This window comes from Tachypleus tridentatus, chromosome 12 (assembly GCF_004210375.1).
Source record: "Tachypleus tridentatus isolate NWPU-2018 chromosome 12, ASM421037v1, whole genome shotgun sequence".
Classification (NCBI taxonomy): domain Eukaryota; kingdom Metazoa; phylum Arthropoda; class Merostomata; order Xiphosura; family Limulidae; genus Tachypleus; species Tachypleus tridentatus.
The window spans coordinates 35555840-35700018 of NC_134836.1; the positions used below are offsets into that span (position 1 = coordinate 35555840).

Below are 144179 nucleotides of genomic sequence, written 5' to 3' on the forward strand. Positions count from 1 at the left end.
TCGCACGAAATACATCAATGTTTGTTTTTATCTTCTGCTGATCTAATAAAGCTGGACTAACTTGCGTGGTAACAAACCAATGTTTTTGAGACGGACGTTTTGGTGGACAGCAAACTCTTCCAATACTTCATTGAAAAAGGATCCAAGAGGGTGGACGCTAAAGGCAAGCCAAACTTTGTTGTTAAAACTTATTATTGATTTTGTTTAGTTTTGTATGATAAAAACTTATCTGTGGTGTGAAATATATAACTTAATCATGTTTTGACTGAGAGCTTTTCATGGTGAGTAGTGGAAACATTTAGCTTTTAAACTAGAGCAGTTAAAAAAATGTTTAATATTTTGCTAGATACCCATGAAAGTTATTTAACAAAATGTTTGTCATGTTCCTTACGCATTAACCAAGCTAGATAAAGATGAATATATTTCTAAATGAAACAAAACAAGTAACTTAGACGTTGATCATCTTCTTAGGAAGACGAGTTAATAAAAATTAAACATCTAAAAAACTTACGACTTTCGTATCTTATAAACTGATTAGTATATTATGTACATAAGTTAGACATGAAGAGATATTCTACCAAACACAGAAATATTTGTAATAGAGATAACTACAACGGTATCGACTATTTTCATCTGTTTATAAAATTTTGTAATATCCAATAGTTAGAAACTGTACTGCACAATTTTCGAATTCGTTATTGCTGGGTGGCGAAAACGTACATTGCTATAGCAACGGCGTACGCAGTTGTGGGAGAATATAAGTGGAGAACGTAAAGCAAACGTGCTTGGGAACGAAAACACTAGTCGAGACCAGAAGGAGCAGAATCGGTTGATAAAATTCAGGTCTTTTCGTCAGTTCTCACTTTCTAAGCATTGTAATAGAACATCATCCGGGTACTTCATTCTTGCGCTTGAAAGGTAAGAAGTGGAGCAAACATTAAGTTGTTATAATATATCTTTCATAACTAAACTGTTTTCGCTACATTTCTCCTTGCCTTTATGACTTTTTCTTGAAACTATGAGTAGGCGTGTATTTGAGCTCTAATAACCATTAATACTAAATTGTAACCCAGTTTCACATGAGTCTCTCTAACAGTCAGTACCGTTAAATGTCAATGCCTCCTTAACTTCGTAATATCAGAATGCATACAGCGAGTATGACTTATCAAATTTCACTACTATTGTATTTTACCCTAAAGTACAATAAATCGGGTCTATATTTTTATTTAATCTCAAGGCTAGTACAGCTAGTCGGGTCTGGTGCTGTTCCTCTCTAATATACACTTAAGTCAAGTATAGCTACTTGGGTGTAATATAGTACATTCTTTAATGTATCTCTCAAGTCAACTTCAGCTAGTCGGGTCTAGAGTAATTCCTCTTTGAAACACTCGTGTGTAAAGTCCAGCTTGTCGGACTGGTATATTTTCTTTATAATGCACTCTCTGATCAAGTACAATTAGGTGAGTCTAGCGCAGTTCTCTCTAATAAACATACAGATCAAGTGCAAATACACGGTCCAAATTAGTTCTCTTACTTCATACTTTCACATCGAGCACAACTAACTGGACTAAAAATATATGCATTCTATTGTATTCTGACGTGAGTTACAGGTAATTGGTTCCGAAATGTCTCCTTTTTACTGTACTCTGACCTCAAGTATAGAGTTGATAAGTTTCAAAATATCTCCTGCTACTATACTCTGACGTAAGATGTAAAATTAATAGGTTCCAAAATAGTTCCTATCCTATTCCACACTTTGAATGAAATACAACTAATTGTTGCATTCTCACATCTAACGTGCAAAGAAACTAATGGGTTTGGAGACAACAACGTTCATACTACTATTGCCACAATTGTCTCATGTGTCTCAAGACTTTAAAGCTAGTAGATGCAATTTTTGACTCACTTCTCAGAACCAAAAAAATAACCTCGTTATCATTACAGATCCAACTGTTTATCTCATTCCTGGTATGTTCCCAAACCTAATAAACTTACCAAATGTTATCTATCTCAGACCCACCAGAATGACTATGCTACTTGACTCACTTCTGCTATACCCTCTAAAACAAAACTGTTATTGGGTATTATATAGTTTACGAAAGTGGTATTTTTAGAAACTGTATATTCAAGGTTGTTATTTTTACTGTATTCACGCGATCAATGTGCTCAACTCTTTACATACTCTCAGTACCAGAGTGGCTATAATATCATGTGTAACTTGCTTATGCTGTACTTTCCAAACTAGAAAATCTATTTGTTTTTCGATAAGTTCCCTGTATTTCTTAATTTCTGTTTTGATTGGATTTTAATTCTTAATTTGAGGGTTATTATTGTGTTGGTCTTCCATTAATTATTTTATAAAATGGAGGATTTCACCTTATTGTCTTTCCTTGTACATTTTTTCCATCCTGACTTATAATTAGTTTGGTTATTAACGACCTACATAATATATATATTATATTTATTATCATTTTGACTTAAGCTGCTTTACGTACTTTGTTTTGTTTATTAAATATTCTAATGGACTTTCAATACATCTTCTTTTTTATTAACTTTGTTGTTCACTCTATCATGACATACAATACATTCTCTGTTTATCTTTAATATTATTCACTATGTCATGACATACAATACATTATTTGTTTATCTTTAACATTCACTCTATTACGACATACAATACATTTTCTGTTTATCTTTAACATTCATTCTATCATGACATACAATACATTATATGTTTATCTTTAACATTCACTCTATCACGACATACAATACATTATCTGTTTATCTTTAACATTCACTCTGTTGTACCATATATATGTCATCTATGTTTTTATCTTTCTTTTTTATCCTTTGTCCAATATCTTATTCTTATTATCCTATCCGAAAATTTAAGCTGTAGTACAAAAAAAAATTTCACAGTTAATATACTTTCATTTTGTGTTTAAATATTTCACAATTAACCAATTAAAAATATTGTTCTATCTTACTACTAAATTCCATGAAAAAATACTGTACTTAGTATGTTCTATCCATTTTGGCATGATTTCACCTACTAGTTAAAGTGCTGGACTATCAATTTGAAATTGAATTGTTTGTGTCCCATTGCTGCAAAAACCCGCTCTGCACTTTGGAGTTATGGACGCATCATAACAATAACGTTCAAATTTTACTTTTTAATAGATTAACTCAATAGTAAGCAATTAGGGCTATTGACTAACAGTCTTCCCTTCAACCTACCAGTCAGTTCAAGATTAGGAACAGTGAACTTACATAGATCTTGTGCAATTTTGTGGAAGCATCCGAAACAAACAAACTTGTCTACTGAAATAGACGAAGACTAATCTATCTTTCGGTTCATGATGTAACACTGAGTTATAACGACCTGTCTTAAGAAACCCTGGAAAAGCCGTGTTCAGTTCCTACACTCGAGTACCCCGCTGGTACAGCGGTAAGTATACGAATTTATAACGCTAACATCAGAGGGTCGATTCCCTCGGTGAGCTCAACAGCTATCCCGATGTGACTTTGCTATAAGGAGAACACACACACCCTGCGGAGGACGCAATGCACATAGCTTATTGTGCATATTTGCGCTTAAAATGAAACACATACGAAAATATCAAGTAACAAAATATTTTTGTATTAAAATATAAAATTTAATTTTTGATTAGCAGAATCGTTTTTTGATGTCGTTTCTGAGTTAGGTTTTTCATATGTATAATAAAGTAACTTTCTTAACTGAATGTTTTATAATTATACGCCATAATATAATTATTTATCGCTTCTTTTGTTATTTCGTAATTATCCCTCTTGGGTATATCTTATCAGTCTGCGTACTCTGACAATAAATCTGAAGGTTCATTGTTCACCAGCCGTTGCCGAAAAAAAGCGTTCTTCACTTTGGGGCTGTGGATGGGCGCGTTTTAAGAGTGACTATCAAATCCCATTATTTGATTAGATAAAACTAGTCCAAGAGTTGGCAGTCTGTGCTGGTGACTTCCTTCTAGTCTATCAGTTCAAATTTAGGGACAACTATGATCAAATAGTTCTGGTGAAGCTTCACACGAAAATTCATAGAACCAATAAGCATGACTAGGTTTTAGCTCAGTAACGTAACTGTTATTTCTCAGTATTTTATAATTCAGTATATATGTAACAGTGCTTTTTGCGACTTGTAACATTTCTTCACTAAAATTGTTATGGAGGCTCATTAGGTCAATCGGGAGGTAAATACAAATGTTTAGTTTTACATTTTGTGTTTTGCAACTTTTAATGTGCGTTTTATCATTTTCTACAATTACATATAAGGGAAGCAATTTTTCATGTTCTAAAATAATATTTCATAAATAATGAGTTTATACAATTTCCGTCCAGGGAACGAACTCTCCAGCTAGTTACCTCATAATACTGTAATTTTATTCTCTTATATAAAAACCTCCACACTGGCTCGGAAGTAAGATTGAGAGCACATAACACTAAAATTAGGATTTCAACACCTACGATGGTAGAACACAAATAGCCCATTATGTAGCTTTTTGCTAAAAACAAACTGATTATCCAACAACATGAACACTTTGTGACTTATTTAGTTTTTCAGTCCTACCCGATAGTTTGGTAACATTTATGCTTCCAGGTCAGCGGTACGCTCGATAGCTCATGATGCCAAATATAGGGGTTCCACAGATGTGATTGGCAGAGTGCAGATGGCTCATGGTGTAGCTTTGTACTTGAAAACAAGCAGTTCGATATATTCATTTTTCTGCTCATTTTGTGAGTATTTAAATATACTGAGGGTTAAGTATGTTATTTTTAAACAGTTTTGAAAAATTCATATCGACAAGAACATGATATTCACAGCCAATGTATAGCCGCGGTGGAACAGAATGAATCAGAACTATATGGTGACATTACGTAACATTTATGTTGTGTGATGATACCGAAAAATGAAAATAGTTTTTCCATGCAAATATATTTATACACTCAAATTGTAAAAAGTGTTTTAAACCATGGATTTAGAGTTTCTAAGACGGGGATATCCCTTGCCCTTCATGTCATTGAAAAATAAAAGAAATATGGATCATCTTGGGACACAAGAACTTTCCAGAAGGAGACTTGCAACACATTTTACTCTCTTGTGTAAGGAAATGCAGTATATTTTAACCGATGAGAATTCACAAACACAAATACCAGTAGAAAAAGTCGTCTATGTGTTCCAGCCAACAGTATGCAACATAATCAAGAAGGATATTCTTTCAGAAAAACAAAACAATGGTTATGGTGAACATAGCATGCTTAGAATGTTACTATTATATTCCCTTTCAATTACTGAAAATCTCTAAGGAATTATATAAAAAATGTGAATGTTTTATGACAAGTAAAATTAATTATAATCATGCTTCTTTAGTTTGTAAAAACGTTCATTCAATAAAAAATGAAATTATTTTGGAAAAAAGTAATCTGCTTTATTTGATTAAATCGTAGAGTGTTATTATAAAGTAGTCTTACAGATAAAACTTAAAAAATAGTACTCTAACTTATATTTATTTTTAAAATAGGTTATTGAATGCTTATTTGTTTAAGTGCACAGTTAAACAATGAGCTATCTTCATTGTGTCCGACATAGAGAATCAAAGTCCTTATTTTAACATACGCACATCGTTGTGCTATTAAGAGACATAATGTATTATATTAGGCTGTCCAGAAATAAACGTTATTTTTGAAATATGAGTTTGGAAAAGTTTAAACCAGTGTCGTACGTAAAACATGCTTGAATCAAAGTAAGCATCATTTGTTTCAACACATTTTTACCAGCGTGTGTTACGATGCTGTTTATGCCCCTGCTGTAGAAATCAGAGTTTATGTGGGCAATGAAATCCCTGAAAGCTTTTTATGTAGCTGCCTGGTTTTGAAAGTGTTTATTGTTCAAAAACTTGCCAAAGTGCTTGAAAAAATGGAAATATGTGGGTGAAAAGTCTGGGGAATAATACCTCTGTTTCCAATTTGTTCAATTTTTGAAGTGTAATCCTTAACAGGTCTCATAACGACGATTTTGTTGACCTTCGGTCAGCTCAGGAGTAACCCACTGATCCAACTGTTTCGTCTTTCCAATCGGGCTCATGTGGTTGCCAATGCTTAATTTGCTTGTGTGTAGCTTTTCTACAAGCCCACGTACTGTTGTGTGAGGATCTGTCTCAACTCCTTCTCTTAATGTGTTTTCATCTAAGGATAGCTTCCTGCTACGACCTTCATGGTCTTCAAGACTTTCATCTCCATGTCGAAACCTTTGAAACCCACGCTGAACTGTACGTTCAGTAAAAGATCCATGGCCGAATGTCTGGTTGATGTTCCGTGTTGTTTCGGTAGCCTTTGCGTCCAAGTTTGAAGTCGTAGAGAACAATCAGACGACAGTACGAAATTCATGTCCATGATCCATTGGGGATTGCAAAACTTACTATGGGTAAACAGCAGACAATTAAGACACCCTGTAAGCGACAAACGTTGGATTAAACGAGCTAATTAACGATATGTTACTCAATATTCATCTTCTAAATGTCACCGTGAGAACTTAGACATTTATTTCTGGATAAACTAATGGTTAATACTTAATACGTTTTAATAAAATTTCCTAGCATTAGTAGTCACCTATTTCAGAAGTATACTTAGCTGATACTTATTTTTAATGATCTTAATTTATTCTTTACCCAAAGTTAATATGCTACTCTTTGTTATAGGAAATGTCTCTTATTCCAGAGGTTCTTACAGCTATATGTGGTAAACTGCACAGTATAACTCGTAAATCTCTGCATTTTATTGCCTGTCACCAAGAACACAATTCGATTTAAAATCGAGTAACTTGTTTTGTTTTTTAATTATACTGTTTTTGGTGTTTATACGTATGACTGAATTAAACAGGCATAGTTTGGTTTGAAATTCGCGCAAAGCTACACGAGGGCTATCTGCACTAGCTGTCCCTAATTTAGCAGTGTAAGACTGTAGGGAAGGCAGCTAGTCATTACCGCCCACCGCCAACTCTTGGGCTACTCTTTTACTATCGAGTGGTGGGATTGACTGTCACATTATAAAATGCCTTCACATGTTTGATGTGATGAGGATTCAAACATGCGCCTTAATCACCTGGCCTTGCTGCGCCATATGCAAAGATGGAAAGATAAAGAATATATAATTAAAAAACATATTACTATATATATATACATATTAAATAAAAATTGAATATTTTCATGTTGTAGTCTCCGCAGATAACATGGAAAAGGAGTTATAGTTAAACAACGTATTACTACTATATATATTAAATAGAAATGAATATTTTCATGTTGTAGTCTCCGCAGATAACATGGAAAAGGAGTTATAGTTAAACAACGTATTACTACTATATATATTAAATAAAAATGAATATTTTCATGTTGTAGCTAATATCTTTGAAATAATAACGAACTCGATATATATGTTTTATATATTAATTAATATATAAATATTGTTGTTTAAATATTTTACTTCTGTGTTGGTGAGTGGTAAACCAATACAAACGTTTTATAGAATATCACACATATGTAACAACGTCGAAAAAATAAATTAAGTCCTCCCCAAACATTCCAAGGGTGTTTTACACTTTACATCCTGGAGGTTCAGGTTTTTATCATATTTTATCATTCCAAGGGTGTTCTACACTTTACATCCTGGATGTTCAGGTTTTTATTACATTTTATCATTCCAAGGGTGTTCTACACTTTACATCCTGGATGTTCAGGTTTTTATTACATTTTATCATTCCAAGGGTGTTCTACACTTTACATCCTGGTGGTTCCGGTTTTTATTACATTTTATCATTCCAAGGGTGTTCTACACTTTACATCCTGGATGTTCAGGTTTTATTACATTTTATCATTCCAAGGGTGTTCTACACTTTACATCCTGGTGGTTCAGGTTTTATTACATTTTATCATTCCAAGGGTGTTCTACACTTTACATCCTGGATGTTCAGGTTTTTATTACATTTTATCATTCCAAGGGTATTCTACACTTTACATCCTGGATGTTCAGGTTTTTATTACATTTTATCATTCCAAGGGTGTTCTACACTTTACATCCTGGATGTTCAGGTTTTATTACATTTTATCACTCCAAGGGTGTTCTACACTTTACATCCTGGATGTTCAGGTTTTTATCACATTTTATCATTCCAAGGGTGTTCTACACTTTACATCCTGGATGTTCAGGTTTTTATCACATTTTATCACTCCAAGGGTGTTCTACACTTTACATCCTGGAGGTTCAGGTTTTATCATATTTTATCACCCAAGGGTGTTCTACACTTTACATCCTGGATGTTCAGGTTTTTATTACATTTTATCACTCCAAGGGTGTTCTACACTTTACATCCTGGATGTTCAGGTTTTTATTACATTTTATCACTCCAAGGGTGTTCTACACTTTACATCCTGGATGTTCAGGTTTTTATTACATTTTATCATTCCAAGGGTGTTCTACACTTTACATCCTGGTGGTTCCGGTTTTTATCACATTTTATCACTCCAAGGGTGTTCTACACTTTACATCCTGGAGGTTCAGGTTTTTATCATATTTTATCACTCCAAGGGTGTTCTACACTTTACATCCTGGATGTTCAGGTTTTTATCACATTTTATCATTCCAAGGGTGTTCTACACTTTACATCCTGGATGTTCAGGTTTTTATCACATTTTATCACTCCAAGGGTGTTCTACACTTTACATCCTGGAGGTTCAGGTTTTTATCATATTTTATCACTCCAAGGGTGTTCTACACTTTACATCCTGGATGTTCAGGTTTTTATTACATTTTATCACTCCAAGGGTGTTCTACACTTTACATCCTGGATGTTCAGGTTTTTATTACATTTTATCACTCCAAGGGTGTTCTACACTTTACATCCTGGATGTTCAGGTTTTTATTACATTTTATCATTCCAAGGGTGTTCTACACTTTACATCCTGGTGGTTCAGGTTTTTATTACATTTTATCATTCCAAGGGTGTTCTACACTTTACATCCTGGATGTTCAGGTTTTTATTACATTTTATCATTCCAAGGGTGTTCTACACTTTACATCCTGGTGGTTCAGGTTTTTATTACATTTTATCATTCCAAGGGTGTTCTACACTTTACATCCTGGTGGTTCAGGTTTTTATTACATTTTATCATTCCAAGGGTGTTCTACACTTTACATCCTGGATGTTCAGGTTTTATTACATTTTATCATTCCAAGGGTGTTCTACACTTTACATCCTGGTGGTTCAGGTTTTATTACATTTTATCATTCCAAGGGTGTTCTACACTTTACATCCTGGATGTTCAGGTTTTTATTACATTTTATCATTCCAAGGGTGTTCTACACTTTACATCCTGGTGGTTCCGGTTTTTATCATATTAGCTTAACGTCAGAAGAACAATTTTCCATGTTCCTTTACAGTTCAGATCCTTGATCATCTCTCTTCTTTATTACACTGCAGTGCTGATTTCATATTAGTGCCTTTTGTTTTTTGTTGCCATGATAGTCTGAATTTAAGGTTTGCGGTTCATTATGGTATATAACCTCTGAGTCGGTGAATTTTATATTTTTTTTTACCAACAGTTTATGGGATATTACAGTACAATAAAGATGAAAATACCGTTTATCAAATCTCGTTTGACAGACCCACTACAGGTTTCCACTAAGAAGGACATAAGAGTATTTTAACCGCACATTTTGCGCGTTGTGTGCTGCTGCCGAAGGGGCCTTTCTCACAATAGCACGAGCTTACCAGAGATGATAAAACTTATAATTCTTATTGTAATGTTTCACAAACTATAGTTCTCAATATTTCTTTGGCATCTTTTCAGCTTTTCCAATTTTGTTTTTGCAACTAGCGTTGAATTCAGGGTATATATGAAGGGACTTTAATCCTGTGTTATAACTCCCTTAGAATACAGTACTATCCATTTGAATTCCTTACCCTAGCTTCACATTCTACCCTCCCCGGTGGAAATGGCCTGTATTTAACACTAATATTCCCATCCCGCACTGGTGTTCCAAATCGCACGATATTCATTGGAAATTCACATTATACGAAATTTTTGTTCCTCCTCACAAAATTGGTGAAAGTCCCATAATGTAAGAATATTTTATTTTTTATTGCTTTAATCTGATTCTCACATTATAGGAAATATTTATTCTCCCCATAATACTGGTCCGTTCAAACCTTACACTTTAGGGAGATTGTATTGGTATTTATCTCAACACTTTTTTCTTTTTCCTTTTCCCACAGTAATGATATAAATTTCAGGAAACGGCCCGGCGTGACCAGATGTTTAAGGCACTCGACTCGTAACTCGTAATCCGAGGATCGCGGATTCGAATCCCTGTCTCACCAACTATGCTCTCTCTTTCAGGCGCTATAATGTGACGGTCAATCCCACTATTCGTTGGTAAAAGAGTTGGCGGTGGATGGTGATGACTAGCTGCCTTCCCTCTCGTCTTAAACTGCTAAATTCGGGACGGCTAGCGCAAATAGCCCTCGTGTAGCTTTGCGCGAAATTCAAAAACCAAACAAATTCAGAAAACACACATTTAATTTTTGTACTTTGTTTATCTGAACACCATTTTATACTAACATTTGTTCTTTCCATTATTCGTAACCAGAATATCACATAAAAGTGCTATCTTTCTCTTTTCCTTCCGCACATCAAATTATAGAGTTTTGTGTTTTTATACATCATTATATTAGCCTTTTTTTACGCGAAAGTTATTAGTTCATCTTACGTCGTTAAACTGAAACTTAAATTTTAAAAATCTTGTTCTAACAGACATACGTTGTTAAGCTGAACCCTAAATTTTAGGTTTTATTTTCGTTTTTCCAAGCTTGTAAAGTTGTGCCAATGCATTTTTCTTCCTTTCTTAAACTGATATTTAAATTGTTGAGAGCTTTCTTCGTACCACTGATCCCAATATCACAATATTGATATCTTTATTTATTATCTTACAACGACCTCAAATTTAACTGTAAATGGTTTGTTTCAAACACTAAGTTTTATTATATTCCATAGTGTTAAACTAAACCTTCCTTATGTTGAAGGAAGTTTTCTTTTTAATTTTTATTTCTTTTTTCATACTATTTGTTCAAATCAAATGTTACTCGGATCTTTGCACAGTTACCTCAAAGTGGAATAATTTTTGTATTTCTAACATATAAATATATAGTATTACCTGAGTATTTTGTTATCTTTGTTAATGAACAACATTGTGATTTCAAGATTAACCAGATGTGGCCTAGTGGAAAGAGTGCCGTACTTTGATATGGAAGGTTCTGGTTCTGAAACACACTTTCATTTGAGAAATCGTTGAAACCGCGACAGTCGATTCTACTATTCTATTATTAGAGACGTAGGGATCACAGTCACTACTTATTGGATGCACTACAACTGCCTGGTCATCACTTCTAAGTTATGGATGTTCATGACAAAAAAACTTATAGATGATTCAAAGGTTAATGATAAAGTCGAAATAAAATCCAAACACGTGTTTTAAAATCAAAACTTCTGGACTATTATAAACGTAGATATATAGAATTTTATACAACATAGACAGAAAATGGAAGTTACATATAATACCGTAGATATCTACGTCTAAAACTTTGAAGTACAATCACACAGTCCTATTCCCCTAGAAATTTATAAATGTACCAACTACAGGCATGGTTAAGACCAGCTCTAAAGAATTGTGGTAATATCGAATACGAAGTTTCGTGTTCAGCGAGGCTTTTGATGTCATTTGTTATTGGAGTAATTGACATGTTACTTCGTTAACGCAACCATTTAGCACACACCATTTGTCCTTCTTAATTAACACCGTCCCAGTTCAACACTGGAACCACGTGAACATCTAGGTCTGTAAAACACTCTCTGACGTACTTCATTATCAGACCGTTGTTAATGATAGCCTTTTGTATAGCAGAGGCTGAAACTTTACGCAATCATCTAACACAGAATTCAGTTGCCTACTTCGGTTTTATAAGTTGGATTGAACCATATAATAAGACCTAAAGCGGCTTCGTTTGCTCGTAGCATTCTAGTTTATATTTTATTACTTATGTGTAAATGCATGTAAAACGAGAAAATGTTTTTATTTTATCTTATGATGAATGTGTGTTTCAGGAACGGAATTCTGATATTCTATATATAACTACTGAAAAAAATACTTTTATCGCTTCTTTTTAGACGTATACAGGAAATATATTTCTAGTTTTTTATGTTTGTATGTACCAGAAAGTGTATTTCTAAGTTTTCAAGGAAATATTTCTCTTACTTGGATTATGTACTTGTCAAGACAGATCCATATTTTATTGAATACACTCTTGTAATAAGCTGTATCATTATTTCCTCGAATGTATGCATACAAAAAAACAGTACCTTTATTTCTTGTCGAATTCTAATAATCACATTAGAAGATATTGTGGTTGTAATTTTCTTCTTATAAATACGTGTGTAGAGGGTTGTGTACATTAAAAGAAAAATATTTTGAATATGCAAATCAACAAATCACATGACAACCACAGCCAACACAAAGTCGTGTGAAAATAGCATGTATCAAAAATACATTGTTTGGCGTTTTAGGCAATATGATATCATTGAAAACTGATGAACCTCGAGAATATGATATCCCTTTCCGACGTAAGATATACATACGCTCGAAACATAAATATGTGTTCAGATTTGAAATTTAGAATTTCCAGTTTCTCTTGTACTTAATGATATTAAAGAACAAAGGAGTGAGAAACGTTCAGAAAGAGATGTGCAAAATGTTTTACCATAGGCGTGATAAGCAAAGTGCTATGTCTCATAGCAGGTGAAAATCTACAAACACAAAAGTCAGTGGAAAAAGACGGCCACGTGCTCTAAGTAACAGTATGTAATTTTACCAAGAAGGATCTCCTTAATAACAACAAAAACATACAAGTCACTTTAAACAAGCTACTTCCACTAACCATGTATTCAAACGTCGCATATCTCAAGCAGATGGAAATTATGCTGCAGGGCTATTGGAACGATGAATAGTCGTCAGACAGAGTACGACCAGATGTGATCTCATGGGCTGCAACAACGTGATAAGTTACAAAATCGTTACTGTTTAAATATAACGTACTTAAACTTTGTGAATATATGTGTATACTGGTAAAGATATCTCTTCCAGTGATCATTTGTATATTTATTTAAGTGTTAACAGTCCCTTATGTGATGTCATTTTAGTGTATACTGACTGTCTGACAAGCAACACACAACTGTATAGTGGTGCGAATAATTAAAACATATGTTCTCTCCATGCGGCTTTAGGCCTTCTTTCTGCTTGTGCTCAGAATTTTTGTGACATAATTAACAACAACCACTGAAACCTTTTCTTCTTATAATGTCCTGATGAAGTAAATAACGGGCTTTTCTTCCATGTGAGACGAACACTCTTCTTGACATAACTTAATAAGTGTTTACATCTTTTTGGAGTGTGATGAGGTTTGGTTTGAATTTCGCGCAAAGCTACTCGTTGGCTATCTGTGCTAGCCGTCCTTAATTTAGTAGTGTAAGACTAGAGGGAAGGCAGGTAGTCATCAACACCTACCATCAACTCTTGGACTACTCTTTCACCATCGAATAGTGTACTTGACCGTAATATAACAACGCCCCACAACTGAAAAGACGAGCATGTTTAGTGTGACGGGGAGTTTGTTTTGTTTGTTTATTTTTTTAATTTCGCACAAAGCTACTCGTTGGCTATCTGCCGAGTCGTCCCTAATTTAGCAGTGTAAGACTAGAGGGAAGGCAGCTAGTCATCACCACCCACCGCCAACTCTTGGGCTACTCTTTTACCAACGAATAGTGGGATTGACCGTAACACTATAACGCCCCCACGGCTGAAAGGGCGAGCATGTTTGGCGCTATGGGGATGCGAACCCACGACCCTCAGATTACGAGTCGCACGCCTTAACTCGCTTGGCCATGCCGGGTCGTGACGGGGATTGTGTTGAGATAACTAGCATTGAGTAACTAAATTTTACCATATAAAAATAGTTACTTCTCAATTTGTCACCAGTCTTAAAGACAAAATTACAAGCTCTTCAGTCACATTCACTTCTGATGAAGCTGGGGCGGATTTTTTTTTTGTGTCTCAGACAACAGAATACAGGAGAGGGACAAATTCTTGCTTCTGAACATGTACTTACGTCATTCTTTATATTGATTGGATTAAGAATTAACGTCATCTAAAACAGAAGCAGAAGAAAGAAATGTACCTTAACAAGTTTAAGTGCTTCAAGCTGTTTTGAGAGTAATGATTGTGAATTCAGTTCCTGTCTGGGGCCAGGGATGTTGCCCTTGGCGGTTCATCTGTAAAAGAATCTAACAGAGGAAGACGAATGAAGGTATCAGTTTCTCGGATATTTCTGACAATTTTATAGTAGCTCAGTCAATATCCAAGTCTTGTCTAATTAGTTAGACCACGAATCCTGGAACTCTGTGTCTATTTACTCAGTTGTCTTTAACAACGATCTCTAAAAAGGAATAATGTATCAATCTAATTGAATTTCTTCCACACAGTGATTCTAACATAAATAGCAATTATTGTTTTGATATATGCTGAAGAAGTGTTAATACCAAGTTTTTATATCACTAATTTCAACGTCTGTACACGTTACTACACAAGACGAACAATTATTTTTATATCACTCTAACTCAAAATGTACAAGCAATATAGTTTTTTCCTTAATCAACTATCTTCAGATCAGTATTTCACAGAAACCCTGACTGTTACTCCTGTATCTCATAATCAAATCACGGTATTTATATTTCTTTTTTTTTCATTTCTTAATATTCTTTGTTTAATCATTTTCTTTACATAATTCTAACCTTTACCTGTTTTCCTTTTAACACTGGTTATGAGAACGTTAAATATAAATAATCTTATGATCCGTTTACTCTTAACTGCAGAAAAAATTAATTTAAAAAATTAATAAACACAAACTGTTGATTGTTTAAACAATAACATAACTGAACAATACTATTGAAAGAGAAATATGCTTAAGCAATATGATTATAAAGCAATACACTTTAGAGGAAAAGTAAAACAGGAATAATATTGTGCTTATATATTACAAAATACAACCATGGTATTACATAAATAGTAAATAAATATACGTGTATCAACACTAGCACCACGCGGTACCAGCGTACTTAAATATTATTAACACAAACACAGTAGTGTACCTAAACAGTAGAGATGAATACATATTTAAACAAATACACCATAGAGTTTTATTTGCTTTAGAACAAAGCCACATTGAGCTTGCTACCTGTGTCTACCGCGAGGAGTTGAACCCGAAATTTTAGCGTTATAGTAATGTACTTAAAAATTACTTATACAAAGTCAGTACTATAACTTAAGCAATAGTAAGAAGCGCGTGTTGCAACAAAATCATAGTGTTCTGGTAAAGGTAATTTGTTTTTAATTATAAAAGTTTAATTCCTTATGTAGTAGCATTGCACTAAAATATTACTCATACAAAAACATTGTAACTACATTGTTATCGATCAATTATCTTACGTGGATATATTTAATTACATTTTTAATTTGAATCAGATAAATTACTAGTATAAATACTGTTATGGTATGTAAATTTCTTTAGGTTTGTGACGTTAGTACCGTATAATGTAATTGTATGAAACTGGTTTCAAACACGAATTTTGGCATAATGTAAAAAACATTTTATGTTTTTAAACATCAAAGAGAGACAAAAGTTTCAACAAAAGTGCTCCGCTGTAGTACTGTACTTAAACGTTAATATGTCATAAAGTGAAACAAGTTTAACGTTCACCAGTAGACGTTAAAATATCCAACTTTTATTACACCTGGGGTCCATGCAGACTCCGCATATATTTAATGATCATAATGTTGAAGCTATGATTTATATGTTGAAGCATACTGGCTTCTCATAGCATTGTGTAGATAAACTGTAAGCAAGACTGAGTACAATAATTATATAACATTTGATTTATTATTACAAAATATGAAATTTACTTATATTTACTTGTCATCATTGACAATTATTTCGATAATATAGAGCCGTTTCTTCTCAAATTTACATCTTACAATTAACACTAATAAAATACTGAATGAAGAAATAGATTTATCAAATATGTAAAAAAAAAACACCAAATTGTACGAAAATGTGCTTGGGGTCCGAACGAAGCCAAGGGTGTCGAACTGCATCAAACTTTATATCACTAATGCCAAACTTTGGACAACATGTAAGCAAAACTTATTCTGAATGAACATAAAGTATTTGTCATATATTTTACCAGTCATTTTACAAACACTCATCACACTGTACACTGGGTGTGGAGTGATCAGCGCAGACATGGTTTCCACATGTTGTACAGGTTTGACGAACTTTCTTGTCCGTAATTCTTGGGCAAAAATAACATCCGTGATGACGAGAAGATACTTGTAGAGAAAATAATATATGTAAAAAACGATGACCGAAGAAGGTCGAAACGTTGTTCGCTCCTCTACATAGTGCTTTCTCTGCCCATACCAGCCGTTTTTACATATATAACAAATATAACATAATTTTCTTGTTCCTGGAACACCTTGACCAGTTATTTTGTGTCAAGCAATCCTAGATATACAAAGGCAGATTTGAGGCCTTTCTGCATTGCAATGGGATTCTGGAGACGTCTCTGAAGTAGGTTGTGCGCATTACTTCACTTCAGAAGAGATCTAAATACGTAATCACTGTTTATCACAATGGGTAGCCTCTGTGAGTCCATATATACAATGATGAAAACACAGAGCTCCAAATCTGTATATTACTTTGGCTCCACACGGACCCCATGCAACTTTTTATTCACAGAAATTATTCAACTGCAAAACATCTAAAGTTTTACTATTTGTGTGTCAGAGGAAGAAAATGTAACAACATACAAATAAATAAAAATATAGCTAGTCAATGAAAAAATATTTAAAAAATCGTCGGGGTCCATATGGGCCCAAGGTGTACTGATGAAGGTTAAACAGTTATTATTAAATGAAATACTGTACAGTACTGTTCTATTGTTAGAATTTGGTGAAGTACTTTATTTTACCAAATGTGACGTCACTCTTTAAATAAGATGCTTGAAATTTATTAAGCATCTTTTATGAAGAATGTAACACGGTAGTCTCTTTCGAAACCAGGAAATAAAAAAAGATATATAAATATAGATATATTATAGCTCTAAGAACGGAAACAAAACTAGAACATGTGTAATAAGTACTTTCCAATAAATAATAACATGTGTATGAACAGGAGAAACTCCAATACATTTATCTGTATATACAAACGTGAGGACAAATATGACATAATTAAACTCATTATAAAACTAGAACTTTTCGATGTACTGTCAGTTGAACGACTAACAATGTGAAGTATGTTCCTTTTTCTGGAGGATTCTATAATAGTAGAACTTACATTCTGAAACAAGAAATTCATATGTTTACTTTGTAGCAGTAGAGTCTAAACTACACGATTTTTGCGAGTTTGTGCAACAATATTGCAGATAACTTGTGTCAGGTGAACTTGATGTTGAAAATATTTCTCGTATTGATCGAATGTTTCTGAGAGTTGTCATGAATTTTTAAAAAGCACCGCGTAAAACCATATATAACATATATAACAAAGTTACTCAGTAATATGGGTAAAATTCACTCAGAAAAATTAACACATACGTAATGTTTTACCAAACCACTGACTCGTTTTGACGCATTACTGCTAGTATAGATTTTAAACTTGTTTATACTAACAGGTGTTGTAGTTTATTTTCGATTTAACTGAAAATCACAAACTGTCTCAGACGCCATCTCTTCATCTCTGTTCATAAACTGACTAAATACACTAAACCTGTTTGATCACCATAAATTTGATAGTCATATCTTTTTATCACAGATGATAAGCGCTAGTTGATATCCACATTTGATATGTTTTAAAGAAGTTTCATGCTTTAAGGTCACATTTAAATCAGTTAGATGTGATATACCGTTTTATGTTAATTTGACTACATATACACTGCTGGCTAAATTCCTAAGGTCAATGAGCATAAAGAAAATATATGCATTTTGCGTTGTTAGATTCAACCACTTATTTGAGTAGAGCTTTGAAATATAAAAATCAAAATCGTTTGTAGCATTTAGTATGAAAAATGTGAACACTATGAAATTAGCCTAAATACTAGCTGGTCAAAAGTTTAAGAGCATACCAAAAAAAAGTCCTACACAGGGTAGGCAATGCCCAACAAGAGGTCTCAGTAATGAGTTGCACGGCCGTCATTGCAAATAACTGCAAACATTCGCTTTGGCATGGTCCACATAAGCGTTTGCAGAAGGCTGGCTGGAATGTTATTCCAAGCAGTGAAAATAGCTTTACGAAGATGCGCTGTTTGGAATTGACGTCCATTTTTATAGACTTCCCTTGCCATCCACCCCCAAACATTTTCAATGGGGATTAGTCGGGCGAACACACTGGATGATCCAAAAGAATCACGTTATTCGCCATGAAAAACTCCTTTGTCCTGTGGGAATTGTGAATTGCAGCATTGTCCTGCTGAAAGATCCAGTCATTTCCACACAATGGAGGGTCTTCAGTCAATAAGGATGCTCTCTCCAACATGCCAATGTAGCCAGCCGCTGTTTGGCGCCCCTGTATAACCTAAAGCTGCATTGTTCCATGGAAGGAGAAAGCACCCCTGATCATAATGGAACCTCCTCCACTGTGTCGTGTAGAAAATGTCTCCCGTGGGATATCCTTATCGTGCCAGTAACGTTGGAAGCCATCTGGACTATCCAGGTTAACTTTTTTCTCATCAGAGAACAAAACATTCTTCCACTTGTCTACATCCCATGCTTGATGCTTCTCAGAAAAGTTTAACCGAGCTGTTTCGTGGTGTGGAAGGAGGCGTGGCCTTTGACGATGTTTACTGTTTTTAAAGCCTTTCTTTCGTAGATGCCATCTTATTGTTCTTGAACTGCATTCTGCGTCCGTAAGGGCCTTAATATGGTTCGACGATCGGCTGGGTCTTGCCGGACAACCTGTCGAATCCTCTTCCTCAATGCCGGCGAAATTTTCTTGGGCCGACTACTTGAAATTCTCGTTCCGCATCCCTCAGGGTCTTTTAAGAAATTTAAGTTTTACTACGCCCAATCTCACTAGCGATGACACGTTGAAAGAGACCTTGCTTTTGCAGCTCGACAACTCTGCCACGTTCAAACTCTGTCAACGTTTTAGCCTTTGCGATGTTTATACCCAATGTAACACAGGAGATGTCAGTGGGAGATGTTGACAACGCTGATGCTTGAACACAAATGACTAAATTTCGTTACGTGTTTACCGATTAACGCTTTGTTTGAATATGGTCTTAAACTTTTGACCAGCTAGTATTTAGGCTAATTTCATAGTATTCACATTTTCCCTATTAAACGTTAAGAATGATTTTTATTTTTATTTTCCCTTTTCTTATTTTCATCTTTCGAAGCTCTACTCAAATAAATGGTTGAGTCTAACAACCCAAAATGCATATTTTTTCTTTATATTCGTTGACCTTAAGATTTTGGCCAACAGTATACATATGAGGTAAAACAAACGCGTCAGTAAAAATGAATAATATTGGCATCCAGTTTATGCTTCTGGTTTATATTTTTATTTTTGAATAATCGAAACACCGAGTTGCTTTTTTTGATTACTATTGACTCTTTTGACGTATGGTTTTGTTTTTTGCCTTTTTTAAATTTCACACAAAGCTACTCAAGGGCTATCCATCTATGCTAGCCGTCCCTAATTTAGCAGTGTAAGACTAGAGGAAAGACAGCTAGTCATCACCACCCACCGCAAACTCTTGGGCTACTCTTTTACCAACGAATAGTGAGATTCACCGTTACATTATAACGCCCCCACGTTTGAAAGGGCGAGCATGTTTTGTGTGACGGGGATTCGAACCCGCGACCCTCAGGTTACGAGTCGAAAGCCTTAACCCACCTGGTCATGCCGGGCTTGAAGTAGTAGAACGTCTTCTAATTGTATAAGATAAAAATTCATTTAAAAATAGAGAAAAATAACATTCTACCCACACCAAGCTACACATTTCATTTCAAATCGTCTATAAGCTAAGTTAGAAAAAAAAATTACAACGTTGATCACAATCAAGAAATGCTGTAAACATCAAAGATGCTAAATATACTATCAAATAATCAGATCCAACCACATAAGTTCAAATACTGATAACTTATCAGTGTCTCAAGGAACGGTTAGCAAAAATATCAACAGTGACGAGATTAGTTGAACTAAAAACTGTCATGAAGTTTAAAAACGTGGAGATAACTGTAACAGATCACTGTCATGACTGTCTAAGTTTAAAAACATGGAGATGACTGTAACCGATCACTGTCATGGCTGTGTGAGTTTAAGAACGTCGAGACAACTTTAACAGATCATTGTCATGACTGTCTAAGTTTAAAAAGGTGGAGATAAAGTTAACTGATCATTGCTATGATTGTGTGAGTTTAATAACGTAGAGATGACTTTAACAGATCACTATAATGACTAAGTTTAAACACGTGGAGATCAATTTAACCAATCACTGTCATGACTGTCTAGGTTTAAACACTTAGAGATAAATTTAACCGACCACTGTCATGATTGTCTAAATTTAAAAGGTGGAGATAAAGTTAACTGACCATTGCCATGACTGTGTGAGTTTAAGAACTTTGAGATAACTTTAACCGATTACTGTTGTGACTAAGTTTAAGAACGTAGAGATAAATTTAACCGATCACTTTCATGACTGTGTATGTTTAAATAAGCGGATACTAGTTTACTATATAATTGCTGTAACGATATAATTTAAATAATGTGGCCATTATTTAGGGGATCACTCAAACTCAAATTATATGGATACATTTGTTTGTTGTTAAGCCTAAGCCTAAACAACGGTCCACGAGGGGTGTGCCCACCATGTGTTCCAAAACCCAATTTCTAGCTTTATGATTCCTCAGACTTTTCTCTGAGCCACGGGGGAGGAGGGGGAGGGCGCAAGTACATAAAATATTTCAGTTCATTTTGAATTATTTGATTGGTTTCTTTTGAACTTCCTGCAAAGCTATATAAAGGCCATTCGCGCTAGCCAACCCTAATGTAGCAGTGAAAGAGTAGAGGGAGAGCAGCTAGTCGTCACCGCTCACCACCAACTCATGATCTAGTTATTTATCAACGAATTAGGGAATTGATCATCACTTAACACCCTTGCAGCTGAAAGGTCGAGTATTTTGGTGGGATTTGAGCCCGTGACCCTTAGATTGCGAGTCAATCGCCCTAACCATACAGTGCTTCATTTTAAATGATAAAATTATAAGTTGTTTTCTTGTTTTCGTTAAAATTTGGATAATGACATCAAAAGAAATGCTGACATTGTAGTCTAGAGATAGAGAACACCATAAAGGGAGACATGTATAAATTACTCGTATAGAGACATTTACACGAACATATAAAGGGGTTGATAGTACATAAAAATGTAAAGACACTATAAAGTCAAGAATAGTTATATAACATGGATGAAGATATCCCAATAAATTACATCATAAATCTTACGATACATAATGACAACGATAAGTATGTGCATGTCGCACACTAATATAATAACTACACAGAATTAGCAAAGTTGACGTAAACCCAGTATTACTGTTAATATCAAACAGTTAGATATATTGACCTCTATACATATAATGACGTCACGAATTGAGATATATTGACGCCATGTAGGTATACTGAGTCACGTAGAGAAACTGATATCTTACAGAATCAGAGACGTAACAAATCTGGAGTAATTTACACAAGACAGCTCATACATACCAAAATTCTATATAAATTCACATTACAAATGTAACTGAATATATTTACAAAATATAACATATATTCACCTACATAACAAGACATACGAATCATGCAAAAAACTAATTACATGTTACAAACACACACATACACTTGTGCTATGCTCATGTTATACAACAATGTTTAAAGGAATTTATTCTTTGACATTATATAAGCTATAAAGCACTTTTTCGCGTAAATAATAATATATTTATTTTCGATGGAAGATGAAATAATTGTTTATTTGGAGAAATGAATTAAATATCTTTGTTCACGTACTCCCACATTATTCACTTAATTGTTTGTTTTAAAGCAAAGCCGAATTTGGATATCTTTTGTGTCCATCGCGGGAACCTAACCCCAAATTTTAGTGTTATAAAAAACACTGCTCATTTACTTCAAAACAAATATTTTCATGGCATAGCCAGGTGGTTAATGCGCTCGACTACGCAATCTTAGGGTCTCGGTTTCGAATCCCTGCTCCTCCAAACATGCTTGCCTTTCAGCCACATAGTCACTATAGTGTTACGGTGAATTTCACTATTCGTTGGTAAAAGAGTAGCACAAGAGTTGGCGGCGGGTGGTGATGAGTAGCTACCTTGCCTCTAGTTTTACTTTGTTAAGAATCAGTAAGCATTATAGCGTTCATTAAACCAATTGGATCAACCAAACCTAAAGCAGTAAAAGTTGTAGCTTTCATCACACTGGGGCTCGGCATGGCCAGGTGGGTTAAGGCGCTCGACTTGTAATCTGAGAGTTGCGTGCTCGCATTCCCATCGCACTAAACATGCTCGCCTTTTCAGCCGTGAGGGCGTTATAATGTTACGATCAATCCCACTATTCGTTGGTAAAAGAGTAGCCCAAGAGTTGGCGATGGGTGGTGATGACTAGCTGCCTTCCCTCTAGTCTTACACTGCTAAATTAGGGGTGGCTAGCGCAAATAGCCCTCGAGTATCTGTGCGCAAAATTCAAAAACAAACAAAAAAATAAACTTTGTAATGGAGCTTCATGTAAATAGAACCTTGATGTTTAGAATTAATAACATATAGCTATCTTTTGAGAAAAAAAATTCTGTAGTAATGAGAGAGTATAGAAATGGATGTATAATCACTAAACTTCAGTACTTAAACACACCTAATACACCATAAAGACTTTGGTGGACAGTATTTTCTCTCTTCGATTAGTTAGGTAGCGGAAAGTCGATATTTTTGTTCAAAACGCTAATCGCCAGTGGATAACCTTTTCTAACTGAATCTGAGCTATGTTCAAAACATGCCTATTGGTGAAATTTTAAATTATTCAAAAGCGTATTTCGAGTAAACATAAACATATCTCGTTTCTACAAAACCAGAACAATGCGTGACCTAACAATTTTTTTTCTATTTATCACAGAGATGAAATGAATATAAAACGCAAAATTCTGGACAATTTCATTAGCTTGTTTTTGAGTCAATGTCTTTCAAACCTCAATTCCAGTAGGGATTCAATTACTAGAGATGAAGGTCCTCGTGTCAGAAAGGCAATAACTGGTAGTTCAAGCATTAGGCTCGTGTCCAATCCTGTGCATGCTCAAATTCTCATTCTAATGTGAGGGTAGTGGAGGTTTTTAATTTTCAAAGAAAGGGATAGGAAATGACTCTGGTTATTTGTTGTTGGAAATGTCATGACCAGATCTTGATTACCATAAGTATTGTTCGCAGAAAGCACGTGACTCATTTACCACCACCACACCATGAGACTGGCGAACATAAAAGGTCGTTTTTCTTGAAAACATAGCTGCTTAAGACAGTTTCGTTAAGAAAAAAAAAAAACCTAAAATTAATAAAGAGAATGGGTTTCTTATCCTAAAAACAAAATACACCTACAAAATGTACAATTTTAGAGAGTCTACTGCTGGTACAGAGGTAAGTCTACGAATTTACAACGCTAAACTCATGGGTTCGATTCCCTTCGATGAACTCAGCAGATAACCCGATGTGGCTTTGCTATAAAACACAGACAATGTAATAGTAATGACGCCACTAAATACCACGGTTTGATAATCTCATTTGTCAACTCGTTATATACTGAAATAACCTAGTACTATCTTAATCCGCCAATAACTTGTTTGTTTGTAATTAAGCACAGAGCAAGACAAAGGGTTACCTGTGCTCAGGTTACCACGAGCATCGGAACAGGGTTTTAGCGCTGTGAGTCTACAGACATACCGTTATGCCACTGGGAGACCCGTCAAGAACCATATGGAGTGTAGATATAACCTTAAAATATTTTAATTATATGCTAATTATGTACTGCAATACTCTAAGCACGTTTCAATCAGTTGTTAATCATGAAATGTTTAAAATACAAATACAGTTATAACCACATAAGCGACGAAAATATGAAAAGTAAATAACAGGTTTTTATTTAAAGACGTTTCAGATAGCGCCTCTCATCAGATTGTACAGTTTACGACGAAGAGCGCGAGGTGAAACAGTATTCTTCTTTAAATAAATGTCGACTCATAATCCGAAGATCGCGGGTTCGAATCCCCGTCTTACCAAACATGCTCACTCTTTCAGCCGTGGGGGCGTTATAATGTGCGGTCAATCCCACTATTCGTTGGTAAAAGAGTAGCCCAAGAGTTGGTGATGGGTGGTGATGATTAGCTGCCTTTTCTCTAGTTTTACACTGCAAAATTACGGACGGCTAGGTAGATAGCCCTCATGTAGCTCTGCGCGAATTTTAAAACAAACAAAACTTCCGTTATGTTATTAATATTAAACACTGTACATTCAATTTCTAACTGTATCATTCAATTCTGAGAAAGATAACAATAGTTACTTACATGGAGCTTGAGCAAGAAATGTTTTAAAATTCCCTTTGTTAACCTGTTGTTCTCTACTTTATTTTAATTAAAACTTGAATATTCATACAGCCTTCTTGAGAATACGGAAAATAGTTTACTTCAACTAATGACTTCTGTGTAGTGAGTTTTATTTTTGTATATATATATATATATATATTATGCTTTTACAAAGCCGCTGAGTGAAATTTTGAGCAATAAATATTAAATATACTCCTGGAATTAGACAAAATTATTTTGTTTTCTTATATATAATATTCAAACAATTTATTAGTAGAGGGCGCTAAATTATCTAATTGACGATGATAACTTTTCAGTATAATAAATATAAAAACTTCGAAGAAGGTTTGTTTGTTTTTGCACAAAGTTACTCGAGGGCTATCTGTGCTAGCCGTCCCTAATTTAGCAGTGTAAGACTAGAGGGATGGCAACTAGTCATTACCACCCACCGCCAAGGCTACTCTTTTACCAACGAATAGTGGGATTGACCGTCACATTATAACGCTCCCAAGGATGAAAGAGTGAGCATGTTTGGTAAGAGGGGGATTCGAACCCACGATCTTCGGATTATGAGTCGCACGCCTTAACACGCTTGGCCATGCCGGACCGCCGAAGAAGGAAAGAAGTTACTTTTCGTAGTGGGAAAAAGGGAAAAAACAAACTGATTTCCTAGAACTGGTCTTCAGTATAAGTCAAGTTTTGTTTATGTCGCTAAATACTTATATTTATTCTCAAACATTTATATCGACTTATCATAAATTTATGAGTTTGAAAACTTAGCCCAGGAAAAATATAATATCGTAGATCAAACAGAAGTACTTAAAAATAGCGAAGCGGTGGAAGAAAGAGAAAATTAATCAGGACTGTCCATAACCTTCACTTTTTTAGCAACATACCTTCATTTAAATTCTAAATGGTTATTCGTAATTTGTTCTGAAAAGCCTTCCTTTTTACTTAATTACGTTTCGTGAATATGCCTTTATCATTTCTTCAGATCTTTCTTGTTACCCTTGTTAAGTATTCAAAGTGGATACGTATCTACAGGGATAAATAGAATGTAACATTTATGAAATGTTCAGATCAACTTGCGTTTACAAAAGCTAAAGCAAATTTATATTCGCAAAGCTATAGATGATCGTGTCACTATGGCAACGACGTAAACTAATTTGCTTCAGTATGAAATACCGAAAAATCTTCAAAGCTTCTTTTTTTTAAATTTGTAGATCTTTTTGCTTAAGGGATAAATAAACTTTCTTTAATGTTTCATTTTCAAACTTCATTTATATTATAAAGAAAAACAATGAACGGAGCCAGTTATATTAGTTTGTTCACCTGTTAGATACCTGCATTTGAAAAACAACTACAATCTATAAAGAACATGAAGCTTAGACATTTATAATAGTATATGTGTATATTGACACAACAAATAAAAACTATGATTGAATAAAAATATAACTGTTGCATTTTTACCTTTTATTATTATAACTCATTTTGCAAATTAGCTGTTTTTGATAACTTAACTGAAATGGAAAGAAACTTCATCCTGTACGGTTAGAGCAAAAACCCACTGGAGCTTAGGTTAGAGTTTCATTGTTCTTACCTCACTTTTCATTGTTAATGTGTAGAGGTAGAGCAGAAATCAACTGTTGCTAGTCGTATAATTTGTCCCATTGCTCCAGTTTGCGATGTACTCGTAAATCTTATGGAGACATCCAATGAGAAGATATCATCATCAGGTACCGTCTAGAAGAAGAAGAGAAACTGATATGATGTTCTGCCAGATGAATTATATTGAGACAGTGGTTAATTTTTGTTCATTTCGATTTTTTCTTTTTCTGTCTTAACTGAACTGAAATTTACATGTCGTTATTGATAGAATTAAAGTGTTATGCAAAAGAAGATAATCGCTTGAGCATGTACTATTTTTGCTCCTTGGTTAGCTAAGACTACTTAAAGAAATATTAGAAGTAAAAAGGAAAAGTGTCTAGAATAAGTTAAACTGATCTCGATTCGCCTCTTTAAGCTTATCGCTTGATTTAAAGAATAATCTCCGGTTTGTCTGTTACAGCCATCACTATTATAACTTAGTTTATTTATTAAGTAGGTTACGTTTGATTACTTTGCTTTTTTATGGATCGAACATATTCCTTATTCGTTAAAGGTTTAAATGTTAATTTACAAACAACGCTTTCACCCGGCTGATCTAATTAGTTGATTGAACTAAAACACGGTTAATAATATTTGTAGGTTTATACAATAATTTTATTCAACCTTTTCCAATATTATCTTTTCTTTGTATTTTTATTTAGACGTGCACTGCAAACTGAAGCGTAAATAAGTCGATTTGAAATTCAAGATGGAACACCAGCAAATAAGTGTGTTATGTTTTCTTTTTTAATTTCAATGAATTGTTATAGTATCCACGCACAGAAATACAGTCATGTATTATTTTGGTCTCCTAAATGTGACGGACTAAGATCTCTCGAGAATAATGTCAACAAACCTCAAGACATTTTAAGTAGTGGGATACTGTATTTTAAGTAGTGGGATTCTACATTATAAGTAGTGAGATACTGTATTTTAAGTAGTGGGATTCTACATTATAAGTAGTGAGATACTGTATTTTAAGTAGTGGGATTCTACATTATAAGTAGTGGGATACTGTATTTTAAGTAGTGGGATTCTACATTATAAGTAGTGGGATACTGTATTTTAAGTAGTGGGATTCTACATTATAAGTAGTGGGATACTGTATTTGATGTGTTAAGTAGATGCAAGAATTAATGTTACTTTTTATCCAGAGTGATAAAGTATATTTTGTGTACAGTAGTACTTAATAGTAGGGGTAGGCAAGGATTCCAAATAATTCACGCGCCAAAAACCACCCTATGGAATCCCTAAGCGACAGAACAACCATTTAAAGTATTGGTTATGACATATTGTACACATTTTTACTAATTATACGCTAGGAACGTTGATAAACTTTTCGATATAACAACTGAAAAAATTTCTAAAACTGTAACTTCATCGTCTACTAATTACCAACTTGATCACGTCAACGGGGTTTGAACCTAAACTGCGCATACTATCGCTACAAGATTTCTCCAACTTGACTGGTCTATGGGTATCCACTTTTGACATTTGGCATGGTCAGGTGGGTTAAGACGTTCGACTCTTAATCCAGGGTCGCGGGTTCGAATCCCCGTCGCACCAAGCATGCTCGCCCTTTCAGCCGTGGGGGCGTTATAATGTGACGGTCATTCTCACTATTCGTTGGTAAAAGAGTAGCCCAAGAGTCAGCGGTGAGTGACGATGACTAGCTGCCTTCCCTCTAGTCTTACACTACTAAATCAGAGACGGCTAGTGCAGATAGCCCTCGAGTAGCTTTGCGCGAAATTAAAAAAAACAAGCAAACAATCACCACAAAGCATGACGCTACATATAGTTGGATAGACATACCACAGTTTCCATAGGTTTAGTATACAGGTATAACATAAAAGTAAACTAACAAAACTATTAAAAAGTTATTAGCTTTATAACGAAGTAGGGATAATGCTGCAAAGAATAATGAAATAATAGTTAGAACCACCCTCACAAATTTATAAAATTTAGTACTTACTTTGGCATACAGATAAGTGAATAAAGCTTCCAAAGTAGGGATTAATATTCATAAATTACAGTTTTAATTCTTGTAAAAGTTATAGTTATTAGTAAGTTAACTACACTCAAGTTTATGGATGTTGTGTTTATTCCAAAGCCATATAAAAACTGAGCTAATAAAATAAAATTTTAACTGAAAACGAGGATCATTGGTTATTTATAGAACTGCCATAAGAACTACCCAAAACAAATACATGCTGCAATGAAAGGTACAGAAACAAGTAGAGTGATGCTAGATGGGTATATTTTACTTGTTTATGAACATTATAGTCAGGATAAGTTACTTTAATTTTATAAAGCAAGTTTGATCTACACTCGAGTAAATCTTGTGGATTATAAGATTTTTGTATAGTTATCTTTAAATTTTCCAATAACGGTTTTCAATCAATATAGAAAGATGTTTGTAAAGCTCCACAGAAAACCCAGCATCATAAGAAAAGTGTTATATCAAGAACCCCGATTTCATAACACAAAATGTACATCTAAAGGTACATAAAATATGTTTCAGAAACAAAATAGTATTATGTAATGTATTATAATTTCAAATTGCCTGAAACTGAGTTAAATGATAATTTAGATTTAAAAATTAAATAAATATTAATATGCATTTAATTTGTAATACTTTACAAGATTTATATACACAATTTGTTTTTTTTAATACACATATATTTTAATATACAAACAATAACACAATGTACAATAACGGTTACTACAAATAATAATCTACCAACAAAAGTTTTACAAATTTAAAAGCATATTGAATCTTCTCTCTGTTCTGGAACTTTCTTGATATCTTATCGAGAGTTCACAATGAGGCAATTAATTTTGAGTTGATATAAATAAAAGTTACTTAACAGGGACCTAGTCAGCTCTGTTTCCTTCGTTTTACACCGGTCACAGGTCGAGTTATCCACCGCTGATGTTATATAATATCTTCGTAAAAATACAATTGTTTAATGTCAATCCGCTGAAGTTAAATTGTTTGTAATGTTCGATATCTATAAGCGTTCCTGGTTAAATGTTTGAAGTTCCTGATTAATAAGCGATTAACAATCATAATTATAGTTTCCTAGGTTTATATCATACAAACTATAACAAACCAATAATGTATACTGCCTCTTGGCACATCGCATTGGTTATAACTATAGGCGTGAGGAGAGTGTCTCGAAATTTCAGCTCACGCAAACATAACACTATGTAACAAAATTTTTACTTTTTCTTGTTCCTGGGCAGAAAGTGTTATTTCCCAATTGCTTATGCCTAAAGTAAATGGAGAAAAACCTATTTTTCTCTTCAAACTTTGCTTTTGTGACTTGGGTTTACCCAAATTTACCCATTTTCCAGAATATTCCAGGTAGATTTAGTGCTGAGTAGCTGATAGAGAATTTTCTAGAATGTTGTAGAACTTACGAGAATCTTCAAGAACCTTTTAGAATTTTCTAGAATTTTCCATAATAATATATATATAGGGGCTCATCACTCACCACTTCAGTTTAGTTCTAGCTGCCTAAGTGAACACACAGACCTATCTGATTTTATCAGAGATGGCATCAAGAAGCATTCTCCAGACGCATTCTACTATGTATGTGGCCAATTTATCAAGACAAGAGCGAAAAAGTACTCTGACAGCATCTGCTAAAATGTGTGAAGTCTACAAGGCATGCCTGTCAGGGAATAAGAAAACCCTGGGAACCTCATTTGACCTGCGAGCACTGCAAGAAACCTCTAGGAGGTAAGATGGACAATTTTTATTTCTTGAATAGTATGACTTCATATTATACAAATTTTAGACCTTTTAAAATGTAAATATCTTTTTTTTAAAATTTCCAATAGTATAGAAAAGATATCACACAAAATATTGTGCACGAACCTCTTACACATCAGTTGTGGATGAAATAAATTTATTCTTCATAATAACAATTTTATTTTGTTCTTTTGCAGGATGGTACAGAGGGGAAAAGAGAGCCATGAAGTTCGCTATTCCAAGAATTTGGCGTGAACCCACTGACCACTCAAGAATGCATCTCCTGTCATGTATCCGGACCTTTCATCATCTATCGCCCCAGTGTAACTGCTCTGAACTCCCTGTACCCATTCCGCCAGAGAGAAAGCAGCCATCCTCAGAAGAGAGCAGCAAAACAGAAGAGGAGGTAGAAGTTGAAGATCCAGATTACAATTGCAGATGTGCAGCTGGTGAGAAAAACCCATACTACCCCAACCAAAGAGACCTCAGTGACTTGATCAGAGTTCTTGGTCTAACAAACTCGAATGCCGAGACTATATTTGGGGGCTGATTCGTGAAAGTGATTTACATTACAGTCGCAAATCTCGAAAAACTACTCACTTCTAAATATTTTTGTATAACTCTAGTATAAATACATGTAAATCTTGATTCTTATGTAAATGAAAATGTGCAAAATTTGCCCGTTTTTACATAGAAAATAGGTTAATTTCTAAATTTCATTATCCAGGTCACAAAAGCAACGTTTTAGGAAATAATGGCCATTTTCTGTACTTTTACAACATAAACAATTAAAAAATGACACATACTATCCAGGAATAAAATTTGTGTTACATAGTGTAATGAACGCAACCAGTGTCTGCATACACACGTATACAATTGATTCTTACACCGGATAATTTTCTACAATGTAATGGATAGGCGGGAATTTTGCAATATAGATTACACTGCGTAAGTTATGTACATTTGTTAATATAAATTTAACTTAAACAAACGTCGATATTAAAAAAATATATATGATAATAACTACCTCTCACCTCACTCCATACAGAATTAAAAATTGACATTAGACAATTTTTAATTAAGAAATTATATATATATATATATACACACACACATTAACAACACTACTTCAAATGTAACGCATTATCAAATAGTTATTTAATTTTAATAATCATGAATTATATAACACATTGATGCAGAAATACACTTCTCACTTCAAGGCCTTTTGCGCGGTATGATAGTGACGGTCAGGTTCTACTAATCGCTCAGAGAGAAGGAATACAAAATTGACAGTTGGTTCAGTTTACTATTTGCCTTTCTTCTAGTCTTCCACTTTGCAATTAACAAGGGGTATATCCAGACAGCCCTTTGTTAGCTTTGCTCAGAAAATAAAAGTCAGAAGCAATTAAAAATCGCAAGTTTGATCACCTATAGGCCTAATTCAAAAAACAGTTAACAAGTTTTCTATATTGAAAGCTATATATATACATGAACGTGTTTTTCCTGAAATAATTCTACGTTACAAAGATAAGAAATTTTTTATGATGCTTCAAGTTATTTAGTTAGAGATAGTTTAGCTGTTATTTGATTTACTTTGAAAGTTTGTATATGTTTGTCTTCATTGTTTACTTTTCAGCATGTCTATATTTAGAGACGTTTTTCAGATTAATTGGGTTCTTTACTGTTTATATTTACTTGGTTAAACGTGCTGTTTTGCTCTTTAACATTTGATTAAGTCTATTAATCAAAAGGCCTTTCTTTATCCAGTTCTTCTTTACTGTTGGCTTTTGCGGATACTGTAAATTGATCTCTGTTTATCGCTTCATTACCTTCATTCAGCGCTTACTACTTGACACTTGAAAAGTGGCGTAGATATCAAATTAGCATGCTCTTGTATGAGAACTGTTAACCATTTAGTATTGAAACTTGTATAACCTAAAAGAAATTTAAGATATTTATATTTATATACTACATCAGACGGTTTGAAGGTAGGCATACGATCCTGTAAAGCTTCATAAAGGCTTAAAAACGCATTTCAGTTGCTCTTGAGGTATGCTTGATGATATAACTTACGTAACTGATTTTTAATAAGAATAACCCGTTCTTCAGTTTATAGGAACTTTTTGTCTTGTTACGTTCTAGTTAGGTGGAAATGACTTGTTTTAGTAAAAAGTCCTTAATTTTGTCTATTTCTTTGCGTAAAGATATGTATTTAATGGTCGACTTATGTGCTCCATGAACCACTATTTTAACCACAGTAAACAACAATGATACATAACTATCAAAATTAAAATATAAACAAGTGAAAGTCTTCTTGTGGAAAATTTCATTTTCAAATTTACCTTCTTTAAGATAATAAACATGTTTAATAATGGAAATGTATGGTTACAGTAATGTTCAGCAGTTAATCTAATGCTGAGATATTTGTTTTTAAAATAGCTTTAAAATGCTCTCAACACGTTCTCATTTCTAAAAATAATAAATATATCACACATATTTTCTGTAATATACCAGTTTAATCCGATAAGGGCGTTTTTAATGGTGACATAGAAACAAATGATCGAGGAGTAGAACTAATTTAGATATAATAGTAACATAATATGTGAAAAAGTTAGGATACCCTATGAAAACCTGTGTATTTGCGTAACATTTTTGGATATATAGATATTTAATCTCAATTTCAACACTACTGAAAGATTATAGGAATGTAACTAAACAATTAAAACTGATGAAAAGACTTTTCAAGATCTTCTGTAAATGTAATTCTACAAAAATGCACATTCTAACTGAGGAAAAAGTTAGGACACCCTACCCTCTAATAACTAGTGTTACTCCCTTTGGCTGAAATAACTGCAGTGAGACGCTTCTTGTAGCCATCTACCAGTCTCTGACATCGGTCTGAAGAAAGTTTGCCCCACTCCTCAATGGAGAATTCTTTCAGCTGTGAGATGTTTGAGGGGTTTCTTGCATGTACAGCCCATTTCAAGTCACCCCACAGCATCTAAATTGGATTAAGATCTCGGCTTTGACTCGGTCATTCCAGGACTCTCCATTTCTTAGTTTTCAGCCTGTCCTTAGTTGATTTACTGGTATGTTTTTTTGGTCATTGTCATGTTGCAGGGTCCAGTTCTGTTTCAGCTTTAATTTTCTTACAGATGGTCTCACATGATCCTCAAGCACCCTCTGATACACAGTAGAATTCATGGTTGATTCTATGATTGTGAGCTGTTCAGGTCCTGCTGCAGCAAAGCAGCTCCAAAGCATAACACTTCCACCTCTATGCTTCACAGTTGGTATGAGGTTCTTTTCCTGGAATGCTGTATTTAGTTTACGCCAAACATATCCTCTGTTCTGGTGTCCATATAATTCAATTTTGGACTAATCTGTCCAAAGAACATTATTTCAGAAATCCTGGTCTTTGTCTACATTCTCTTTGGCAAACTTCAGTCTGGCCTTGATGTTTTTCTTAGAGAGCAAAGGTTTCCTTCTTGCACACCTCCCATGCAAGTTAAACTTGTGCAGTCTCTTTCTGATTGTAGAGGCATGTATATTCACATCAACAGTAGCCAGAGCCTGCTGTAGGTCCCGTGATGACATGTTAGGGTGTTTGGAGACCTCTTTTAGCATCTTGCGGTCTGCTCTCGGGGTGAACTTGCTTGGACGACCAGACCTGGGCATGTTGGCAGTTGTTTTGAAAGCCCTTCACTTGTTGACTATTTTCCGGACAGTGGAATGGCTGATTTCAAAATTTTTTGGGATCTTTTTAAATCCCTTACCAGGCTCATAAGCTGCTACAATTTTCTTTCTGAAGGCCTCAGACAGCTCTTTTGCTCTCACCATGGTTTTCACTCTTACTTCAACAGTCCGGAGCACACCAAACTAAATTTCTGAGGTTTAAATAGGGCAAGCCTCATTCAAAATACTGAGTAACGATCTTCTAATCATGTGCACCTGGTACGATACACCTGTGTGTGAGTTGAGCCATTTTAAGTGGGAATAAATGTGGGGGTGTCCTAAATTTTTTACTCAGTTAGATTATGCATTTTTGTAGAATTACATTTACAGAAGATCTTGAAAAGTCTTTTCATCAGTTTTAATTGTTAAGTTATACTCCTATAATCTCTCAGTATTGTTAAAATTGAGATTTAATATCTACATATCCAAAAATGTTACAAAAATACACAGGTTTTCATAGGGTATCCTAACTTTTTCACATGACTGTAACTATTGGTGTCCATTCAAGATGATATTTTCTGGTGGCAAAACTTGTAACTTTCTAAAACAAATGCTTAGAAAATCTCATTTTATAATTTTTATTTTGATATCTAATAAATACACTGAGCGAAATTCGTTAAATCAAGCATGAAAGTTTTTAATTTTCTAGGTCTTAAGCTTTCTTCAGTATCCTTATTAACGGAAAGCCAAGCTTTATTTACAGAAAAAAACTGATACATATTGAGTCCAGTCACAAAGAGTAGGCAGTCTTCAGCGGTTATCTAATTCACTGATAAGAAAAATAAATCTATCTCTCAGAACTTTTTACAGATTATCTTTCTTAGAAGTTTGTTTGTTAATTTTGAATTTCGCGCAAAGCTACACGAGAGCTATCTGCACTAGCCGTCCCTAATTTAGCAGTGTAAAACTAGAGGGAAGGCAACTAGCCAACATCACTCACCGCCAACTCTTGGGCTACTTTTATCCAACGAAAAGTAGGATTGACCGTACATTATAACGCTCTTACGGCTGAAAGGGCGACCACGTTTGGTGTGACGGAGATTCTAACCTGCGACCCTCGGGTTACGAGTCGAGTGCCTTGACCACCTGGCCACGCTGGGCCCTTTCTTGTAAGAGATCAGGAATAACAACCAGTTAATTGATAAATGTGAGGGGTGTAAAAAAAATGGAAATATTAGGTAACTAATTTGAGTGCTTCACTAATACCAAACTGATGGCCAAGCGTGTTATGGCGTGCGACTCGTAATCTGAGGGTCGCGGGTTCCCATCCCCGTCGCGCCAAACATGCTCGCCATTTCAGCTGTGGGGGCATTATAATGTGACGGTCAATTTCACTCTTCGTTGGTAAAAGAGTAGCCCAAGAATTGGCGGTGGGTGGTGATGACTAGCTCCTTCCCTCTAGTCTTACACTACTAAATGAAGGACGGCTAGCGCAGATAGTCCTCGAGTAGCTTTGTGCGAAATTAAAAAAAAAAACAAAAAAAAAACAATACTAAACTGAGAACTACAAAATGACAATAATTTTGGGAAACAAAACCAACATATATATATACGTTAACTGAGAGAGGAGTTAAAGCATGATAGAATCCTGTACCACACATTGTCTTCCTTTTTTCCTTCCAGGCTGACCTGGACTTTTCTAACTCTGAAATAGAAAAAAACGGTTAAAAGATTAAACTCATTTTACCCAAAAAAATCTAAATAACTATCATTAGGACAAATAAACCACAAATACTACAATTCCAACAGTCTACTAATGGTTGCATCACACAATATAAAAACGAAGCAAATACATGAAAATACCCTTCAACAATGAAACACATAACAAAAAATAAACCGTAAACACCTAAATACAAAAAAATCACATTTCTTATAAAATATTTTAACAAAGAAATCAAAATTACTCGTTAATACAAATATACTTTAGAATTGGTTAATATCCCTAATTTTTCATTCAAAACAAATGAAAGCATTAAACATGGTGACTGTAAATAAAGTGACAAGCCTTACAAAAAAACCACATATCCCCTTTAAGAGGGTTGTTTAATAACCAACGCCCAAGAGCATACTAAAGGAAAGAAAGCATTCTGAGGATACCTTTAAGCATGTAAATTATTAGTCAAAACATTGAACTAAAACACGAGAAAAACTACGTATGAACACTACACAGAATGAAAGAAAGGTCTTAACACTAAAAAAATCAAAATAAGGATACTTACATTATACAAATGAAAATCTTAGCCCCAAGAGTATGTATCCTGTTAAAAAATAAATGAAAATGCAAATTTAATGATACAATACACACAAAAATTATACAAGCTTATCTACAAGAGAGACTGGAAGGCAGAGCTACTTATCTGAAGTAGCCCCGACAACAAACCCTCCAACATAACCATTTATTTTCAGTGTGTTCTAGTAATCTGGCGGATAATATCTTTGATTATCGTCCATGGCTTTCAGCGATTCAGCAAATGGTCTTCCTATTGGTAACTTAACACCAGGCTCCCATTTATCTGGCTGGATATTCTTATCAGTAGTATTTTAACACCATTATCTGTTGACGCTAATTTCTTCAAGGGGTCAATCGAGCTGCCTTCTCTACCCAAAATAATTGAAGTGCACATGAGTACACACTTTTTGCATTCCAACTTCATCCTGCAATTCTTATCTACTGTGAAACCATAAACAGGTTCTGAATGGCAGCTTAAAGCATTTAGAGAAATAGCAAATTTTTATTTACAAATACCAGGCTTTTTTTTTTCATTGCAGCTCTTTAAACACAAGGCTATATGATTAATATCAGTTTATCTCAGCACTGGCTACCTCACTGGTGATCTAAGAAAGCCTGACGGTTGGTTGTTTTCCCTCTCACAAAAGGTAGGTCAAAGTGCACATGTCACGATCTTTTGTATAGCTATAATCAAAATTTAATTAAAATCATTTATTATCAACGTATATAAATAAACTTTACATAAAAACGTAGTCACTAAATCAAATATATTAATATAAGTCCCTGATTTTAAAAGGAAATATATTTTTTAAATCTCCAGTCTTTCCTTGTATAAAAATCGTGACATATTCGATCTTACTTTGTCTACGAAGACATAAACAAGAAAATTAACTCCCCTTGTTACGCCCGCCTGTCACATTCCTTCTTTCACACATTGCCAATAGTTTTATTTGATCTTTTATACAATGTAAATTATAACCAACAAAAAGGCAAAATTTTAGTCTATTGAATTAGGCATAATACTACCATGTTTTCAGTACATACTACTGTCAATTTCCTCCCTAATTGGAAAGTTATCTCATGGCGTTCAGATCAACTAGATTAGGGAATTATTCTAGGACCCTCTTGTTTGGTTTGGTTTGAATTTCGGGCAAAGGTGCACGAGAGCTATGTACGATAGCCGTCCCTAATTATCAGTACAGTATAAAAGTAGAGGGAATGCAGATAGCTAGTCATCACCACCCACAGCCAACTCTTGGGCTACTATTTTACCAAAGAATAGTTGGATTGGTTGATACATTATAACGCATGTTTGATGGGATGGGGATTCGAATCCGCGACCATCAGACTGAGAGTCGAGCTCCTCTAAACATCTGGTCACGGCGGTCCACGACTCTTGTTTTTATTAGAAAGCCAGTTAGATTATAATAGTAAGAGAACATTGCTTGTTTGTGCATGTTATTATTATGTGAATTAAGTGCATTATTTAAACATTAAAATTATGAATTTGTAAGTAAAGTAGGGATCCTGTGTGACGGATTTAATAGGTTTTAAATATCTGTGTTTGTTTTAGTTTGATGTGTGTTTAGAAATGTAGGTAATTTACATTGTAAAATGTGTGTTGCGCAAGTCCTACCTGCTCTCTGGATTTGTAGAGGTATGTATGTAATACTGGTAGTTGCCAGTACAATCCTGCTCAAAAGGTTGTTACATGTTCGAAAAATGTGATTTTTGGTTATTTATTTAAGTTTAAACTAAATTCACTTTGTGTATTGTCCTTAAAGTTTCAAGTTTTATTTATCTAGTACCCTGCGTTACTGGAGTTCATTTTGAGTCGGTTTAATCCATTGAACATGGGAGAGTTTTGAGAATTGTCCCAAGCGCAGTGTCTGGGGTGAGGTATAAAAGCCAGAGATCTTGGTGTTATTTTTGTACCCTACTTGTTGACGACGCGTTTCAAACTCTGTAAATATTCTAGACATTATGTCAGGTCCTACTTACGTAAGTTTGAGAAATCAGATGGTTGCCTACGACAACGCTAAGGTGAAACAAGGCGATATTGCAAGACGACTTGGTGTATCGAGGCAGACCGTCAACAGAGTCTCAGAAGAAGAGCTGCAACCAGAAGTGTGAGTCCCAGCAGACCCACGGGCCGTCCACGTACCACTACAACGCGCGATGGTCGCCGAATCCTTGCCGTTGCTCATCGAAACTGTACGATGTCCTCCAGGTCGATTGCTTCTGAATTACTTGCGTAACAACTGATCCGGATTTCACGCCAGACGGTTAATCGACGGTTGGTGCAAGCTGGATACAGAAGAAGATAGATGGCCAAGAAACCTAAACTGACAGCTAGACATCGCAACAACAGGCTGCAGCGGGCTCAGCGATACCGTAATCTGACGATCTCACACTGGAATCATATAGTATTTGTTAACGAATCCAGCTTTCTTCTCTACCCCATTGATGGACGGATACGAGTGCGCAGGATTCCTGAAAAACAGCTGAATGATGAAAATGTTCAACCCAACGTCACAGGAGGCGGAAGTTCAGTGCACATCTGGAGTGCATTCTGTTCTGCAGCCGTCAGCCAGTTGGTCATTCTGTATCAAAACGTCACTGGTGCTGTGTATCAGGATATCCTGGATCGCCACTTACTGCCATTAGTCAAGGGTATTTTCCAGCCGCAGCAGGACAATGCACCGGCTTATAATGCTCGCAATGGGCAAGACTTCTTGCAACAACGTGGTGTGTTGGTCCTTCAGCAACCACCTGTAAGCCCAAATATCAACCCGATAGACCATTTGTAGGATGAACTTGGTACGTGCTGTCAGGAATAGGAACGATCCACATACAACCTTACAGCAGTTACGCCAAGCACTGACTGAAGAGTGGAACAGAATTCCAAATCAAAAACTCGTAACATTAGCTGAGAGTATGCCACGCTACCTAGCGGACATTATTGCAGCATGTGAGGGCCACATACTTTATTGAGTTAAATATTCTAATGTGAATATAATTGCACGTTTACTGAAAGTTTCAGATTGATACCAAAAATTTCTATAAAATGACAAACTTATTTGTCTTGACTCAGAAGTGGAGCAAAATAGTCCATTTCTGGTGGTACAAATTTTAAGTTCTACAGAAATTTCCATAAAAAAGACGTAATCATAAAATATTACACGAATGTTCATGTTATAAACATACTTACCAATAACTACCAAAGGAAAGATATAACACACATTAAAAACACAAGGAAGATAACAAATAAGAGACAAACAAGCTCAAAATATCACATATAACAACGTTTTTGAGCAAGAGTGTATTGTTGCCGAGTGAACTTTCGACAACTTTGCCTTAAAGTTTATAAATCGCCGCACCAAGAGATGCTTTAATATTGTTGGGTCGTTACAGTCAGTGTACTACTAGCCTCAGAAGCTATAATTGTGACAAACACATATTAATCGGAAAGCTACAGATATTTGATCAGAAATAGATTTCGAACACTAAAAACCGTTTAACTTGAGTGAATTATCCTTCGACGATTGTATTAGTACAAGGAAATTAGATATCTTCATCGGAAAAAAGTCATATTGTAAACGGCGTGAAATTAGCTGTGAAGTGAAGTGTAACAATATCAACATAGAATTAATTCGTTCTCCGTGAACGTCGATAAAAGATTCAGTTCTAAACCAGATTGAAGATTCAGTCTTGTTTGTAAGTTTGTAAGACTCTTGTCTATAAACCATTGTTTGTAATAACCGTTATTTTAAATTGTATTGTTGTTTATATATTAAAATAAATTTCGGTTAAGACAGAAAATTGTTTGTATCAATATTGTTGACAAATATTATAAATTTGATACATATCGGCATTCAATTAACTTCTAAATTCAAATTTCTGGTTATTTGAAATCGCAATACTTACTTTGGACAACAGATAAGTGTATAAAGCTGCCAAAGTAGGGATTAAACTTTATAAATTTGTGATTGTGGTTTTAATTCTTGTTTCATTACTTTTATAGCAGGATCGATACTTCATTTTAAAATTCATAATTTTTTTCAATATTCTTGTATATTCATAATCAGTAACATTATTTCAAGAGAAAAGTTTAAGTTTAAGGTTAAAATGGACTTATATGTATGGAGATTTCAGAGCCTACAATAACGACAACACGGGATTTTGAGATTTGGTTTAATGTGTTATGAAAATGATACATAGCTGGTTTGTTCTCTGCCTTGTAATAGGCTCGATCCAGAATTTTAGCATTTAAAACTTCAAGCTTTCCGCTTAATCACCGGATTGGACTTTTGTAAAATCAACTACTTGACTAAACAAATAGGGAATAATTTTGGTTTTAATCAGAAATACATGAAATAACTTTGAGTGTTAAATATAAAGGTTTGCGTTTTTATTTTTCCAAATTGTTTGCATTATTTCATGGTTATCTTATTCAGACACATTATTGTTTATTTCCTTGATATTACAAAGCACTTAGTTGAAGTATTCTGACACTTAAGCAATTACATTGTACGAAAATTTTAAAATTGTGTTAGTGTGTTTATTCGTTCCACAAAATTACATATGCGTTTGAACATTTTGAAATTAAGCGAGTAGATATATTCCTTTGAGTTTCGGTCAGTCACATTATTTTATTTATAATTGCTGGCAGATATTTCAAGAAAACTTAATCAGTATTTTATATAAAATTAACATGAAAGTTATTGTTGTGCTGGAACCAGTAGACTTATAATTTGTAACAGTAATCATACAAACTTCAAATTTTTTTTCCGTATTTATCTTAACTGACTATTTCGGATTCAAAATCAGAGGTGTGTAAAAAATAGCATTTTAGATTTGGTTTGAATTTTGCGCAAATCTATACGAGAGCTATCTCCGCTACCCGTCCCTAATTTAGCAGTGTAAGACAAGAGGGAAGGCAGCTAGTCATCACTACCCACCGCCAACTCTTGGGCTACTTTTTTACCAACGAATAGTTGGATTGACCGTCATATTAGAACGCCCCCACGGCTGAAGGAGTGAGCATGTTTGAAGTGACGGAGATTCGAACCCGCGACCCTCAGATTACGAGTCGAGTGTATTAACCACCTGGACATGCCGAGCCAACAGCATTTTAGATCTAACTCGTCAGTTCCCACGTGTCACTACATAAGAGCCGTTTGTTAATACCAGAACTTGCCAGTTGGACAAATCCAAAATGGAAAAAAAGTAAAAAAAAAAAAATGCGAAAAATAACATGTACGTTGTGTAACTTTTATTACAAAGTTTAGACCTACTGATTTAAGTTTGTCAACTTCCGGCATACGAATTGTAACTTATAAGTATTTAACTGCATTTATAAATATCAAATTCTAGAAAATATTTTGCCTCCAATCTTCCAGCCTAAATGACGAATTTTATTGTGAAGATATACTTTAAGAACTGTTTCCACTGCGAGAATAAAATCTCGTTTATTATTTTAAGCTTTGAAGCTTACAATTGAACCATTAGGAGGTAGACAATACTGATAGTAATATCTTAAAATTCGAATGATTTCTTAAGAATAAAAAAAATCGTTTATTGTCTCTTCTCTGTTTTTGTTTTTCGTTGTGCTTGAACAAAATTGTCGGCTTTATCATAAAATAATGACAATAAGATTACGAGGACAAGTGAACGGAAACAACCAAAAGTGAAAACCAGCATATCTATCGAAATTGTTCGGCATTAAGAAATACTGTTTTATAGCACAAATCAATTATATAGTTTCACATCACGCTTCGTACTTTTAATGTGATTAAAAATCTTTCTTCCTTATCGTCCCATTTATATAACAAATATACAGTGATCGATAATTGTCTTATTTGAACTAAAATAAAGCGATGTGTCCTAGATTATATCTAGCTTGGTATGGTTGAAATACGTTACTTTTTGTTATAAAGATAGTTAAATATAGTTTGCTTTAATGATTATAAACACATAAAGTTTATTATTGATTTTGAGTTTAATCGAATTTTAATCAGAGTAATTATATTTTATGTCCTTTAGTTTATAAACAAAAACTATTCCATGGAAATGTTTACCAGCAAATCTGAACGAATTAAGTCCAAGCTTCTTGTTCTTGTGGGAAAATTAATCCGGACTAAAGATCCATCTTCAGATCTCTTGGACCCTACAGCAGGTAACAAACTCAAGGTATGCATCCGTCATCATAATGTCTCATACGTCAGTACAACCATAAATCTGTGGTTAAGTACCATTTATGAAATACTCGAGACGCTGTAGCATACGCAAGATGCGTATGCATCAACACCAGATCTCATACATCAGAAAAAGAAACATCAGTCACAAGATAAAACACCAGTTGTGAAATCTTCTGAGCCCTGCAGCAGACACAAAACACAGAGTAATAAAATTAATAATCAAATAATTTGAAACCTGCATCAGATACAGCATTCAAAATAAGTATCCGTTATCAGTTATCCTACATTCGACAACAGCCAACAAAATGAAATTGAGTATGATCACCAAATCTGCTTCCCTCAGTAGCATTCATCAAGCATTATTTAAGTAAGTATTCGTGATAAGATGTCTTGAAGCTGACAACTGTATCCACGTTCACGCAAAATATCTGTCATAAAATTTCATACATCTGGTACTAGCCACCATGATCAAATCTTGATCCTGCAGGAAAATATCAAGTTAAGGGTAAGTATTCATCATCAAATCTTTTAGATCCTGCAGGAAAACTTTAAGTTTAAAGTGAGTATTCATTATTAAATCTTCTAGATCATGTAGTAAAACATTAGGCTTAAGGTGAGCATTCATTATCAAATTTTCTAGATCTTGCAGGAAAACGTTAGGTTTAAGGTTTTCTGCACTTGGCAGTCAGCCGAATTTTTTCAAACCTACGTCTGAAAAATACATATTATGCTCGAGTTGATTATTCATTTTTAGATATTAAGACTGGACAGTAACCAGCAGTTTCGAAATTAAAAACTGTTTTAAGGAATCTTATACCAAACGATCGACACCATCTTCTGGTATTGATATGTAGTTTCAAGTACCCGAATAGAAGTAAAGATACGTTTTCAGATATTTTTCAACCCAATACACGATTTTCAAGGTAACTATTTGCCGAACAAATCTTAAGAACCTGTAACATTCATGTAAAAATAAAATATTAGTTAACAGATTTCGTATACGCCTAACATAACAGCCCTTAAAGTTAGAATATATAAGTGATTCCAGACCTGGAGATTGCTAAGATTGTATCACCACTTTATTTAAACCTCGTAAAAGAAACTCACCTCATAGTCTTCCATTTTTCTGGTTCTTGTATCAAACACTAAGTTTTAGATAGAATCTCTCACTCGTTCGCTTAGATCTGGAAATATAAACTAGCCTTATGTTAATGTTATCTTTACAGAAATGCTTGACAACGTTTGACCTGATCTCTCTGGGGGTTGGGAGTTGTGTGGGGACAGGAATGTATTTGGTATCGGGGATGGTGGCCAGAAATGTAGCCGGACCTGGAGTCGTCTTATCATTTCTAATCGCCGCGGTGGCATCACTCTTTTCAGGTTTGGATTCCCCTTTATATCTATTTTAATTACAGACGAATTAATAGATATAGTGAAATAGAACGTATGCATGCTAATTCTATCTTCTGTCTTTCAAACAAATATCTTAACCTAATTTTAAGCATTACATTCCTTACATGTATTTTTTAAGACTTAGAAAACAGATTTATACCCTGTTCATATCAGTGGTAGGCCTAATTTTAAGAAACTAAGAGATCGTTTATTTTTCTCGTCATTGTTTCTCTCAGCAGTTATTACAGTTCATGCTGCCAAATCCAGTAATATGCTACCTGTTGTCCATGCATCTTAACAGCAGCCTTACACCGTAATTTCCGTAGAAAAGGCTCTGTCGTAAGGCTTTCATGTAAATACACACCACACCCACGTGCTTGCTTTCCACAATCCATCTAGTATATGAAGACGACTCTTTCGAAGCATCTTTCTCAACTTCCTAATCGCACAGAAATTCAATATTTCTGCATCTTAACAGTTTATCAATATGTCTTCATTTGGAATAGGTATGAAAATAGCATGAATACACGTGTCCTTCTCCAGCTGTTTAAGATATATCATGGTTAAAAGGGAATGTCGTGGAAGCAACTTGTGTACCTTTCCAGAAAAAAAAAAAATTCTTGATTGTGTTGCACACTGTTGCCTGAGACATAATGATAACATTTGCCATTAATCTTTGCATTCGTGATGTTTCACCTGATAAAAGATGCGGCATTCTACTTGTTGTGGTTTTGATACGTCTTGTTGCAAGATGGTCTTTCTGGATGGTTTTAGTACTACAAGAGAATTCCTATTCCTTTGTTTTCCAATGCCATTAAGTACAGGGAATATCTTTATCTTAAAAAAATCCAAATCCTGGATTTTAATATATCTTTGTGATAAGTATGTGTGAATACTTGCAATAACAATGTCAAAATGTATTTCTGATATATTCAATCTCACCGCAAATTTACACAGGCCACGTTTGCCAGTAACTTGCGATCTTGTGTATCCAAAATCGTTTTAATATAGAGTACTAAATCATTTGTACTTATCTTTAAAGACAAAAAGCAAAACAACTTATAACACCTATCTGAAACGACCCCAAGACAAAGATATTTGAGATAAATCACATGGTGTCTTCTGATTTAACTTAAATTATCAACAAAGCTCTGCAGATAAGTAGACGATGAAGCTTTTTTGAACAAAAAATGATTACGTCATGAATCTTGAGGATAAAGCAATTGTTTGTTTTGGAATTTCGCGCAAAGCTACTCAAGGACTATCTGCGCTAGCCGTCCCTAATTTAGCAGTGTTAGACTAGAGGGAAGGCAGCTAGTCATCACCACCCACCGCCAACTCTTGAGCTACTCTTTTACAAACAAATAGTGGGATTGACCGTCACATTTTAACGCCCCCACGGCTGTATGGGCGAGCATGTTTGGCGCGACCGGGATGCGAACCCGCGAACCTCAGATTACGAGTCGAACGCCTTAACCCACCTGGCCATGCCGGGCCGATGTACCAATTACAAAAAGCTTTATGTAACTCAAGTAAATGGTAAAAAATTAAACAATTTAGTTGCATTGTATAATTATTTAAATTACTAGACATGTATTAAAAGGAATATAACGTTAAAAATCATTACAAAATGATTAACTTTTGAAAACAGGTACTTGCCTCAAAAATTCTGTATATACTTCGGTTTTCTTTAACCCAAGGATGGCGTCACAGGACACCGAAACAATTGTTTTTAATAATTATTTATTGTGTAATGATTTTCACGTTGTATTTTTTAATTGTAAATAGATGATTTACACAAATGTCATTTTAAAATCATTCTATTAGCATAACCTGGTGGTTAGGGCGTTCTACTACCAATTTGAAGATCGTGGGTTCGAATCTCCGTGACATTAAACATGCTCGCGTTTTCAGTTATGAGGGCGTTATAATGTTATGATTAATCTCACTATTCATTGGTAAAAGAGTAACGGTTGGAGGTGAGTGGTGATGACTAGATACCTTCCCTCTAGTTTTACACTGCTAAATTAGGCACAGCTAGCGCAGATAGTCCTCGTGTAGCTTTGCGCGAAATTCAAAACAAGAAAAAAATTAAATCATTTATTCTCATAAAGTTATACCAAATGTTTGAAGGTATTCTAAACGTTATCGCTCCGCTACAAGAACACTTTTGAATGTATTTCCAGATTATTATATTAAGCAATTGTTGTCAATTGTTACGCCTAAGTCAATAAAATCAAAGTCTTTGTCCATTCAAAAAATCCACTGAAATTGTTTATTCATACGTTCTATACTATCAGGATCAGACCTTAAGTAAAAATCTATTAGTTGATGCAGTTTTATTTTAAAATTTACTAGGAAAATACCTTCCTTTGCTACAAACACTCTCTGGGATGTTGAAATGACGTTTCTAAACACTTCAGTATCTTTGGAAGAGCGTGTTGGAAAGTTTGTTTGTTTTTGAATTTCGCGCAAAGCAAAAGTAACTTTTTAAGGCCCATACGGCTGGGAGCGCGAGCATGTTTGGTGCGACCGGGATTCGAACCCGAGCCCCTCGGATTACGAGTCGAACGCCTTAACACGCTTGGCCATGTCGGGTCGGTGTTGGAAAGAGATGCAACCTACGAAAGAAAGTTTGTGGATTCATATGATACGCCTTGAATAACACGTTAATTCGTGTACCAAAAATTATTAAGAAAATCCTTTCATTTTACATCAAAAGTTTCGTACAAAAAAATGCTTTTGTTCATGTGTGAGGATCTATCAACACCATAGTTTATATTGATATATTAAAAACAATTAAGACTAGACTTTAATTTATACATTAAAATGCCTTAGAAGAAAAATTTAATTTATTCGTTAACTTTTAATATATCGACGTAAAAACAATTTATTCTTCACAGTTAAATCAAACTTACCAAGATATTTGCTTATTTATCAAAACTCATCAAAATTAAGCTACCGTTTATGCATCAAACTCCATTAGTACATTTTAAATAACCGATGTGCTATTTTTATAATTAGCATTCAAGCGAGTTGATGAATGTTGAACGGCTTAAGTACAGCAATTGAATTTATTTACCCTTCAATGCCTAAAGTACTCGTAATACGAACCATTATTGAATGGAAACAATGCTGAGTTAGCAACAGTTCAACGGAATTTCTTAAATTGTGATGTGATAAGCAAATAAAATCGTCGGATGTCTAAGATTAAGAAACTATTCTTATTTGCCTAAAACCTATAGTTAATGAGCTTCAGCAATAATTAAACCGTTTATACCTGATTACGTAGTAATTTAAAATCATTAATGTAATCCTCACTATTGACCTAGTTAGCGTAACATGCAGCTCTAGACTTAAGGAAGCTCAGTATACTTATAATGACCAATGTTAGGACAAAAACCGCCTCTTGCGCAGAATAGACGAATGAATACATGTAATTCAAATAACGATATCCCTTTAGAGGTAAATTCTATTTATGTATTACGTATTTCGTATCTACGGTGAAGAAAATTATATTGGTTCTAGAAAACACATTCACTATCATTATAAAACACTTTTTATTTTTTTTCGCCTAGTGCTGTAAAACATGGTAATACTGTTAAGAGAAGTTACAACTTCAGCTGGTGTCGTTCAGACATTATTGACGTGAGAAATTATAAAGTTAGCTGATCTTGTTCGTGCATTATTGACGTTATTAGAACACTATTGTAGAGTTTGTAGGGAGTTGTTATAAATATATTGTGTAGTGTTTGCCAGTATTGTTGAGACATATGGTATTTCCTGATGTTATTTGGACCCGTTGTATAAAGACACATATTACAATTTATCCTTATATTATTAGACAAGTATTATATGTTTTTTGATGCTATTAAAATGTTGTCTTTGATACTGTTACCAAAGGAATATTGTTGTATTTGCTAACGTGTTATTATGAAGCCGCATGTTGCGCTTTTGTCTGGTGTTAGTGACATCTGGTATACGCTGGTGTTATTCAGACACATACTGTTGTTTCCTGGTGTTATCAAGATGTAGTGAATAATGGTGATATTAAGAAGTAGTATAGTTTATGTTAATAAACACAATACATTGTTTTCTAGGGTTGTTAAAACACATAGTGGTAGTTGTGTTATCAGATATACACACTGTAGTGTTTGTTTGTTGTTGAGCACAAAGTTGTACAATGGGCGGTCCATGCTCTGCCAACCGCGGGGATCAAAACTCAGTTTCTAGCGTGATAAATCCTCAAACGTATCGCTGAGCCACTGGGAAAAAAACATATTATATTGTTTTGTGGTGTTATGCAACACATATTGTAGTATTTACTAGTGTTATTAAGACATATCGTGGTGTTTTATAGTATAATTAAGAAATGTTGTATATGATAGACTTACTAAGACATTATAGTGTTTGATGGTGTTATTAAAACATTATGGTGTTTTCTACTAGTGTGAATATAAGACATTATATTTTTTATAATGTTATTTTTAGAACGGGTCTTTGTTATAACGTTCGTTTGTGTTATTAAATTTGTATTATAGTATTTGTTTGTGTTATTAGACAGGTGTTGTAGTTTTTTAGTGTTGTTAAGTCGTGTTCCTGTATTTGCTGGTCTTATTGAAAAAATATTTGTTCACCAATGTAAGAAAATTTTAGTCAGATTAATATCAGTAGTTTCAAAATATTTGTCGTATTTTACCTGAAACTGTAAAATGTGTTAAACCCATCATGACGGCGAAGAACGCCACCACAGAGTTCATCTTTTTTAGGCCATGCCCTGTTTTTAATAATTCTTATTTATTGTGTAACTGCATAGTTAACTATTTAACATTGTATTTCTTTTCATTTTTAAAATTAGACATCAAGTTTTACTGATGCTATTACCACTATATTTTAGGCTTTACTAACACTGTTATTACTATCATAAATTATATTCTACCCATAGTGTTATCAACTGTGTCAGATCTTACTGATGATGTTGATATCATCATGCTTTAGGTTTTACAGATTACATTAACACATATTGAAGATTTTACTGATTATGATTCCGTATATTTCAGGTTTTGCAGAGTACGTTAACACATATTTAAGATTTTACTGATTATGATTCCGTACATTTCAGGTTTTACAGATTACATTAACACATATTGAAGATTTTACTGATTATGATTCCGTATATTTCAGGTTTTGCAGAGTACGTTAACACATATTTAAGATTTTACTGATTATGATTCCGTATATTTTAGGTTTTACAGATTACGTTAACACATATTTAAGATTTTACTGATTATGATTCCGTATATTTCAGGTTTTACAGATTACGTTAACACATATTTAAGATTTTACTGATCATGATTCCGTATATTTCAGGTTTTACAGATTACGTTAACACATATTTAAGATTTTACTGATTATGATACCGTATATTTCAAGTTTTACAGATAATGTTACCGCATGTCTTAAGTTTTATGGATGATATTACCTCATATTTTGGGCTTTGCTGCTGGTGGTACCATGTTTTAAGTTTTATGGATGATGTTACTACATGTTTTAAGTTTGATAGATGATGTTACCACATGTTTTAGGTTTAATGCATGATATATATTTCAGGTGTTGCAAATGATGGTAATTTATATGTATTGCACCAGGTGTCTGTTATATGGTTGATTCTGCTGGTGATTAACGTACGAGACTATTAGTTATGATATTGTATATATGATTTGTTGTTCTTTTACTCTTTATTCTGACTATGATTTTATCGTAAACGGTTGCTTTTGCTGAACATCAATTGAATTTGTTCATGATATTGCCGTTCATTTTGGTTATTTTCCACAATTGTTTTCGGTTGATTATACTTGTATTTGTGATAGATTTTACTAATTGGTTCACCGTACATGATTGGTTGCACTACAGTCTTTTCACTTTCGCTGGTATTAAATCACAAATTGATTTTGTTATTTCTCACGATAGTGTACCAGAAGGCAATGTCTGACAACGTTAACAATTAACATTGGCTTTAAAAATACGGTATGTAAGAAAGAACTGAGTGAAATATTAAAAAAAAAACTATAAATAGTTTTACAGATCACTCTAACCAGAATGTTTTGATCACTCAGAAAGAATGTACCCTATAGTTGCTGAAGTAAGCTTCGTTTCCGGTACTAAGGAAAACTGTCTTCACTGTCATTAAAAAAACAACTTAGTTCTTGTATCGTGTACGAAAAATGATTCTTGAGACGTAGACGAGAACTAATAAGAAAGTGTGCTTAAGATGTATAAAGTGCAATAATTTGGGAGATTTTCGAATTGTATAAAACTAGTTGTAGTTTTAGCATAAATCATCGTTTATGGTTTTGTATAAAAGAAATAGTTTTATGGTGTATATATGGTTTTAATAACGTAGAAACAGAATTTGTTTGTTTTTTTTAACTAGAAAGAGAACTTGAGTATTGATTTACATATGGTTTTAATAACATACAAACAGGATTTGACAACGTTTTGCAGCCAAATCATAGTCAGCTTAGGTGACTGTAACAACGTTTTGTAGCCAAACCATAGTTAGCTTAGAGCCTGGTAATAACAGTTGACTGGGACAATGTTTTGCAGCAAACTATGTTCGTCTTAAAAGCTTAGTAATAGCAACTGACTGTGACGATGTTTTGTAGTCAAACATGTTTAATTCAACGATGAACCGTCGTCCTGAGTGATTTAGTAATAAGTTTAAGGGCTTTTGGTGTGTTTTGGTTTAGTTTGAATTTCGTCCGAAGCTACACGAGAGTTATTTGTGCTAGCCGTCTCTAATTTTGCGGTGTAAGATAAGAAGGATGGCAGCTAATCATCACCACCCACCGCCAACTCGTGGGCTACTCTTTTTATCAACAAATACTGGGATTGACCGTAACATTATAACGCCCCTCACAACTGATAGGGCGAGCATGTTTGGTGTGATGGAGATTCGAAACCGCGACCCTCAGATTACGACGCCAGTGCCCTATCCACCTGGCCATGCCGGGCGTGAGGTCTTCTCACCATCAAGTTCAGGAATCGAATCACTTTGATGAACGCAGCACAGATAGCTAAATGTGGAGCATTATATTTAACAACAAGCAATTCATTAGGAAAACACTTATCTTCTCATTTTTAATATGTATTACTTTCCTCTTCACATTTATTTAATTATTTTTTTCTTCCTTGTTTTTATCTCTTCAAGAAGCGAATGATTCTTTCAAAGAGTTTGTTTTGTAAATACATATGTGTGTGCGTTACTTTTATGATGAAACGTTCTTAAAAGTCCTCTCTCTTTTCTTTGTTTCGCTTCTATTTATTTCCTTGGTTTTCGCACGATTCGTAACTCGTGCAATAAGTAAAAATAACAGTCGAAATGTACATGTTGTAAGACTTTATTACAGATGTACTGTAGTAGACGAAGCTAAATAAACCATCTCAAATGTTTTTATGTAACTGAGAAGCACGTACTGATATCGATCGAGCAATTTCTTTCTATTTGTCTGCTGGAATCCTTAACTGAAGATAAAGTCTTCCCGCCAAATCGACGATTCTGTGGCTTCAACCAATCATTACTTAAATCCCTTACCTTGTTAGGCAGGAAGCGACAGTAGAAAAGCGAAAGACTGAACATGAAAAACTAATTCTTATATAGTTTGAGTACGTTTGTTTGAAGAAAACTAATACTAATCTAACAAAATAAAGTAAAACAACTACTCAACGTAATAAAAGTCTCTGAACAAAAACATTCAAAACAGTCTATATTTTAGACAATAGTGATTTGTTATATCAAGATTGGGTGATCTACTTCACGAAGTGTTCACTCAGAGTTTCATGCCTTTACAGTTATTAGTAAATGATAACATAAAAGTGATGTACCACAGCAGATTGTTTCTTTTCTCAGGTGTATGTTACGCTGAGTTCGGTGTCAGAGTACCCCATACTACTGGTTCAGCATACATGTACAGTTACGTCACTGTAGGAGAATTCATAGCTTTTATTATTGGCTGGAACATGATATTGGAATATCTCATTGGAACGGCTGCTGGAGCATGCGCAATCAGCGCATGTTTAGATCTCATGTCTGGTGGTGCTATCAATGAATTTATCACAAACAGTTTGGGAACAATTATAGGTAAGGAACGAATATTCAGTCTATTCCATGAAGTGTGATTCGAATGGTGCACATATACCAACATGTGATGAACAAAGTATAAGGTTTAGTACCCTTAAGGTACGCACTTTAAGCACATATACCAATATGTAATGAACAAAGTATAAGGTTTAGTACCCTTAAGGTACGCACTTTAAGCACATATACCAATATGTGATGAACAAAGTATAAGGTTTAGTACCCTTAAGGTACGCACTTTAAGAGCTCTCTGAGAGGTAGTATTTGAGACCGAACTATTTTTTTCTATGAATGTGAATCTTGGTGACAAAAGGTATCGAAAAAGAATAATATTTAAAACTACTACAAACTCCCTCTCTATATACATATATATATATATACATATACACATACACACATATATATATGTATACACATATACATACATACACATACACACATATATATACACACATATACATACATAACATACACACATATACATACATACATACACATAGACACCTATATATATACACACATATACATACATACACATATACATACATAACATACACACATATACATACATAACATACACACATATACATACATACACATAGACACATATATATACACACATATACATACATACACATACACACCTATATATATACACATATACATACACACACATAGACACATATACATATATAATACATATACATACATACATACATACATACACATACGCACATATGCAATACATATATTACATACATACATACATATACACAATATTATATATACATAATACAATAATATACATATATACATACATATAACCTATATATATATATATATATATACATACACACACACACAATATATACATACAATATATCATATACACAATATATATACAATACATACATACATACACATACACATAATACACATAATACACATATACATACATACACATAGACACCTATATATATAATAACATATACATACATACATAGCATATTATTATATATACATACATGCATATTACATATATATATATATATATATACACATATACATATACATACATACATAACATGCACATAACATAATAATAACATATACATTACATAACAATACAATAACATATACAATGCATATACACACATAGACACATATATATATACACATATACATACACACACATAGACACATATATATACACACATATTCATACATGCACATAGACACATATATATACACACATATACATACACACATAGACACATATATATATATATACACATATATTCATACATACATGCACATATACATACATACACATATATACATACATACACATAGACACATATATATATACGCCAATAATATTACATACACATATACATAACCTATATATATATAATATATACATATATCACATAATATAGACAATATATATATATACAATATATATTCATACATGCACATAGACACATATATATACACACATATACATACACACATAGACACATATATATACACACATATTCATACATACACATACACACACATATACATACATACACATAGACACATATATATATATATACACACATATACATACATATACAATACACATACACACCTATATATATATACACATATACATACATACATACACATACACACCTATATATATACACACATATACATACATGCACATAGACACATATATGTACACACATATACATGCATAACATACACACATATACATACATAACATACACACATATACATACATAACATACACACATATACATACATAACATACACACATATACATACATACACATACACACATATAAACGTGATTTCACTTTAGTAAATAATTCTTTTCGTTTTCTTTTTTCAGGTCACACCCCAGATATTCTTGCAGCGTTTATAACCCTTCTCATGACAGCGCTTCTAGCAGCAGGAGTTAAAAAATCCCTGCTTTTTAACAATATGCTCAACGCACTCAACTTGTCAGTATGGATTTTTGTAATGGGGGCTGGGCTTTTCTATGTTGACATTAAAAATTGGACTAATCATGGAGGCTTCTTGCCATATGGCTGGTCAGGGGTAAGTTTCATTTAAAAAATGTGTTGATTTAAATCACATGTTGTAGTCGTTAAACATTACTATGAATTATTTTGTCTATGTCGTTTATCAATTTCATTTTTACTTATCAAATTTTCATTTTAATTGTTTATATTACTTCTGTTATGTCTATTATGTAGGTTGAATTTTACCTGCATTCGTTGTAAATTTGATTCATGTTTTTTATTCTTACTAGCTTGTTTTGTGTTATTCGAATTGATAGCTGTCTAGCAGTAGATCCTAACTATTTATAAGCGACAAACAAATGTTTGCTTTCTAGAACTTCGCATTTAATTGAAAAGCTGTATTTATATCAAAATGTACAAAATGTTTCCCTATGCATCGTAAGAAAACTACAAACAGATGTCTGCTTTTTTCATGGTTTCATGAATTATGTTATTGATAAAATTTGTATTACATTCATTGTGCTTAAAAGACTTTTTGATTTTTCCAATTGGGAAACCATTGTTAATATTTTTATAAGAGCAAGAGAAACAGGGCTACTAAAACGAACATATAATGTAATTAAAACTACTTTGTGAGTAAAACTGACAATGAAACACGCGTTTTCAAAATGCATCTTATTTTATCTAGAAACAAAATTTCCATTAAAGAGATAATAACTATTATTTTCTATTTGGTTTTAAACAATACAAGTTAGATGATTGTTTGTTTGTTTTAGAGCAAAGCCGCTTTGGGCTATCTGTTGTTTTCACCGCGTGAAATTAAAGCAAAGATTTTAGTGTTGTAGGTTCGTGGACTTACTGCTGTCTCAAGTGAGATGAGTTTGTTTGCAAAATCATAGCATTTTATCGCCTGTGATTGGTAAGCTCAGTTTTCCCTGCTGTGCGAAATAATCTGTAGGCTTATGATGACAACAGGAATGCGTCAGAAGACATTTCATAGTAACAAGATATGATTTAGCTGGGGTATTTCATAATTTTGTAGCGTAAGTAGGTATTTGTTTATTTGTTCGTATCGGATAATCGTGAGAAAGCTACACAAGGCCTGTCTGCGCAAGCCGTCCCTTATTTTGAACTAATAGACTAGAGAAATCACGAATAGTCAAAAGTACCCACCATTAGTTTTTGGCTTTCCTAACTAAATAGTGAGATTTACGTTGTTACTCTTGTAATACACTCTTTGATCAGACAATGGTAAGTCGGATGTGTTGATGGTCCATTTGTAGCCTGGGGTGAAATTTTGAAACAAACACTTGAGAACAACCAAACACATGCTGGAATGTGTCGACGTTGGATGTACAAACAAGTTTGTATGTGTCAGAACACGCAAGCCGGTATTGATAAAAATTAATGTTTTCTCCAAATTACCATTATCCTAAGTTTGGATTCAAGAATGCTTATTTTGAGTATGAATAAAAAATAGATAGAAACAAGTGTTTTAAATCAGATTATAAATTAAGTTTAAAATTTATTTGAAATTATTTTCTGAAACATTCAAGACGAAGGCATAAACGTCAGCTATCACTGCACAACAAAGTTTTTGCTTCTTGAACACTGTTGGGTGATTTTTTTATAAATTTTTGGCTGCTGATCACGAAAATCACATCCAAATTTGCCCATCACGTACCGTTTTATCGAAATATTCAGTTTCACCAGGACATTGCTACAATGGAAAAACGATATCAGGGCAACTGGAATCCGTCAATGCTTTCCTGACTACTGTTGAACACTGCAACGTGATGCACCGGACATTGAATACAAACGAAAATCAGGAGCAAATCACTTTTAATTATGTTGAACTTAATAGCGTATTAGAAACACAAACGCAATTAAATACGTTATTGCAGGTAAACAGTTAACTGTCTATTTCTCAGAGTTACAACGTGATGAAGAAAAACTAAAACTATATTTGTGCAAACCCACCAGGTACCTGTCACAATCAGCAAAATATTTTCAGGAAGCAAAACTTTTCAAAAAATTGTTGTGCAGTGTTATCATTCACAACAACACCTAAAAAGTCTTATTCTAAACAAGACTTAGTTTGAACTACAGTGCATATAGTTGAATCCGTTTATTAATTTTTGTAAATATAGAATACAGAAGATATTAAATTTAATTTACAGGTTTTATCAGGTGCCGCTACTTGCTTTTACGCCTTCATCGGATTCGACATCATTGCAACCACTGGAGAAGAAGCCGAAAATCCAAAACGATCAATTCCAAGGGCTGTCATCGCTAGTTTGGTCATTATACTGACCGCTTATATTACGTCTAGCATGATTGTAAGTCACATTAAGTTAAAAATGTATTTTGTGTCGCATCTTCTGTTTTAAGCCTAATAACTCTTACAACTAAATTAATATATTACTCAAATTCTCTATTGTTAAGTATTAATAAGTGTTTACAATTATTATGTTTTGTATGGTAAAATCCCCTTTGAAACAAAATGACTTCATGAGTATTATCATTGTATAATATAATTTCTTAACGGCTAGAATAACTTAAATAGAAAAGCTTTGCTCCCTTAAAGCTATTATAGTTGCCTCTAGATAGCGCTACAACAAATACATTGCTATATAAAGACGAAAAGTCACTGTCTGTCCTATGCAAATTTAGTCACTATACCCATGGTTACAGATCCCAAACCATCTTATACGTTTACAAAACATTTATAAGACCTTTAATAAAATACGGAACCATGGTAACATTTAACATTAACAAAAATCAATTGTTACTACTACAAAGGCTTCAAAATCGTGTAATACGACTCTCACATCGCCCACTGCACAACACACCAGCAGATTATGTTCAAAGACACATGAAAATTCTACCAATCTCTAAACGCTTAATTAAGCTGGCAAAAAATACTACAACAAATCCACTCACTTCCACTTCAAGAAAATAGCAGCCACTCCCAAATCTTGGTGCAAATATCTATCTCCATATAACTTTATCCAGAACAAACCCAACACATCGTGACCCTTGTAATCTGTCATTTCACTAATCCGTCATGTTTTAAGTCTCGTTTCAGGTTCAATTCAATCTCCAAGACCAGCTCATCTTAAGGGCACTAGGCGGGCTTCATTCGGTTCCGTCTAGTGAGAGTGGGTTTTCTAGGGTACTCCCGTTTCCCTCCACACCTAAATCTTAGGCATTGGATCTGTATATCCCAGCTGGGGCAATTTGATCCATCGATCCATGCTGAGCCCTGAATTTCAAGTTTGATATTTGATATTTGTCTGCCGACCTGCTTCTTCTTCAATCGGGTGTTGACTTCGTCTTTACTTTGTCAGCTGCCACGCCTACCATACTCGCATTAACCAGATTCGTGTTATACTTATCAATCCTTTTAACCCAAATTACCAATAGTCAAGCGCTCCTGGAGGTTAATATTTTCTCAAAAATATTAATATTATTCATAAACAACTGCCAGAATTATTTGTGTATCTGTCTGTTCTGGACACTAATGGCCATGTATTCCTTTCAGGAAACATTAAATACTGTCTCGAGCTGGAGCAACAAGTAGAGAGTGGTTTTAGCCCCAACAAAAACGCGAGTAATCACTTTTTATATGAAATTAAAAAGGCACAGAGAAACTCTAGAAAAAATAAACATCTCACTCGGCAATACGCCTATCAACATGAGCAAGCACATCACATTCCTTGGCATCATTTTTGACTCCAGATTAACATGGAAAAAACATGTTAGCAACATATATTGATCCATCAAAAATGCATTTCATATTTCATGACCATATCTAGCAAACACTCAAACTGCTCACCGGAAACCATCATCCAAATATACAAGGCTTACATTTGTCCGTTAATAGAATGTGGATGTCAAGTAACATACAATATGTCTAACAACACACTACAGAAGATACAAATACAGCATAATAAAATATCAAGAGCAGCAAACCAACTACCAACTTACACACCTGTCAACTATAAACACAAAGTCAGTAATATACCCATCATTATGTAAATTAGCCAGATCACTTACAAAATATATTTCACCATATAACATATTTCAACAATCACAAATCACTCAACAAAATACATAATCACAGGTAAAATGAATATATACTTATATGTATTTCCTTTCAGATCAGGACACAGGACAGATAAAACTTTCGGCGTCTGTCCTGTGAAAGCGGGTTTTCTCGGGGCACTCCAGCTTTCCCTCACATCCACATCTCAGGCATTGGATCTTTAGATCCCAGCCAAGGCAATATTCTTGCCCAGCCCTGAATCGGGTCGTTTTAAATTGATATCTCATCGGCTTTTCGGACTTCGGGCTCCGGCCTGGATCACTTTGTCTCGCTCCCCCCCCTTTCTCACCTGTCATTTTTGTAATGCCCCGCTGCACTTCATCTCCCTAAACAAGTCAAAGTAAAATACAGGTAAATTCCCAAGCAAAGTTAAATAATCTTTCACGTGAGCAGATGAAGAGAAACCCCAATGTTCCTGGCCACTTCTGTTGGGGAGAGAATTCTTCAAGCTTCTCTCTCTCTAAACTAAACCCCCGCCAAGTTCATTTGCGTTTTGTCTGTCCTGGATATTGGTATAATATGGTATTTGGTATCACTAATGTATTCTATCATGCTTTCTCCCACACCCATCTAATCTGCGACCACGTATATTTTGCCCGTAATACTATGGGTAATCATTTTCGCCGCGTGAGATTAGTAATTTCTTTGCCAGTACAAGCCCAAGGACGCATTCAACCTCACCAGAACCATGATGCTAAAATGAGACGGCATTTTCTTACAACCTACATTCTAATCTGGTTTAACATACTTCTGCAGTCCTTGAAATTCTACACCACTGTTCTCCTGAGACATCTCTTGAAGCCAATCCCAACTATATACTGTGTTTCTAAGAGATGTCAACCCCTACAAAAGTCACAAGGAGATTAAAAGTACAATAGGACACTACTTTGTAATCAAACTCCATACAGTCTCCAGAACTAATTTAAGAAGTCCGAGAAAGCTATCTTATTTTGTCAAGATAATTAGAACATCGCAGAAAGTTTCAAACCATATCCTCACCCATAGCATCTCCTCTCATTTATACCACTTCAGAGCCGAAAAGCCTCGCTGTAAACCTGCCTGTTGCCCAAATCCACCAGTTTTGGTGTCTATCATCCAGCAACCACCTCCTGAAACAGACTTCCGAAGCCTTAGTCCCACATGCACTGCCCTTTCACTCGTTCACCGGTAAACTCAAACTTGGAGACCAGACCTAACCAACAACGAGTCTACCCAATCTCAATCACTTCCCACAGACGAATCCGGCTGCAATCAGTTTTCTTTCCTTCGTCACCTCTCGACCATTGAAGATTCGCCTCATGATAAACCTCTTTCATAACAAACTGTGGCTTTCAACAGCTTGCTTAGAAAAACAAGTTTCCTCCCATGATAGTTTCACATCATGCAGCTCCCTGCCTTCTTCATTGGCTAACCCAAATCGGTTAAATGTAACCCAGTACCGGTTGCAGTTATTAGCGCCAACCAGTGAAAGTAGGTTTTCTAGGGATACTCTCCCCACATCTAACTTTTCATATTAGTTCTAAGACTATCCGCTCTCTTAATCGGCCATTGGTTCTATGCTGATCATCCCTCATTTCCTTTTTTGGTTGTTGCTAATCCGTCAACCTTCGTGGACCCATCAGTATCATCAGGTTGATTTTTTCGTGCAGTCATTTCAATACTCTGCATCATGAGTGGGAGTGAAGAGAAAACGTTTTTCTGAACATTCTCGATTTCGTTCAACCCAAAACTGAATGTTTGGAATGAACGTTTCAAATAAAATTTTAATTCCAGGATTTTTGGAATTTTCTGTCACGCCGATACTTCGATCTTTGCGATGTTAACCGACATACAATTTGTGCGAAACGACGGTGATTTCTGCCACTGTTAGTAAGTTTGTCTTTCTTAAATTTTTCCAGTCGTGTGTGTATATATACGTATATACAATGAGCGACGCAATACTTTGAAGACATAGTTAGATATGGATATAGATTTATAGAGATCGTGATGAGTTTTGGTTTGTAATTAAGCAACAAAGCTACACAATAAGCCATCTGTGCTCTTTTCACCACGGCTATCGAAACCCGGTTCCTAACTTTGTACGTCTGCAGACACACAGATGTGCAAAAGGGGGAAGGGCATTGTAGGGACTAATCAAATCGAATCTCATATAAGCTCGCCCCACATTTAAATTGTTGGAGCACAAAAGTCGTAATCATTGGCTGAAATTCCCCATTACGTTGTTTGCTTTGTTATGTTATATCAAATTATAATTTGATATTGAGAAAACATGTTGACATGTTAACAAAACATTTATTTAGATATAATTTTGAGAAAAAAATAATTATTTCCTGTCATATGATGGGTGATCAGCTTGTTAAGTATACTATATATGTATGTGTGTATCTCAATACTAACCAGGGACGATGTAATAGTTTCCAGGCAGCAGAAGTTTGGGAATATCTTCAGGTAGAAATGCGTTTTTACATATATGTAAAAATTGTGTTATATCTATAGTTACAGTCAGCTTGATTAACCAACAGGAAACTCGAAGATACTTTGGTGACGTCTATACCAATATTTGCTTAATATCAGTGATTGTGAACTTACATAAATAGCTGTAAAGTATGGTGTACACGTGTGACAAGGATACTTGAGAATCCTACATTAATTGAGGCTGTGGTTTGAGAATGTGTTTTTCCTGGAACGCCTCTCACAATTTTGAAGGTAGTAAGACCAAACTTAGCAAGCGAACTCGGAGTGACCTAAAGGGTGTTTTTCATCTACTTAGTATATCCCTGGAACCCTTGTTTTTTTTTGAGTACCAAAGGGACTAAAATGTGTTTATAAGATCATCAAGGCATGATGGAGTTTTGCAAGCAAGTTTTTGGGTTGCTGAATCAAATTATGACACCGGATTGTATGTTCTTCGTTCTCTTCAAGGTTCTATGGACGCCATATTTGAAAATGTGTCCATACTCCTTTCACAAGCTAACGGAATCACACTTGGCATACGCAGTCGATTTTCAAGAGCGGGTACTCTAATAGGGTTTATTTTCGACGAGAAACCCATTGAAGTAGCTATAGAAGTAATCGGAACATATAGTGGAGCTTAATCGGTCCGTGTATGTAATGAGGAGGTCTTTGACTTTCGCAATGGGAGAGAGCGCCATATACGCTACTATGTTATTAAGTCTGAGTAACTATTTCTTCAATGCCACTTACACAGATACAATAATAATATACTTAGAAACTTTCATATATGGCTGAAGGCATTTTTTAACTGTGTACTTTAAAGCTGTAAAAGCCCATTTTTTGAGGATATGAAGAAAGAAATTTGAACCTGTAGTTGCGAATTATGATTAGAAAGCTAATGAGTAGTGTATTATATTAGTGTTTTCGTGCCTCGATTTTCGAGAAATTTTTATTAAATACGACCCAGCAAAAAATGTACTATAAATTAGATACTGACTTGTAATATCTTGTAGACATACCCGTGTAAGTAGACTGGACTGAACATTTTGAACCGTTCTTCTACACTGTACACAAGGCATGTCCAGGATTTTTGGTTTCATTATTAGGTCTAAGGTACCTTTTATTTTTAGTAGTCCATTGGAAGGGGATTGCAATCCTTCAATCTCTTTCCCATTACATAGCATAATTTTTTAAAGAAAATAGTTCAGCTTCAGTCTTCCATATCATTCTTTGGTCTCACACAAGTCAAAATGTAAAGTTTGTTGCTTTGTAAAATTATTTAATTTCGTGAAACTTTCCTCGTTTCAAAGGGAGTAGTTTTATAATTGATCTGATATATTAGAAATATTGGTTTTATGTGCTAAAGCACACTTAGAAATTTCTAGCAGTACTTCCAGAGCCAGATACCCAGGATTTTGCAGAACCTAATTTTCAAGTCATTCTGCATCATTTGTTTATTGGCTAACACTGTTACCAAAGCCTGATTGGACAAAAAGCAGGAGATTGCCACACCCTTTGTGAAAACCGGATCCATGGCTGTTCACAAAACAGATATCGACAGTCAGTGAACAACTGTACTGTTCTTATATTGATAAAGCAACGTTAATACAGGAAAATGAGAAAATGGCTCATAAGTGCGTATGTGCAGTATTTATGGAAAATACCCTCGATGTCAGTGTGTATGCAACGACTTAGACCTAGATGTTAAAATAGTACGAAAAGTAACTGGGAAACAGTTACAAAACAAATTACAGGCACAAAAAAGAAAAAGTAAGGATTGATTACACTATTCCATTAGAGAGTGATGAAGATGAAATGTCCAGTGAAACTTGTGAGGATCTCTTGGATTTCGTGACACCAAAAACAAAATACGACGCAGATCGTTCAAGAACTCAAGTGCGAAAGGAAGGTGTTGTTATAGTACCCCAACATGACTCAAGAACAATGTCTATTTAATTCGGCATTTTCTTTGTATCGAGCCCACAGCAACATCAAACTTCCCAAATGAAAAGTTTGACAGCAGCCATCAAGTTTCAGTGCTTTTGACAAGAACAAACGATTACTCGCATTCTGTATGACTGTATTAAGGATTCTACACATCATGTTACTACTAGGAGATTCAAATAGTCTTATGAACGTGATTGGAAACGACATTTATAAGGAATCTGATGATACAAAACTATTATCATCTGCCAATGATGTGCAGCAAGCTCTACCAAAAAAATGTATTAACAGAATAATTATGCGTGCACTGTTATGTTAATTGATGACATTCAGATAAGTGAAAGAGAAATTGAAGATTGGAAAACAAGCTTTTGAAGCAGCAAGATGGCACTTTTGTTTATTGAAGTCTGGGCTTCAGCTAGAACTTATAGTACGACCTCTCCAACATTAGTGTAAGCGACCTACACTGAAAGCGGTAGAGTACCACTGATCAAGATGATGAGAATTATCTCACTGATGCCAAGGCAAAGGCCTTCGTATATACTCTGAAAACAAATAAAAATAATACAAACAAATAGCCAAGAACACAACAAACTGTGCATAACCTCAGCCAAGAGACAGAGCGGGTAAGTCAAGAACACAACACTACCCGTATATATTCTAAATTTACTACTGTGTACTATGGCAGTCAAAAACGTGCGATAGCGTCACTAACTCTGTGATTTTTTATTCCTAAAACGTTGTGTAGAATTTTATTTCAACATGAAAACGCTAAAAATAGAATTTTAGCTCAAGGAAGCACTGCTAAATAAATATCAGAAGAATTTTAGATCATGATTAGTTACTAAACTATCAGAATTAATGTTTTAATTACATATAAAAACTAATATTAATTATTTTTCAAAAGTAACATATTGAATAATTACAAAGATTAACATATTTATTAAACTAGCAGATAATTCGACATTTTGACTAAAAGTAACATTATGACTAAGCTTTCAGAAGAACTAACATAATGTCTAAGATACCATAAAAGCATCATCTTGACGAAGCTAAGAAGAATTACACCTTAACCAAACTATTAGAAAAATAAACATCACAATTAAGCTCTCAGATGAACTAACACCATAATTAAACCCTCTGATAAAGTAACACCTTGCGTCTCAGAACGGCTGGTATGGGTTTTAACACTTTTAGTGATAAGAAGAGAACAACGTTTCGACCTTTCTATGACATCTTCAGGTCAAGAAAGAAAAAGTTTGCAACTGACCGTTGCCAGACAGACACATGTCTTAGGAACGAGAGTGTAAACGGATACGGGATTGTAGAGGGCGTTGCAGTGAAATGTTAGGTTATTAATTAGTATAGATATAAAGGTGTTCCTATATATTGGTTTGATTTTGGTTTTAGTTGTCGTATAAGTAGGGATTCTTTGATTTTGCGTTTGTTTATATTTGTTTTCCTATTTAATATCTAGGTGTTTTCTATGGTCATGTTGTGTTTATTTGATTTGCAGTGTTCAAAAACATGTGAAGGAGTTTCATTTTTCTACTTGTTTTTGCAATTTAGAAGTTATAGCAGTTATCACATTGTATTTTATAAATTATGTTGGCATTGTGTTTGTCAATGTAGTTTTTACATAGTATGGACTTTAGTTTTGTACCTGGTTTTTGAATAAATTTGGTATTTACTGGAATGTTGTGTTTTAATATGAGTTTTCCCAAATGTTGGTTACTTTTTCGATGATGTCGGGAAAGTATGGTATACAGCAGTGTAAGGTTCTGTAGTTTGTTGTATCTTGAGATTTATTGTTGTTTGTTTGTAAACATAACAAAACACAACATTCCAGTAAATACCTTTTTTTTTAAAAACCAGGTACAATATTAAAGTCTATACTATGTAAAAATGACACTGACAAACACAACACCAACATAATTTATAAAATACAGTACAACAACTGCCACGATTTCTATATTGGAGAAACAAGTAGAAAAATGGAAACCAGATTCAAAGAACACAAAAAATCACCTTTACACGTTTTCGAACACTGCAAGTCAAATAAACACAACATAACCACAGAAAATACCCGGATATTAAGTATGGAAATAAATAAAAACAAACGCAAAATCAAAGAAATCCTAGTTATAGAACAATTCAAACCAAAATTAAAGCAATATAAAGGAACACCTTTATACCTATACTAATTAATAACCTAACATCCACCTGCAACTTCCCCTACAATCCGGTACCTGTTTATACTCTCGTCCCTCAGACGTGTCCGTCAATGGTCACGTTCAAACACTCTCTCTTTCTTAACCTGAAGATGACTTAGGAAGGTCGAAACGTTGTTCTCAGCTTATCAATAAAAGTGTTGATACCCATACTAGCCGTTCTGAGATACATTTTTATTTCAAGTGGGTTTCTCGTAATCAAGAAAGTAACATTTTCACTAAACAATCAGAAGAAGAAACACCTTAACCAAACAAATAGAAGAGTAACTCCTTCAATGAACTATCAGAAGAAGAAACACCTTAACCAAACAAATAGAAGAGTAACTCCTTCAATGAACTATCAGAAGAAGAAACACCTTAACCAAACAAATAGAAAAGTAACTCCTTCAATGAACTATCAGAAGAAGAAACACCTTAACCAAACAAATAGAAGAGTAACTCCTTCAATGAACTATCAGAAGAAGAAACACCTTAACCAAACAAAAGAGTAACTCCTTCAATGAACTATCAGAAGAAGAAACACCTTAACCAAACAAATAGAAAAGTAACTCCTTCAATGAACTATCAGAAGAAGAAACACCTTAACCAAACAAATAGAAGAGTAACTCCTTCAATGAACTATCAGAAGAAGAAACACCTTAACCAAACAAATAGAAAAGTAACTCCTTCAATGAACTATCAGAAGAAGAAACACCTTAACCAAACAAATAGAAAAGTAACTCCTTCAATGAACTATCAGAAGAAGAAACACCTTAACCAAACAAATAGAAAAGTAACTCCTTCAATGAACTATCAGAATAAGAAACACCTTAACCAAACAAATAGAAGAGTAACTCCTTCAATGAACTATCAGAAGAAGAAACATCTTAACCAAACAAATAGAAAAGTAACTCCTTCAATGAACTATCAGAAGAAGAAACACCTTAACCAAACAAATAGAAAAGTAACTCCTTCAATGAACTATCAGAAGAAGAAACACCTTAACCAAACAAATAGAAAAGTAACTCCTTCAATGAACTATCAGAATAAGAAACACCTTAACCAAACAAATAGAAAAGTAACTCCTTCAATGAACAATCAGAAGAAGAAACACCTTAACCAAACAAATAGAAGAGTAACTCCTTCAATGAACTATCAGAAGAAGAAACACCTTAACCAAACAAATAGAAGAGTAACTCCTTCAATGAACTATCAGAATAAGAAACACCTTAACCAAACAAATAGAAAAGTAACTCCTTCAATGAACTATCAGAAGAAGAAACACCTTAACCAAACAAATAGAAAAGTAACTCCTTCAATGAACTATCAGTAGAAGAAACACCTTAACCAAACAAATAGAAGAGTAACTCCTTCAATGAATTATCAGAAGAAGAAACACCTTAACCAAACAAATAGAAAAGTAACATTTTCACTAAACAATCAGAAGAAGAAACACCTTAACCAAACAAATAGAAAAGTAACTCCTTCAATGAACTATCAGAAGAAGAAACACCTTAACCAAACAAATAGAAAAGTAACATTTTCACTAAACAATCAGAAGAAGAAACACCTTAACCAAACAAATAGAAAAGTAACATTTTCACTGAACAATCAGAAGAAGAAACACCTTAACCAAACAAATAGAAGAGTAACTCCTTCAATGAACTATCAGAATAAGAAACACCTTAACCAAACAAATAGAAAAGTAACTCCTTCAATGAACTATCAGAATAAGAAACACCTTAACCAAACAAATAGAAAAGTAACTCCTTCAATGAACTATCAGTAGAAGAAACACCTTAACCAAACAAATAGAAGAGTAACTCCTTCAATGAACTATCAGAAGAAGAAACACCTTAACCAAACAAATAGAAAAGTAACATTTTCACTAAACAATCAGAAGAAGAAACACCTTAACCAAACAAATAGAAAAGTAACTCCTTCAATGAACTATCAGAAGAAGAAACACCTTAACCAAACAAATAGAAAAGTAACATTTTCACTAAACAATCAAAAGAAGAAACACCTTAACCAAACAAATAGAAAAGTAACATTTTCACTGAACAATCAGAAGAAGAAACACCTTAACCAAACAAATAGAAGAGTAACTCCTTCAATGAACTATCAGAAGAAGAAACACCTTAACCAAACAAATAGAAAAGTAACATTTTCACTAAACAATCAGAAGAAGAAACACCTTAACCAAACAAATAGAAAAGTAACTCCTTCAATGAACTATCAGAAAATGGCACCCCTTACCTAAACTCTTAGAAAAATAACCACTTACACTATCCGAACATTTAACACCTTTAATAAACTATTAGAAATATTAACATCTTCAAGAAAGAATCTTTTTGCTAAATTAACATCAAAATTTTATTTTTGTTAATTATCAGATGACTCTTGTGGTTCCCTACGACCAAATAATCTCCGAATCAGCTCTAGTTGAAGTTTTCGGACAGGTAGGAGCCCCCAAATCGAAGTTTATTGTGGCAATTGGCGCCTTAGCTGGACTAATCGTTAGCATGTTCGGTTCCATGTTCCCTATGCCTCGTGTTGTTTATGCTATGGCAAAGGACGGTCTGATCATAAGGTAAGCATGGAATTTATCTATGCAGCGGTTTTGTTGTTGTTCTGTTTTTTATAAGTAAATATCATGTGTCATTTATGATATTCCAATCACAGTTTCGTTGTCTCTACTTTTATAAAAATTGCTAGTAATATTATTACTTATAGGCTAAATTTTTTTTTTGTTAAAAACCTCTTATATATTTTTCCTGTATTACTTTTATTAAGATATATAGTTATAAACCCATATGTTACACGAGAAACTGTTTAATTTAACTTTTTTCTATACCTTGTCTTCAGTGTAGTTAAAAATAGCACCTATGTTTGTGCTCTGAAAGTATCCACTTGTTTTCCACATCTTAGGTCACTTTCTCAAGTGTGGCCTTACACGGGAACACCAGCTGTTGCTACTTGTACTTTTGGAGCTGCTACTGCTTTCGTAGCCATTATTATGAGCTTAGATGTGCTGGTAGAGATGATGTCAATAGGTGAGATAAACTTAAAATTACAATGTTGATATCAAAATATATCTTTTATTATTTTTGTGTCCATTTGCCCCTTTTTAATCTCCATGTCTTTCTTCTTCGTTTGAATATTTCTACACGTAGTTCCTTCTTTCCATATACTCCTTCAATATGCTTATTGCTCATTTCCTTGATTTGCACTGAGAACATTACCAAATTTTCCATTATGATATATTGAAACAATTTTCTCTAGCGGTATCAAAATGCCGTTGTACAACTTGATATGGCCATCATTTGCAACCTCAGTTCAGCTCTATCAGTTACTACCATAGTTTAAATTGTCTATTGTAAAACAAGTTTGGGACGATCTCACCTTCAAAATGACGACAGCGTTAGATGGAGAATGTCTTCTGTTTTCTTTCCCATATCACGATATTATAAAATATTTCACATTTTGGATTCTATGTTTCACTTAAGTATTATTAATCCACATTTCATGTTTTGTGACACGAAGAAAATTTCGTAATGTTTCCTGACTAATAGTCCAATTACCTTAATTTAACTGCAAAGGAAATCGGTGTATATAAATACAGTCAGATGCCAGATAGGCAATTTATTGATTTTGAAGTGTCTACAGAATGTGAAAACGTCATGAATTACAAAGAGAAGAGATTAGAGGTTGCTGAAAAAGTAGAAATTCTAGACCCGAAGAAGTTTCAAAGGTTTTATAAGTGCTACTGGACACTTGCAATATACTGTGCATAAAACTTTTCATGTTGACAGAAGGAGTCATTCAATAGCGATAAGCAATCGCTTCTTGATACTTTTAAATAGTAGCAGAAATCATCTTTACAACATATTTGTCGTGCATCTATTATATCCAATGTGGTCACATGTAAAAAGACATCGTCTGTGAGGTCTATACATCAAAATACCCCATGACATACAGTACTTTGGATGAATCATCTTGTAGACGTCTTAAATCCACCTTATGAATGATAACTACCAGTTGATATAAATCCTATTAGCACTGAAATCTTGACGCTTAGTTTGCAAGTTTTGTGAAATGTTCAAACATAATTCTGGTAGCTTCAAAGTGGTGTCTAGATTTTGATCTGTAGGTTAACTGATGTCCTTTCATTCTTGAGTTGAACCTCTATATATCCTTTCCCATCTCTCTTTTTAACCTCTGTAAAAGTTGTCCATCCAATTTTAAAATTATTTTTATACTCTTCTATCTTTCTTCTGAAATTCTCAGTCTATTTTTAACGCTTTTCTGTTCGCCTTTTTATGGTTTTGTTCTTCTTTAAGCTGTTTTATTGCCCTTTCGTCCTTCTGTTTTGATTAAGTCCTCCCACCATTATTTCTTCTATTTCGTATGGGTCAAGCATGGGCCAATGGTTAGTATGTTGGTATGAAGATGAAATTCTGTGGTTAGATTCTCATTCCCACCAAGAACAAATTACACTTCATACTTTAGAGCATTCGATTAGTTATGAGAATACGGTAAGATCCCACTATATGTTCATAGAAGAGTTTCTCAAGAACTGTTAGTAGTTAGTGTTGACCAGCTGCCTTCTCTCTAATCTATCACATCACAATTATGAGCGAATAAATTAATATCCTAAAATTTCAGGATGATTATTAACAGTGGTGGCACGAGCATTTGCTGCGCCCGTGGGTAATGCTCTTTTTTTTAGCGCCCCTAAAATTTGAAAACTCTGTAACCAACCCCAAACAGCGCCCCTTTTGCATGACTCCTAAGGCATGTGCCCCTCCGACACCCCCTTCGCGTCATCATTGATTATTAAATATTTTTCCAATTACTGATTATTATTGTATTGGAAAACCACCTATGATATTTATAAGACTTGACACGTTATTTTCTATTCCTCAGGTACCCTCATGGCCTACACCTTAGTATCGACTTGTGTTCTGATCCTGCGGTACCAACCTCACAACACCACTCTGGTGGAACTTCTTCCTGAATCCATCAGGTCAGCATGCCCCACCCCCTGTAAGGAGATAGCAACGCCCACTGTCGACTTAAGAACAATGATTCATTCGAAGCGAAGTAATCGAATGAATTCTTCCGACAGCGATGACTCCCAAATAGACAAGATTCAAAATCTTGATAAACCTGAAGATCTCAATTTTCTCGTGTCCAACGGAAGCGTAGGAAACTACAGATACGGAACAGTCCTTCGGGAGTCTTTCTTAAGGTCCAAGATATATGACCTCTTCCAGAAAAACTTTCATAAAATAATGACACGTCTTTTTCCCTACGAATGGAATGTACCTAAACCTCCGACAGAGGCTTCTGGACAGTTTGTAATAAAGATAGTTGGATTGCTATATCTTCTCATTATCATCTTCGATTTGATTATTGTCTGTGCAATGCCTGCTTTAGAAAGCAATGATACAACGGCATTGATGTTTCTATTTTTGTGCCTTGTTGGAATTGTCCTTTGTTTGATTGTTATCGGCCTTCAGCCTCAGACAAAGTAAGCAAAATTAAAACTATGAATCAACGAAATTATAAACTAGTATCGACAGTTTTTTTACAATGTTTTTCTTTAGTCAACAAACTTTTCCTCTGAAAAGCTACTGGGAATTAAAGATAACTTATAAAATAAGTGATCCCAGGATCATTAACAGTTGTTACATTGCAGGAATTTATAATTTTGTCGCTGCTACAATTGTTGAACAAAAGCTATTCCTATAAATGCTTTAAAAAAAGCTACACAGCATTAATAAATACGTGTGGACCTAAACGGTATCCTGCTTATCATGCTACACCCATCTGAAAATGTTTCTGAAAAGCCGTGATGCCAATTGAAAGCGAAAATAGTTTAAAAATGGAGTATGAATTAAAAAAAAAATCTAGATCTGAAACAATTTTAAAAACTTACTTGACCAACGAAATTCTATTACCGGCCAATTGCTAAAGCTTGTTTTGAATTTCGTACAAAGCTACTCGAGGGCTATCTGCGCTAGCCGTCCCTAATTTAACAGTGTAAGACTAGAGGGAAGGCAGTTAGTCATCACCACCTACTGTCAACTCTTGGGCTACTCTTTTACCAACAAATAGTGGGATTGACCGTCACATTATAACGTCCCCACAGCTGAAAGGGCGAGCATGTTTGGCGCGACGGTGATGCGAACCCGCGACTCTCAGATTACGAGTCGCATGCCTTAATACGCTTGGCCATGCTGGGCCATTGCTAAAACATTTTAGCCAATAAATACATGTTATAGCGCTACGAAGTAATATTGATGAAATAAGTTACAACTCAAATTGAAAGCATTTCGTTACGCTTGTTAGTCAACATACGCTCGTCTTTCACAGCTTTTAGCCCCCAGTGGCACAGCGGCATGTCTGCGGACCCACACTGCTAGAAATCGGGTTTTGATACCCGTGGTGGCAGAGCACAAATAGCCCATTATACAGCTTTGTGCTTAATTCCAAAAACAAACAATCACCATTTTGATGTCACACCGTGTGTAATTATAATAATTATTAAACTATTCGTGAATAAGTAGTTGAATTGGAGAATATAATATTTTCATAAAAACTCATAGTTATCATAGATTCTTTGAATAAATGTAATGTTTAAAATATGCTGTAATTGAATTGTAGAATACAGTATTCAGATAAAGACTGGAGGGCTTTAGTTATAGTTGAGAAATTATAAATTATTGTATAATGTACAGAAACGAATGGTAAAATCTAGTATTTACAAAATACTGCAGGACGTTAGTTATCACAGAGGGTTAAAAATTCTGATTTATATATGTATCCGTTAAATAAAGCTAATAATACTTGCAGTGTGATTCATGAAATACTAGCACTTTATATGTACACAATATGTTTTCAAATTGCACTTAGTACAAATACACAAGTAATTAACTAATCTGTTAACGTTTTCACTTCTTTCAGGTATGAACTCAAGTTCAAAGCTCCCGGAGTTCCAATGGTTCCCACAGTTGCAGTCATTGTGAACATTTACTTAATATTTAAACTATCTGTTCTAACGTTAATTAGATTCACTGTGTGGATGACTGTAGGTATGTATACTTCAATTAACTTAAATTTAAAACTAGTATTTTAATAGTCAACCTCACCTTTTCGACGACTTGAATAAAACGTAACCACGTTTGAAGGTGTAAGATAAGAGAAAAGCAATAGTTATGTTGAGAGACTGTAATTAATTTAAACGGTTGTCCAAGAACTAGTTACCTGTAGTACACAATAAGTTTGAAAGGCCGTAATAATTGACAAAAAATATTAGTTTAAACACACTGTGTCGCAAACCATGTAAAAATATTAAATCAGCGATTGTCTTGGAAACACCCCGAAATTTAGCTATTTCTAACTTAAATCCAAGACGTATGGGAAGTTAAATATGGGTTTGGATGGGCAGGTAGTTAAGGCACTCGACTCGTAATCTGAGGGTCGCGGGTTCGAATCCATGTTATTCCAAATATGCTTGTCTTTTCACATTATAATGTGACGGTCAGTCCCACTATTCGTTGGTAAAAGATTAGCCCAAGAGTTGGCAGTGGATGATGACGATTAGCTGCCTTTCCTTTAGTCTTAGACTGCTAAGTTAGAGATGGTTAGGCAGATACACCTCGTGCAGTTTTGTGCGAAATTCAAAAAACAAACAAGCATTTAGTCAAATTTAAACTTTATATCCAAAATTTCTGCTAAACATTATTTAATCATTTATTACAGGACTCTTAATGTATTTCCTCTATGGAATTAAGAACAGTTCTCTGGAATGCCTTCCTCAACCTGCCATGGAACTGAAAATACCACAAAGTAGGAAAGAAAAGGCCTTGAAATCTTCCCAAGAAAACTACGAAACAGAAGAGAACGCAGGAAATTCGACAACACTTTCAAAACAGTACTTATCATTGTCAACAGATGGCGCTAACAGTGTAATAAACTTAAACTACCAACCAAGTGAGAGAGAAGATGAAATATTGACTCCAGCTAGAAGTTCTTGGGAAACATTTGAATAAAAATTCATTAAAAATAATTTCAGGAAACAAGCATTTAAGAATTATTGTTACATGTTTATTTTTTCTATCATGAAATATTTAAGACAATTATTACTTTCAAACCCGTTTTTCACATACAAAAGTATTTCCGAAAACGAAGTCTGACATGATTTTAATATTTTCCGTTCGTTCACTAAAAAAAACACAAGTTGATATGTAAATCTATAAGTGTATTTCTATATTACATACGTACAAGTTATTATGTTAAATGTATTTAATATGGGAAAAGTTACCTTTTCGACACATTTCATAAGACTGAAATATATTAGTCGAGATAGTACTAGCATTTCTCGACTGTTTGAGTCGTTTAAAAATAAACATGTCAAATGCTAATATTAAACAGTAACCAAATATATTTCTTTTCAACGTTGTTTTGAATCAACGCGTGAAAATTTCATTTAATATTACTGGAAATATTACAATCAGCAACCAGGAACAAATTTGAGCATATTATCTAATACTGAAAAGTGCAATAAAAACAGCGATCGGATGTTTTTGTTTGTTTTGTGTGTGTGTCTTGTGACCTTCTCTTTGGTATAGTAAATAGTACATATAGCTCAAATGTAGATTAAGTCACACTTTATCGTATCTTAATGTTTAGATTGTAATTTTTCATTAACCACAATCACCAGGTTTTTTTCATAACATGATTGTTATCGAATTTATTACTGTAAACGTATTCGTGTTCTCATTGTTTGTGTCTAAAATAACATGTATCACAGTATCAAATGGTCTTGTGATATTGCATGTGTACTTACATATACAGTTGGCCTAGCGTAGATCATTTTAATGCACATCCAACTGAGATGTATCAGTAATATATGATGTTAAAGTATCTCATGATATCGTTCTTAGTGTGAGAGATGGTTGTCCAATCAGAGAGGAAACACAAGGGTACTTCTACCCAGTGGCACAGCGGCATGTCTGCAGACTTATAATGCAAAAAACCAAGTTTTGCTACCCAAGGTGGGCATAGTACAAGTAGCCTATCGTGTAACTTTGTACTTCTCTACAAACAAATACAGGGGTACAGGACTTAGCACATTCATTAACAATTACATTCTTCTATAAGCATCGATCGTAAGGCTAAGAAATGTGGAATGAGCCAATTGTCAAGAAACCTTCTAATACGTTATTTTCAACTACCTTTACGATATATCAAACAATAGCAACATACAAATACATTTTCTTTCTTTCTGTTTTTAATCAAATTTTATTGAACGTTTATGCTTCAAGAATTAGAGAAAAAAAAACCTGTACTTTGTCAGTACAGTAGTTGCTACACGATCTCTGTGAAGTCTGATCCACACTGTGCATTGGATTAGCTTCGGTGGTTTAAAATCATATGACTGTAGAACATAATGTAGTGTTTAGATGTTCCACTTCTCTTTAAATTTAGGGATTTGGGAAACAAAGAACCGTGGTTTATATGTCATGAATTGAATGTTTCAGAACGTAAACCTTTATTAACTTAATGTTTGAAAGTGCGAGGCATGTGATAAATGAAGAAGGCTTTGAACATTTGCGTGCAACTGAAGTTCTATAAGTGATTACCCTTCAATTAATACTTGTTAAATTATACTCTTTTAGAATTCGTATAATTCTTACATTATTTTGCCCTAGCACTGTCATTCCTCTTGAGCTCTATAACCCTTCTATTGTTACTAGCAAATTTAAATTATATATTTTCATTTATTGGACCACTTGACAGTTTGTTTCGCTTTTAATTAACAAATTAATAATTTCAAGGTACACTACAATGTTTATGTTATCATTTTATTTCAATTTATAACCCTCTCTTCGCCATCAACTTTATGACAGAAAGTAAAATTACTCATTTAAGGCCAAGAGATAATTCCTTTAGTTTTTTTTACATTGTTGTTCCAGGATTCAGGTCCATGTTTTGACAAGTGAGGGTCAGGTTCAGTGTTAGGTTAGGTTTGTTTTGAATTTCACCCATGCTACAAGAGGGTTATCTGTGCTAGCCATCTCTAATTTAACAGTAATAGAATAAAGGGAAGGGAAGGCAGCTAGTTCACTCTACCTACCGCCTGTTTTTGGGCTACTTTTTTAACCAACGAATAATGGGATTCATCATCATAACTGAAACGGTGAGCATATTTGGTCACTGGGATTCGAACCTGCGGCTCTCATACTGAGTAGAGGGCCCAAACCACTATGTCATGCTAGGGTTTAATTCGTTAAATATAAAAAAAGAACTAATAACAAAATAATGTGTTTCAAAGTAGAAGTTATTTTTCTGCTAAGGTTCATAATGTCTTCCAGTTTAAAGAGAGAAAAAATCCGCATTGGTTCAGTAACAAATTTCCTGATTTACAAACACTAGAATTGAGGTTTCGAATACCCGTCTTGGACAGTGTAGATTTACGCTTGAAATAAGTCTGAAATGAGTCGTATTTCAATAATTTCGTTGTCATTCACTACACACATTTCAAAAATAGTTAATATTAAATTGTTGAATTCAAATAAAGTATTAGTATGACAGTTTACTTTCACATCCAAAACACTTTTAACTGATATTGTCTATCTTATACTAGTTATCTTCAGCTTTTTTTACCTAGAACTCGTTTGTCTTTTCTTTCTCCGATGTTTATTTAATGGTGATTTGTAATCGAAAACCAGATCCAGATTTAATATTTAATATGAAGTGCCTATGAGTTTCGATACAATATTCTATTATGGTGATGATTTGACATTATTTTTTAGGATAATTTTAAAGCATATTAGTTTTTTTTCAGGTGTATGTGCAGGAAAGCAGCTGAGCATCATAGTTTTCCTTAGGTACGAGGCTTAACAGAATTCATTCAACAGTAAATTACTTATCTTAAATGTATTTGTATAATAAATGTGTCTGCTTTTCCATCCATTCTGGGGTATTTTAATCAACAATAAAAACATGATTTGTTAACCATCTCCTCTGTCCAAGTCAGAGATTTTTCCAATTGTAAATGGAAAGATGTGTCTTTAATATGAATCACAAATTCTGACGTTTATATAATCGTCTTTATGTGAGCATCAGAAAATATTTTGTTATTTCTACGAAGAAGGACACAGAGTAATGTGAAATCTTTCAAGCTAATACAATAGTTAGTAGAATAGCCCTCCAAAATATGGAGGGAGAAAGATAGTAAGATATTATAACATATTTCTCTAGGTCCATGGAATTACATCTGATAACATCTATCCATAAGTGAAAAACAGCAAAGGAATAAAAAATAAGAGAATATTTCTCCCAGGTATAGAAAATACAAAATATACAATAACATCTATTTGGATAAAGAGATGATATAATATATTTCCAAATATAGAAACACGCAATATATTAGAACACCTATTCTGTTTAAAAGATGGCAGAATCTCTCTCTAAATATGGAAAATACAAAATATATTTAAAGAGAGAATACAAAGTTATAGTCATCTAGGTATAGATAATACAAGATAGTAAATATCTGAATGTAGATAACACAAAGCAATAACTCTTAAGATACAGAAAACATATTACAATACCTATGCGTCTACAGATAATTGTAGAGAACAGAATAAATCTCTCGCTACCGATAGAATAAGGTAAAAGAATGACTGTCCGTATAGATACTACAGGATAATAGAATAAACAACAAAATACATATAACACAAGATGGCAATTCTTAAGGCGTACAAAATCCAAGATAATATAATAATTATTTATATATAGCTAATACAAGATAGATTCTCTAGTTATAAAGAATACAAGATAATGAATTATCTATACCTAGAGCATTATTCTAAGGTAATACTTTCATGATGATAAAACCTCACCGAAACTTTGTACGTTTATGACTATGTAGAGGCCCGGCATGGCCAGATGGGTTAAGGCGTGCGACTCGTAATTTGAGGATCGCAGGTTCGCACCACGGTCACACCAAACATGCTCGCCCCTTCAGCTGTGGGGGCGTTGTAATATGACGATCAATCCCACTATTCGTTGGTAAAAGAGTAGCTCAAGAGTTGGTAGTGGGTGGTGATGACTAGCTGCCTTCCCTCTAGTCTTACACTACTAAATTAGAGACGGCTAGCGAAGATAGCCCTCGAATAGCTTTGCGCGAAATTCACAAACAAAACAAAACAAAGACTACGTAGAACTTGTAATAGTTTTATTTGTTACCCATTCAAGCCGTCTTTATTTTATCATATTAGATTCCTAGTTATCAAGTCAGTCAACTACCTTTTGCTTTTTCGCAAATAATTGAAGTTTAAAGTTGATAAAGAACAACAAGTAATAAACACAAACGTGGTTTTGAGATTCAGTTTTCGTAAACATGTTTTTTCGTATCATTTAGGTTTTATTATTTCGTTGTATCTAATGATAAGTTTTCTTTCTGTTCTATAACGCTCCCCAGTGGCACAATGGCATGCCTGCGAATTTACAACGCTAGAATTTCGATACCCGTGGTGGGTAGAACACAGATAACCCATGGTGTAACGTTGTGCTTAACTTCAAACTAATAAACCAACCATTATGTAACAAAATTTATAATGTATTTTTTTTTTTTGTACCGAGAAAATATTATTATATTTCTCACGTGTCTTGAATTTTATGGCTGTTAATACTATTAAGTATCATCATAATTCCAAGGACGCATTTTTTTTTCCTTCCATGAAATTAATAAGAGAGAAAGAGAGAAAGTAATGAAGTAATACAATTGGCATAGCGTATTGTTATGTTTATGTTGCATATAATGAAAATAACACAATGACATTTCGGATATAAATTAAATCGTTTTAGAAATCTTTTGCAAATTAAACGTGTTAAATATTTTCAAATTTTATGAAGAGAAATCTCCTGTTTAGAAACTCAAGCTTCAAGACGACTTAATTGGTAATGAAAGAACTTTATTACAAAAACACAATGTTCCGACAAGATTATGTCCTGGATGTTTGTTTTAGCAAAAAAGCGACATTGTAGGTTATCTGCGTTCACTTTACCACGCACATCTTCATAAGTCCGTAAACTTACCACTGATCCATTGAGGCACCAAATGACTTGTAAAGCAACTCGTAAATGATCAAAAATTCAAAGAACGATTTTTTATTGTTGTGTGTGTTTTGTTTCTTGCTGTCAACGATAGGCGATATACGTAAATAATTTGTTAATAAACTGAGCTACACGCGCAATTTACTATTATCTAAATGAGGCAAAGACATTCGTCACCCAAACGTGTCACACATGCGTAGAAAATTTTAGTTTCAAGGACATATGAAACCATAGCCTCCAAAACACGTTGTCACTGACACGACTTTAACATCATTGCTAAAAATACAAACGAATGTTATCGTAAATTTGGTTGTACTATTAAGTGAAAAATAATATGGGAATTGGCACAGAGACAAAAGAACCGAGGAATTAATGAAATCTAGCCACGGCATGTTTTATTGAAAAGTAAAATAATATAATTAAAATTAACCACTACTAACAAGATCACATATATTTAATTTTCAAACGATTATCCTCAGCAATATGTAAATTTTCATTCAGCATGCAAAATGCTGTAACGTCGATACGTCATCTGGTTTGCAATCAAATATCATACTATTATTTATATTCTTGCATAATGTGCAATATTACAGGAATATCCTCTTTAGGACAGAATAAGTATTATTTCTAGAGAACAACACAGGAACAAAGGTAGCTAGAATGAAGTCAACTTAACTGTTTTCTGGACCGTGTATTACGTGAAAACTGCGAAGATTCGGAATAACTTTTTGAAAAACATTACATTAAAATACGAAGGTAGAAAATGTATTGCACGCCTGCATAACACAGTAAGGAAAGGTGGAGTAAAATAGTCTCACGGACACTTTATTCTAAGCCTATCGTTGTAACCCAATTGTGTATTATAAAAGAATCAGAGAACTTGAACTGTATTTATTTTATGGCATAATAGCCTTTATATAATCCTTTTGACTGAAATCAACGAAATAAATTTCTTTATGTATATTTACACAGTAACCATACAAAATTCAAAATGCTTATCTTAAATAAAAATTGTTAAAACACGTTGAAGCGGCTCATTCATATGCCAGTGTGTTCGTGCACAGTATCACGTGAACAGCTGTAATAAATAATTCACGAATTCTCATGGCAGCATGTTATAACCGATGATACACGTAAGTGGCATTGTATCAGCAAGAGTAGTAGTTGATGTGATAATACATTCCATTACGAACTCATTTAAATATTACAATTTTCTCTGCCAGCTTCCTGGAGGATTTTCTATTACAAAGCGTGTGTATAAACAATACAGTTTTTCGTATCATATGCATCTGTTTTATCATGATTTAATATCACACCACACTATAGAACACAAACAACAACACTGCTACCATAAATTTTACTTTTTCTTTAATTTAGTGCAAAGCTATAAGAGAACTACCTGCGCTCGCCGTCTTTAATTTAGCAGTGTAGGCTAAGAGAACGAGGATGATTCGAACCCACGACCTTCAGATTAGAAGTCAATAGCCTTTATATAAGCTATAATAAGCTATAGCGCCACTTGTAAATATATCAATCTTCTGAATGAATGCATATTGTTTGAAATATTTGTTGGGTAGGTGTTTAGTTGTGAAGGGCTATATATTTTAAAGTTGGATTTTACGTTGGTTGTCTTTTTTTGTGAGCGAGCTTAACGACTCACTTCCGTGATGTTTTAAGTACTTCGATTTCCTACAGGTAAGAGTAACAAAAGTTCTTGTAAGTGATCTGGCAGAAAATGAATTACGGAATGAAGTTGGATTCTGACCTTATTAAACCGAAAATATGGGTAGAAAACAAGTTTCACAATGAACAAAATACTTTATTTATCCAACAGTACACAGAACAAGCGAACCAGTTCACTCAGTAGATGTGTTCACAAGCGAAAGGCGAACGAGGATACGCGAGAAACAACCACAGTGTATTTATTCAAATAGGATCAAACCTGTTAACTTGATGGTTAATTGAGCTAAAAGTTCGAAACGATGTATAATGTGATTTTATATTTAAAAGTGAGAATGGGCCCCCCGCTAGTACAGAGGTATGTCTTCGGATTTCCAACGCAAAATTAGGGTTTCGATTCCCCTCGGTGGGCTCAGCAGATAGCCCGACGTGGCTTTGCTATAAGAAAACACACACACACAAAAGTGAGAATGGTAAGACTAATGGACGTAGATATAAACTTTGGTAGAAAAGTGGTCATCATTGGCTAAGACAAATTTATATTTCCCTCAGAGTGACAGCGATAAGTTTATAGACTTACAACACTAAAATACGGAATTCAATTTCCCGTGATGTATACATCTGTATGGCTTTGTTCAAAAACAAACAAAACCAAATTAAATCAAATTGTAGTGGTATTTGGTCTTTGAAAAGGTTTGCCTACAGATGTAATGTATGCTGAAGATTAATGAAGTTAAAATATAAATATTTAAATAACAAGGGCTAACTTTGAGCATAGGACGATGTAAAGAACCGAAAGAGCCATTCTGTTTTTAAATTTTGTTACATTTGTTACGAATAGAATATCATAAGTATTTTTAAGATTTATTTTGATGAAAAAGAACGCTAGAGGGATGAAATGAGCTGTGTGGTTGTGAAGGTGAGTGTACAGTGTATTTCGTAGTATGTTTTGGGCGAATAGAAGTGATTATGTGTACAGTTAATTAATTATTGTTAATTAGGACAGTTTTGAGAAAATACATTTGATGCTTATCAAATTTATGCTTATATGCTTGTGATAGCGTCTTTAATCAATAATCACTTGTTTTACTCAGCATCAGGTAGTTGATGATTGTTATGGATGGTAAGAATTAAAGATTTATTTGGTTTGGTGTTTTAAGGCGGAAAGAATTACAGAATTTGAAATGAGTTGAGATCTAACCCTGATCTAATGTAATACTATTAGTATTGCTACCTTTATTATTATTATTTAATATGTATTTAGTTTGGTTATGGTTGATTGTAGAGCATTTGTTTTACCTAGATGAGAGAAGTAAAGGTGTGTTGTCAATGTTAGTCCTCAGGTTTAAATATAAATTAAAAATATTCAAGCAATGTTATATATATATATCACATAAGTAATAGTAAATTTACTATTTATGCATTATTAATATTATTAACAATGCAGTACTTGATAAGACTACCTCTAGTAAACCTATGGTCTCAACAAAATTCAGGGAAGGTTGTATAAATTTTTAAAATATATTAGATTTTAAGAATACTCAATGTGAGGGTGACATGAAGAATGTCAAATACAGAAAAAGTTTTGGTTTTGTTTTTACAGCCATTGATTAGTTTTAAAGTAAAATTTTAAAGTGTGTTATTACAATTCACTAAGTATTACTACTAATAATTATTAGTTTTTCTTTGGTCTGTAATGAGCAAGAATGCTAATATTAAGTGTCAAGACAAGTAAAATAGTATAGTATCTTTAAAAGAATTTAATTTACAGAATAACATCAAAGTATTGTATGTATATATGTGTGTATATATACACACATTTAAGGATGTTATTTTGAAATGTAGATCTAAGTGATAAGTATGAAGTCACTGTTGAATATTGCTGAAGGAGTGGAATATTAGTGGTACTAATACTAGTGATGTGACATGAGTATAGTGGTAAAACTTTTGATTTTATAATGATTTGTATTTTTACTGACATTGCTTAAAATGTAGATTATTCATATACATTTTTAGTCATTGGCTACATAAGTAATATTACATTTATCTATTATCCCCAGTTGCTTAGGTATTCCTAACTTTGACAAGATCCACAGGCAAGGGGGCTATGTACTTTTTTATTAATGGTTGTCAGATGTAATTAGAAGGAACCAAGAATAATTATTATACTTGGATCTGCTACATTTTCATATCCACAATAGTTTTGACAGTTTGTTGTTTTCCAATAAATTATGTTGTTTTTAAGATACTTTTTCATACTGCTGAATTTTTTATAACAACAGTAAAACAAGTATCTTGAGTAAATGATTATCCATTGTATTGTATTCTTTAACTTTGTTAATTTTGTGCTTTTTTTTTTACTTGTGATCAAAACAAACTACTACAAAAAATCAAAGGTTAAAATTAACTCTGTAATCAGTATACTTAATAGTTGAACTAACAGCATACAATTTCATGAAACAAGACTGTAATGATTACATAGCATTAATAAACAAAAAAGTATTCATTTTTTGGGTATTCTTACTGCTAGCAGTTTTTTACTATAATCCAGTAATATTTGGACTAGTACAAACAGGGAATGATGTACAGAAGTGTTCACAATACATAAATAACTGTTCACTGATGCAAATATGTACAGCAGACCACCTTCAATACAATGTTTGTTTAACATATTAGTGCAATGCTTTTTAACTGATAAATAACAAAATATGGAAGTATAAAGATAGTTGGGTATAAAAATGAATAATTAATTTCATCAGTTAGGAAAATATTTTTTATCAACAGCAAACTGAAATAATAGTGTGGATCCTTTCTGGTTGTTTTATAGACTGATGATATATCAGGAGGTCTGGCCAGTATTAATGTTTAGATTAGTTCTAAATAAAAATTTCAAATTAGTAGTGCAAAATAATTCTCAGGATTAAAAATAAATTTATTAATGTGTATTTATACATGCATACACACAAGATTATTGGATAACACATGAATGTATATATATTTGAGTGTGTTATCCAATAATCTTGTTAATGAAACTAAAAGAAATAACAGAATGTAACTTATTTACATAGCACTTAAATACTAGTAGTAAAGATTTTTGTTGATTTTTAAATATGGAAAATAACATTAAAATGCTCATAGTGTCAGATTCCACTGTTAAAAATTAGTTGATTCACACTACAATTTCAATTAGATATTTAGTATTTAAAGAAAAAGAGCAAATAATCATACCTGTAAATTGACCTTTTGCATCATTAGACATTTTGCATCTTTAAACAATTTATTCTATCAAAATGTGAGTCATTAACATAAAATTATCACTTTACTTGGTAACCTGAGACATTTTACAAGGTGAGATACAAAGTAGTCTTAATAAAATACTTCTGTTGAAAACCCAAATGCATTAATTCATGTTATATTAATAAATGAAATGCATATTGTCAACAATCAGATGTTAAGAATGAACTTACTTATGTATTTCTCAAAGTAAAAGGGGAGATGTATTCTACTTTGTTATGAAATAAACTATGGGCAGACAAAACAAGATAAAACTTTATCTTATTGACTTTCAAACTTCAGTAAGTTCTACTTTTTTTTCTTAAAATAAGTTATGAACTTTCAACCTCTCTGGAATCAACTGTACAGCTCTCTTGCAAACCATTTCCAATAAATTAACATCTTTTGTTAAAAAAGGAGATCAAAGCTTTAGGCAATATTTCAAGAGAGACATTATTAGTGAATTAAATAGAAAGATAATTACCTCTTTTGAGTTGCAATTAATATACTTATAAATACATTAACATTCAGTTAATTTTACTACTTGTTACAGAACACTGTTTTGATGGCTTGAGTAACTTACATTGTTAGTTTGTCAAGATCCTTCTTTGAGCCATGCTGTTGAGTTGGTTCTCAACTGTATTGAATGTGATTCAAATTATGATTACTCAATTGTATTACCTTGAATTTACCATAATTAAAGTTCATGTGCCAAATATTTGTGTAACTTACAAATTGAGTAGGATTGTCCATTACCATTTTCTTTTTAACTAGAAATATCTTAAGAATTTAATGCTGTCACTTAGTTTTATAATTTTGAAATAATCCTCTTACATCTCCATGCAAAGTAGCTATTTTTTGTTTGCTAGCCATCTCTGAGGGAAATGATAAATTATGTATTGTACTGAAATCTTAAGTAAACATATCAGGCAGTTCTTAACTATATCTGGGAACAGTAATTTACAAATCTAAAGGAATACTGTAAACCAATTAAAATTTAAGGAATACATATTTCTAAATATTGGAGTGAACATGCATGTTTAAAAACTATCTGAATGGAATAACAAAGAAACACTTTATATACTGCTCATTTTATAGTATAGTGCATTACTAATTTTAGTTACAAACTGTTAACATTTTTATTATTGTTATAGACATGGATGAAAATATGTAATTCATTTCTTTCTTTCTTCTCTTCCAGGTAATGAAAATAATTGAGAAGTGAAAAATATTCAAACTATAATAACACTGGAAAACAAAATAATTAATCTTAAGGCTTTTGTGTCTAGTTGGGATGCCTGCAACTTTATATTGTCTTATTGTCACTGATAATAAAAATGTCCCATGTAATGCAAAGTAGAGATAATAGTGAGTATGTTTAAATCTTGATTGTTCTAGTTGGATTAGCATGCATATGTTACTTTTCCAGAAAACCTGACCTGTACTTATTTGTAGTTTTTTTTTTTTGTTTAATAGATTAACACTATCTCTTATTTTTTGTTTGCATGTGTGCAAGTCATCATTCTAGATGAACCATGTAATTTTAGTTCTTGTTCTTCAATTTTATGCAAATATTTCACTATTCTTACCTTGTCCAAATATGAAGGGTACATGTGAACTGATATATTGTTGGTAATTTGTGTTTATTAGAACTATACACTTTTAGTAATAAAGCACATGTTTAAATAGGTTTATATTACTAAGGATTTTTACATTGTAGCATTGATCTATTCACTCATGTAAGCAGAATTTTTCTTTAATCCCCTGTTATGTAAGTTGGTTTTATTACTTCTAAAACTAGTAATTGAAATGTTAATGACAATGTCATTCTCATACAGCTTTCATTAGCAGTGGCATTTATATCTACCATTTTGGGAAATAAAATATCACATTTGTGTATGAATATCTACAAATCAAAATGTCATTTTCTAAATTAATCCTTAACAGTGAAGTGTTTAAAATGTTTGAAAATATATATAATTATACAAAAGTTTTCTGTATTGATGATATATGTATTTTTTATATATATAAGAACTTCAACATGTACCATACAGAAAACTAAATGCAGCTGATGGACGTTTTGTTAGTACAATTGATGATGGAACTGATGAACAAAGAGTGAGTTAACATCTGAATATATTATTATTAGTTGATGTCTTATCAAGTTATAAGAATTAGTGAAGAGACAAATGAGCATAAGAAAATGACAAGGAAAATAATATTTTAAAAACCAACAAAAATATGTGACAGCTATACATTAAGAGTTTAAATTTTTATCCCAAATATTCAAGTTTGTATTTCCAACCTTTACATTTCTTCACTTAGTTAATCCACAGAAAAATTATAAAAACCCCAGACACTTTGTAATACCTGAATTATTCCCAAGTAATTCTTTTGTGCTTCAAAAAGAACAAGTCCAAGACAAATCTTTCTGTATAACTTAAAATAATTTAAACTAGGTATTAATAAGTACAGTGTTTCAATACTCTTTTTAATCTACTATCATTCTTTCTATCTTCTAAATGAAGCCTTCACAATATTTTAATGACTAAAATTAGTTTGTTTAATAGTTAAGAATTTGTATTGACAAATTTGTGAATCATGTTTGCTCTTTTGACCACAGATAAATATTCAAATCCTTTTTCTAAGTGAGTTTAGGCAACACCCTTATATATAACAGTAATTAATTTAATATAGTTTTAAATTTCCAGATTTGTTTTATTTACTTTTAAAAATAGGGATCAAATGGGAAACTTCCAATAATTTTACTGTTTTCAAGGTAATTTAGAAAAATAGTACTTAAAAGTCCAGCAACTATTTGCTGATCTTTTCAAAGTTTGAAGATAAGTTTGATTAGGATAAGGAGTTTTATTGTTATAAAATTTCTCAAGTTTTTCTGTAAGAGCTGCTTCTTCAACATCAATTTATGGAAAACTACCTTCCAAGAAAGTACCTTACATCTGGTCACACACATGGTTATACTTGTTCAGTGGTGCCCTCTATTTGGAAAAAAGTTTTTTGAATATCACAAGCCTTTAACTCCTGTGCACTTCTTGATTCACATAGTTTAACTGATTTTTGCATGCAAATTGTCACATAACCTCCACCAATATCAGTGCCATACACCTAGGTGACTCCCTCTATGTTGTTCTACCAAACTTTCACTTTTTGTTTGGCAGTTTGTGTTCTCTTCAAGTATTGTTTTATTTTTTGTATTTTTGTATCAATTTTTCTCAACAAGTTTACTGTCTATTACACAATAGTGATATTTGTAACTTATTCTAAAGTGGAATTAGTTTATATTTCTACCCAGTTACCCAACTTGATACTTCATTACAAATTTTTAAACTTTGTATTTCTTGCTGACAACATGGTTGTATTTGGGTATTCATTTTGAATGGAGATTTCTGAATTCTGAGCTACTACTTTAAATATATCTTCTATAAGCACATTTACTCAGGTTTCAGGTGATGGTCATTGACTGGGGAATTATTAGCTTTACTTCTTCCATAGATTGATTGGCCAGTGAGCTGACCTTTGTTGGGCCTTGACTTGAATTTGGGGGCTCATGCATTTGGAAATATGGTCTGCTGACTTTGTAAAGATAAGGCATTATACTTATGGATTTTGAATTTTTTTTTTACTCATTTTATCTGTCATCATTTGTGTTCAAGAACTTAAACTTGGTTAGATTGGTCAATGCTCATAACAAAGTTCAGAATTGAAAAAAAAATTGGTTTTTATCTTTTATCTTATTTAATTTATGGATAACCTGTAATTCATCATAATGGGATATAAATTAGATTAACTATATTGTTTTTTGTTCAAAGTATGACATCTCAAACTTATGATACTGTCAGTATGCACTTGCATCATTATATAACATCTATTTCAGTTTTGTTATTATTTATCTTTTATAGTTCTTCATATTAATTTGTTTGTATGGATTCCTGGAGCCAGGGTCCACAGAAACTACTTCTCCCACTATTGTATGTATCATTGTTAGGTTAAGGTTTTTAAATTAGAGCTTATTGATGTACTTTGTCCTGCACAGTTCAGTTAGTCTTAACAAGTGTTTGTTATTTTCAGTTACCTGTAGTTCATCACATATCTCAATGAATAATTAAGTTAAATATCTTGTTTTCTTTAACCAATGCATAACATCTTATACATACATTTATTTTAATACACACTTCACACTTTAGAATATAGTTGCATTCTGAGTCATTCCCATTTTTATTCATGTTCCATATTTGGCACATTCTTGTTCTTTATTTACCTACCAAAAGTTCCTCGAGTCATTGTATGTGTTCAATGCTACCTGGAGTTCTATATCACTCTGTCATTTCATAATTCTTCCCTGTTTTAATGTATAGTCTTTTATCACAGTTTGATGGGCAGTTTCTGCAGGACTGAGAGTGCCCACAGTACATGTTTTCACTTTTTCTTTCTCAGGATGCTATTTTAGGTGTTTTTTTTCACCATGTGAATCAGTGCCAGTTTTGTGCCATGTTTTTAGGACCTTTTTTGGTTCTGTATTTCTTTTCTCGAGTGGTCTACCTTATATCCAACTTCTGTATTTTGTGGGATTTTAATAATACTAACACTCGAATGTCTGGCTTTGGTTAGCTCTTTCTGAACAGGGGTGGTGATCATAACATACTTGTCTGCATCTTACATAAACAACTTGGGTGGTTAGATTTTCCAGTTAAATAAAATTTACCTGTTACTTACCTAACAATCTTAGCAATTTGGGAGATGACTTTTTAAATTACCATCTTCTTTGGGACCATTCATTCTGCTACTTGAATGCATTTGATGGGGATTTGTGTTATCCATACTATTATGGTTCAATGTCTCACAGTTGGCAAGATTCTAATGCATTAAGGGATGTGGCTTCTATTCTCCCTTTTAGTCTGGCATATTTGCAGTTCACATTCTTTTGCTAGAATTCCTTTGGATTCTCCTTTTTAACTTTCTTCTTCCTTTCTTTGACTGCATGTGTTGCTTTCTTTGAACATATTCCCCATATCATCAGGTTTACCAATTCCTGCCCTTCATATGGATTGTTTCTCTTATCAAACACTCATCTCCAAAGTTGGGTCCATGAGTTTATCAGAGGGAGGCTTCAGTACAATGATCTACAGAGAAAAGATCTAACATTATTAACATCCTTCCCAGGGAAGGTACTGTTCTTTCAGTTTACCTTCTCTGGGATCTAAACATCCACCCACATGCTTGCTGTGTGTGGTAACCCATGAAAGGGAGGAGAGGATCTTGGTTGTCAAGGGTCCAACACTCACACACCACTTTGGACTTGAATTCCTGTAGACGGGCAACCTTAAGGTGGCCCCCCTTGGGTCAGTCTGCAGGTCCACTCAGGCTAGGGTCAGCCGAGTACCAGTGTTGGATGTTCTCAGTGGATGTTGTAGACATTGTGCCTGATGCTGGTGTTTGTATATAGTGCTCAAGAAACCCTGGCATTGCAGTGTATCCCCTGGTAGGGTTGGGTCAGAGGGTACTGAAATATACCATTTTTTTTATAGATACCTCTATTTATGATAAAATAAATAAAAATGAAAAAATTGAAAAACAGATTTTCTGAAATGACTATGTATGGGAACTCTGTTGTACAGTCACCATCACAGTCAGATTCTGTACCTCGATTTCTAAATATTCATTCCTTACCCAAGAAAGCTTTAGGGCAGATGTCCCTCTTTTTTTTTTTCAAAATAAATTAGAGGGGCTTGCTGGCTCTTCTGATTTAGTAAAGAAGTTGCACTCTGGAGACACTTTTGTAAAAACATCTTCACCACAATATACCAAACTCCTCTTGAAATTGAAGGCCATTGGGGATAAACCCATCAACATTACTCCCCATGCAACTTTTAATTCTTCCTGAAGAGTTATAATTGAGAGGGATTTACAGATCGTTTCTGAGTCCGAGATCCTAACTGGTTTTTCAGCCAAGGCGTTTCTGCGGTGCACTGATTCTCCACGCACTGATGTTCTGATATTGACATCTACATTACTGTGGAAGGAGGACATGGCTCCCTGCAATGTTTTCCTCCATGTAAATAAAAATAGTCACTCTAATCCAGTGGAACTGTCAAAGTTTTCATTCAAATGCAGATGACAATAAGGATTTGATTGTTTCTTACCATCCCACATCTCTCCTTACAGGAAACGTTTCCAGAATCTGCTGATACAGTCACCTTTCAGCAGTTTTTGTACAGAAATGACAGACTGTGTGGTGGACAAGTGCATGGTGGGGTGGCACTGCTGGTTGATCAGCATGTGCCCACCCTGTCTTTGCCACTTGGTACAACCTAGTAGACTAGTCATCAGTGCTTCCTTGGGTTGTACCATCACTATTTGTTCTCTCTACATCACACTTAAAGAGACCTATGATCAGTCAGACCTTGATGCTCTCATTGAGCAGTTACTGTCTCCCTTTTGAATTCTGGGAGATTTTAATGGAGATAATCCCCTCTCGGGTGGTGTTAATATTGATGGGAGGTGTTGTTTCATAGAGCATATGCTCTTGGATCACAACCCATCTCTCTTCAATACCTGTTTTTATACTTATTTTCATGCACTTAGTCAGTCTTTTACTGCTATTGATATTTGTATCTGCTCCCCTTCACTTTTCTCTTTCCATGGAGGGTTGACAGTAACCCACAGGGCAGTGATCATTTTCTTATCATTTTGAGATAGACTGACCGTGGTTGATGCTACCTGACCAACATGCCTCAATGAAAGTTGGGCCAGGCCAAATGGCCCTCTTTTACTGCTCTCTCAGAATTGATCCTGCCAACATCTGTAAACCAAGATAGATGACTTCATGGCAGCAGTGATTGACTGTATTGTTCAAACAGCTGCTCAGCATATTCCTAAAACCTCAACACATTTCACAGTATCCTTATCCATGGTGAAATCCTACCTGCCACATGACAAGGAAAGCTTAAAACAGGCTTCAGGTACTTTTTGTAGGTATCCCACACTTTTAAACATCACTGCATTCCAGCAGGCTTATGCACATGCTTGGCAAATCAGATGTCAAAGCTGGAAGGAATCTTAAATTAAATACACCTCTAGCATCTCTTCTACCACTAGTTCCAAAGTCATATGAGACAAGATTTGAAAGATTAGTGGACAGTATACATCTGCTCCCCTTTCAGTCTTGCTCTCTGATGGCCAGGAAATTGCTGATGCCCAGAGCATTGCCAATACTCTCAGCAAAAGCTTTTCTCATGCATTTAGCACCTCTGCTTCATCCTCCACCTTCTTAACTATCAAGACACTGGCAAAGTGATCACGTTTCCTATAATTGCCCCTTTATGCTGGTAGAACTCAAGCTTGCTCTTCATCATCTGGCAGTACATCAGTCAGACCCAATGATATTCATTATGAGACACTGTGCCATCTCTCTCTCGCTATTCTTCTAGTTGTATTTAACCAGATCTGGCAGGAGAATGTTTTTCCTGATGCTTGGTGCCATGCTATTGTACTACCTTTTCCTAAGCCTGGAAAGGACTCCAAGATTCCTTTGAACTATTGTCCAGTTGCTTTGACGAGCTGTCTCTGTAAGATCTTAGAGATGATGGTTAATGCTTGTATTGTTTGGTTCTTTGGATCAAACAGTCTCCTTTCACCTACTCAGTGTGGGCTTCAACAATAGTACTCCACCATGGACTACCATGGTCTCCATTTTGTGAGACATCTACTCATATGGGTTTTGTGACCATTTACTCATTTTTATTAAATATTTTTTAATGAACTGATGATTCCAAGTTCGTGTGGGTTTGACACTTTTCTGTTTTTTCCACAGGAACTTGAAGTTCCTCAGGGCTGTTGAGTGTTATACTTTTCATCATAAAGATAAATGCCATCAGTGGACAACTCCCCCCTACAGTTGCAAATGATCTCTGTGTCTATGACTTCCACATTTCACGTCAGTCGTTGAGCATGAGGTTTATTGAACGGCAGCTACAGATTGCCCTCGATTGCTTACTGAAGTGGACCACAGCAAGCAGTTTTTACCTTTTCTTGCTTCAAAGCCATTTGCATGCACTTCCACTGCCAATGGTGTATTCACCCAGATCCTGAGCTCCATCTCAAAGAAGTTGTGCTTCCTGTAGTCCCTGAAGCAAAGTTCTTGGGGCTTAATTTGACCATAAGCTGACCTTTATTCCACACATCAAGTAGCTATGTATCAAGTGTACAAGGACACTGAACATCATCCATGTTCTTTTTTCCATCTTTTGGGGAGAGAATCTTTGTTCTGTGATAAAAATTTGTCATGCCCTTATATGATTAGAACTGGCCTGTGGGTCGCTGGTCTATAGCTATGCCAGGACCTTGGCCTTGAAAATGCTGGACCTTGTTCATCATCAGGGGCTTCGGCTCTGCGCAGTGGCCTTTTACACTTTTTCAGTCCAGAGTTTGTACACTGAGTCTCACGAACCTCCTCTATACCTTCCCTGTTTACCACTGTCTTTACTGTACACTTCAAAACTTCAATCCTTGCCACAGCATCCCACCTAGGGTTGTATTTTCCTTTCTCAGTGGACCATGCTTTTTCAGAATAGATGGCCTGCCACTCTTCCTTTTGGCCTTCATATTCAGGTGCAGTTGCATGAATTAGGCCTGTGTTTGGACAACATAACTTTATCCACTGATCAGTCCATCCCACTATGGCTAATTACCACCCCCAAGTGTGATCTTTCTTTGAATCATCTGAAAAGGTGGATTCTCCCGTTTGGAAGTATCATCTTTTATTGCTGAAAATCTTTCAGAGTGAGTCTGTGGGCTCTGCCATGGCTTGTTGTGATTTGGTTATTACAAGCAGAATCTTGTCTACTGTTTCTGTGTTCAGTGGCAAATTGTATGCTAAATTGAGTTTCAGAAATTAGCTGCCTAGTTGAACAACATTATCCAGTCAAGAAACCAATGTATTATGATGGAAAGGTACAGTGGAAAATAGTTTCATTTAAAATAATTTCCAGTGTGAACAAATGGAATACAAATAATAAGCTATTCATATTGCTGTCTAGTAAAACTTTAATGATATTGAGTAATTTTCTAGCTGAGAACAGTAACAACTATCAGTTATCCAACAGGTTCAGAGTGACACACCAGAAGGAAGTATCCAGAATAAGGTATGGATGAAATGAGAGATCTCAGGCAAACTTTCAGAACATTTGGCAATGTTTGTCTAATTATCATACCCAAATTCTTTATGGGAAATGATGGATTCCTTAGCACATGACTAATTTGTACATGCTACAACAGACAAGGATAGGAGAAATAGGTTTAAGGATAATTGATGCAAGTATTTAAAGGTAGTTCTTGAATTGATGATGGAACTTGTGGCTATTCAAGTTACGGATAAATGGCTAAAGGTACCATGTTGAATTTATGGAATTATCAGAACAAGTAACATTGAAACATATACTCCCACTGACAAGAGTTTTAAAGAATTGAAACTATTAGTGAGAAAATTAATCTTAAAGAGTGGATGAAATAAAACATAAAACAATAAATGTTTGAAGTAGAATTTGAAAACACGTATTTATTAAACTGTATACAAAACTCTTTAGTGAATAAAAACTTCCCCAAAGGATGCAAGGAAAAGGTAACTATTATATATATGGGAAAACTAGCCATTACAGCCAAGACTGTGAGGAATTAACAGCTCTTAATATACCAAGTAGACAATACCCTGAGGATGAGTCTCTGAGCCCAACTACAATAAAGATCTAACTTGACACTAGAAAACAGGAATTGGCTGACATTATGGGGCAAAATGCAGCTGGGAATATTCCATCCATCCCAGATGAGATGAGATATTTATTACTTAAAGCATCAGTCCATGAGTCGGCAGTTTTATTTATGAGTTGACACTGGTTCTACAGCTATGATAGGGTTAACTCAATTTGATAATAGAAGGTGGGAAATTGTTTCTAGGAATGATATAAGAAAATGGATTAGTGCAAACAACTAAACATAAAACTTCAGTAAGAGGAAAGTTGGAAGGTATTCTTACTGTAGGAAGCTTTTGACATTGAGAAAGAGTGCATATTGGGAATTGACTTCATAAAGAGACATGAATGTAAGGTTAGCCTAACTTCACAGTCTGACCAAGAAATCCATGTGCTCTATATGACAGTTATAACACCAAAGGTTAAATTTCCAGTGACAAGAAGGGCATTCATTATACCACAATAAAAGTGAAGTACTCATATTGAGACATACTGGGAATAAATTTATATCTAATGATGGAGCCATATTGGAACTTAAGGATTCATGATTAGAAGAACTCTCATGGATCAGAAGAATAAAGATGTCACCACAAGGACCATGAACACAATGAACCATAAAATTCTTGGCATGATATTACAAGTTGCAAAGCTATACAGGTAGTACTTCCATGTCAAAGAATATCAAATTTAACCACCTTTAAGGCAAGATGTAGAAAGTTTGATGTCAAATCCTCGCATAAGGACAGCTTTCAATTTCATATACAAGAGATGTATAACTAGAGCTACAGAAGTGTTACAGTTGCTTGATGAATATATTGTAATAAAATTAAAAAAAACAGTTAAAAATAAAAGGTAAGAGTTCAACAACGATTAGAATGGTTTACTGAAGAGCAAAGGGGCTCTGAAGGCACTAGTTCATATTATTAGAAAAGGAGGCCAGTGTAGTCATATAGCATTATTTAATTAACACAAAAAATAGAAGAATTCTAAGGTAATTTATCTTATAGTGTGTTAGACTAAAAGAATTAAAGGACTAAGGATTAAAATTGTTAACTGAATTTTCAAAGCTCAAAATGCAAAACTTTAGAATTTATAATAAGCTTATGAACAAAAACACATCTCAGTCAGTTTAGAATTGCACTTCAAATAGCAAGAGAACACCATAGCCCTTATCAAATATTTGCTGTAATGTAAACAGTCTTCTTGTATGGAACTTTTTCCAAACATTTTAGTATACTATAGAGAAACATGATTTTCTATAACATATTGGTTTACATATTCAACATGTTTTTCAGTGATACAAAGATTGCAATTAAAGATTTTATAATTTCTTTTTTGCTTCAATTTTATTTACAGGATATATATGGATACCGACAGTGTATGTGGAAGAAATTATTTTTCTGGCTCCTTACTGTTTTAACTGTGGGGTTTACTTGCCTGTTAGTGAAATGGCAGCCAGAGTGGAGAATCTGGTGGACTTGTGTGGCTTGTGAACTGGATGTTGCTGACACAGTGGTACTGAAGGTAGGAAATAATCTTGGAAGTTTTTAACCCTCTCTCTTTGGGCATTCACTTCTGTACATGTCACAAGCTTTCAATGAGCTACTTTCAAAACTTAATTAAATTACCTTTTTTATTATGATATAAAAATAAACTTGATATAAAAATGTAGGTAATAATTTAATAATTCAATTTCTAATATTACATAAATTTTAGTTCTTACATTTATAGACAATGTTATAAAAAATCCCCAGTTTCCTCTAATCTAGGAATCTTTGACATTTAGTACCCTTTTAAGAAAGACAAAATTTATTGTAAATTACTCATTATAATATTGTAATCAATCAGGCAAAGCATAATTTTTATAGTTTTCAAACCCACCTGCCATGCCCACTAGTAACATCATCTCTTATACAACTTGCCAATATTTCTGTCTGATGTTTAACACTACATTGTTTGTAATTGATGGAAAGCTAAGGTTTGAGTATGTCAAATGATTTATTACATTGTTGTCTGCACAAAGAATTGTCTACTTGCCTTCTATTTCAAGCTTTATTCCCACAGAAAACACAATGATAAGCCTAGCTGAAATTGTGAAAGTTATAGAACTGCTTGTTTTTTACATATTATTATTCTGTATTCTTTAGTGCATTATTTAATTAAAAAAATTATTTAATATAGTAGTACCATTAGTATAACAATCTATGGTTAAGTTTCAGTTGATAGCAAAACAAATTACTCAAGTAATAACTGCATTTCTTGATTTTCATGTGTATTTTTTGTTTTTTATTATATAAGTAACTGAAATTTAAAAATTAGAAACAATAAAAGTTGTGTAAAAATAGATGTATACTGTTACAAGTTTCATGTTGCAATTTGTTATAACAGAGAAAATAGGGTAATTTAGATTTATTTGAAATTTTTTTTATGGTAGTTATGAGGTCAATCAAATTGATCAACCTTTTATAGAGTTAGGGTAAAGAAAATAACAGATAAAATATAGTTTTCTTGTAAAAATAGTTTTTGAAATTTATTTAGGAGGTTTATAAATAATGCAAAGGAAATTTGAGAATTTTTAGATGAAAAGTATTTTTAATCTTAATATGAAAATCATTTTGTACTCAGAGCAGTCAACACTTTGACTACATATATTCACAGAGAAATATTTAGTGAAAATACTTGATTAAAAATTCTGATTATTTGTCTACAAATGACTGTTAATGGTTACTGAAAACTTGCAAAATTTCAAGAAGGTGCACAAAATACATTAAAAGTTATAGTATCAAAATTCTAAATGAACAACACGTAAGTAATGTTATTCAACTGTCTAAAGGAGCCTAAAGTGCTCTCAGTGATTTACAATTTATTATGGCATGTGTAGTAGTCAAGACATGATTCAAATGGCAATAAAACACAAAAATATAATTATAACTTTGATGCATATTGCTGTGAGCTTAAAATTGTTTAGGATAATAAGGTTAACCCTATTGCCACAGCTGTCCTTTACTGCACATGGCATGTAGCTTTAGTGTCTTATATTCAAAATTTATTTAACCCCTTTTTTATGTTATATGAATTAGAATAGCATAAAATTGTAGCTAATAATCCATATTCTAATAGTATGTAAGTTTTAAGTTCATAATTCTACAAGACTCATGTGATACATTTTTAATTAGCATTCATCATCCCTTTTTTATCTTCCACTCCTCCAACAAATATGAAACTAAACATAAATTACTCTATAAAATTGTCATTGCTTACATAAACCACATTTTTGTAGTATTATACTCTTCACCTTTGTTTGGTCATAGAGCTGTCGAATAGAAAATCAGTCCACTCCTGCCATACCTACCAATCACATATCTTTCATAATTCATTAATTGTTCTCTCTTACATTTAATTCTATGTTACCTATAACAAATAGGAACTCAAGATTTTTATATATCAAATGACTTTTAGTATAATGTTATGTTCGGAATAGTTAAACGTAAATTTTATTCAGAGTATGAAAAGTTTACTCATGAGAAAGTTAAGGACTAGATTGGATGAATTTATAAAAACTTTTGTCATAGAGTTAAAAAAACAGAAAGTATGGGAGGTAAGGAAACTTGTTGACTTTTTGCATGTTACTAGTCTGTTAATTGGTGCATTATTTAATTGACCCTTTCATGATGGGTCAGGGGTTAAAGGCCATGCCACTGCATTTGTTGATTTGCATTTAAAATTTTATTGTACTACTATTTTTTTGAATTTATGTTAATAAGTTTGGAATGAAATTGTAGATTATAATTTCACAAAATACAATGCATTTAAAATTTTATTGTACTACTATTTTTTTGAATTTATGTTAATAAGTTTGGAATGAAATTGTAGATTATAATTTAAAATTTAATATTATATATCAATTGATTTAAAAGTAAATATTAACTGAATGCATTTAAATATAGATTTTAGTAAGTCACGTGGTATGTTGAATGCATCGCTGGTTCATATTAGGTGTTTCTGATGTCAAAATACTAATTCTATAACTGGACAAATTAGGAACTGAAATTACTAATATTGACAAGCTAGAATATCAATTTAGAACCTTGTATCTTTTTATTTTACTGAGATGTGTACTGAATCAAACATGGTGGTTCCATTTAGTTCTTTCTGTTTTTTGAAATGGACCCTTATATACATTTGCTTCAATATATGATGTGTGAATAACCAGTCAATAGCTTAGAGTTTCCTCAGAGTGGTTTTCTCTGCTATCTTAATCTTTGGAAGACTTCCACGTTCTTTCGATCTAATATTTCAATGAGGTAGGTTGTGTCTTTAGTTTGTATGAAGTTTCATATTTTATAAAATCTAAATAGATCTTAGTTACTAATCTTATTAAATTATAGTGGGAATCTATAGCATCAGTATAAAGTGGAACCCTCTGAGTGGCCACTCCTCAGATTCGGTCACCCCCTTGAAAGCGGTCATTCAATCACAGTCCCTTTTTTTGTTTACATAATCCATAATTATGTACAGTGGAACCCCTCTAATCAAGCCAGTTTGTCTCAGTCCCGAAGGTGGCTGCTTTAGAGGGGTTCCACTGTAGTTATTTATTATTTTTTGGTTATTCAAATGTACATATAAAACCTAAAAAAAGTTTTGTTTGATATCTTCCATGTGTGAAATTTTAAAATGTATAGTAGCTTACGTTCAGCAACAACTGAGTACTAAGATCGCAGTGAGATGAGATAATTGTTTGCTTTACTTCTTGATTTATTTTTCTATATTTTATGAAAAATAAGTTTACTAAATTATTTCTAAAAGTATTAATCTATATATAATTATAATGTATAAAGTACATCTGTGTATGTATAATAATTGAAATGTGATTTCATATTACAAAATAGTAGTCCACTAAAATACAGCCAAGACAGGGAAGACAAATGGTCAGCTTTATATTACTGAACAAGTGACTAAAGTTGATGTGTATCACATCAATGCAAGTTATGTAATGTTAGGTAGGCATGACTGGAAGGTCAATATAATAGAAAAGTAATGAGTATATATGCTCATATATAGTGTTATGAGACTTAATCCACTTAGACTAAATATTTGTATTTTGATATAATTATATGTAGTTATTCTAGCATGAAAATAACATAATTTATACTTACACTGTATTTCCTAATTTTTTATGATGGTTACAAGGTTGGTTAAGTGACAGACCCTATACTATAGAAAAATACCATAAAATATAATATTTTACTAAAAACAAACATTTTAAATGTATTTAGGAGATTTTAGAGATTATGTAAATAATATTTGAGATTTTTGGGAAAATAGTAGTTTTTAGTGATAAGGTGAAATCACTTTGGAATCACCAGTAACAAAACACAATATTCAGAAACAAATCTTTAGTAAAAATACTTCATAAAAAATTTGTTTTTTTGTGTAAAAAAAACTTTTAATCTTTACTAAAAGTCTACCAAATTTTGTGAAGAAACACATGCTGTATCAAAATTTATAATGCATATACTTAATATATGCATGTGCATAGACAAACTCGTATATATTATACCGAGCCTGTTGCAAAAGTGTTAAATAAAAATTAAGTGCAATACTAAAAAATTAGGGTTAAATCTCTTTGATATTTGAGAGTGAGGAAAAAAAAAGGTTGGTTGAGTATATTTTATTTTTTGTTTTTCATATTTATTCTTTGTTTAATTATAAAAGTACCTAAAATGTAATAATAGATATATTTCTAAGTTAGTTAAGAGTAGATTTTGTAGAATAAATAATAAAAACGTTTCACAAGGCATGTACGCAAGCAGCTTGAACTAAGTGGGGTAGCTCATGGGTAATGTAATTTGATAGTGTAATATGAGCTGCACATGCCCCAAGTAATTTACAACTTACAATGGAATGAACAGTACTTAGACATAGTTCAAAGGGTAATAAAACATAAACATTTAATTATAAATAGATGTATACTATTACAAACTTAAAGCTACTTAGGATAAGTTAATGTAGTTTTATGTTACGTTATGAAGTCATTCTAGAAAGAAAAAAGGAATAATTTAGATTTATTTCAGTTTGTTTTGGTGGTTACAAGGTTGGTCACATTGATAGATTCTGTTTTGAGTTAGGGTAGAGAAAATAACAGATAAATTATCAAGTTTTGCTCAAAAACAACATTTGAAATGCATTTAGGAGGTCTTGGGGATAACACAAAGGAAGTTTGAGATTTTTGAAATAAAGAAAAGTATTTTTAATTTTAACATGAAAATTTATTTGCACACATACTATTCAAAACAAATAGTATATTCATGGACAAATCTTTATTTTTTTAAAAATACTTCACTAAAAACATGATTTTTTGCATGTTAAAGACTTGTAATATTAACTGAAATACTGCCAAATGTTTTGAGGATATATACACTATATTGAAAGCTAGAAGTATTATATTTAAATACTTTAAAAAAGTATAAAGAGGTCACATATTAAGAATGTTAATATAATTGTGAGCTGTGACCTTTATGCTTACTCATAAATAATGAGTTAGCATTCAGATTTTGTCAGCTCTGCTGCATTTTTTTCATCCCAATAGGATAGCCATGGACATGTGAGTGTTGAGAAAGTGGAAATCCAACCCATTCAAGGACCCTTGCCTTCAGAACTGGTCTACATCAGTAGTCAACAGAATGGAGAAAACCAACAAACTGAAACTGTTTTCTTAAATTTGAATAAAGTATGTGACTATTAGTAATCTAAATCTTAATATTTATTTTGCATGTTAATCTATGCATATATGCGTGTGTGTGTGTGTGTTGTTTTATTAATTCGAATGTTTAATTATTAAAGATATTTAAAATAATGCCTTCTTGAATACTTTTAGTATAGTGAATAATGTAGATCATAAAAAAATTCCCAACCCAACTGTCACAACAGTGATTAATGTTCATAATGATCAGTCTTAAAAATAGTAGCCATAATTTAAATTTTAATATGATACCTTACATTCACCCACAAAATAATCTTTCTCATTCTGCGCTACCCTCTGTAGACTCAAAGGTTTTGCTTGCCACTAACCGTGATACTTTCTCGTCCCACACATGTTTTATGTGGTACAGCTGTACTACGGTATGCAAATAAGAATATGAAAATCATCCATCAGTAGGGTGCATAAATACATGTCATGACACACTTGGCACCATCAGGACAGTAGAACACGATCTTCACTTATTGATTTAGAATTGTAACATAAAGATGTGTTCAAAGTTTTTCCATGTTTGAGTTAGATTTTTTGTTTTTGGTTAACATTCAACTTTATTAAACAACTTATTCAGTTGTTTCTGATTTTATTTATACTACAATTAAACTCAAGTTTTTGTAGGTTTTTAATTTATCTTTTTTTCAGTTGATTTCGTATCATCGCTATTGCTCCACATGTCATCCTACTACTCTACCTCAACCTTCAGTTTGCTAAGCTTTAGGCTCTACACTTATCACTGAGAAGGTCTTGATTTTAGTATTTCATGGATTGGAGTCTGTTATGTAGCCTGGGATGTCTCCTAATTCCAGACCAGACATCCCTTTTCCTAGTGAACTTGGACAGGGTGACAATGATTGGGATACCCTCCTTCCCCCTTCCTTTCTCATGCATTCACAACTTCCATCTGTGAATGCTCCCAGACAGTCTTTAGCCTTCCTGGATGTGGTGTCACATATGTTACTTTTTTCTGTGTTCCTGTGCATTTTGATTCCTCTTTTTCTCTTCTGCATTCTGCTCATTCCATTGTGGGCCAGCATGTCTTGTCTCCCATCTACCTCAGATGATTATGTATTAGTGTATCATTATTCATGACACCCTTGCAGACTTTTAGAGAATACTTATTTCCCAATGTTTTCCTCATTTGTGAGCCTGTTTTTTTTGGCCCTTCACCTTCAAACTTAGCTCCTCTGTTATTGAGATCTCCTGTGTAGAAATGTGCTGTTAACTAATGTATACCAACTCATGTCTTATTTACAGGATGTGGGACCTAATTATGGCCCTCTTTTTATTTCAAATGATTTTGGAGATCTTACTGACTTTTTGGAGTCCAGGGTAGAGGCTGCTCATCAACACTCCACCCTTTTGTCTTTAGTCTATCACCTGTTGCAGCCTTTGCCTGTTCCCATTTCCCACTCTTCTCCTCCTATTCCTTTGCCTGTCCCTCTTTCTCAGTTCTTGGCAGCTATCTATCAAATTCCTCATTGCAAGATCTCAACATCACTGACAGTACTAATGACTATTGTGTATATTCTGACAAGGTTGGAGCACATTTAGTCAAGTTCTTCACCTCTGGAACAATTTTACCTCAGGTCATTGGGTGCTTTAGGTGTTGTCAGAGGGTCTTTCCCTTCAATTTCTCATCCCTCCTTATCCTTTCATCACATCACCTCTCCCTTTTCTCAGGATCTGACTTGTTACAAGTTTCTCGAACCTGTCACTCAACCTTTTTTGGGATTTGACTTCAGGTTCTTTGTAGTTCTCAAGCAGACTGAGAACCTTTGTTTTGTCCACAAAAGTTAAGTTTATCAGTTCTGCACTCTACCATTTTAGTCTGGCATCTACATTTTATATGATTGGGTGATCAGGGACCTTGCTGGATGTATTTATTCTTGTGGTCTGTGGTTCCACCATTACATGGACAAATGGCTACTGTTAGTCTGATCACAGCAAACATTTGTCAAGTGCACCCAGTTACTTCTTCAAAAGGTGGTTTCAATGGGTTGACTTGTCAATTTGGAGAAATTATTTCTTTTATCTCAGTGCAATACCTTATCTATTTGCGAGTGTTTTCCACTCCTGTCTCAGTCAGATCCAGCCTTTGGTTCTTCAATTAAAATCTTTGTGGAGTTATTAGTTTTCAAGGCTCTTATCTCTTCTCTTAGTTAATGCAAGGTTCTTTTTCTTTTGGGGACTTTAGCTGTCATGAAAGTGTTCATTCTGTTTGATCATGCTCACATATGCACCCCTCAGTGGGTGTTGCATGATTAATGGAATATTCCTTAAGATGATCTGAACTCAGTTAACCTTCTCCCTTCCTCACTTCACAACAATTTATCTTGGTGACTCAACAAAGACAATACCACATCAGGCATTCCTCTTCTCCCTTCCTGTTTATGTTTATTGACACTTTTCTTATGTTCTGGGGAGAAATTATGGATATTAAGGAAATTAGGTGTTGTTGGTCTTTGATTTAATTAGCTATGCACATACACATGTTGGAGCTTCTTGCCTTTAGTCAGGTCTCAATTATTTCCTGCCTTTAATATGAGGCAAACTAGTCATGATCCATTTCAACAATACAACCACTGTCTCCTACATTAGTTACAAGAAGGCACCTGTTCATGTTTATTTTGAACATTAGAACTCTAATCTAGGCCCATTCACATCACATAATCTGCTGGTTGGTCATGTTGCAAATGCTCTGAATTTTGTTGCAGATCAATTGTCTTGTTCAAATAAGTTCTTCCCCATAGAGAGTCTCTTGATTCTCAAGGGTTTTAATGATGTTCAACCAATGGGATTATCCTTTTCTGGACACATTTGCCACTCACCTCAATTTAAGTCTACCTTTTGTTTTGGTTCCCAATTCCATCTCATTTGGTTTTGTCAGTGGGCACCTGCAATCAAGATTGATCCAGTCTTTCTTTTTTCCTCCTTCCCTGAATTTTATCCATTATTCAACCCACTCTGTGGCAGGACCTTGTCATCATACCTTTCTTGCCTGCTTAACCTTGGCTTCCAGTTCTTTCTCTCCTTTATTCATCATCTGTATTACCACCTCTGCTTTCCCATTCCCTCCTTCAACAATCTTAGTTGCTGGTGCATCCTGCTGCCCTCACCACACTCGAGCTTCACGTGTGGAAGTTGTTTGGTCCCTTGCAAGGTAGCCTCAACTGTCCACGTTTATAGCTTTCTCATTCAGTCCATACTTCCTTGTTAATGATGTATTAGACAAAATAGCATGTTTTCTGCCATTGGTCCCATGGTTACCTCCCTTCCCATCCTAGTGTCTTGGAATTTTTATCATGTTGTTAGACAGTGGTTCTGTATCTACCAATGCTGGTTTTGGGCACCCTTATCCAAAGTATTCCATTACTGCTTTTCTTGTGGAATGATTTTTTCTATGATCCTTCCCCATTTGCTTCCTTTCTTTCATCTCTTTCATCCTATGTACCATCCAGACTGGGTATTATTTTCCAGACCCTTAACCAAACTCCTTTCAGAGCATTGGCTACCTGTGGTCATCATCAGTCTACTGATTTTATCCTTGATGTATCATGTGTACCTCATTACTGTCCCTATGTTTTCCTGTATTTGGATGAGCATTGAACCTTTGGTTCCTGCTTTCCTGAAAATGGGAATTAGTGTATCTCAGTGAAATGAATTGAAACAAATGAAAATTGAAATTACAATGAAAATTTTTTTCAAAAATTCATTCTCAGTAATTGACCTTAAAGTAAAAAATTTACAAAACACATTGAATCCATTTGATGAATAAATTAATACGTGGAATGCATATCTTGATTTCTCTGCCTCATCATACTGATCTCTTCTCAGTACTCAACCATTGCTGGACAAGAAGACACTAACCTTGCCTCCTCAGACTTCCTTAATGGCTTTCCTATAGCTATTGTCTACTATTCTCTGGCTTATTTCAACAAGCACAACTAAAAACTAAAATCAATCAAGCTGTGCTATCTCATACACAAGTTTGAAGGGGAATAGTTCCCAAACACCCAAGTTGGGAAGAGCCAGCAAAAACAAAGTTGGGTTTCTCTTCTTTTAAACTAAATTATTGCCACATTTAGTTTTCTATTTCTGTATCCTAAAAAGCATGCACCTCATGAAGGAGACATCACATTCACACCAGTTTCTAAACTGGATTACCTTCTGTGTTTTGTTTGTGTTGTTTGGTGTCACTGCTCATGTGGCTTCTTTTTTGTGGTTTTTTTCCCATATGTTTATCTGTTAGAACTCTTTCTATACCTATGATATTTCACCTCTCACTTTACAGGCTGGATTTGGCAGTTTATCAGATGGAATTATTTGTTCTTGTCTCCCGATTCCCTGTGTCTTTTCCAAATGTTCTCTCATTAGATCTGTCACATTACTCTTTCTCTGACTGCCCATTTCCATCATCCATGGGAGGAAGTCATCTAAGCTGATATCTGGAGTACACCAAGCATCTTTGTCACGAAGATCTCCTGTTCTTCTGGATACCAAATACCACCTGTTTTCATATTCGGTTTAACTGTGAGTGGGTAATTTTTTATATTTCTTTATTTCCCTTACAGGGTCACTGTTTATATATTGAATACCACTCTATGATGAGTAATGCTTATTCAGATAAAGTAATTCATAAATTTTCACTTTACAGCCTTTCTGGTCATTAATGCTCACTGTTGAGATGGATTGTTCCACAACACTAATAGAAGTTTCTTCTTGGGAGTGTTTTGCTTCACAAATAAGTCTACACTAGACTGCCTTAATTCATGAACTGTCATAAGTATCAGGATAGCTGCCCATTCTTCCAATTTTGGTTGCAGAGATCTAGACCAGTGTGCTTTTAAAAATATGGTATCATGGTTACCAGTAGTACCTCCTTTTTCATTGTTCTCCCCCTCGATGTGGATTCCTGTACATGTTATTTCAGTTTACCTCTGGGATTTAAACATCCACCAATGTGTTTGTTTGTGTGGCACCCCATGAAGGGGGAGGAGAGGATCCTGGTAGTTGAGGACCTTGAATTCCTGTAGACAGGCAGCATTGGGTGGGGTTCCCCCATGGTCAGTGAGCTGGCCCACTTAGGCTAGGGTCAACCAAGTATCAGTGTTGGACATTCTCAACAGGTGTTGTAGATATTGTATCTGGTGCTGGTTTTTTGGTATAGTGCTCACGAAACCCTAGCATTGCTGCAATGCCCTTGTTTGGCATTGTAGTGCAACTCCTCACAGGGCTTCATGGTGGATTAGGTCAGTGAGCATGAAAACATTCTTTCTTTATTATGGATTTCCCAAATAAAAGTTAAAATACAATAGTGAAAAAACAAACCATAGGTAAATGACCATGTCTTGAAGATTCCGAGCAGCAATATTCAACCTCTTCAACACTTGTACCTCATTTTCTGATATTATATTCTTTATCAGACAAATCTTTAGAGCAACTATCTCCCTTTTTTATTCAGAAGGAACGAGAAGGACGTTTTGGCTCTCCTAAGTCAGTCAAAAAGCTTCATTTTGGTCACATATTGGTGGAAACATCCATTCCTAAACACAGTGAACTCCTCTTGCATTCAAAGTCTGTGGGGGATATTACCCTTTGAAGATACCTCCTATGCTACTATGAATTAATTACAACAAATTGTTGAGGGGGATTTGAAGAACATCTTCGAGTCAGAGATCTTTGCTGGTTTCTTGGGTCACCCAAGGAGTTTCTGCAGTGAGGCATATCTCCACTTGGAAAGATGGAATTATTGTTCTGACCAATGTTCAAATTTTCACAATTACATCACCACATCCATCTGTCACCATCAAGGCAGATTATCTAAATTGCAAGGTGAAGCCATATGTTCCAAGCTCTGTCAAATGTTTCAAGTGTCAGCAGTTCGGTCACTCAAAGACATCATGTCGTGGTTCCTTGATATGTGTTTGTTGCAGTAGCAAGGATCACAATGCCTATGAATGGGGAATAGACTCTCATTGTGTTAATTGTAGAGGCTCTCACCCATCCTACTTTCATTCTTACCCAAGGTGGGTAGAAGAAAAATAGATGTAGTGTTTGAAAATGGTTCATAACATTTCTTACCCCAAGGCTGAAAAGTAACTGTTTACCACTTTATGTCAGATGTATGCTGCTGTGCTTCATTCCACTGCTACAGTGGGAGTGCAGATGGATCTCTCCGTGCCTCCGAAAGAATCGTTCTCAAACCATGTGGTTAAAAAAGTTGATGAATCAACATCAACACCCATCTCTGTCCCCACCATTCCTTCCAGCAGATCCCCGGATCCATTTCCTTTAGTTCCTGGTTTGGGTATTTCCCCAGATCCACCTTTTTTCCAGCCCTTGGATGCAAAACGATCATTTGTTCATGCCCTCAGTTACTGGAATCCAGGGCAGGATCCAGAGGTCAGTAGACCTCTCTCAAATGAAGAAAAACACATGGTCGAAAACAGTAGGGCTCTCCACCAAATTCGCCCACATAAATAAAAATGGCCACTTTGATACAGTGGAACTGTCAAGGTTTCCATTCTGATCTGGATGACATCAAAACACTGATTGATTCTTACAACCCTGTATGTCTTTCCTTACAGGAAACATTTCTGAAACCTGCTGATACAGTTACATTTCAGCAGATTTTTGTTTTTATTGTACAGAAGTGACAGATTTTGCGAATGGAGGGGTAGCACTGCTGGTCGATCAGATCACAACCTTTTTCTCTTCAATATTGGTTCTTATAGTTACCTTCATGCACCTAATCAGTCTTTTACTGCTATTGATCTCTCAGTTGCTTCCCTTCACTATTTTCCCACTTTTCATAGAGGGTTGACAGTAACCCATGGGGTAGTGATCATTTTCCTATTATTTTGAGAGAGACTGGCCATGGTCGATTCCACCGATCCGAGTACTTTGGTAGAAGCTGGACAAATTCAACTGGCTCTCTTTCACTGCTCTCTCAGAATTTGATCCTGCCTTCACCTATAAGCCATTGATAGATGACTGTGTGTCAGCAATGACTGACTGTATTATTCAGGCAGTTGCTTAATGTATTCCTAAAACTTTAACACATTTATCACAGTATCCTAATCCATAGTGGAATCCTGCCTGCCACAGAAGGCTCAAAATTGTGCCTGGGATACCTTTTGTAGGTATCCTACAATTTCAAACCATACTGCTTTTCAGCAGGCTCGTGCACATCCTTGGCAGGCAAGACGTCAAAACCAGAAGGAACCTTGGATTAAATTCACAACCAGTATTTCTTCTACCACCAGTTCCAAAGCCATATGAGACAAGATTTGGAAGGTCAATGGGCAGTATAATTCTGTCCCCCTTTTGATATTGCTCTCTGATAACCAGGAAGTTGCTGATGCCCAAAGCATTGCTGATACTCTTGGTGAAAGCTTTTGCCAAGTATATAGTACTTCTGCTTCATCTTCCACCTTGACAACCATCAAGACTTGGGCAGAGTAGTTACCTCTTTCCTTTAGGGCTGATCGTCTCTATGACTATAATTGCCCCTTTACGCTGGTGGAACTTAGGCTGATTCGGTTCTTTATTGGTTTGGCAGTACATTGGTCAGACCTGATGATATACACAACAAGATATTGTGCCATCTCTCTCCTGCTTCTCTTGCTGTTCTTGTTGTTTTTAACTGGATCTGGCAGTTGAATGTTTTCCTGATGTGTTGTGCTATTATCCTATCTTTCTCTGAGCTTAGGAAGGATCCTAAGATTCCTTCAAACCACCATCCAATTGCTTTAATGAGTTGTCTCTGTAAGACCTTTGGATGGTTAATGCTCGTCTTGTTCGGTTCCTGGAACGAAACAATTTCCTTTAGCCCACCCAGCATGGGTTCCTATGACAGCACTTCATGGATAACCTGATTTGACTTGAAATGTCAATCAGAGAAGCCATTCTCAAGCGACATTTTGTGTCAGTATTCTTTGACCTTGAGAAGGCTTATGATGCTATGTGGAGGTATGGTATTTTGTGAGACCTCCACTCATATGGGGTGCATGGCCATTTGCCCATTTTTACTAAAATTGTTTTAATGGGCAAGTGAATCCAAGTTTGTGTGGGTTCACACTTTCTCATTCTTTCCTACAGGAACTTGGAGTCCCTCAGGGCTGTGTTTTGAGTGTCACACTTTTCAGTATAAAGGTTAATGCCATCACTGGACAACTCCCTCTTACTTTTGCAAATGGGCTCTATGTTGACAACTTTCACATCTTGTGTCAGTTGTAGAACACAATGTTTATTGAGCAAAAGCTACAGACTGCCCTCAATCATTTATTAAAGCAAACCACAAACAATGGTTTTAACTTTTCTCTCAATATAATTATTTGCATGCATTTTTGCTGCCAACAGGGTATTCACCCTGTTTCTGAACTCTGTGTCGGTGAATTTGTACTTCCTGTGGTCCCTGAGGCAAAGTTCTTGGTGCTTATCTTTGACTGTCAACTGACCTTTTTTTACCACACATCAACAGCAACAAGTTAAGTGTACAAGGGCACTGAACATTCTCCATGTCCTCTCTTCCATCTCTTGGGGAAGGAATTGATGTTTTATACTAAAAATATATCATGCTTTCATTCAGTCAAAACTGAACTATGGGTGTTTGGGCTATGGCTGTGCCAGAACCTTGCCTTGAAGATACTGGAACCCATTTATCATCAGGGGCTTCAGCTATGCATAGGGGCTTTCTGCACTTCCCCAATCCAGTTTGTACACAGTTTCATGAACTACCTCTATACCTCTGCCATTTGCAAATGTCTTTATTGTATGCTTCAAAACTTCAATCCTTGCCACAGCATCCCATTTGGGGATGTGATTTCCTTCCTCAGTGGACCATACTTTTTCAGAACAGATGATCTGCCATTGTTCTATTTAGCCTTCGTATCCAGCTACAGTTGAATGAATTGGGTCTGTTCTTGGATGACATTGCTGTATCCATTGGTAAGCTCATCCCACCATCTTTGTGTCATCTGAGAAAAGTGGATTCTCCCAATTGGAGTACAATCTTTTATTTGCTTAACATCTTTCAAACCATCTTTCCGTTCCCATTTATACAGATGGTTCGAAATCAGGTGACTCTGCAAGCTCTGCCATGGTTTGTTGACTTATATATTTCAAAGCTTTCTGAGTAAATACAGTTAAAACAAGTAATAATGTTTTTCAACATGTAACAAGTGCTATGCCCACCTTCAGTAGATTTGTTTGAGCTTTATAGCCTACAGATAGATGCTATATGCACATGTATAATCATTAGAAATAACTCATTTTACATTATTATCTAACAATGGTTATTTTAAAAGTATTGCACATTTTTCATCATGGAGTACATGTAACTGACTGTATTGTTGGCTACTTGCTGGACTGTAGCATTTATGTTTGTTTCATAAATATGTTAATGTTAGATATAACTTAAACTGTGTGTGTTTTATTTTCAAAATTTAGGTATTTATATATTAGTTGTATTTCAAAATGCATAATTCAAAAGTATATTTAAATATATATCCTACTTTGTGTCTGTTCTCAATGCTTATGGTATTATGCAGTGCATGAAAAATTTGCTGAAGGGTTACACTTATCTGCCAGAGACAGTGTAATATGCCTTAAGGGCACCGTTGATTTGTATCAAGATGAATAATACATTTTAAAAGAGAACAAAGGAAAATGAAACCTTAAAAATTAACTGTGTGAAAGTGAAAAGACCTAAAAAAATGAAGATGTTTTACAAAAAAAATGTTAGTTTTTTATTTATTTACTATTTCTAGTTGCTTTATCATATTGCACATTGATGGTAATAACTAATTAGTGATATTGTAGAGAAAATGAAAAATAAAATATAAACACTTACCTTAAAAACTTCTGATATGCTTTAGAAAGTTCTAAAAGTTATGCAAATAAAATATGAAAACTGTAAGCAAAGGAAAATTATTTTTTATACTTAAAATTCAAATCAACTGGTGTGATTTGTTAAGAATTTGAGTGCAAGTAACTACAATAAATAAATAAGATATTTTTAATAAAAACAATTATCATTATGTCATTCTTTGTGTACAAGTCTAACCAGTTTTTGAGAGGATCCATTAAGAAATCTCAGAGTTACCATATAACTGAAATTTACAATTTTATTTTTGCAAATTATATGAGCCAAAGTGAACAGAATAAATGAATCATCATGTTGCATTTCTACTTTCTTCCGTTATCCATATGTTGGTTTCCTAGGTGGTCTGTTGTTCATTTTGTTCTGGGTCTGCACATGTGCCCTGATTGAAATGTCAGAGCAGAAGTTGTTTCCCCATCTTTTTTCATTTCTTGTGATGAAAATGATAGGAATATTTCTATTATCTAGGACTGGAGGATAGGTATTCAATGGATCCAAGTTTTGGACTGGAGTTGACCTACCAATTATGGTCTAACATACCCTAGCCACTCTACACCAAGATTTGGCACATGCTTTATATTGGAACTGAAAATGTTTGAACAATAATTGTTTTTTTTTTTTTTTTTGTTTTTTTTAAATCTGATTTGAGTGTATTGATGAAAAAAACAAAATATTTAGCAACTTTATCTTGTCCAATGCAGAACAATGAAAACTAGGAGTTATGACTCAAGCTTAATAATCACAATTTAGTGGAAAACTGTTGTTAAATTATGTGTAAATATGTTTGTTTAACAGTTAAATAGTATGCACAAGAAGAAACTGAGTTATTCAACAAAGTCAGTTTTACAGAAATTTCCCAAAGGAATTATCAAATAGTAGAGCCAATGTTTACAATAATACATTAATACTATTCCAGTATGTAACATGCTAGTTTACCATTCATAATGAGAATTATATGACATATAATTTATATGATACTATTATTCAACATCTTTTTATATTTTTTATATGATGATTGCTAATAAATAATAAAAAGATATGCCATTAATGTGATGCTGCTATTCAAAATCTTTTCATATTTGTTTAGCTGCACTCTAGATGTCTCAGTAGATTGCATACTATAGTGTAAATGTCCCAGAATACTGCATGCTTTAGTGGCACTAAATATTTAATGTAAACTCATTCAAAGGTGGAATTGAGAAAAGATTCATTTGTAAATGCTGGAATTTCAAAATTGTTATGAGCTAATGTCATTGCAAGAGTTACAATTATAAATTGTTTATTGTTACTTGAGTGTTGGACTGTTATAATATATGGCAGTGTACTACTACTATTCATTTGTATTACATCTACTCAAATTATTTAAATTTTGACAAATGTACTGTAATAGTTAACATCTTTAGTCTAATTTCAGTTACACAGTTCAAGTAGCTCATGTCTAAAACATTTTAACACCACTTTTTTATAGATGTGGCTTATATTTTTTGTTACTTGAAAATCATGATCTGTTATAAATGTATTCTAATAGTGATGAAAGGTGAAATCCCATGCTTCAATTAGAGTAGCTTATTAGTTTAAAAAGTGACATCAGTAGTCTTTGTGTATTTTTGCACAATGCAGATAATTAAGAAAAAAATTAAATTAAAAAGCATTGCATATGAGTTTCTCTTAATTTAAAACATCATTGATTTCTTAGTCATTACTTGAGAATAAATTTTTTGAAATGTAATACTCATACCATAGTTCAATCTTGTTCATTTCACCATGTTTAGAGAGGAATAAAGGACACCCAAACTTGCATGTTAAGTTTGAGTTCTAAACCGTAATCAAGATAACTGTAATTATGGTTTTTGACAGTATAAGGACATGCTCAATCAATATTATGTTTGTCATTGTCTTAATCTAGAAAAAGTTGTGAGATATTGTGAAAAGGATAGTTCCATGGTACCAGGAATTCTGGGCAAATATGGTATATGTATTTACAACTGATTTTACAACAGTTTTTTTTAAATCCAAGAAGTTTCCAAATGCTTTGAAAATGAACAAATCTTGTTTTTTGAAATAAAAATATTACCTTAAAGAGAGAGTATTTTAAAAATAATGTGTTTAGTGTAGGAATATTTTACAAAATTTAATAGTGATTGTGCAGATAGTTTGTTTGTAGTAAGTAATCTGTTTATATGGAAAGCCTTTAATCTCTTTTCTATTAAACTAAGTTTTAAATATATAATTTTTGTAAAAGAATATATCTTTAATCTTTTTTCTTTGTTTTTTTGTCAGGCTGCTTGTTTTCGGTGTTTCATTCATCACTGCGTTAAATATGTTTGGGATCAAAATTGGAAAGGGTTCAGAAAGCTTAGGTAAGACCAGCACCAGAGTAGAAGTTTAGAGTGAAACTATTTATTATTTCAGTAACAACTACAGAATAATCTAAATTAAGACAACAGTAATTCTATATCTGCATTCTTTTTTATATTTAATTTTGTACAGTTTCTGATTATAATTTGTCTTTTTTGTAAAGCAAAATTCTAACCATCTCTTCAAACATCTTAGCATTGACAAACTCCAAACCTGTCAAGCTATATGTGATTAATTTTACGATAACTTTGAATTTATCAAGAAAATATTATAACTGTTTATATTGAAATATCCAATTTTTTAATAAGGAAAGTATTTGTCAAAAGATTTTGTCTGTGGATTTACAAAGCCTTTAGTGAAGTCAGACTGATTGAAAGGAACTTTTTATTCAGATAATGAAATTACGTTTTTTTATGTTTTCTTATTTTCTTTGTGTAATGTATGGATCCTTACAAATGAATATCAAATGTTTTTATTTTCTGTACTCTGATACTAACATACTTGATTCTTGAGTCTATTGGTAAATGACCAAAGATACCCGAGACAAATATAGAAATAAGGTGAGGAATATCATCCTTTCATTTCAACTGATGTTATTACTTTTTAGAAAATTCCAAACTACTTAACACTTTTAATTCAGTTATTAACTATTTCTTATCAGTGTTATGGTTTTATTGCAATACTTTATACCCTGTAGAACTGTTATTCTTATGTCAACAGAACAATAAGTAACAGCATACATCATTAGCATTTCCAACAGGCAAAACCTAAACCATACGTGAATGTTCAAAGAAACATCTATTGCTTGCACAGTATTAGGCAATTTAATTTTGTTATACTAAGAAGTATATAATTTTTTTAAAATTTTAGTTAATTTTATTAAGAAATATTAGGAACACTGGACAAACAAGGATTTGTATTACTCACTACATTGTCAGACTGGTCGTCATTCATGTGCATATCTGAAGTATAACTTCTGTAAGCCTTCTTGTGTCTCACAAATTTGGGTGTCCAAATATAATTGACAGAGCTTTCATACATACATTTTAACTCCATGGCTAACAGGTACTTACATTGTAAGTAGGTTATTCTGCTTTCAAAGTTTATTACTTAAATAAAACTCGGGGATGAAATTGTGTGAAATTTGGCAACAGTTTTCCTAAAAGTATTTAGTTTCAGAAAAATAAAATATTTAATTTGATCATTTCACCAACTCTACTAAAAATGTATTATTTATCATAGTTATTTGTTCTTTGACTCTAAATAGTTTATAGGTGATTTACATATTAAGAATAAAAATACTGTTTTTACTTTACAGTTCAACATTTCACTTGTATAATCTCTAGAGCTTTCTAAAAGAATATTGAAAGCTGTTTTAAGATACATGATTATATTTTATTTTTCTTCTTTCACTACTATATCACTAACTCTAGGCCTAGCATGCCCAGGTGGTTAAGGCACTCAACTCGTAATCTGAGGCCTGCGGTTTCGAATCCTGTCACACCAAACATGCTTGCTTTTTTTAGCCATTGGGGCATTATAATGTGATGGTCAATTCTATCATTTATTGGTGAAAGAGTAGCCCAAGATTTTGTGGTGGATGGTTATGACTAGGTGCCTTCCCTCTACTCTTACACTGCTAAATTAGGGATGGCAAGTGCAGATAGCCGTCGTGTAGCTTTGCATGAAAATTCAAAACAAAACAAACAAACATCAACTCTAGCTTGTTAGAAGATGAGAGCAGCAAAACCTCAATCATGTGACAGGACATTTTTTATCAGAAAAATAGTTTGTCATGTGACAGGACATTTTTTATCAGAAAAATAGTTTGTCAAGTTCAAAAAGGACAGTTATAAGCTTGATATGGAAGAGAACTTGCTTTTTTATTTATTTGTTTAACTCTCCCACTTCAGGCCTGGTAAATTCAACTAAATTTGTAATCCCAGAGTGACCTGCATATTTTCCATACTATAATTCTTAATAAGTTTGGTGCATCTTCATGAAATTTTGCAGACTTTTGGTAATTGTTAAGATAAAAAATAAATTATTTTCATTAAAAATTTTTTGGTAAATATTGTCAACCCCCAGTGGCACAATGGTATGTCTGCAGACTCTCACACTTCTAGAAACTGGGTTTACATACCCATGGTGACCAGAGCACAGATAGCCTGTTATGTAACTTTGTACTTATTTCCAAAACAGTCAATTAACCCTGAATATATACAAAGTGTTGACTGCTCTCAGTGCAAGGTGATTTTTCATGTTAAGATTAAAAATTTTCTTCATCTGAAAAATCAAACCAGTTTACTCTCAATGTATTTTAATAAAATTAACATTATGGAATATATTATAATTCAATGTATTAAATTATCCAAATTATTACTCCTTTGTTGCAAAGGTAACCTCTAAAACAAACAGATCATCATTATTCACTTCATGTAATGCACATATTGTTGAAAGACCACAGGTTTTAGGTTTGACTTGTTTATTTATCCTTATAACTTTCTCTATGCACTTCTAACGTGGTATAATAAATGTTCTGTGTGTGCAAGGTCAAATTTCACACATTAGTTTTGTTTCTCAACTGCTAAAGTTCTTAGGAAATTATTTTAAGCTACTCTTCAATCTGCTAGATGCCAAACTCACATTCCAAAGGAAGCTGTTGTTAAGTAACAGTTTTTTTCTCTCCTTGAAAGAGATCATGACTAATAGGAAAAGCAGAATTCACCATTAGTCTCTACAGACTAGTTGAGATTTAAGTAATAGATTCTTTTTAAAAAAAGCATATTTCCATTGGTATCTGTTGTGAATATCTATATCTCAACACTTGGCTATTGCAAGCCTTGTACATATTAATTTGATAGACAAATTGAATTTAGGTTTTGATTTTATATTTTAGTTAATTATGTATTATTTGTGTTTTAACTTTTATATTTGAATGGTTTAATGATTGTAATAAGTTTACTTATCTCGTATCTCATTGAACTTAAAGGTGATGTGTAGAAAACATTTTGGCCTCAGGCTAGTGAGTATCTCACAGACAGTTGAAAAGCAGCCCACAGGCCATTATGAGACATTTTATCATAAATAATAAAAGATACAGAAAGGATAGTTAAAAAGTGAATTATAAGTGAAAAGATAAAGACATGAAGTTATGCATATTAATCAAAGAAAACTTTTAGTGAATTTCTACCATGAGTCAAAAGATATGGGGATATCTTTTATGGAAATAATATGGAAATGGAAAATAAAATATAAACATTTGCCTCAAAAGCTTTTAATATTCATTGCCATGTTTCTTGAGATAATGCAAATGAATTAAGAAAATTGTAAAAAAAAGTGTTTTTATACCTAGTATAAAAACCTTTTTGCAGGTGAACTATTCAAAGGCCAAGTGTAAGTAACTACATGAATTGAGGAATTTTTATTATAAATTGCAGACAAAATTAAAAATTAAATACTTTATTTTTCTGAAATGACATACTTTAAGAAATGTTATTTGTCAGTTTAAACTATTTTATCTACTAGTTTTACTTTTTAAAAGACATTTTGTGAGAATTTCATAATATTCTTCTGATTGATGTGTATCATTCATAAATAGTTACAATAGAAGCTACTTTTACAAACTAAGCTTCAAACCAGTTTTTATTTTATGGGCTATTATATTAAGGATGATATTCAGTGGGACTCTTGTGCCATGCCAGTGAGCTTGTAAACTTCAGTCCATATATTTTACATTCTATGAAGTTTTTTATTGGCTTTGTCCTTGTATCAAACACTGGGACGGAACTGTCACGTATCATATTTTTACCATATCAGATTATACAAGTTTAATATTCAACAATACAAACTAGCTTGTCATAAGCGTATACTAAAATAGTGCTAGTTAATTTCTTTTCTTTTTGTCATGTATGCCTAACTTAAAATAAGTAGTTATTATAAAGTTTATTATAAGTTTATTATTATGTTCAAAAATTTAAAAGAAGATTTTAATTTTTCACAGAGGTTTTGATGAAGGCTTATCTTGTGGTGATTTTCATGAAAAATTTCATGGATACTCTGCTGCTCGTCAACAAGAATTGTAAGTTGGTTAACCCTCATTATAGTGGATCACTAAGTCTGCCGCATCTGTATTATAAAACTTGATAAACATTTGTTTTCAAACTTATTACTAAAGATAAATTTGTGTGTGTTTTATGTATATTTTTTATTACAAAAACACAAAATTGTATTAAACATAACTGATACAAGGTTTTCTAATGTCAATTAAAATATCCATTTTACTCTTAGACCATCAGTCTTTTCATTTAATTTGTATGAAAAATTCTAATTATATTCTATAAAAACACTACCATGCTGCTAAAATTAGTGATAAATATACTCCAGAAGTGGATGTACTCAGGAAATAATTGTTGACTATTAACTGACCATACATGGCCTGTTGGTGAGTATTTACAAACTTTGAATTCACTGGTTCTCGATCCACAACCTGTTGCCATTTAAACTCATTCCATATATTAGAGTCATTGGAGTGGAATCAGAATGACAGATGTTTGATCAGGCAAGAGTTGTCAATGGTTGTTTATTACTTAGCTTCTTTCTTGTCTGTCGGTTTAAAATTAAGGATGGGTTATCTTTTTTTGTAGCTTTGCACAAATTTTCTGAAACAAGAAAAGTTAAATACTGTTGTTTATGTGACAGTTCATTTCTAGACATATTGTTCTTATGATAATGAGGAGTACATTTACTACTTGGCAATATCATGACATGGTATTGGATCTGATGCAAAATAATAATACCCATTGTAATATCTACCAGGAAAAGGAAACTGTAGAGGTTATGGATTCACCAGGAATAAAATCTTAATTTAGATATCATAGGAAAGCTGAGGAGGCTCATTTGGTACTGTCTGCATCAACATTTGGAATGAAGAGTAGGACATGACCCTCTATAATATTGTATTCCAGTGATGAACGAGATACTTTACAAATACCAAAATTGTTGTCAGGACCCACACCTATTAATGAGTTTTTATTTGTTAAAATATGACTCACTTTGACAATGGGTTTTAGCTAGCAATATATTGTGAAGGAAACTAGTTTATTAACTTTTTTGGTGATGAAGTTAGAAAAGAACTACCTTTATACTCCAAACAATTCTTTTAACTTCTTAAGACTTTTATTGTAACTTTTATTTCACCTCTATGGCTGCCTCAGAGCTTTTACGTAAAACAGTTTTTGTACTAAGCATGAAGAAGCCACAAAGACAAAACATCAGTTGAAATAAATAAATAGATATAGGGTATTGTAGATTTTTTTAATTATGTGCTAATTTTCTTGATTTAAGAATTCTGGGCTACATAACTGAATGTTATCAGGAAGAAGTCCAATACAACACCTGTCTTTACTTTCTTGTTGTATGTTGTAAAAAAAGTGTAAAAATCATCTCTGTTGGTTTGTTTTCTATACACAGAGAATCTAGGTCCTTTGTCACTTCTCCAAATCAAAGTGTCAAGAAATGGTATTTTGCCATCTCACTCTTTTTGTTGTGAACTGTATGTCTTGTGGTATCCCATTCAGCCTTGCCAGCATATTCTTTGGACTCATTTTTTTGGTATTATGGCTATAACATTGTTCATTTATCTCAGCAATGTTGAGTGTTTACCTATGACACCATCGTAATGTACTTCTTTCAGTGTCTGTATTATTAAGGAAGCTAGAACAGCACTTAATGTTGAACCCCTGGCCAGCCTATGGTGTTGATGATATTCCTGTTTCATGAACCCAAATGGGTTGAATCTTACACCAAATGATATGAGTATGAGGTAATTTTCCCTTGGGAGGGGGATATAATCTTCTCTCATCTCTTGTATCACTCTGGTACCTGTTCTGATAGTAATCTCTGCAGGCACTGAACAGTGACTTTATATTAAAACTCACCATCTTTTGGTGCTTCTGAAATTTAGTTTTTTAATTTAATACCTGCTGTCAGTTTGGTTAAAGGACAAATTAACTATAAGATATTTGCCATCTAGAAAAGTATATATTGTACATTGCCAATGTTTCAAGAGTTAATATTTTTTTATAGCATACAGGTATGATATTCTCAGGTGCATTAATTTCTCCCAGTTATGGCAACATAGGTTCCTCAGAATAACAGGAGGTTCATTCAGGATATACAGTAAATCTGAATTCATTGACTGACTGACTGAGTTTGAAGAATGAGAGAAACTAGACATATTGAAGAACAAAAATAGTCCTGCAATGGATGAAAGATGGTGCATTTAATTAAGAGAACTCTCTGTATTTAAGAAGGTGCTGATCTCTCTAAATCTGCAAAACTTGTTCCAAATTGAGAAAACATAATATTATACATGAAACAATGGTGTTATATCTTTCAGGATGTATGCACTGCCCATGTAACTATTGGTCATTCCAATCACAAAATATGAGAGGTTATATGCATGAGATATCACCTGATCTGCCAGTGGAAAAGGTCACTGTCTATTTTCACACATATTATGTACAACTTTGCAGGAAAATTTTCCAAGGGAAGACAGAGGTGTGACACCATAGGTAAATAACTCCCAACAAAAAATAACTGAAACAAAAGGAATTTAGCAGTTTCACTGATACTCTGTGTTAAAAATGTATCAACCTGAATAAATAAAAATTTGTATAGTCAAACAGTGGTTTAGCAAGCACATGGTATCCCTACATAACAGATACCATCAATTTTTAGTGAAACTTTTCATGTTTTATTCATGTTTAACTGATAATTTGTTTGTTGTTGGTTTTTTTCCAGAAGAGAGATTTATGGAGAAAACACCATTGATATTGAAGTAAAGTCTTACTGGAAGTTATTCATTGAAGAAGTAAGAACATTGCTTGACATTAGAAGCTAGATAATGGTGCTAGACTGATTAATATCTGGTAGAAACTGTAAGGTTTGATAGAAGTCCTGTGTGGTGCTAATTTCTTGTGCTTGCATGACATAGCTTTACTACTTTGATTAAAACATCTTAATTCTTAATTTGCTTTCCCTGAATGTATTACATCCTGATAAGTTATATTACAGCTTTATCAATTTTATTAGTAAACAACTATTAAGACCATCTTACAGTCTAGAGCCGAGTCATTAACTTTATGGTTATGGATCTTCTTTCTGCAAGTTACAAGGTCTTCCTGAGTTTCATTTAAAAGTTATTTAAACTATATTATCAATCTGTGTCAAAACTTGATGTTTTATGTTTACTATGTTTTAATTCCTTTATTTCAAAATAAACTTTTCAAAAAACTCTTAATCTTTGTTTTTCAAGTCTTAGCTTTTGGTCTCTGTAATTTAAATAATTCTTATTCTATACTAGATGTCAGTGTCTAGGTAGAAACTAAGCTAACTGCTCTGTTTATGCATCATTAGGGAAGTTCCAAAAAAGGAAAAATCTTTTGGAACTCCTGATAAAAGTCACTCCCACTTTCTACGCAGTCATACAGTTCCAAACTCAAGTCTATTTATTTATGTAGATGTTTATATCTAATAGATGTAGCTTATTTTAAACTACAATGTAGCAATGGTTATTTTCAAATTGGCATGCAGAATTTCTTAGAGTACATGAAACTGCTTTTAGCATTGTTGCCACCATGTTCTTGTTAGCATTTAGCACTGTTTGTCATCTTGTAATATGTTAGTTAGATGTCAGAATAAATAATAATGTAAAGTCAAAGAAAATATTAAACCTTTCAGATATGAATTTTGAAATATAAATAGCACATAATTAATTAAAATATAAAAGTAAAACCTAAATGCTATCTAACTATAAAATTAATTTGTATTAGATGAAAAAATAAACCTTAAGTGCTTGCAGCAGATGGCCCAGCAATTGCTGCAGTTAGACTTGCTTGTGAACTCATATTCAGTGCCAATTTCAAAATAACATGGCAAAAATAATATTTTCAAAAAGTGCTTTCTTTTGGTTACAAGCATGCTCTTCAAATTGAAATCATTGCTCAACAACAGCCTTGTCAGAGGTGGGAGAAAGATTTTCAGCTCAATTTCTTGATATCCAGTTGTACGGTGAGCCATGTTTGGAATTTGAGCTTCTACATGTAAAAGCTCATCTGGGGTTTATGGTGGAACTTCAGACAAAAGTGAACAAAAATAGAAGAGACCCAAGCTAAAATATTAACTTTATGCTCATCATATGACAACAAAACTGAAGTTTTAATTATTGTTTTAGAAGTTTCTGTTTAAATAAAGGAATGACAACTTAGATAATATAAAATTTTGATTTGTAATGTATTTGATAATATTAATAGTATTAAAGTGCATTGATAGTAAAATAGTTTAACTGAATTTTGAATGTAACTCATTAACCCTGTAGTGACATAAAAAGAAAGAAGTTTAAAGAGTGCACTTATAGTCAAATAGTTAAGAATACTTGGAGTTAATATAATTGTTGTTGAACTGTGTATTGTTTTTCATACAATGAATATGGGCATGTTCTCCAATCATAGAATTAATTATTGTAATTGATTACTTGTGTGCAATGGTTATACTGATCAGTGTGATGTAAAATAATCTATTGTTTCTTATTATTCCAATGATCCAAGTAATTAAAATATTGCCTTTATTATTTAACAGTAGTACATTTAATTAATTCAGAGTTATTCAATTTCATCAGTTACTTTTTGACTTCAAGCTAATCTAATTAAAAAGAATGTTTCTGATTATTACTGTTTTCAATTGTTCCAGCTGTCCATTTCTTGTTCGAACAATAAGTTGATAAATGTAATTGTTATTAATGAACCTGATAATTAATTGCCAACAAATTATTAATTGCACAACTTTATTCCAGTCTTTCCATTGTTCTTAATTATTTTAAATATGTGGAGGGTATATGCAGTTATTTGTCTAATTATTAGAGTATTCTTTATTAATTTGAATAGAATCTCTTGTTTGATTCGTGGTCTGTTCTTTTACAGGTACTCAATCCTTTCTATATCTTTCAAATTGCCAGTATGATACTCTGGAGTCTGGACAATTACTATTACTATGCTTCCTGTATTTTTATTATCTCCCTTATATCAATCACTGTGTCATTATATGAAACCAAAAAGGTAAATGAAAGCAAATGGTATTATATATTTTGCAGTTACTTTTTATATGTCACTGTAGATTAACTCTTTTTCTATGGACTTGGTTCATATGACCAAGTTTGTGACTGCAAGTTGACTTTTAAGGTTTCTGTGTATCTCAGGATGGCTGGTATGGTTATTCTCACTTTTATTAATAAAGCAGAGAACAATGTTTCAATCTTTGAAGGTCCAAAGTTTTCTGCTTTATTAATAAAAGTGACAATGTCCATACTGGCCATCCTGAGGTATATTTTTACTTCAAGTGGGTTTCTTTTCATCATGAATTACTTTAAGGTTTCTGTGCTGCAACTTCTACTATGGTCTTCATGAAGTTTTACAGGTTTCCAGTAAACATTAAAAGTAGACAAACAATTAGAATTTTTGATGCAGTATTTTTACTGAAACATTTAACATGAATATATGGAGTAAAGTGTTAACTATTCACAGTAAAAAAGGATTTTCATGTCGATATTAAAGAATATTTATTTATGTAATTTCTAAAACCTTCTAAATAAATATCAAATATATTTATTTTTCAATAAAACTATATTTTATATGTTATTTTCCATGCACTAACTCCATACATTTGATCAGTTTAACTTACCTCATAACCACCATAAAACATAAAAAATAATCTAAATTATTCTTTTTCTTTCTTCTTCCTAGAATTACAGCAAATAGTGACAGGAAGCTATAGTTGTTTATCCTAAGTAGCTCAAAGCTCATAACATTATGCATTTGTTTCTAGTTAAATTTTATTGTTTTATTGCCCTTTTACTCACATCTAACTGGTACTGCAGTAATAACTTGTAAATTACTCAGTGAAAGTGTAGCTCATATTACCACATCAAATTACACAATGCACTAGGTTTTCATCACAAACAAGTCTAAGTGCATATGTTAAAAAGGTTTAGTGTTACATATGAAATTTAATTAAAGTGTATAAATAATCTCGGCATCAAAGGTAGTTAATAAATTAAATGTTAATGTGATATAAGTTTTTAAGTTCTGAATTTTATGAGTAAATATTTTTAAAAACCATCAATCTCGATTTGTAAGAGAATTGTTACACTTTCTCTTTATATCTTCCTTCTCTCGTTTACGTACTACCCCTTTGAGAAATACAGAACTTATATAAATTGCTCAAGCTAAGCATAATATTTGTAACCTTCAATCTTATTTGTTTATAAAGCCATAAACTAGAAAATCATATCCCCTTGTTACATTCTCTATTTCAGAAATTGCTAGTAGTTACCTCTGATGTTGCTTACTGTAATACTTACAACAAATAGAAAGCCAAGTTTTAATTTCTCAAATCATGTATTATATTCTCTTTTCTACAGAAAATTTTCTATTTCACTTCTGGTTCAAATTTTAGTCCCATGGAAAATACATCAATAAGTTTAAGTGAGTTTTAATGGCTTGTATAACATAGAAAAACCAGAAAACTTGTGATAGTTATAGATCATTGTCTGCTTTTTATGTGTAATTATTCTGAGTTCTTAGTTGCATTATTTAGTTAAATTACCATTTAGTGTGTAGTAGTACCATTAGTAAGAGAAAGTAGGCTTAAGTTATATTTGTGATCTACAAAAAAAGAAAAAAGACCCAGATAAGTACTACATTTCTTGTTTTATGTGGATCCATTATTATAAAAATAACTAAGGTGTGAAGGTTAGAAAAGTTTTAGGTTAGATTAAGTAAAAAAAAAAATTCTTCGTGATATATGTTGGCAAGTAGCTCATTCATTATTAAATTCAATATGGTAACTTCAGCCATGTGTTTACCAATTGATTTACAATTGATGTGATGGGATTAGTAATTAGAAATAATTTAAAGGACAGTAAAACTTAAGTAGGAATAAGAGTGTACTGTTACAAGCCTTAAACTACTTTGGATAAATAACTGTAGAAAAGGGTAGTTTGCATTTCATTCTTGTCTTTTGTGATGGTTATGAGTCAAATTGACTGAATGTGTATAGAGTTAGGGTAGAGAGTATAATAAATGAAATAAAACATTTTACTGAAGAGAAAGTTAGAAATTTATTTAGGAAGTTTCAGAAATAAACAAATGGAATTGGAGAATCTTTGGATTTTAATCATAACATGCAAATCACTTTCTAGTGGACAAATTTTTCATGACAATACTGCATTAAAAATTCTGATATTGATACAAAATACTTGCAATGTTTAATGAAAGCCTGAAAAAACGTTTGTCAAAGTGCACAAAACGTTTTAAATGCTATAATATAGAAACTTTAAAGATGCATTTGGGGTTACAAACTGCTGAATTAACCAAGCTTGTATCAATAGAATTAAAATAATTTTTAAAAGTGTATAGTGCCATAAAAAAAAATTAAAGTAAAATTGGTTGTATAAACCAGTTTGGTACTTGTGATGCTATAGATTATTTTGGCCATAATCCCAATTTTTGTTTTTCATTTTCACTTCAGTATGTTATTTATCTTGTTTTGTTATAAAATATTCAGTCATTTTTTTTATCAGTAGTGCATTGTATAGTATCTACATTAAACTGTTATATTACTTTTTAAATTATGTTGCTATCATACTGTTTAATCACCATTTCTTCTCAATTTTTAACATTTAATTCTCAACATAGTATTGTATCACATTAACATTATTGAATGAAATCATATAACTGTCTTCCTTAATTTTTTAGCATTTATTGATTCAGTATCTCATTCCAGTATCATCTGATGTTTTGTAAGTGTAAAAAACCTTTCAGGATCAGAAACTTAATTTTAAAACAGTAATTTTATATTTTTGGATTATTTCGAGTGTTAAGAAATGAGTATTAATAAAGTTGGAAGGTGAGGTTATACATAACAAGAAAAAAAGCTGCATATTGCACAGTTTTCATAATATGCACGAGTTTTTTTTACAAAATCTTTAGGTATGTGTCGTAGCAATTTATTTCTTTTGTAATCTTCATTTATTACTGGTACAGCTACTGAATATTTGATAAAAAAATAATGATCATTTGTTTTAACTGTTTTATTTCATATTTGTAAAATCAGCAGTGTTGAAGTTCTTCCTTTAATGGAGTCTTAAATTATAAGAATTTAATCATTAGGATGGTTTAAACAGATTATATAATTGTGATTGGAAGTGTGGATGTTTTATCTTTGAAATAGAAACAAATATTCTTTATGAACAAAGTGTATTATGAAAAGTATGAATTTCACTCTGATGTAAGTAGTTTTTTATAGTAGTTTTGTGCAATTAATCATAACATTTGTAATATAATGTCCTCTCCATCAACGTGTTTTTGATTTGGACCATATTTGCTTGGATACTTGTAGCCTGGAATTGAAATGAACTAATCTTTAAGTGTCAGAAAATCTGTTTATAAAGAAGGTTTGATTTGTACTGGGTTAAATCTATTGCTGCTGGTAGGGCTCAGAGGACAAGTCATCATATTTGTAGATTTACCTTCAAAATTTTATTGAACTACTATTTTATAAGTAAATTATTTAATATTCCCATATAGTTTTGAAATCACATTTGAGCATTTCAAAGCAATTTGTATTTCAAACTAAATATTTAAAAGAATATCATAAATAACAATCTTTACATGTCATATGGTATGTAGAATGCAGTTTTGTTTTAAATTTGAATTTGTGGTGTCCAAATGCAAAGTATATAGTTTCATACAAATTATAGACTCAAATTACTCGTTCTGAGAAGCTATAATATCAAATAAAAACTTCAACTCTTTTTATTTTCTGAAATATATTTAGCAAATCAAACTAGGTGGCTCTGCCCACCCCTTTATATTTTGGAAAGGCTTGTTTATGTATGCCTACTTATCTCTGTGAAGTGTTTATAACCAATAGAAAGCTCAGAATTTCCCCCACAAATTTATTTCAGCCTTTTTTTATTGTACATTTAAAGAAAAGAGGTAAGATGGAATGGTGATTGAAAATTGTATTTTTTTAGTCTCAAATACAGCTTTAAGTATTAAGCCTGATTAATCATCACAACAGAATTTTGTGGCACTGATAATATGTAACTTATGATTTTTATTACTTCAGAATGCAAAGGAATATACATATGTTTTATAACCATAAATTTTTCTGCCATAAACAAAATATGCTGCATATTTTTAAAAGGATCCTCTGGTACAACCTACAATGTGGGATTATAAAATGTATCATAGGCTTTGTAGGTGACTGAAAAAGTAGGACCCATATTGCAGTGGGAATACACCATCTTTCAGTCTTAACCTCCCATTTGCTAGTTTTACATAAGAAGATTAGAAATTAGGAGAGCAAGATATGAGTGCTGAGTCTGCAATGTCCCATATTTATATCGCTTTTTACTGCCTGCAGTTGTGGGAAGATTGACTGCTTTCCCAAGTTAAAATAACAATAAAGAAAAGATAAATATAAGATGAAAAAAATAAATAAAATGAAAAAAGAAAATAAGGTATTACTATCTGGGAGTAAGTAAGGTAAAACTTACCTATTGAAGTTAGCATTCCTGCCCTAATATGGTAGAGGCATAATTAACACGACATCAATAAAATGGTAGTTTACTGTGAATGTCATACTTTTATATGCATCTGAAGGTGTACATTAGCATGAAGTAGTGCCAAGTTCTTAATTTAAATTATTTTTATCTAAAAATAATTTTTAGTAAAATTTCTCTGAATTTTACTTTCTTTGTATTTATTTAATACATTTTTGAATTTATTACAGAATAATTTAATATTTTTATCTAAAATTTCTGTATTGAATCCATTAACTATTAATTTTCATATAAGTATACCAACATTATCAATAATTGTAATTTATTACAAATATTACAATATCTGAATAACTGCAAAGTTATAATATTTATAACAGATGGATATGGCACATTACTATATAAGGAGGGTAAACCATAAATTGGAAAATCAAAATCTTTCATTAAAAATATTTATATTGATATTCTTTTTATTAATTACTTTAATTTCTAAATCTGAATAATGTGCATTTGTATTAGAAATTGAAGTATTTTCAATTTATAATTCTGTTGGATAAATGGTGTCAAAACATTATATAAATCAGAATTATTTATGCTAATTAAATCATCAGTATATCTGAGTTGAAATAAAAATATCTGGATATTATAATTAATCAGAGATTGGTATTTGCTGTTCTTAATGCAGTCATTCCTCATGTTTTTATTTACTTTGGCTTTATTTGGAAGTAATTATATATATAATCTAAAAAGTATGTTATTTTACAAACTCCAGGTGAGAAATTTTCAAAGTCATGTTAAATTATTAGAGATTGTTGTTTTCTTTGTTTATTTATACTCTGTTCTACATTTTAAGAAAAATAATTGAATTTTAAGAATGTATTTGCAAATAGTAATAATGTGTTGTAACCAAAATGGGATTGTGTTATACAAAATACTAGTCCACTTGAACAAAGCTGAGACTGTTGCACTTTTTAAAAACAAGTTTTCTACACTTGTGTATGGTAACATAGATGCATGTTCTCTCGTGCCACATCTGTAACATTAGTCAAATGTAGCTGAAAGATCAATAAAATAAAAGTAATAAATATATAAAGATGTATAATGTTACATCAAGTAACCTTTTCTGTTATAACTTGTAGTCATTCTAGAGTGAAAAAGAGTAATTCAGATATATTTTCTACTTTTTTTTTATGATGTGTACAAAGTCGTTCAAATCAACAAAACTCATAAAAGCATAAGATAGAGAAAATAATGTTGTTTTTCTAAAAATCATTTCACAAATTATCTGGAAGTTATAGAGAATTTACATATGACAGTTTTCTGATGCATAAAATATTTTTAAAATTGCTGCTACCTTTCATGCAAAAGTTTACAAGTAAATCAGTAGTAAAAAAAAAATCTTAAACCTTAGTTTAAAAATCTGATATTTTGTGTATGAAATCCTTGTCATGTTTACTGATAATGCACGAAATTACATATATTTATATTTTGAAAAGTTATAGTGTAACTGTGCTGAGGTTCTGTGATAGAAACAAGCTGGGTGGAACCCATCCATATCATAGTCAAAGAGTTAACAATATTGGTAGAGAATTACAGCAATAAATGTGACTTTCATATACATTCCAATGGAGAACCAGTTATTATGCAAGCTAATGAAAAGCCACATTTGACCACTTCAAAGTGGCCTGCATGGCCAGGTGGTTAAAGCACTTGACTCATAATCTGAGAGTCGCGGGTTGAAATCCCCTCACACCAAACATGCTCACCTTTTCATCAGTGGGGATGCAATAATGTGACAGTCAATCCCACTATTTATTGGTAAAAGAGTGTCCCAAAAGTTGGCAATGGTTGGTGATGACTAACTGCCTTCCTTATAGTCTTACACTGCTAAATTAGGGATGGCTAGCTCATATAGCTCTAGTGTAACTTTGCACAAAATTCAAAACAAACCAAACCACTTCAAAGGAGTTTCTTGTAATATGAATATGAAGTGAGGATAAGTGTATTATTTTTGAATAACTCTTTTGTATTGAGAAGAAATCACTATGCTATAAAAGCATTTAATAGTAATATTGAGGAACAAATTGAAGATTATTTAACTTCCAGAACAGTGGTTTTCAACTGCTTGTATAATGTTTCAAGTTCTGTTCCAGTGAGCCCGCCAGTGGCTCAGCAGTATGTCTGAGGACTTCCAATGCCAAAAACCGGGTTTCGATACCTGTGGTGGGCAGAGCATAGATAGCCCATTGTGTAGCTTTTTGCTTAATTCAAAACAAAAACAACAACTGTTCCAGTGTGATTTAAAGCACCTTAACCCTTTTGCTATGATAAGGTCAAATTGTGTGTCACAAATTTTTTTAGTTACATTCATAATTCAATTAAACTATTTTATTTTCACTGCATGTGAATAAAGTTGGCAGAAGAATGTAGGTAATACATCAAATGTTAATATCATCCAAGTTTTAATTTCATAAGAAAATATTTTGTTTAAAAATCCTTAATCTCTCCCTAGTTTGAGAATGATAACATTTGTTTTGTAGGTCTTCCTTCTTTCATTTATTTACCATCCCTCTGAGAGGTGTGGAATGTAATATAAATTACCTATTATAATATAAAAAAAAACTGAAATAAATATAAATTGCATCTTTTTCTTTCTAGAAGTACTTCAAATTTTAACATGAGACTACATTTCTTTAACCTGAGTAGCTTTAACTCTATCACTATGGGCTTGGTTAATTTAACTGATCATGTCATCTCTTTGCACTTATTTGATAACTTGATTTTAAATGAACTAAAAATATATTTTTTGTTAATTCAAGTTTTTCAGCATAATAACTAAAGTGACAACTCACTGAAGTAATCAAATAGTTGAAGTAGCATGATTGTCACTTTTTTTGTTTAATTCTTTTTCAAGCATATTCCAATGCTTTGTAATTTGAGAGACTTGGGCATAATTTCCGTTACTTGCTCTTTCAGTGGTTGTAACCCCACAGTGGCACAGTAGTATGTCTGAGGATTTACAATGATAGAAACCAGGTTTTGATACCTATGGTGAAGAGAGAACAGACAGATAGCTTGTTGTATATTATTATGCTTAATTACAAACATATAATCAGTTGCAGTTGCATAATATATATATTTTTGTTATTGATTTTTAGTTGTGAAACTATAAAGTCTAACAGCTATCATCCCTAATTTTAAATTGGTGACTAGAGAGAAGGCAGTCAGTCATTAACATCCACTCCCATCTTGTGGTCTACTTTAATGTTAAATAATGCGTAAATTTACCATTTTTTGCATTTTATTATTTTCCAGTATAGGATATAACTGTATTATTTAATGTTGAATAAGTATAAAACTACTGTTTATGCATTAAGTTATGCTGAAATTCATAAGTTGCATAACTCTTTTGAATATTGAATTTCAATTTTTATTGAAGTGGAAATTGTGAAAGGCTGTGACGCATCTTTAACTAGTACCTGTGATTACTGGACAAAATGGTGTTCTTTATCACTGTCATGCAAGCCTTTAAGCCATGTGATAAAATGATAGTGTTAGTGCACTTACTGATTTTCATTGAGCAATGATATCATTAAAATGACATAATATTAGAATTGCACATATCAATATTTTTATTGAGGCAAAACAAAAACACAATATGTATATTTTCTTCAAAGTTGTTCTTTATATGGTGTATAATAATAATGGTTTGTTACATATAAATACACTGTAATTGCAATAATAGACTTCAGAAGGCCTAGGAAAAGAAAATTGTGCAGTAACTCAACTGATCCAAGAATATTATTTTGCACCTGGTATTTACAAAATATTCATAAAAGTTAACCATATGTGCAGCCAATGATGTTTTCACTCTTGTTATTTATCTGAGCAAGTTTCGTAATGAACTCATTTGCAGAACTTATCTGATTGGAACTAAGATGAAAATGTTGACATTGTAATGAATTTTTAAATTTTTAATTGAAAAAATAAGAAAATGTTTGCAGTACACATTATACTTGACAAAATGTACTCAAGTATTGTTTAATACTTACATGTGAGCATACATTGAATATACAAGATATTTAGTACATGGTATTACTTGATGAAGAATAATTTATATTTTAGATATTCACAGTGTTTTATATCAAATTTATGTGTATATGCTATAAATAGATCTTCATGTTCATCAGTATTTGTTATTCATTTTTTTAGTGTTAATTTGAAACCTAATTTTATCATTTAATAGTGATTTTATTTGGAACATTGTTATAAAGTATTGAAGCAATACAGATGTTACCATTGTGACCCAGAATTTTAAGTAATTGTTAAAATCTTATGTAGTTTGAATTTCATAGTGTTATTTGTATTTACAGTTTTAACCAAACTTGAGTAAAGGTAGAAATAAAGTTAGTTTTATTTTAATTGAATATGTGTGCTTAATGGAATTTTCTTTGACTTGGAATTTTAAACTAAAAAAATTGAAAATGAATGCTGAGTTTAAATACTATGTAAAATCTGTTACACAATATTGTACAATTTTCTTTTCCCACAGTCAACTACTATTGTTTTGTTAGGTGGCACAATGTTTCCTGTTTGAAAACATTTTGTTGTGATTGCCATTGTTGAAAAGCTCTGAAAATAGGTGTTTTTGAACAACTGGCTAAATAAATGGTTTTTGTTAACCTTTCTTCTGCAAGACAAACATCAACTATCCATGAAATTTCAATAGATATTTGCTCATAAGTGTTATGTTGCATACTAACCATGATAGACTGTATCTACATATTATACGGCTCAAGCAGTATAAAATGATCAATCTATTTCCATATACAAATGAATATTTTACAAGGTGGTGGTGGTGGACTGTGATGAAAGTAACCAGTTAGTGTATTTCATGATGTGTGTCACCTTACTCGTAATATTTGTACTAACTGGATTGCACACATTTCATAATGTATTTCAAATGTACATATGTGTATTTAATGATGTAAATCATGTTATGTCATAGGCATCATTTTTGTGATGTAATTCTGTTTATCTCAAGTGCATGATGCAATGTAAATCACGTAGCACATTTCTTTTCAGCAACGAATTACTCTTCGCAACATGGTAGCACATTCAAATGCTGTTACAGTGACTGTGCATCGACAAAATGGAAGTAAGTTTCTAATTACATGTTTATATTATGCAGCTGATAAATTCATTGGTACTTTTGTTAAAGAACTAGACTATCACAATAAATGAGCTTCATTTATCCAATATAATCATTTTTATAAGGATGTGTTGTCACTGGAAATATTTACTCAGTGCACATCACCTAAAGAAGAATGTATCAAAATTGAAATATTGTGTGTTATAAAAGCAGTGGGTTTAATATATTATAACTTTGACTTCAGCTAAGGAAGACATACCTGCCTCGCAACTTGTGCCTGGAGACTTGATTGTAATACCTCCCAATGGTTGTTTAATGGCATGTGATGCTGTCCTTGTAGGTGGTAACTGCATTGTTAATGAGAGTATGTTAACAGGTAATTTACTGTATGGGCTTATTGTTGAATTATAAACAAGATAATATAAAATCATATTTATAGAATTTGTTTTGAAAATTGTTTGTAAAGTGAAAAAGTCATATCAATGTTTTAAATTAAAACAATTTTTATTGCAATAAAAATGTCTTAAGAATCTCAACTATGTTGTTATATTATCAAGAAGTAGCATTTATTTTCCTAGTTATCATGTCTACATGTATCACTTTCAACATGTAATAATCTTTGTGTTATAATTTTATCTGTAAACATACTCTCTTTGAAAATTACTATTTCATTTATATCATGGACTGAATGCCAGCCACGTTTTATTTGATGTTTGATAGGCGAAAGTTTACCTGAAACCAAGACCCCGGTTACGAAGCAGGAAGACAATGAAATGTACAGTTCACAGAACCATAAACGTCACACATTATTTTGTGGTACTCATGTCATACAAAGCAGGTACTATGGGCATGATCAAGTCCTAGCTGTTGTAATTAGAACAGGTAAACAGATGTACACTGTTTTGAATAATGTGCTATGAGATATTAAACAAACATCAAATACAGTTTGTGAAACCATAAGAACTGATTATTTATTTAAAAAGACAAATTGGTGCAGAATTGAAAAACTAATGTAAATACAGTAATACCTTGTTTAGCACTCAGGGAAGGGTTGTCGAGAACAGAGCTTTAGGTAGGGTCGTTTAAACATTACACGTGGAGATATGTAATTGAAAGCATTGTTTCTTACTTATGAATGATGTATAAATGCTTTATTTAAGTACTGATAAATTGAACATAAATTACTCATCATCATCATTACTGGAAAACAAATTTTTATTAACCTTTAATCTTGTTTGGTCACAGAGCTGTCAAATAGAAAATCAGTCCCCTCTTGCCATGCCTCTAGGTGTAGTCTCTCTTATGTTTATGACTGTATTAATTATAACGAATATATAGGCAAGATTTTCATTTATCAAATGGCATGTTATTTTGTTTTCTCTACAGAGGTTTGTAGATTGCTTTCTAAGAGAGAGTTTTTTTTCCCCATGGGAATGACATTGTATAGATGAATGAAGTATTAACAGTTAATATTGTGTTGCTCAAAACTCCAGAAACATTATGGTAGTTATGGGACATTATCTAATATTTGCAGGTTATTATTCTATGTTTTTGTTGTGTTATTTTATTAGATAAAAATTTAGTGCACTACTACCATTAACATGAAAATCGAGTGTTCAGAGAGTTATGGATTTTCACACTTTTTTTTCTTTTCTTATGAGAAAAAGATCTTTCATGGAGACGAGCTTTGTAACGAATCAGCTTAAAGCAGGGTGGTGCTAAGCAGGGTCTTACTGTACACCTTTTTTTTCAGTGGGTTAAATTAAAAGATCCATATAAAAATAGACAATACTATCATTTTATGATGAAGATCTCAATTAGGATTTTCTACACTTTTAGCTGGGTGAAATGTTGTGAGATCTGTTTGTTCTTTGATTTTTTTATTTTAAGACTTATAGCCCAAACTTTACTTGAGATATTAAGTGTGAAAATTGACTTCTGCAGGATTTTTGACAGCAAAGGGTGAACTAGTAAGATCAATCCTTTTTCCCAAACCCTTGGGTTTTAAATTCTACCGAGACTCCATGAAATTTGTTCTGATCCTCTTCTGTATCTCAGCCATTGGTATGGCATATTCTACATACCTCTATATTCACAGACACGTATGTTGAAGGTTTTTTTCACGCTTTTATCAGAAGTATTTTTATCCATTTGTCTTAAAGTGTACCCTATTACTATCTTAAAATTAGTGTATATTTGTTAAATATTTCATTACTTTCTGGTTGTTATCAATAGTTTTTAAGATGTTTTTTATTCACATTGGTATTTAATAAATGAAGTCTTTCCACTACAGTGCTGGCTTGGCATGGCCAGGTGGTTAAGGTGCTCAACTCATAATCTGAGGGTCACGGGTTCTAATCCCCATCACACCAAACATGTTTGCCCTTTCAACCATGGGGCAATATAATGTGATGGTCAGTTGCACTATTCATTGGTAAAAGAGTAGCCCAAGAGCTGGTGGTGGGTGGTGATGACTAGCTGCCTTCCCTTTAGTCTTACACTGCTAAATTAGGGACGGCTAGCACAGATAGTTCTTGTGTAGCTTTGTATGAAATTCAAAGCATACAAATAATGTCTACCTGATTCTCATTTATTAATTATCAGCATGAAGTTTAGACAAATTCTGTTTATCATTTATTTAATAACAGCCACTGTTTGTAATAATTCAAAATCATAACATTATCTAGAACAGTACTTTAACTGAGAGTTCTAAACATAAATATACTCAGTCTTTTTTTTTCTTCTCAAAAGTTTAAGAATGCTCGTTCTAACTTAATGTGATTCTTATAAAAGGTTAAGATTGGATTGGTTGTTTTTATCACCTTTATAATGTGTAACTTCTGTTCAAAGCCCAGGCAAGTATCTTGCGTACTATATGTTTTGTGCTTACTGTTTTGCAATCTGCAGAGCTACCCACTTGAAAACTGATTTAGAAATATATGTATAACACTAAAGTAAATGTTAAAAAATATGGGTTCTGAATTTTACCAAATGAACAGTTCAGTTTAGATGTTAAATTTACAGTTTTCATCATAACCATACCATTTTGTTCTCGAACATGGATGAGAAATATTCCACTATATTTTCTTTCATGTGAAGGTCTTTTGATGAAAATACTGACCATATTTCTTTCTTATATATCTAATTAAATCAAATCATAAAATATTGCAGTTTCATATGTTTGGAATTTAATATTTTGTGTCATAAATTTAAATTATGGAGGTATTTATCTTTGTGGTTTTTTTAGGTGTTTTGTGTTTTCTACCTTATACCTTAAGACCAAGTGTGGTAAAGTTTAAATGGTTAAAATCTCCTATGTATGCTTATGAGATAATTTTGTGTATTTGATGAAGCAGTAAAATAAAGTTTAGGTTGTAAATCTTACAGAAACATAATTATAAAATTCATTAAAAGTAGTAATCTTAATATTCATGATGTAATTATTTTAATCATTTTGTCAGGCATCAGTGTCAAAGACTATTCTTAGAGTGTTGGACATTGTTACTATAGTAGTGCCTCCAGCCTTACCAGCAGCCATGACAGTTGGAACAGTTTATGCCCAAAATAGGCTTAAAAAAAGTGGTATTTTCTGTATAAGCCCTCCAAGGATCAACATTGGAGGAAAGCTAAAGTTGATCTGTTTTGACAAGGTACTTAAATTTAATAGCACTAATGATTGATTAAAAAAAACTTCAAGAAAGTTATGATGTGAAAGCAATAAAAACCCATTATCTGTAAAAGAGGTAGTTTTAATATCAGAACAATTAAGGGGTAAGTAATGAAATAACACTGGTTAGTAGTGTTATCATAGTAAAAATATATGTGGGAGAGAAACAGTTGTCTCAAGTCATTTGAGTTTGATAATTTGTGACAGATGTAAGGCTTATGGATATACTTGTAGAAGGTCAGATGTATTGAAAATACTCATTAAAATATTAATGTTTTTAAAATAACTATAAAAATATTTGTATTCAGTATTTTTAAAAATTATTAAATAATAACTCTCAAAAATGCATTAATATGATTATTTGGTGACAATAAATACCACCATATATAAACCCAAGAACTGTCATGTGTGATAAGTATTGATTTTTATCCATTATTGTGACATCATTATTTTGTAATCCTGAGGTAACATTGTTATCAGAAACATATTTTTTGTATTTTTAATGATATTATTAAACTGAAGAAGCATGTCATGAGAAGCCATGTATTTTATTTTGTGTTGATGTGTGATGTTATTGTTTGATAGAACTATTAAATCCCATTAGTCAGTAAGAGTGAAGAAACATAGTTCTGATAATCATTGCATTACTAAATAGAAAACATGCCACAAATCCTGACTTATGTTTATTATTTTCAAAAATTCTGAACCACTTGTTAAGATTTTGAGTACATATAGGTCTCACTCCCATCCTAACATTTTGCTTACCCTTATTGTATTTTAAGAAACAGTTTTGATTTATTTGAATATTTTCAACCAAACTTTTTTCATGTAGCCCTTTTTTTCCCCATTTCGCATTTAACTAACATTTTTGATTTTCTGTGGCCATTCAAATATCCCATCATTGCAGTGTATTTAAACTTATATTTACAATTATTTTCTTTGATTAACTTCTCTGCATCCTTTGTGAGCTAACCTAGTTTCATTACTTGCAGCCTTTTGTTATTGTTTTTTTGGGGGGAGAGTATAAGGAATATGCATATCTTAAATATTAAATGGTTTATTTAAAAATTTTTTCCACATTTAAACATTGTTAACAAATTACTTTGGCCATTTTATAGTATATAATGCCTTGCCCCCACAGGTTATGAATCGGTTTGTTTTGACATACCATCATGCAGACTTTCAGTTGTTGGGGTTTATTTTGCTAGTTTGGGGGGTCACTCCCTGGTTTTTCAGTGTATTTAACCCATGCTTAGTTTTCAGGTCTTCGTCCATTGCCTTACTTTTCCTCCATTTGAACCTTTTTCCAAGTGCTCTTAGTTTCACCTTTCCCTTGAGACATATTTCCTTCTCTCATTAGCTTATGGATATCATCAATGTGATTTATTTGGCATCAATGTTTCATCCTACCTATCTTTTCCTTTATCTGAATCATTCTTCCTTCCTTAAACCTTGGAAGCAAGGGAGGGTATCTTCTCATTTTCACTAGTTTCCCTTCTTTCCATTTCCCACCTTTATCCTTGATTTGATTTTCATAGACTTCTTTGTCTTGTTTCTGCTCTTTGATGTTATATGTCCTGTATGGCTTCCATCAATGGTGCCTATACTTGCTTTTTTATTCCTTGGCTACAAGCCCTGATCTTTTCACTACCATTCTCATCATATGGTTTCAGCTTCTGATTCAGTTGGCTTATTCCTCTCTTTTGTCGTTCTCCCATACTTTGTTCCAGGTGTCTTCTTACCAAATTCAATGCTTTTATCTTTCTCTGGCATCTCATCATCATCAACTGTTGCAGATAATTCTTCAATCGGGCATATGGACTTCACCTAATGCATTCCTCTCTCACTATTTACTTAGTGTCACCATTTCTTCCTCTTTGAGGTATCTTCTTCTGCCTATAGCCATTCCTCAGACTTCTATGCAGGTATAAGACTGGGAAAGTTGTACATATATATATTTTTTACATTTTGGGGGTTCTTATTTATCTTTTCATCATAATTCTCATTGTTTGGATTCTACTCTGTGGGCAAGTGTTGGCTGACCAGGTATTCTTTAATTTTTAAAATTCTCACTGTTCAGCCATGTTGACACATACAATATATTCCATAGCCACACAATGCACATTGTTGAGATGGGTTGTTTCACAAAATCATTTAATGGTTACTTTTGCAATGGAATTGCTTTGTAAATATGTCTATCCCAGGCTGTACAACCCGTGGACTGTGTGGATAAAACAAAAGGGATACTGCTTCCCATCTCTACTATACCCTGTATTGAATAAATTGGTATTCTGCTTTTAAAAATAAAGTTCACGCATTCACCCATTGCACTATCTCAGATTTTGATGTTCCTCTGGACTCTCCACTGCAATTCAACCTCCCTTTTCTTCTAGTGGTTCTTACCACTTTTCAGTTCCATTTCTCAGGGTGGTGGACTGTAGGAGCATTCTCCTAAGTGATTTAATGACATAATGTTATAATACAGAAATACCATTCTGTATAGAGTGATTGTGATGTTCTGCTGGTGTATATGGTATAATATTCTCCACTGTAAAGCCCATGTAAACCAAAGGAATGAGACACCAAATTGCAGTTCACCCCTTCAATTGGGATCTCGTGTGGATGTTGGTTCCCACTGGCTGGGTTTTGGATTTAGAGTAGAACTAATCAACATAATTCTTCATATGTCTTATGGATATCTGTCTTCCTCCCTCAACCATACTCCATGTGTTATGTGTCATGGTGGAGGTACTTAGGATTGTTATGGTTCTTTCCCTTCTGCTTTTCTTTGATGTATGTTGTTCCAAGGACATTATTGAACTTGGGTTGGATCTGTTCAGTTTCAATGTTGAGAGGGTTGATTTCTCTCTCTGGTAGATTTTTTTTTACTCTGGATATGAGGTTTCCAGATTGATATATCATTTTTTGTTCCTAACACGTGCCCTCTTTCAGAGTCAGAGGGGTTTGAGATCCTCTCAGGTATCTTGAAATCAAGATGGTATGATCTTCATTCTACCTGTCTGTGAATTTTAATTCCTAATAGCATCGGTTTTGGATGTAGTTGAATTTCCAAGGATGGACCATTGCACTGTAACCACTCTACATCTGGGGACATGTCCTTTGTTTTCTTCCCAACACTAGTTAGGTGTGATCCTCTGTTTTCTGCCCATGTATACAACAATTTTCTCAGATTGGCAAAGAGTATAACTGGTTCAGAAGTAGTGCAGTCTCTTGCATCAGTTTTTCAGATATGGTTCTCTAGTCTCAAGATGCTTCTTTTATCAGCCTAGCATGGCCAGGTGGTTAGGGAGTTTGACTGGTAATCCAAGGATTGTGAATTTGTCACACAAAACATGCTTGCCCTTTCAGCTTTGGGGGACATTATAATGTTACAGTCAATCTCACTATTCATTGGTAAAAGAGTAGCCCAAAAGTTGGTGTTTTGGACTAAGTGTTTTTCATCTAGTTTTATACTGATAAATTAGGAACAGCTGGTGCAGGTAGCCCTTGTGTAACTTAGTGTGAAATTTAAACACAAAGTTTCTTTTCTTCCTTCACACATTGTTCCTCCACCTGTTCAATGTGGGATTCTAACTAAGTATGCTGTGCTCTAGATTACCAATGACTTTACTAACTTCCATCTTTTCAAGTGCTTAGCAGTTTCAACACATCAATGTTTTCTTGAATAAAGAGCATTAAAGTTTAAAACCTCTTTCTGAAAAAAGTAAAAAAAAATGGCATGGAAATAGAAAATGAAATTTGGTTAGAATAAATAAATATAAGCTTACGAAAAAGCAAAAAAAACAATTAAAACATCTGGAAGTGCGACGTTTACATGTCACGTGTGAATATATATTAGCAGAAATGTTAGTTTGAACATTTGTTTATATTTTTTGTTTGTGAAACAAATCTTTTCTAGAGATAAAATATGAAAATTATGAAGAGTATGATTTAAGAAATTATTGAAATAGAGTTCAAATTACATTTTTCTTTATTAAACTGCTAATGTTGAGTTGCAAACTTGCAAATGAGTCCTGAGTAACCCTTTAGACCAAATAGTTACATGAAGCTAAACCATGGACTTGTAGAGGAAAGCTGCTTTTTTTCTGCATTAAGGTATTGCAAGTACCTTAAGAGCAACATGTAATAAACAAGTGAAGCCAAATGCAGTTAAAAGGTTATTATTTTTCATCATAGTCATAATGCATATGTGAATCTATGTGCTACTCTGTTTTATTTTTACTGAGTTTCCTTGCAGAACATGTTTTAAGTAGATGTTCAGTTGGTTTTGGTAGGCATCATATAGCTTTTGCAGGAAGCGTTACATTGAGCTGTTGAAAACGCTGAGTCACATAAACTATTATATCACAATCTTGAGGTTTTTTTGTAGTATAAAAATAGTTGCATAAAAAATCATTGATGTCTTGATAAACATTTTTATGTAACAAAAAATATTGCCATCAAGTATTATTGGTGTAGTGATAATGTTTGTTTGTAATTATTCATATACTTGTTACATTTTTTTACCCATAGACTGGAACTTTGACTGAAGAAGGATTAGATCTTTGGGGAGTAATTGAAGCAAAGAATAGAAGGTGAGAAGTTTTATTGTTTAGAAATGACTGCTGACATTAAACGTAATTGCTTTAGTTATTGAGTTACTGATAACCTGTTATTGCCTGTTACCTTCCTAGGCACAATTAGATATTAATTAAGGGTTATTTTCTCCATATGGAGAAGCCCTCTCAATGCTCTGTTTGTTATTCAGGAAGTATATACCAGGTATGTTATCCTTCTGCTGTGTTTAATATTGCTCATCTTCTGTGCTGCTCTTTATAAATATTAACAATTGATTCAAAAACATATAACTTGGTTAGTTATTCACTAAAAATCATTGTCAGGAATAATTTTTTTTTTTGGTCAACCTTATGCATATACTTATTTTTGGAAACATTTGTTTAAAAATAAGAGGTCAGACTTGCATTTAATTAGTTACCACTAGCTTTGATGGAATTTGTTAGAAGCTCCAAATATTCAAAATATTAGTTCTTTCATGTAATATATATTTTTTTTACATTGTATCTAAAACAGTCCATTCTTCTTGCAGCTACATTTATAAAATAAGGTTTAGCTTGCCTTGAAAGCTATTTTAGAAACCATGGTTATATTATACTTTTATTTAGCTTTTGACAGTTTGTTAAATAAAATGTTTTTTTCACTTGTAAGATGGAGACATATTTCATCCAGGAGACATGTGAGATTCTCAACTGGACCATGTGATAACTTTAAACAGATCATAATTTTCTCAGCTTTGTTTAACCCTCACTACTTATCAGCATTCCCTTTAGCAATTTGAGAATGAATTAGTTCCTTTGCTGACTTCTACCTTAGCCTGTTCATCAACTTCTACTTTTTCTTCATTTTCCTGGCTTGTATATTTTTGGGATTTAATATGTAGGTGTGACTTGTCAGAATGTGTTCATCTACCTGTTGTAGCCCTTCGTGAGTTATGCAAGGCTCATTTTCTTGATTCTTTGATGTTTGCATTCATCCAAAAGGTATTAGAAACTTGAATTAATGTTGCCCTTTTGCTTTATTTCTTGTCATCCTTGGCCTCTTGACTTTCAATGGCAGTCAAAGTGTAACTGCTCATCATGTGTCCAAATCCACAAATTCTGCTCCTCAGGGTATTGGTGTTGAAAACAAATTCCTTCATTATCTTAATGGCTCCTCCATTTGGACTGAATGTTGCCAATAATGTCAGTAACTACGCTATGTGGATGGGGTCTGTGGAAGCAAAGTTACATCAGTTTCTGGACATCTCGAATACTTTCACCAAAGATCTATTGGCACTTCAGATTCTTGCATCAGGGTTTGTCATTTAGTTAATCTCTTAATATCCATTATTCCCTTAACGTGTGGTATTTCTGCTCAATTAAATCTAAAGGGTGTGAATCTTATTTCCAAGGCTATCAGGGAGTTGTTGGTTAAGGGGTTGGTAGAGAGAGTTGATCCAATTTTTCCAGTATTTTATTCTCATTTATTTGCTGTGCACCCAAACATGGGAGACAGGCATCTGATCATTAATCTATCTCATCTCAACCAATTGTTAGATCCTACTAGCTTCATGACGAAGTTCTTTATAAATTTGCATTAGCATTTTTTATCAGATCTATGGATGACCAAGTTTGTCACTGACATCTGTTTTGCACAAAAGGGTTGGATTTTGCAGTTCCGTGGCTCTGCCATTTCGACTAGACTGCACAAAATATCTTTTACAGAATGGTAAGAGCTTCATCTAATTACCTTCATGCTTTGAATCTGTGCACTCACCATTATATGGACAACTGGCTACTTATGGCACCATGTCATTGGTTGGTGGAACAACACACCCTGACTCTCCTTTCAGAAACTGCCAAGACTTTTTTTTTTTATCAAAGCCAAGAAGTCCATTGTATTACCAATTTCAATATGTTGTCTATTTGGGTATCTTTTTTAGCACATTTTTGAGCTAGATGCAGAAGACTTCCTTCTGGCTCCAGGCTATGGAATAGATAGTCAGGTTCTTATTCACATCTCCTCCTCCTACTTTGTAAATGGTTCTCTCTCTGTCTCTCTTTTGGGGATATGGGCACAACTCGAATCTCTGATTTCTTTGGGATGAGCTCATATGCTGTTCCTTCAGTAATTGCTGCATGACCAATCTACTGGACCATCTAGTTTCCCTAATCAGGATCAACATCTTGGATCTTGAGTGGAGGTTGGTTTAAAACAAAACCATTATTGATGTTCATATACTGCCCCCTCATCTGGAGATTCATATCTTCTCAAACCTCTCACTTGATGGATGGGATACATTTATTAACAGTCAGGAATTCAAGGATGTATGGAAGAAGAATCTTCCTTCCATATCAATATTCCAGAACTGCTTACTTTCCGATGGGCTATGATTCAAAGTCTACATTTGTGGAAGGGAAAAATTGTCATGATTCATTCAGACAGTTTCACAGTGGTCTCTTACATTTCTTGTCAGTGGGGGTACACATTCTTGGGAACTTTATTTTTGAACTTTGGATATATCCTGTACTGAGTTCACTCCCATCTTATAATCTTCCTGGCTTACCATGTTCATGTGGTGATAAATTAACAGCAGGTTACATGTCTCAGCTCAAACATATTTTTCATACCAAATGGATGCTCCATTGTAAGATTTTTTCAGTGGATTTATTCTCAGTTTGGGACTCCTATGATTGACACATTTGCTACTCATTGGAATTCTCAACTACAGATGTTTCGGTCCCTGGTACCTCATCGTAGGGCTTGGGCAATAGATGAATTCAGTAACAGTTGGCAGGATTTGCACCTCTGTGTCTTTTCCCTCAATTCCTCTGCTTCCCAGAATTCTAACTATGATTCAATCCACTGCTTGTCAGATAATGCTGGTAGCTTCAGTTTGGTTAATCCAACCATGGTTTTTTCTTTTACAATATCTTCAAGAGTGTCCACCTCTGCCACTTTTTCTTTGGCCATCTCTGTTGAGGCAATCTTGATCCAACATTTCACACCCAGAATTTTCCAAACTCAGACTTCTTCTATGGAAGTAATGCAGTGCCTCATGTAACATCAGGTTTTAACGTCTAAGGTTACCTTGTATCTGTTTCAGTCTGTTCATAGACAACAATGGCTATTTACCAGCAGAAATTGCACATTTACCTCCAATGGCATGTCACAAGAAAATTGAATTTTATTCAACCAAAAGTACCTACCATTTTTCTTTTGTTTGACCTCGGGTTTTACAAAGGTCGAGCTTTTTCTTTTATCACTTTACATAAGGCAGTACTACTGACTACTTTTTGTCTTCCTAAATATCAGAAGGTCTTTGAATCCCCTGCACTGTACTTTTAAATGGCTTAGAGAGTCCTTCTTCCCAGATATCCTTTTCAATTACCGAACTGGTATATTGATATGGTTTTTCATGCTTTTTCTCAACATCTTTTTGTGTCTTGAGTTTCATGTATCACATATCACCTTTTCTTCAACTTATAGTTTTTGTTGCTGCTGGCATATGGGCATCCAGGTTGAATTGCATGCATTACCTGTTAACAAGACTATTACTCCACTTATGTACTGCTATATGCTGATATATTCTTTCTTCATAAGATGCTGGCAGCTTACCAGTTCATTTGCCAGCTATTTTCTTTTACCTCTTGAAACAATCTTACCCAGATCATTTGTTATGTCCTGTCAGAGGCCTTAGGCTTTATGTAACTCGAACTAACTCATTTTGAAGGGCTATAAGTCAACTCTATTCATTGAGATCTTTCAGTTTTGTGAGACTTGTCCCCAAATACATTGACTTGGTGGCTTTGCAAATTGATCCATTGGACTTTTTGTTTTACAGAAAAGGAAACTTTTATGAATTACATCTCTGTGTCTTTAACTGTGCAGTTAAATTACTAGCTAGAGGACATTGTATAGGCTGGTATGTGGACTTCTTCAAATACATTTATACAGTACTTATATTCCAGGATATAAATCACATTAATGTAGGTGGAGAGAATGTAGTCAAAGGTATTTGAGTGAGGTACAAAAGATTGGAGCAAATAAGAATGAAAAAAAAAATCCAGTATTTAGGTGGGAAAAGTTGAAACTCTGATGGTTGAAGAATAGCTTTTGAGTCAGCTACTTTCGTTTCAGAAAAATTGCAAACCTTGCCATAATAGTGAAAAGAACACACAATTTCATGTTGTTATTGAAACAGTATATTTATTAACATATAATAGGTTTTATAATATTTATTATATTTTAACACAGTGATATATTTGGACTTGTATGTAATTAACATGACAGTTTTTTCTCCAAAGTCCAAAACATAAAGTTACTTTGTTAAACAAACTTGTTATTTGCTCTTTTTCTATGTAAAAGTCAAATTGCTTTAAACCAATACAAGTTCTAAAATTTTTACATTACATAAAGCACAAGGTTCTATTAAAAGAAACAAGTTAGCAGTTTATAAGTTTGTCATTTCTTTTAATCACTGAATTCTCTCATGTATATTTTTTATCTACAAAATGTTTGTGTGCAGCATTTGTGTTTTTGCTGCTTCATATTTCATAAAAAAATTTCTTGTAAATCATAACTTACTTTGTTCTGATAGCCATTGGAGTAGGCAATTATGCATTATTTTACACTGATGGTTGCACACATAAAATGTGTTTGCCATTCCAGGTTTTTGAATTTAATCCATGACCCTACTCATCTGTCAATAGAAAATAAACTTTTAGCAACAATGGCTACATGTCACTCCTTAACCATGATAGATGGAGAGTTGACTGGTGACCCTTTGGACCTGAAAATGTTTGCTGCTACTAAATGGGTAAGCTATACTGTTTATATTGAGAGCATCAGACGATTTTCATGCTGGTGGTTCTTTGAGCTTGATTTTTTGAAAGATAGAAACATTAATAAACCATAGTTATTTTCCATCATGTTGAATTTTAGTGGGTTGTAGATGTTTTGTATGAGTTTAAACTCATATGTTATATTTGGGTAAAATAAGTTTGAGCTTGTAGATAAGTTCACTAAATAACTAGAAATTTAGTCAGGATATGGATGACAAATTCTTAGCTAAATGCACATAAGCTTTGTCATTTTGACCAGTCTTGTAACCACCACATATATCTTTAACCCTTTCGAGACATCTCACAGGTCAAAGGCCATGTCATTGTGTTTGTTGATTTGCATTCAAAATTTTATTAAACTTCTATTTTATGAACTTATGCTAATAAGTTTGGAATCAAATTGTAGATTATAATTCATACTTTAATGTTATATATGAGTTAATTTCTTAATTTGAAAGTAAATATTAAAAGAACACATCTAAATATAGATTTTAGTGAGTCATTTGGTATGTTGAATGTGGCACTGTTTAGAATTAGATGTTTGTGATGTCATAATACTAATTCCATAATTCTGTACAAATTAGGAACTGAAATTACTAATATTAACAAGCTAGAGTATAAAATAAGAAACTCATATCTTTTTCTTTTACTGATATATCACTTAGTACTGAATCAAACATGATGGCCCTATTGAACTCCTTCCATTTTTGAAATGGTCCCTTATATAATCTTACTACAGCATGTGACGTGAATGACCAATCGACAACTTAGAATGTTCCCTTTATGATTTATTCTGGCCATTTTAATCTGTGAAAAGGCTACCATGT

General features: G+C 33.3%; 2 protein-coding genes and 1 long non-coding RNA gene across 8 annotated transcripts in view; all 3 read left to right on the forward strand.

The window, feature by feature from the left end:
- The first annotated feature begins 799 nt into the window (after positions 1–799).
- On the forward strand, positions 800–73334 carry LOC143234908 (putative cationic amino acid transporter). Its single transcript, XM_076472604.1, has 11 exons — positions 800–918; positions 42227–42373; positions 43608–43761; positions 51683–51913; positions 53814–54022; positions 56127–56285; positions 67059–67255; positions 67594–67718; positions 69592–70198; positions 71635–71762; positions 72433–73334. The coding sequence occupies exons 2-11, from the start codon at positions 42248–42250 to the stop codon at positions 72720–72722; spliced, it is 2226 nt and encodes a 741-aa protein (XP_076328719.1). The 5' UTR covers positions 800–918; positions 42227–42247; the 3' UTR covers positions 72723–73334.
- On the forward strand, positions 29949–30796 carry LOC143233150 (uncharacterized). Its single transcript, XR_013018003.1, has 2 exons — positions 29949–30204; positions 30414–30796. It is a non-coding gene; the product is annotated as an uncharacterized LOC143233150 (long non-coding RNA).
- Positions 73335–80283: 6949 nt separating the features above from the next.
- Positions 80284–144179, forward strand: part of LOC143235828 (polyamine-transporting ATPase 13A3-like) — a 96747-nt gene continuing 32851 nt past the window's right edge. For 3 of the 6 annotated variants that reach the window (XM_076474046.1, XM_076474049.1, XM_076474050.1), the window contains exons 1-16: positions 80388–80599; positions 83951–84117; positions 84782–84867; positions 93870–94037; positions 99103–99243; positions 111434–111513; positions 115515–115592; positions 118316–118385; positions 120493–120627; positions 130218–130290; positions 130529–130660; positions 131005–131166; positions 132229–132386; positions 133746–133934; positions 138485–138546; positions 143180–143327. In XM_076474046.1, coding sequence (XP_076330161.1) covers positions 84087–84117; positions 84782–84867; positions 93870–94037; positions 99103–99243; positions 111434–111513; positions 115515–115592; positions 118316–118385; positions 120493–120627; positions 130218–130290; positions 130529–130660; positions 131005–131166; positions 132229–132386; positions 133746–133934; positions 138485–138546; positions 143180–143327 — 1713 coding nt within the window. In that variant the 5' untranslated portion in view covers positions 80388–80599; positions 83951–84086. Of the gene's footprint in view, positions 80600–83950; positions 84118–84781; positions 84868–93869; positions 94038–99102; positions 99244–111433; positions 111514–115514; positions 115593–118315; positions 118386–120492; positions 120628–130217; positions 130291–130528; positions 130661–131004; positions 131167–132228; positions 132387–133745; positions 133935–138484; positions 138547–143179; positions 143328–144179 lie in introns of all 6 variants that reach the window. The other 3 variants (XM_076474051.1, XM_076474047.1, XM_076474048.1) reach the window with 3 other exon arrangements.

Excerpts from the sequence above, each read along its gene's own strand:
- LOC143234908 (XM_076472604.1), top strand. The coding sequence starts at position 42,248 with ATGGAAATGTTTACCAGCAAATCTGAACGAATTAAGTCCAAGCTTCTT. Across the intron at positions 43,762-51,682 it reads GGTGGCATCACTCTTTTCAG|GTGTATGTTACGCTGAGTTC; the intron begins GTTTGGATTCCC and ends TTCTTTTCTCAG. Across the intron at positions 56,286-67,058 it reads ATATTACGTCTAGCATGATT|ATGACTCTTGTGGTTCCCTA; the intron begins GTAAGTCACATT and ends GTTAATTATCAG.